Raw genomic sequence first — 134,923 nt, forward strand, 5'->3', positions numbered from 1 at the left:
AGGTCTGGGTCACATGCCCATCTCAACGGGGTTAGGGGTGGATCTGGAGCCACCTGAGACTCGGGGACAGATGTAGGGAACGGCTAGTTCCCAGGGGGACACTCGGGCACAGTTAGAGGGCAGAGGGCCACAGAAGCCACCACACAAGGGGGCTTGAGATCGCACAGAGAATTTGCCTGTTTTACTTTCTGGAGATGAGCACCACGCAGGGTGGCCTGGGCCGAGGAGCCCCAAGCCGCCCCAGCGAATGTGACTCAGAACCTCTGGACAACTCCCACCCCCAGGGCCCGGTTTCCAAACGCACGGGCTAAACAACAGGGAAGCCTTGCGTTCCTCAGAAGCACGCTCAACTGGGACACAGAGTAAACAAACCGATATTTATACCATGGCCCCACGGGGTGGCCACTTGGCTCTGAGGCAAATATGGTCAAAACTGAATCACTTAGCCCTCAGAAGAGACCGAGCCTATCCCCAGAGGAGCCCACGGGAGGCGTCCACCTCCCACACTCCCATGGGCATCCTTGATCCTTCCCAGAAGACTTGGGTGGGGAGGGAGGTGTACGGCTGCTCACTTCTGCTAATCCCTGCCTCACACCCAGACCAGGCGATCCCTCCTTTCCCCGGGCCTGGACTCTGCTGGCCCTTCCCAGGTCAGGTCCTGGCTGGGTCCAGAGCCCACAGGCAGGGTACCCACGCCCCCATGCATCCTCTCCTGAAGACGCACTCCCCACTGCCTCAGATTGCCTCTCCTCAACTTAGAAGATCATTTAATTTAAATTATTTAGCATTCACATGGCCAGCACGTATTAGAAGCCCCCTTCTATGTGCCCGGCGTTGGGCGCAGAGGCTGCGTACCAGCATGGATGTCTCTGGCCTGCTCCTGCCCCTCCCAGCTTACAGTCCAGGATGGGAGACAGATATTAAATGAGCAAATAAAATGCACTGAGAAGTACAAACCCTGATAAGTTCTCCAGAGGAGGCAGGCAAGCAGAGTGCAGAGTGGGAAGATGGCAAGGAGTCGGCCAAGGATGGGCACTGCGTGAGCATCTGCGGGAAGGGCACAGGCAGCAGGAACAGCTCTTGCAAAGGCCCTGTGATCACCAGCTAATTTCCTCCCCAGCTCCTGCTGATTCCATAACGATCTTAGTTAACTGTTTCCTTGTCTATTGCCCACTTCTCCCAGTAAACTGAAAGCCCTGTGAGGGCGGGGATTTGTCTGCTTTGTTCCCTGCTGTCTCCGCAGGGCCTAGAAGAGAGTCTGTGCACGGCAGGCGCTAATACAAGTTAGCAGAGTTCACGGAATGCAGAAACGACAAGGGGGCTGTGAGCTACGAAGGTCAGTGGACAAGCACATTGAAAATTAGGGAGGTCTCATTTAAAAATATTTATGACTATGTCACTGCCTTGCTACAGAGAAATCTGGAGAAACAAACACAAATGTTATCTGGGATTGGAGGGAATATTCCTTTGTACGTTACCGAACTCTGTAGCCATCCAATGTTTTACTCTGAGATTGTATTTCTTTTCACTTTTTGTTTTTTATAATCACAGAAGCAATACGTGAATGTGGCACCACATTCAAACAAAGATACATATAGAGTGGAAAGTAAAATACACATTCGCCAGACAGCACCCTGCAACCCGCCCTGAAGTCCATGAATGCCCCTTTCATCAGAGCCCCTGCCCCCCAGGTTATACCTGATGCCCCCACATCCACCCTCAGACCATAGAGGTGGAGACCCAGGGTCAGGCGAGTGGGGCTGCAGGCCTCAGAGAGGTCTGGGTCTCCTCCCCAGATTGGTTAAGCCCAGAGCCTCCCCTCCCCTTGTGTCCTAGAGACACAGCCCAGCACAGGGATGACTCCCTACTTGGGCCGGGCCTGGCCCTAGTCGCAGCCTTTGCCCCATGGCTCCAGTCAAGCCGATACCCTGGGTACAAACATCAAGAAGGATTGGGTGCCCATCGCATGCGTCATTCAAAATAGAAGTGATACTCAACGATAAAGAAGTGTGGGGAGGGCCCAGAGTTCTGCCTTTTCCCGCGGTGACGTCCATCACTCTTTTGGAATATTCTTTCATCGTCTTTTCTCATTGTTTCAGAGCCACTGCCTTGCTGGTTTCCTAAGACCTGCCTGGTGAGGTGTGCCTGGTATGGGACAGGCCACCCCCGCCCCCCAGCCCCTGCAAGCACGGACTTACTTTCTATCTCTATGGATTTGCCCATTCTAGACATTTCATATGAATGGAGTCATACAAGATGCGGTCTTTTGTGACTGTCTTCTACCAGTTATCATCCTGTTTTCAAGGTTCACCTGAGCTGCAGCATGTATCAGAATTTCATATGTAGAAAACAAGCTTATGGTTACCAAGGGGGGAAAGTGGGGGAGGACTAAACTGGGAGATTGGGATTGACATATACACCCTACTAGATATAAAATAGGTAATAAGAACTCACTGTATAGCATAGGGAGCTCTACTCAGTACCCTGTAATGACCTATATGGGAATAGAATCTAAAAAGAGAATAGATATATGTATACGTATAACTGATTCACTTTGCTGTACACCTGAAACTAACACAACATTGTAAATCAACCATTCTCCAATAAAAATTAATTAAAAAAAAAAAGAATTTCATTCCCTTTTCATCGGTTCCCTTTATGACCAAATAATATTCTTTGGATGGGACACCATACTTTGTTTATCCATTTTTCAATGGTGGACACTGAGGTGGTTTCCACTTTGGGGCTACCGTGAATAGGGCTGCTAGAACATCCATGGACAAGGTTTTGCGTGGGCGTATGTTTTTATTTGTCTTGGTGTATACCCATGCGGGCAATGTCTGGGTCATATGGTAACTCCACACTGAATCATTTGAAAACTGCCAACCTGTCCTCCGTTCACATTCCCACCACAGGGTGAGAGCTCCAATCCCTCCCACCCCGCCAACATGGGTTCTTTCCTGGCCTTTCCTTCTAGCCATCCTAGGGGCTGTGAATTGGCATCTCACTTTTTGGCTTTGATTGCATTTAGCGTTGTCCTTTCAAACCAGTCTAAGTTATAATAAAAGCCCACGCTATACTCATGGAGGGTCTTAGAGCCACATGAAGGAAAGAGATGGGCTCCCGTCTCTCCCGCTCTAACCAGCTGTACTCCAAGGGGATTCACAAAAAAATATTTTTTAAAGTGAACTATCAAAACCCTAAAAAGGAAACAAATTTGAATTCTTTCTCCAGCTACGGAAGGCAGAGTCCTTTTTGACCTCTGAAGAAACGAGAGAGAAAAACAAAGGAAAAACGGACAGGGGGAAACATATAAAAAATTGAAAGGTACTAAACACAGTGGTTCTTAGGCCAAGCTTCACTTTAGAACCATCTAGACGCTCTTTAAAAAATACCCATGCCCAGGCCCTCCTCCCAGAGACTGGGCTCCAGCTAGTCCCCGTGGGGCCCATGCAGTATCGTTTGGGGGAAGCCCTGTGGAGGCAGGTTCTGCGGTGCAGCCAGGACTGGGGTCAGGGTCGGGGGGGTGCTGCAAGGACCCTCCCCCTGTTCACAGCAGACTGTTTGTGTATTGGGTGGGTCATATCCGTCCAGCTGCGGTTGGAGCCAGTAAGCGAAGGGTGCTATCATCATTGGCAGTGATCCAGCGAGATCCCAAGATCCTCAGAACTGGAGGGGGGAAATGCCGAGTCTCCCCAGGAACTGACCCGTTTTCTCAGGACCGAGCAGGACAGAAGCACTGACTGTAATAAAGGGCTGGCACTCCTCGAGCTCCTCCCTCAAACCTGGCCCTCACTGCTTTTTCCACGGGTGTCCTGGGAGGCACTGATGAGAAAACTGAGGATCAGAGAGGGTGAATGACTCACCCAGGGTCACACAGCTTGTAAGGAAAGGAACTCAAATTCAAACTCAAGCCTGTCTGATTCCAAACCCTTGCACTGGACCCTTGTGCTGACTTTGCTGGAGTGGAGTAGATAGACTTAGCAGTCTATCTAACCTACCATTCATCCATCCATCCATCCCTTCATCCACGTCTCTCCATCTCTCTACCCCTCCACCCAGCCCTCCATCCATCAGTCCTTCCTTCCTTATCTCTCTCCATCCCTCCTTCTCTCACTCTCTCTCTGTCCATACTTTCTTCCATTCATTCATTCATTCATCCCTCCCTCCCTCCATCCATCCATCAAGGCTTAACCACATGAAGGTCCTCTAGTTAGACATCGAGGTGGATAAAACATATGTGTATCTGATGTGGCCCCTGCTTTCTCCCCGCCCTTGTCTCTCTCCCATGGCTCCTAGCTGGCAAACTAAAATGCCCACCAGAGCTTGGTGAGAGGCACAATAAGGACTGGTGGGGACTGTGGAAAAGGGGGAAAGCACGTGTTTAATCATTGCTATGCGGGACTGTGGGCCCAGTGTTGCCAGAGAAGCTTCTGTCTGTGGCTGCTCTCTCCTTTCCACAGTGCTCCGTGAACATCTCTCCATGTCATAAATGTACTTCTTCATGGCTGCACCGTATTTCATGTTGCCATTCCCTCCAGAGGAGAAGCCGGCAGCAGGTTGTGGGGGGCGGGCTTTGGTGTCAGACCCTCTGGGGTTTGGGCCCCAGCTCTGCCAGCTCCCTAACTACTTTGAGCCTCAGTTTCTGCATCTGCAAAATGGGGACAGTGTACATGCATCTTGCACGGGGTTGCTGGGAGCTGACACAGCTGAGTGGCGGGCGCAGGGCCTGGCAGAAGCTAGGTGCTCAGTAAGTGCAGGATTCTCTGTCCTTCCTTCCCCACGAGGAGGAACACGGCGGTCCCACACCCCCTGTGACCTTGGAGACTCATTAAACCACAGCTCCAGACTCAGGATTATGGCCTTTTTCACAAGCCCTTCCCTCATCCTGGGCCCAAGGGAGCCAAGCAGACTCTTGCGATGCTCACCTCTCCTTGGGTCAGGAGAGCTCGTGTACGCCAACGGGACAGAGCCCAGGTCCACTCCGCACAGGGGTGGGCAGTCCCGGGCGTGCTGAGCACTGGTGGGCAGGGATGGTGGGAGGCCTCGGGTCAGGCAGGAGTGGGGTTGTCGGGAGAACGCAGCCCAGAGGACCCGGTCGGCCCCACGTAGGAAGAGGGCGGAGCAAGAGGCTGCCCAGCCTCATTCCAATGACGCTCTGGGGCCAGGTCCAGGCTCTTGTCCCAGATGATGGCGACAGAAAGAGAGACCACTACCCCAAAAGAAAAATCAGAGAGAACAAGGATGGGGGGCAGGGTAGAGGCAAGAGCTTCGACAAGAAGGTCTGGGAAGGCATCTATCAGGTGCGGAGCGGGGATGACATCTGAGCTGAGACTTGGTGACTTCTGAACCCAGGCTGAGGGACAGAAAGGACCTGGCACAGGGCACCTGGCAGGAGAGTGGCTCTTGAGAAAGGCATCTGAGAGGTGGCAGGGCCAGTTGAGCCATGGCAAGGAACTGAGATTTTCTTCCAGGCCAGTGGGGAGCCACAGGGGCTTCTATGCCAGGGAACGGCATGCTCTGAGTTACCTTTTTAGAAGATCGAGTGGGTCCCCATAGGCAAGAGGCGGGTGGAGGCAAGGACAGCTGTGGACCCCACCCAGCTCTGGCTCATCAGAGACATGCAGAGGATCAACACAGGCAAGCCGGCGGGCACCCCACCCTGTTAGCATTCGGGGTACGTGCACACAGATGTAACGTCAACCAAGTGCCAAACTTCATTCTCCAATTTTTCTTGCTCAGTTGTAAATCGTACAGAACTGTGTTAAGAAAAAAGTAAAACTCTCCTGTAGTCCTAGTACCATGAACATCTAGTCTATTTCCTTCCTCCCGTTTTTATACACGTGTGTAGATTATTTTAATAAATTTCCTTTATTTTGGAATTTTTCCCCAACAGTTCTAATGTTATATTTTTTAAAAAACTTTATTTTCTCTAAAAATGTCCCTATCACGGGGCCAAGAAGCCAGCAGGAGGCACCAGGAACTCTTGGGTTGCCTTTAGTGCACCAAGTTCAGCTGTCTGGTGGGCTGGGCTTCAGGGGGTGGGGTTGCCCCATCCTTGATCTCCAGGCTGCTGGGCACCCCGATGTGTACACAAGGCTTGGGGTGAGCAGACAGGGCTGATAAGCAAGGCCGTGCACTTATCAGCCCCAGCAGGAGGCCCAGGAGGTATCTGGAGGGCCAGGTGCCCACCCCACACCATGCCCTATGCAGACACCCAGCCCCAGGGCACGCTGGACAGCTGCCCCTGTTACTCTCGCTGTATCTGGATGGTCCCCAAACCTAGGGGGAGTCTGGTTCAGCGTTTACATCTCTGGGGACAAGCACAAGTGTGACTCAGCAGTCAGGGCAGGGACATGCTGGGGGGGCGGGTGACGAAGGAGAGGAGAACGGGGCGGGGATGGGGAGGCCAGAGCCCAGCCCTCTGGGAAGGGCAGCACATGCCCTCCTGATTCAGGATTCTTGTGTACAAATCCTGGCTCAGCCACACCAGCTCTCCAGCCTTGGGCAAGCAGCTGAATCTCCCCAGCCTTGGTTTTCCCATCTGTGAGCTGGGCACAGTCAACCTCCCACGGGTTGCTGGGAGGGTTCAGAGAAAGAACAGACGTAAAGCCATAGAAAGTATTTAATGAATGTCAGTTTTCATGAGTTCTGGGCCTCTGAGGACAGCCTTAGTTCCAGAGCTGAGGGTAACACAAGGTGGGAGCTGCCTCATTTGACTGGAAACATGGGGTCCTTCATCCACAGGCGGGACTCTGAGAGGCAGCCGGCGGCTTTCACAGGAATTAGGGTGGTTTTCTCACCTCCACCCTCCACTGCTTGCTCAGCTTTCCCACTGGCATGGGGGTTGGGGGCTCCAGGAGCTGGGCGCCCACCCCACAGGGGGCTATCACTGAGCACTTTGCCTAAGTCACCCCCTTTCATCCCAGTGGTGGCCCAGGGAGGGCGACTGTGGGGATTACCCCATGTGCGGGTGATGTAACCACGACCCAGTTATTGCCCAGAGACAGAGCCAGAGGTGCCCAAACATCTGGCCCTTGGCACTGCACCATGTTGGCCGGATGGGGTCTGCTTGCCTGGAGGCGGCGTGCAAGGCGGAGGGGAGGGGTGGGAGCCCAGGCCAAGATGTTCCACCTCAAGCTCCCGGAGGCCACAGGGCCAACAACACAGGCTTTGGAGTCAGACAGACAAACCCAAGCCTGGACCAGCTACGTTCAACCACGTAGCCCCTCTGAGCCCCCGTCTTCCCCTCTGTAAAATGGGACTATTAGCCCACTCCTTGTGGGAGGGTTCTGACCAGGAGGAAAAGAGCCAGTACACCGGAAAACATCAAGCGGTTCCCCCCTGGCGGCAGCAGACCCAGCACCCGACTCGAGGACCCTAAACGTGAAAGCACCTCGGGCTGCAAGTCCTGCGCAAGGGTGAGATGCCCCGTGATGACGGTTCACCAGACCTGAACACACCGTGAGGGAGAAGCTTCAGCTGCCATCTCAGAACTGCCCCTGGGGAGCCAGGTGACCCCAGGCAAACTCTGTGAGCACTCTGAGCCCTGATTTCTCCATGTGGGAAATGGCCATAATGATGACAGACCCAGCTCACCTCGCTGGTGTGAAGGTCGAAAGAGAGACTGAGTCAGTAACAGTCTCCACAAAGCCCCTGTGAATGAGACATTAGTATCCTGCACTCACAGCTAACTGCCGCGAGCGTCTGAGACAGAAACTGCATGATGGACATTCCCACCTTCCTCCTTAGTAACCAAAGGCTTTCTATACTCCAGCTATATGCTCAGCTAAACCCCTGCATTACCCACCCCCCACCCTCAACAGTTAGGTGTGGCCATGCGCCTAAGTTCTGGCCAGTGAAATGGAAGAGGAATGTGCAATTTCCGAGAAGTCTCCTTGGAAATTCCCAGCTTGAGGTATTCCTTCACTTTCCTCCTGCTTCCTTCTGCTGCCTGGAACTCAGAGGCGATGGCTGGAGTTCTGGCAGCCATCTTGTTCTACGAGATGGTCTTGAGAAAGTAAACCATGCACTAAAATGGCGCCATGATTCTGATGACTGGAGCTCTCATTTAAACACTGGACCTTCTGCTTCAGACTTCTTTTACGTGAGAAAAAAAAAAACTTGTAACTTGCTAAAAAACAGTTCTTTTGATTTTTTTAATTGTATGTCACTCAGCCTAATTTTTTAAGTAATGCACCCCCTTTGAGATTGTATATATCCAGAGTCTTGATTGCAAGGAACAGAAAAAAAAAAAAAAATTAAATAGGCGTAAGTGAAAAAGGAAATTTATTAGCTCTTGTAATGGAAAAGTCCAGGGTCTAACTCAGGCATAGCTGGATCAAGGGGCCCCAAAGATGCCACTAAGACCCTATCTTCACTCCTCAGCTCTACTTTCCCTAGTTCTGGCTTCCTTCTCAGACAGTCCCTCCATGAGCACAAATAGTCTCACCTCTCAACCGCACCCCTTCACCCCACCCCCACACACACCCTACCCCTCACCCCAGCAGCTCCAGGCTTATCTGCTCCCAGATTGGCTTCCCCAGCAGAAAGACAGCCTCCTTCCCCCAGGAGTGCCAGCAGAAATCCAGGAGGACTGACTCACTGACCCAGACTGGGTCATATGCCTATCCCTGAACCAATCACTGGGGCCACTCTCACTACACTGTCTGCTGGGGACGCAGCGGAGAAGGGACAGAGAGCCCCGGCCTCAGAGGACGGTCATGGCCCCATTCCCAGCGAGGCTCAGGGAGGTGGAGGCCCGGCCGAGCTCACCCTGCTGGCCTGGGGGGGACCAGGGCCGTGGGTCAGGCCCACGCCCTTCAGCTCCACGGCAGAGCACCTCCCGCCGCCACTCCTCAGGGGCCTGGGCAGCGGTGGCTCCACTCCCGTGTCTCAGTTTCCCTATCTCTGCAAGGGGGCCACTCTGAGCGTTCACCTCGTGGGTAACCAACCACCCGTGAAAAGCGCTTGCACGGCACCTGAACCGAGTCTGCACCGCGGACATTGTCAGCAGTGTTCACCATCATCACTTATAATCATCGTCACCACTTCCCCCGCGGGCACAGACCATGGCCCTGCCGCCCTCAGCTCGCCCCTGCTCTGCACTCAGTGCCCTGACTCTGCAAGCTCTGTCCCTCCTGGGTTTGCCACCGTCCAGAGCCCTCAATCCCGGGCTCCAGGAGGATGTTTTTGAGTCCTCGAGGTCTGTCCCAGAGGCTGCCACTGGCCGATAGTGACAGGAAATGGGCTGGCCACAAGTGGCCCTCCCGATAACCCTGGCAGCACCTGCAACTCTCTCCATGGCCCCACAGCCCTTATCAGCTGCAGCAATGTCTCCTCTGAGCTGGGAGCCCCATGTTGACCTCCCTGACCCCTTGCCAGTGTTTGCAAACTAAGACCCAGCCGGAGGGAGACGGGCAGGTGGCAGGGGCAGGCAGGGAGGGGCATCAGCGGTTCCAGGTAAGAAAAGGGGACCCTGCCTGGCAGGATCCCACCTGACTTGACCCCGGGAACCCTGACCCTTCCCTGGGCAGAGGCTGGAGGCCTGGACTACAGAAAGGGGGAATTTGCAAATCTCAGAATCAAAGGGATTGGAAAAGGCCCGAGGAGATCCCACAGGGACGCTAGGACAGAGAAGGTGGCTCCCAGTCACCCCCAGCCACCTCCCAAATCGGGGTAACCCATCTCACTTCACAGCCCAGGGCTGACCATGTGGAGTTGTCACTGGACTCTGGGGTCAGACCCAGCTGCCCAGCTCCGTGCAGGTGCTGTGCTCCCCATGCATCTCCTCCGCCCCATTCCCTGCAGCAACTCTGACCTCTGCCCGCCCCCCTTTCCCTGGCCCCAGCCTCAGATCTGCCCAGCACACTCCAGCCGGGATGGATGGTCCCAAAACTCCCGCTGGTGTCCTCCGCCAGAACCAAGTTCTGAGTGCTGGCAGGCTTCAGTTTCCCTGCTGTGCCTGGCACAGCACTGGGTGTGGGGGACACAAGGCAGACAGGCCCTGCCCCCCTGGCATCGGTGTTCTAAAGGGGGTGGGACAGAGACAGGTGAGGACGCAGATGAAGGGAGACACAGGTCAGCTGCCTGGACCGAGACTGGGGTCAGAGGAGGCCGCTGGGACAAAGACACTTCCGTGTTGAGAGCTGAAGGAGGCCGGCAGGTAAAAGCTGGAGGATTCAACAGCAGGTGCAAAGGTCCTGTGGTGGGTGAGCTGTGCCCAGTGTGGGCAGGGGCCTCAAAGACCACAGTGACAGCTTTGGCTTTTTCCTCAAGGATGATGGGGAGCCACAGAGGGGAGCTGGAGGAGCCGTGACCCTCTAGCTGCATGTTCAACAGGACCCTCTACCTGCATGTGGAGTGTAGACTGAAGAAGGATGGGGCAGAAGCAGTGAAGGGGCCACTGCAAGGGTCCAGGAGAGAGGGGGTGGTCCTGGACTGGGGCTAGAAGCAGGGGAGGGGGCCAGGAGGGGAGGAGGGGAGCAGATGTGAGACAGGCTTAGCAGGAGTCGGCTGTGAGGGTGACGGAGGGGTTCAGAGTGACCGGAGGGTGAGGGAGGGGTTCAGAGTGACCGGAGGGTGAGGGAGGGGTTCACAGTGACCGGAGGGAGCCTGGCTCACCCGCTGTGCGCAGTAGGTGAACTGCTGTGCGTGGTAGGTGAACGTGGGAGGCGGGACAGATGCACATGTTGCGTTGTGAGGCCGAGCTCCGCTCTGCAGGATTGGGGCGGCGGTCGCGGGGAGGACAAGCCTGGTGTCTGGAGGGCGACCAACCCAAAGGAGGCCAAGCCGCAACCTCCGAGCTCTGCACACACTGGCCTCCCCACCAGGAGCGCCCACTCCACTCCCCCAGATCACCAGGAGCCCCCCCGATGGCCCCTTGCCCCTGCGCAGTCCTCCCCTCCCCCGTGGCATCGACCACACTGTGCTGAGCTGGCCAGGCCGTGTCTATGCATTGCTACCCCCGCTCCCCAGACTGTGTTCACAGCACATCCGTCCACCGGGTCTCTGCTGCTGCCCCACCCCATCACCTCCGAAGCTCACCTCCCACTGACTTTCCCCTCACTGTGCCTCTCCAGCCACACTGGCCTCCTCGTCCCAGGGCCTTTGCACCTGCTGTTCCTCCTGCCTAGAACCCGCTCATTCTCCGTCACCCCCGGTGATACGTCCTGACCAGTATATGAAATTGCCCCGTCTGCATTTGCTGCATCTCCCCCGCTAGTTTGCATGCTTGCTGTGCGCCCCCAGTACGTTATAAACCCAGTGGGCAGGGCTGTGTTTTATGACTATCCCCAGTGCTTTGCATGTGACCTGGCACACGCCATTTCTTAGAATGAATGAATGAGGGAGAAAGTGAGGCAATGAGTGAATGAACCTCCTCTCCAGCCTTCACACCCCCTCCAGGAGGCCCCCGTGATTCCCTCAGTGCTGAGTCAGGGCTCCAGCTGGATGGTGGGAGAGGCTGGGACCATCCCGGGATGGAGCCCCTCTCCCACACACCCAGACGTCCCTTCCTGACTTGCGCCACGCCCGGCTGCCAGCAACCTGAGGGCAGGGGGCCTGGACACCTGCTCCTATGCCTTCTCAGCAGCTCCTGCCCAGGTTCTGCCAGCAGTGCCCTGCCTTCTCCAAGGAGCCGCCCCCTGCTCCACCAGGCTCTGGTGGAGCTGCCCAGCCTCTGCCCCCAGGGCCCTGCTCTGAGCACATCAGAGACTGAGCCCGGTGGCTATGGGGCTCAGAAGTGCCCACTTCGAGGGAAAAACTACAGACCCACTTTTTCTTTAAAGAAAACAAGTTTTATTTTTATAATCAGAACATTCTAATAAAAATATTATTAGAATCTGAGCTACTTTGCTTTCTGGGCCTTGGCTCTGCCCTGGCGTGCAGGGAAACGCCTGCCCGTGTGCAGCAGCCCCGAGGCCTCCCACTTCCCTGAGGTAGGTCTGCAGGAGCGGCCCGCAGGCCCCAACCCCCTCGGGCCTGGCCCCTCCTCCTCCAGGAGCCCCATCGCAGGCTGTGGGAACTGTCACCTCCCCCGTCCCCGAGCCCCCAAGGCAAGCGGATGTGTCTCAGCTCAATCCCGCAGCTGCTTGGGCTGGTTCATACACAGCGGGCGACACCGCGGGGGGCACTCTGGGCCTCCACCCTGCCAGCCAGGACGCTGCGGTCCAGCCCCTCGGCCCGCAACCCCGTCATGGCCGCAGGGAGGGGGACAAGCTTAAGACAACTTACTGTCTGGAGACGCCCGCCCTCTGAGGGGCTCGGGCACCCGGGCCAGCAGACACCTTATCACAGAAATACTATCACTGGCTCGTCGGGTGTAGAGCCATCGACAAAAGCGAGTCTTTCAAAGTCAAAAACAGGTTTTGGATTCTTGGTGGCGAGAGTCTCTGCTGAAAAAATAGACAGAAATTCTGAATCATCTTAGTAGCAAAACGATGATAAGAAAAAAAAGTCGCAGTGCTTCGACGTACAGGACCACGGCCAGCTGCCCCGTCGCCGGTCACTGGTGGCCCTGCCGCACCTGGGCGTCTGGGGGCCGGGGGGAGGGGGAGCGCCCCGGGGCCAGCATTTAGAAAATGGGAATTCAGGGGGCCAGTGATCCCCCCGTGCACGGTTCACAGCTCTGCAGACGGAGCAACAACAGTCCACACACGTCGCGATCCTGGGCTTCCCTGGAGCAAGGCCTCTCTGAGCGGGACAAAGTCTCTGCTCACCCCAGAGGGCCGCAGGGGTCTGTGGAGGGTCTAGAAGGCCCCACAGGATGCTGGGGGGACCGCCCGTGGGCTCCAGGGGTGCGGGAGGATGGGGACAGTGTGTGCGCAACATTCAGGTTGATCTTCAAATGGCTCTCGGTCACTCTTTTCTCTCCAAGTCCTCCCTCAAGGCGCGACGGTCCTGGGTGCAAAGAGAAGTGGTCTCTGGGCCGCCCGGGGTGCAGGCGGGGTCCCGCAGGGTCTCCCGGGGCACAGGTGCGGTGTGCACCCGCCCAGCGCGGGGTGACGGTGCCGCGGCTGCAGGGGCGGAAACGGCCCTCACTGCATCCTGTCGGGCTGTAGCTGCTGAGGCTGGTACTGCACGAAGGCAGTGCCCGCGGGGGCCGCGGCCGAGAGGGCCTGGGGCACGGCGGCCGGGTAGCCATAGCTCACAAAGCTGGCGGCTGTGGCGGGCGAGGCGGCATACGGGTACTGGTCGTAGGTGGCCGGCGGGTACTGGGCGTAGGCCGGGCTGGCCGGTGTGTACTCAATGTAGGGCGAGGACAGTGACGGGACTGGGGCCGCCGGGATCACCACGCTGGGCTGGACGATGGCTTGTGGGTAGATGTAGTGGGGGGTCAGCCTGTGGGGCCAAGCAGAGAGGGCCAGGGTCAGGGTCGGGCGACAGAGTGGGGAAACACGGCTGGCTCGGGTGGAGTGGAGGTGCCGGAAGAGCCGGGTGATGCCGTGTCCCCCCTCCGGCATCTCTACTTCCTCATCTGTAAAATGGGTGCAATTACAACAATGGTGCTCCTACCACAGGGCCTTCGCACTGGCCATGCCCACAACCGGCACAGCACTTTCCCCAGCGACCCACAGGGCTCCCACCTCCCTTTTTCAAGTCTGCACTCAAATGTCTCCTCCGTGAACCCCTCCAGGCAGCCTCCCCCATCCCACCCTACACCCCAAACACCACACATCCCTCACAGGAACAACACAACATGATTCGGGGGCAGGGGTGGGGAGTTTAAAAATGATGAACAATTTCAGCATCAAATCCAGCACAAGCCCTTCTGAGCACAGGTCCCTGTGTGATCACCCAGGTCACATGTCCATGAAGCCAGTCCTGTCCCCCCACTTCCCTGGGTTCATCTTCCCAGCATGTGCCACCCCCTGCAGTGACACCCTGCACAATTTACTTGTTTACCACATCTGTCTGCCCTGACTGCAACGTCAGCCACCCGTGAACTGACAACACAGACCTTGGCCCAGGCAGGGGCTCACTTGCTGAGTGAACGAAGACAACGATGTAGGACAAGCGTAACCGCAAAACCGCAATGGCGGTGCTGCGAAGAAAAGATGATGGCCAGAGCCTCAGGGACGAGGCGCAGCAGGCCGGCGGCCACGCCTCACACGCAGGAACTGGCTGAAACGTCCCCCAGGTTGGCCTTCAGGCAACCGCCTCATTCTACAACAGAAAAGCTGGTCTTGGAGGCGCCTCGCCCAAGGCCCCCCGGGCATCAGCCTGCGAGCCGAGAGCTGCACCCCGCGCCCGTCCCTCCTGCAGGGTGCCCACCGCGGGCTCCGCGCGTGCAGCCCTCCACTGTAGGAGCGACCCAACGCGCCGCAGACGGAGAAACTGAGGCTCGGGAAGGCAGTACCAGCAGGTGCCCGCTCCGCAGCCAGCGCCGGGCCCCACGGCAGCGGTGGACACACGGCGGCCTCGGCGGGGCAGACGCCGTGGCCTCCAGCATCGGCCCCTCCTCCTCCTCTCGGGCCCGCACAAGTCACACGGGATGGGGCTGACGTGGTTACACACCTGGGGGCCGCCCCAGCGTCCCTCCACGCCTGTGAGACAGGCCCCGGACCCCCGGCCTGCCCCCCTTCCATTCCGAAGAGAAGCTGCTTTGAAAGAAAAAGGGAACCGTCCCCTCCCGGCGCTCCCGCAGGCCTGCCAGGGGCAGAAACTGGGGCAGCTCTGGGAGAGCAAGTGGACAGAAAGCCGGGCCCTGGAAGCTGGGCTCCCTGCCCCCGCCAGGCCCCTCGGCATCCAGCAGCCCTCCCTCCCGAATAAGCACAGGGGCTCAGTGGGTCCCGGCGGCACCCCTGGGAACAGCGAAAAAGCAGAGAAACCCGAGTGTCGTCCACAGGGACGGAGCAGCGTCCAGTGTCCCCAGACCGCCCCACGTGGCAGCAGGACGAGGTCCACGCTCAGCCCCCAAGCCGCTCCCCTCCACGCTGCCAGGGGAGAAAACCAAGCCGCAGAACAGAGATACTGTTTATGCAAAACTGTGGTATTTATACTGAATGGTGATAATGTTCACGCTAAAAAAATCAAATGTGTATTTATATCCGCGCTGAGGACGGGAGAGGTGGAGTTGTATGGAAATGCCATTTTTATGGGTCCAAGAGCTGACTGAGGGCAACTTTATGTGGGGCGATGTTCTGAACACAAAGAAAAGGCCTGGAAGGAGGCTGTGTAAGGGTTGCATGTGGGTCCAAGCATCTCTAAAAGGCAAAAGGATTCACAGACACAAAGGGGAATGAGAAGCACTACTCACAACCAAAAAGGAAAAGCAAGCGCCCCCCCGGCACCCACCCGGCCTCCACCCGGCACCCCCCCGGCACCCACCCAGCACCCAGCCAGCACCCACCCGGCATCCACCCAGCACCCACCCAGCACCCACCCAGCACCCATCCAGCACCCATCCAGCACCCATCCAGCATCCATCCACTGATGAATGGACTTCCAGACTGCCACGTACCCACGCCAAGGAGGAGTATTCCACCATAAAAAAGAATAACGCACTGACACACGCCACTGTGTGGATGGACCTTGAGGACACGACGCTGAGCGAAAGAGGCCAGACACAGAAGGCCACAGACTGAATGATTCCCTTCACGTGACATCTCCAGAAAAGCAAACCCAGGAAGAAAGTGGTTACACTGCAGGGGCTTCGGAAAGCAGGGGAGGGGAGTGACTGCTACGGGCCTCCTTCCGGGAGACGACAAAGTTCTGAATCAGACGGTGGTGATGACTGCGTGACTCCGTGAATATATTTCATGCCCTAGACCAGCAGATTTGAGAGTACGCGTGCCTTACCACAACAAACGCACAAATACAAGGGGCAAATCCTGAGCGAGGGGTGAACGACCCAGCGAGGAAAGAGCTGGGGTGGCGACGGGCACCACAGCCCCATGGATCCAGCAGCGAACCCCTGGGGGTGAGAGCCTGGGCACACCTGGCCTGTCCCGGAGGGGACCCAGCTCCCCCCGGCCAGGGAGTTCCTACACCGGGTCCCCGCCTCCCCGTCGTTTGCCCTCCTGGGTGGCAGCACTCCTACGGTCGCCAAGGCCACACACTGCTGCTTGTCAGGAAGCCAGGCAGCTTTGGCCAGGAACCCTGCACCCAGGCCATGGCACCCATTCTCCCTCTCCGCCCTATTAGGAGTTTCTGCTGCCCGCCCCCTCCTGCCTCCCTGGTGGGAACAAGAGCCCTGAACAGAGCAGGGCCTGGGTTCGAATCCCACCTTGGCCTCCCAAGCTGCAACCAGCCTTCTCACGTGTCTGCGCGTGTACTCTGGGCGAGGATGCAGCAGTGAGCAGACGACCCAGCCCCTGGCCTCTCAGCGCTTGGATTCCAGAGGCACACAAACATACCAACCCGTGAGCCAGAGCTGGGAGTGGTCGGGAGAGGCTTCTCGGAGGAGGGGGCAGCTGCTCAGAGCCTGAGCTCCTGGCCCATCTCCCCCACTGGACCTCACGTGAGCAGGTGGTGTCTCGCCCAGGGCCGAGCCACGGGAGGGGCTGGACACGCAGTGCTGACCAACAGCCGGTGGGCACAGACCCCTCCGAGAAAGGAAAGGGGCCCCGGCTGCCCGCATGTCTCTGAAAAGGAGCCAGTGGAGACACGATGGAGCCTGTCTTGGTGCGGTGCCCACTGTGCTGTCCTGGGCATCATCAATGCCCCTACCACGTGAGCCCCACGCAGCTCCCGGAACCCTAGAACATTCCTTAGTGGGAAGCTACGGAAGCTTTGAGCCCAGAACTTCTCCCAACACGGGCAGGCACACCACTGCTTCAGACAGCATTTGCTAAAAATGTGGATCCCCGCAGACTGCCAAGTCAGATGGGGTCCGGGAATCTGCATCTGACAGGCCCCCGGAGATTCAGACACACACTGACACTACAGAACCACTACCTGGACCAGGCACACACTGTCCCCACGGCAGAAGTACCCGGGGCTCTGAAATGACGGGTTTCTGGCCACACCTGCCTCAAGGCTGCTGGCCAAGGCAGCTGTCACATTTACCAGGTTTCTGACACTCAGTGTCGTCAGGACTAAGCTCTGCTCTGGCCACCACAGAGCTGCCCTGCTGGGGGAAGCTCAGACACGGTGTGGGCGAATAAGCTTCAGGGTGAGAGGAAGGGGGACTCCCTTGCTTCCTGGCCTGCGGGGACATTGCGTGTCTGTATTTGTTCACCTGTTTCCCTCAAGCACCCTGTCCCCACTCCCCCACTCTGTTTGTGAAAAGCCCAAGATGACTTATGAAGCATTTCACAGCCATAAAATAGGTGCTGCTGTTACCCTATTTCCCAGAGAGGGAAACCAAGGCTCAGAGAGGCCGAGGCACTAGCAGTCACACGGCCAGGGAGACAACGGCTGGTGTGGGTTCTGCCACTGGGTTAAGCACTGCTGAGTCAAGGTGGGAGGAAGCTGCAAAGCTCCCCCCCACCCCCAGGAAGGGGACCGAGGCCCTCAGCTCTGCGCTAAAGTTACAGAGCTTCTGTGAGCCTCAGTTTTCCCATCTGTAAAACGGGTCTGGCAGAGGCTGACGTCAGGGCTAGAGAACTGAGACCCTCCACCAGAACGGCATTTCTCAGCCTCAGCGGCTCTGCCCCCAGCGGACACTCAGCTGCGTCTGGGACATTCCTGGTGTCACACTGGGGGTTGGGGGGTGCCAGTGGCAGCCAGCAGGTGGAGGCCAGGGACACTACCAACAGCGCACAGGATGCGTCCCCCCCACCCCCCCCCACCCCCCCCGCCGACCACAAAGAATCCTCCAGCATCACGGTAAGGTCGAGACCCTGCTGTAAACTGCAAAGAAAAAGGCAAATACCATTGTCACAACCACTGACACCCATGCAGAGGGCTGGGAAGAGGCCAGGCAGGGACCAAGGGACTGAGCTGGTGCACACACACCGCCCCCCCACGGGAACCCACTGGACTCCGATGAAAAGGAAACCCCCAGGCAAACCACCGGCTGGCCCCATCTGAGCACAGTCCCTGCGCCCCCTCCCCAGGCCCGCACACCACAACGGGGGAGGTCTCACGCGCCTGGCACCGGGGAACAGGGTGCGCGTCCAGCGGGTTCCTCAGCGCCCCACCAACTCCCCATAAAGGTCAGGGTGCTGCTGGCCTCCGTGTGCTTGCTCTGCAGGCCTCTGAAAAGGGCACAGGCCTGGCACGCTCTGTCCTCGGGGACTCCCCTGCCCACGTCCACCCCGCCCCACCCCCGGTCCCCCAATTCCCCCCGTTCCCCCCCAGTCCCCCAGCAGCAAGCCTGCATGCCACCCAGACCTGGCAGGCCTGCTGCGCAGCCCCCTACCCTGCGGCCAGGGGTCGTCTTAAAAACAGTCCGGGAGGGGCTTCCCTGGTGGCGCAGTGGTTGAGAGTCTGCCTGCCGATGCAGGGGACACGGGTTCGTGCCCCGGTCTGGGAAGATCCCACATGCTGCGGAGCGGCTGGGCCTGTGAGCCATGGCCGCTGAGCCTGCGCATCCGGAGCCTGTGCTCCACAACGGGAGAGGCCACAACAGTGAGAGGCCCACATACAAAAAAAAAAAAAAAAAAAAAAAACAGTCCAGGAGACCATGCCACTCAGGCACGTCCCCACAGGGGCCTCCCCTTTGCCCAGAGCCAAACCCTGACTGCTCCCCACCCCCCAGGGCCTCCCTCAGCCTACCTCCCCAGCTTACCTCCAGCCCACTGTCCCCACTCCGGCCACCCAGAGCTCCTTTCCGTCCCCCAGACTGCACATGCTTCTCCGAGCACACGGCCTTTGCACCTGCTGCTCCCGCTGCTGGCAGGCTCCTTCCCACAGCTCAAACCTCACCTCCTCGGAGGCCTTCCCCGACCACGCCCCCCCCCGCCGGCCTTACTTCCTTCCTACAACCCCACACCACCTTGTCATCCATCTTTGTGCCGCTGTCTTCCCCACGAGAATGCAAGCCCCACGAGGGCGGGAACCTGGCCTGGACGGCTGGGTCCCAAGCGCCTAGCCAACCCCTGCCAAATGCCAAGGGCCCTGCGGGCACCCGGTGGCAAAGGGGCCCCTCCGGGGCTGCTGCCGCTTCCTAGGCCGGGAGTCACGGCCCTGGGGAGGCAGAGGAAGTAGCCCGGCCGGCACAGCCGGGGACCCTGGGGAAGCAGAACCCGCAGCCTCAGTTCAAGTCTGGCTCTTCACCTGCCAGCCTCGGCCTCGACCCAGGGGCCGGGACTGCCCCCTCTCCACACCCCGGAGACCCCCTCCTCGAGCCTGAGGGAGGGCAAGATCAGCCCCCTCCCAGCCCAGCCCCATGGAGGGCAGCCCGGGGACCTGGAGGCAAAAGCAAACCAGCTAGCAGGACGGTCAGGTTTGGGGTCAGAACCTAAAAGTCAGTTGACCCGATGCCCAGGGCCAGGGCAAAGCAAACCCCCAAACCCCCAGATTGGGAAGAGGGCTGCAGCCGGCCAGGTTCAAAAGGCCAGACCAGGGCTTCCCTGGTGGCGCAGTGGTTGGGAGTCCGCCTGCCGATGCGGGGGACGCGGGCTCGTGCCCCGGTCTGGGAGGATCCCACATGCCGCGAAGCGGCTGGGCCCGTGAGCCATGGCCGCTGAGCCTGCGCTCCGCTACGGGAGAGGCCACAACAGTGAGAAGCCCGCGTACCGCCACAAAAAAAAAAAAAAAAAAAAAAAAAGCCATACCATCCTGGGGGGGTACATGCTCAGGCTGAGCACCCCCTGCTGAAAGGGTGATGGCCGAGATCTCTGCCCAGACCCACGCACCCAGGGCAAGCGGCACACAGCCAGGAGCCAGCCAGCTGCCTCGGCCGATGGAGACCAGGGCGGTGGGCGAGGACCGAGTCTGGGTCCTGGCCGTGCCTGTCCAAGTCTATCGGCCCTCTCTGGCCACGTTTCCCCATGGGTAAACTGAGGGTGCTACAGAGTCCAACAGAGCCTCCCCTGGAGCCCTGAAGGCAGAGGTCTTGGGGTCTGCCCAGGAGCGTCCGGGGACACTGGGGCAGGTGAGGGGGCTGAGGGAGCCGGCGCCCGGGAGACAGACGGGCATGCCGCCCACACACTCAAAGCAAAACTGTCAGCGAAAAGGGATCAGCTGCAGCCCCAAGCACTCATTTTGTGAATGCACAGCTACCCCCAAAAATAGAAATAAAAAAGGCAAATGAGCCCATTTCACTTTCTCTGCTCTCTGGAGGTTCGGCCTGAGGGGTCGGAGAAGCCGGCGGCCGCTGGGGCACAACTCAGGATCCTCAGGCCGGGGAGGGGCCTCCCAGGGCTCTCCGGAGGGGGGACATCCAGGTTCCCTGGGGCCATCAGACCACAAAGCAGGTAAAACACATCTCCCGCGGGGTAGTGCCAGACCCTGGCCCGGCATCTCCACCGGAACCCGTCCAAACCCAGACACCCGCTCTTCCCCCCAAACTGCAGCCTCCCCTCACTGCCAAGACCAACTGATCCACCATTAGCTCAGGCCCAAAGTTCTGGAATCTTCTCAGACTTTCTTTCACACGTTCTTTAAATGTGTTCAGAATCCCACAGCTCCTGACTCCCGGGCGGCCACCATGGCCTCGCGTGTGGACTGGATCACTGTGAGGTCCCCTAGTGGCGCCCCGACCCTGGCCTTGGTGGTTCAGGCCTACCCAGCAGCTGAAGAGACGCTACAAGTGACCCAGCCCTCATCTGCTCAGGGCCCCCAGCGGCCCCCCAGCACTCAGGCAAATCCGAACACTCCCCTGGGCCACCGACGTCCTACGTGAGCTGAGGCCAACCTGCTGGGCCTCTGACCCCGCCAATCTCCCACCACTCACACCAGCCTCCCCTGCCCAGCTGCCCCTCTCCCCGCAGAGCGCCTGTCGCCACCCGAGCCGCCACCGCTCTGCCAAAGGAAGCTCCGTAATCACGAGCAGGGCCAGGGCTCCCTCCGTCTCCACAAAGTCCCCAACCTGCCACAAACTGGCTGAACGAAAGCACAGCTTCCTCCTTTCAGCCACGTGGGAGGGGTCAGGAGAATGATCCAGACCCACCCCGCCCCCCCCCGTCAGCACGCTGCAGGGCACGCATCACATCCACATGGCAGATGGGGAAACTGAGGCTCAAGGGCGAAAACTCGTCGTGACAACAAAGGGTCACAAAGACAAGTCGTGGGGCTTCCAGGCTCCTTACACAGCCTCCTCCCGCTGCAGTGAGAAGGGGCGGCCCGGCCCACTTGGGAGCCCCCCACCCGGGTCCCTGCTCTGGGACACACCCGTGAGGCCAAGTGAGACGCCCACATCAGCCTGCGAGTGGTCAGGCCTCTCCCTTTGACCAGAGGCTTCCTGACGAGGTCTCGGTACGGGGGCCCCTCCTGCCAGGGCCACTGGGGCCGGCGAAGAGCTCATCCTTGGACAGAAGCCCGAGAACCGCCCCTGAGGCCAGTGTCTGTTACAGCAGACGGGGACAAACAACAGGTGTGCGCGGGCCGCCCGCCAGGGAGGGCCACGCGCCGGCCCACTCCTCGCTCCAGCGAGTGCCAAACAGGAAGCGACGGGCTGGGGAGGGACAGGGCCACCCCAGACACCCTGAAAGTAAAAACAAGCCACGTGATGCCACCCGGGAGGGCACCAGCTTCCTCTCTGCCCCCATACCCTCCGGCTCTGACCTCACTTCCTGCCACACCTCCAAGGTGCGGGCCCCCTGTTCAGGCGCTGTGACTCCCCCCGGCTTTATTTACTTCGTATCATGAAATCACGAGAGACTCTCCGGAAAGCACAAACACAGCAGAGAGAGGCCCCAAGGGCCCTCCCGTGGGGTCCCCAGAGGTGACGTCTCATAACCCAACATGCTACCAAACCCAGGAGGCGCACGCCGGAGCATCGCTCTGAGCTCAGCTCCGGGCCTGGCTCGAATTCCACCAGTTCGGGGGTGTCCTCAGGTGTAAGTCCATGATTCTGTATCACACGCACAATCACCCACCCACCGTTACAATCTCGACACAGGCCTGTCCCAGGCCACGAGGCCCTCCACCGGCCAGCTGCCCTGTTCAGCTGTCCCCGTCACCACCTCGGCCCTCACGTGCCCACGTGGATGTCTAATGGCCTGGCTTCCCCGCCAGAAAGCAAAATGGAGAACCAACCACACCTTTTTTATTCAAAGTATCCAGCAGGCGCTCAACAAATACTGGATGAATGAAAGATTCTGGGAACAGCTCTCGGCCTTCTGCCCAGCCCACTGTGCTCCGTGACATCGTCCTGTCACTCTCTGGCCCCTCTCCTCCCCTGGGGACCCAGACACTCTGCTCAGACCCCCTGGGCAGGCACACACCCACAGCCTGGTCACAGTAAGGGCAGCAGGTCTCCATCTGGGCACTGGGGCCCTTCACACAGAGGGTGTAGGGGCCTGAAACTCCAGGCCGAACAACGTGTGCACATGCCGGGGAGAGGGTCCCATCCCCAGTCGGCCCTGGGAGGTGGCACCGACACAGTCCCCACCCCGCAGACGGAGAGATGAGCCCGGAGAGAAGGGGCTGGGCCTGGCCTTGAGCCCCGGGGCCTTGCTCCAGCACGAGGCCTGCCTGACACCCAGCAGCCCCAGCAGGTCCTGCCATCTGGGACCTAGAGACTGGCCCCAACCTGGCACCGAGGGGGGCGGCTTGCGGTGGACGGCTGTGGAGCCCACAACAAGGCACCCTTAAGAAGCTGGGGTGGGGAGCTGAGCCCGGAGAAGCAGTTGGCCCTTCAAAAATAACCCAAGGGGAGGCTCCCAGTGCAGCCAGGCCTGGGACAAACCTCAGCTCCTACAAGCCTCAGGCTCAGGCCTGGACAGACAGCCCTGACACTGGGAGGCCCCTTCCAAGCCAGACCGAACACTCTGCCTGGGCCTGGGCCTGGGCGTGCAGTCTGCTGACTGTCCCACCCCATCAGCAAAGGGCCGGTCGGTTGGGTGGCCTATGGCCGCAGTCCCCCCCGCCGGGATTGAGCCCCCTGCCACCTGCCAAAGAAGCCTTCTCCAAACCCTAACCTTAACTCTAACCCTCGGCCCCACGTAGTTAACATGACAGAAGTGTCCCGGTCGCGTCAGGTCCTGAAAAATCCCATTCTTGAAGAAAAGAAAAACTGCGGGCAGGGAATCCAAGCAAAAAGCAGCGAGTGTAAAAGTTCTTTGGCAAATCTTTCCATGCTGACATTTACGACCCAGCCAGATGAGGATTCCGCAGTGGCCTTGCCCAAAAGCAAGCTGTGGAATCTTTAGAGCTGTCCCAGGCACACGATCGGGGCCAGAAAGTCGGGGAAAGTTCCGCGGGGCAGGAGAGGGTTAACGGGTTTGCAAACTCTGGGCTGCCCGGGCCTTGCTGCCAACCCAGAGCCAACACCACTGACCGCTGAGTCAGGCCCGGCCGAGCCCAGGCCCGTTGTTTGCAAAATCAAAAGGGACGCTGACGGCCCAACTCTCCAGCCAGGCGGGCGGGTACTGGGAGGAGACAGCTGACCCCAAAAGCCCGGCCCGGCACCCTTCCTGCCCCCTGGGGTCTCAGCAAGGCCTGGTGGGAGGCGGCACAGCTCTGAGAGGCTGCGGTCCACCGGCCGCTGGAAATACAGAGCTGGACTGTCCCTCTGATCCTTGTCCCTGTTTGGGTCTCCACCCCCCTGGTAACCAACAAATAGGGCCAGAGGCCTCTTCATCGTCACAGGTATTAAATGGCCAGCCAACAGATTCACTTACAAAACACTGTCGCCTGCAGTCGGGAGCACATGGCAGTAAAATCGGTGACCAACGCCTGACCACCCTCCCATGGGTGGTGCGCTGAGGACCACGAGGGAAACGGTCGGAGCACCCTTCCCACCCGCCCGCCCCAGAGAGCAGTGGTTGAGAGCACGTGTTCCAGAGCCAGCCCGCGTGGGTTCAAATCCTGTCACTTCAGCCACCCTGGACAGGTTGTTAACCTTCTTAACCTTTCTTTGCCACGGTTTCCCCACCTAAGAAGCAAGAGTAATATAGGTGCCAACCTTAGAGAGCTGCCGTGAGGGCAGGAGAGAAGGCAGACAGGTACGGAGCCCCTGGCCCCATGTGCCAGCACTGCCTCAGGTGGTTGTTATTCCCATTTTCCAGATGAGGAAAGTGAAGGCTCAGAAAAGAACATCTGTTGCCAAGATGGACCAACTGGTAAGTGACAAGGTCAGCATTTGAACCCGGGTCTGCAGGCTCCGGGGGCCAAGTGCTGGTGCTCACCAAGTCCCAGAGGCAGTTGTGACAGATCAAAAGGGAGCCCAGGCTCGGGCGGGAAGCTACGGTCGCATCTCAAGCAGGAAAGAGCCGCACGTGCTCGAGGCTCACGCCCGGATCTCCATGCCAGCCCCTGGCCCAGCCCCTGCCCCGGGGAACAGAGCCAGGGCTGTGGAAAGTGAGGAACACCCTCCTCGTATGGCCTGAACCCAAACAGGAAGAACCTGGGTGATGGCAGGAAGACGGGGGTGTCCCCAAACACCTTCCAAGATGGCTGCAGACACAGGTGAAGCAGATCCCAGGACAAGAAGGAAACCAGAACCCCCTGTTCGCTGCCGCCCTCCAGGCTTCCTCTCAGGAGGACGGACCGGGACCTGGGCTCACACACTTCCTCCAGTTCACGTGGGGGCCACAGAGGCTGCCTGTCAGGGTAAACAGCCCCGAATCATGGCTGACCTGCCCAGTCCACCCAAGTCCAGCTCCCAGCCTGCTCCAGCGCCCGGTTCACGCTGCCCCAGTGAGCCAGGTGGCCCCTTAAACCAAGCCTCTGGGGCAGGTACACACACGCTCACACACACACACACACACACACGTACACACTTGCAACTTTCAGCACAAAACGCAGGGTCTGGGATTCAGGCTCTGACAGCTTCAGAAGTTCTAACATTCTAAAAGGGGCTGCCTGTTCTACAACTGGCCCCCCAGAACAAACCCCCATCCCCATCAGCACACTCCCTGCACGGGGGCACACGGCCGACATCAATCACAGGGCTGGGAAGTCAGCCGGCATGGCAGGCTCCTTTGTGCCCCTAAAGTTTCTGTCCTTTCCCAAGCAGCTGCTAGACCTTATTAGACGTTTAAAAAAAAAAAAAAAGACAACGACGAAGGCCCTTTTCGGATGGAGCAGGCTGCGACACACTGCTCTAAAGCACAGCAGACGAACGGCCACAGGCCGGGCCCACTCAGGTGGGGACGTCTGGCCCTGTTCCCGGCTCACCTGTTGCAGCTTCGCAAACACTGGACCGGTTGGCAGTGACCTGCTGCCGCCATCTGTCGGGCACTGGAGCAGGTCAGAGGGGCACCCTCAAAGAACCTGGCCTGGTTCCTAGTCGGCAAACCCTTCCAGCATACTTACCTAACCTGCATGGGGCCCGTGCCAGGCCTCCACCCACAGAACTCAGAGGTGCTGTCACCATCCCATATCACAGGTGAGGAAACTGAGGCACTGGTGGCTGCGTGAGCGGAGGTCACGCACCCAGCGAGGGGAAACCGGGATCTGAACCCAGGCCACAGGCTCCAGAGCTCATGCTCCCCATGTCTCTGTGGTGCGGCCTTTTCCGGGGGACAGAGAAACGCAACCTGCCTTCTCCCCCTTCTCCCAGCTTGTCTCCCTCCCACTCCCAAAACACAATCACGCTTCTGAAAGGCTGGAGCAAAGGTCGGTTCTCAGACACAGAAAGGTGGCTGCAGACAGCGCAACCGACCACCGTGGGGTCGGCGGTCCCAAGGTAAGAGGCTCCCTCAGACCGATGGGCGCCTGCACTAGAAGACCCAGGAAGCTCACAGCCCCCTGGCCTGGCTTCCAAGGCCTGTTTACCACCCCCCATCCCAGCCAGCCCCGTCCACTCACCCGTAAGTCCGCGGGATCAAGGCGGGGTGCAGCTGCTGCACGCCGATGGCAAAGCCTAAAACGAGGGACCAGTTAGGGGCCCGGCCTGACACAGGAAAGCACCTCACAACCATCCACCTCTAACCCAAAGCGTTAACCAGCTTCCTTTCCCCTCCCAAGCCACCTCCACGTGAACCCGAAACTCCCAACCGAAGGAGGCCAAGGGACCCGAGAGGCAGCAGCCTCTGGGTGTCGGTCCTCCCAACCTCCAGCCCCAGGGAGCAACTTCCTCCCTCCGGTGAGGACAGCTGACAACCGGGTGACGCGCCCTCCTCGCCCTGTCCCACCGGCACACACAGCCAGAGGAAAGGGTTCAGCTTCCAAGCTGGGAGATGACTGCTCTGAGATGGCTCTCTGGGAGCACATGACAGCCGACTGCCACCCCTTGGGGGGGGGGGGGGGGGCGGGCGCTTTTTCCACCCGACAGATACCAACGCTGAATATAGCAACCAGAAGTGCCAGGGAAGGAAAACAAGGCTCTCACCCGTCTGAAGGCTCCGCGGCTTGGCACCCAGATAGGCCAGGTTCACGTTGGCCTTGCGGCCGTCAATGTTGGGGTTAGGGTCTTTGCAAGCCCTCTCAGCTGCCGCCCGGTCAGCCATGGTCACCTGGAGGAGCACAGACGCATCAGGGGCTTCACTTGCCGGCGGGGGGAACAGAGAGAGGGCTCTAGAGCCCTGGCACGGGGCCCTCGTTTCCCCCCGCCCCGGGTGCCCATTACCCAAGGCGTCCAGCCCAGTCCCCTCTGACCCCAGCCTGGGGCCCTCCCAAAGCTGCCCCTGGGCCCCGGCTCCTCCCCCCGAGTTCAAGTGCTAGGAAACACTGCCCTCAAGGACGGAAACAACCACCAAGGAAGACACGGCCACCCTGAAGGGAGGCAGGGGTCCCGGCCAGTGGGGACTACAAACCTCCTCGTGGGAGGGGTTTAGGGACACCCTAGTTAGAAAGGAAGTAGAAGCGGTGTCTTCAGTCCCATTTTTACTTAGGTTGTTTGGCGTGTCTGAGGGGGCTGCTAGAAAATAAAATGGGGGTTGCTTCAGAGCTCCTGAGCGCCCGGAGCTGAAGCCCGGCTCTTCGCTCGCTTGTTGCTCCAGGAAGTGCCGAGAACCTCTCCACAAACTTCGGAGACCTAATTGAACACAGCGGCTCTCCCTTTAAACCGGGCGTGGGGAGGGGTCAGGGAGACGGGGCCTGGGGGGCGGGGGCAGGACCGGCTGGAGCCCGAGAGGGGGCAGCAGGTGCCGAGCCGGCGGGAGGCGCCCGGGGCTGGCGTGCGCCCGCCGGCTGACTCAGCGGCCCGGCCGCGATAAGTGCGGGGCGGGGAGCGCCCGGCCGCGGGGCCACTTACGAAGCCGTAGCCGCGGGACTTCCCCGTCTGACGGTCGGTGATGACCACTGCCTCCTCGATGTCCCCGAAGCCCTCGAAGTACTTCCTGAGCGAGGCGTCGGTGGTGTGGTAGGGCAGGCCGCCCACGAAGATCTTGGTGAACGTGGTGTCCTTCTGCGAGCCGTGCATGGCGCCGAGGGCGGCCGGCGGCCGCGGGAAGCCCGCGCTCGGGGCGCACGGCGCGGGCTGCAGCAGCATGGGGGGCGCCCCGCCGCCTACGGACCCGGGCCGCGTGGGGCTGCGCTCATTGGGGGCGGCGGGGAGCGAGCGGGGCAGCAGGGGCGCCGGCCCAGCCGCCGGGCCCGTCCACTCGCGGGTCGCTCCCGCTCTACGCGCGGCACTGCGCTGCGTCGCGTTCGTGCCGGCGCTGCGGGAACTCTGCGCCCCGTGGCCCACCCTGGCTTTGTAGTCGGCCCCGCCCCCGGCCCGCCAGGCCACGCCCCTGGCGTCCTGCCCCGCCCCCTCATCCCCGCCCGGGCGCGCGGGGGCCGCCGGGAGGCGTAGTCCGGCCCCGCCACCACGCCCCACGTGCCCTGGTGAAGCCCAGGGGCAGGGCGAGCACAACGGTAGGGAGCGCATCCGGGTGTTTTGGGGGCACCAATACGTGCTCACTGGGTTCCTGGCCCCTGCTCTCGAGGAGCGCACCGTCTAGTGAATCAGATGTAAACGATTCAGACCATGCTGAGTGAGTGAATCGTTTCCCCAGTGCAGCTTGCGGTACAGGAACTCATATTAAAGGTGAAACAGCCTTTGTTTTTATATGTAAATGTAATTTGTTTGACGAATATTTATCAGGGCGTGGGGGATGCAGAAATGCACGCAACACACTGTACCCCACAGAGCTTCCATGAACAAGACAAACAGGTAAATATACAATGTACTATCCATTAAGAAATAAATCAGGGTGCTGCCATCCAGGAGTGGCCAGAGTGGTCCCAGAGGCCCCTCTGAGAAGGTGACTGGACAGGGGAAGTAGTTCTGGCCTCCTCAAAAGTCCATCCCTGTGCCAAGGATCCCTCCATCTCTATGGGCCATCGTTGGGGTAAAACAAGCAGAGGGTGGCCCTGTTCCCTCTGTTCCCTTCCCCAGCCCTAGAAACAGGCCCACCCCTGGGTCTCTGTAGCAGGACCCGCTACAGAATTGTCAGGGCACCTTGTCCAAAGTTATTAGGAATTTCATGTCTGACAAGAGCACTGAACCCGAGGCCCTGGCACCAGCACCCCGCCACCAGTGGGTCACACGGCCGTGCAGAGCCAGGCCCTGAGGATCTCAAACCCTCCACATCAGTAGGAAACTAATGACGCACCAGCATTGTGATGTCCTGTGCAGTCGGGACTCTGCTGTGGACGAAAAATGTCACCTGCCATGTCAGTAAACAAAAGATGTTGCGGCCATCAGCCACTGCAGCCACCCCCAACTGTGTACCCTGAGGGGATTCAGGGTGGAAAAAAACAGGATACTGGCCCTAGATGGTTAAGGTGCACATCAAAGGAAAGATTTCAATGAGCCCAGACTCTTGCATGTTCGCATACGTAGAAAAGCGCTAAATTCGCTAACTTGAGATGTCTGGTTTTTCTTTAACTAACAGTGATCTTTTGATGTTCCCACGTTTTGGTTTTTTGTTGCAAAAACTCCTCTATATCCTGGCTCCTCCCTGACCTCTTTGGAGCAGTCCCTGAGAGCTGCTTCAAGGGTTCGAGTCCTCAGAAAGTCCGCCAAGTAAAACATAATTCTTAACTTTTAGGTTGCGCTTTTTTTTTCAAGTTACCACTGCTCTGAGCGGGGTCGCTCCTCGTGACCCCAGCTCCTGGCGGACTGAGGGGTACAGGGAGGCAGGCGAAGCGTTCACTAGTCTTTCAGGTGTTTATCAGGCACCTTCTCTGTCAGGCTGCGTTTGATTCCAGGCCCAGACCAGCTGTGCCTCAAGCCCCTGGACTCCCTGACCCCGCGCGCCACCCGGCAACCATTGGTCTGACCCTTCCTTCCCCCCAAACCCCCGCCCCAGCCCCCTCACGCTGGGAATGGAACCCTGAGTACTCCGGGGACACACTTTTCCAGTCTCCCCTCATTTCTCCCTGGTCTTGTCGCTCCCAGTTTCCTCCAACTCCCCAGGCCCCACTCCTGCCTCGGGGCTGGACCTCATCGCTCGCCCTTTATTCTGCTCTTCTTTTCCTTCAGTGTACTTTCACCTCCCCAAGCCCTGGTTACCTATTCATGGGTTTAAGGTCTCTCTCCCCTGCGAGGTGGGCCCTTGGATGGTTTGCTCAAGCTGTGAGGCCCGGCAAGCAGAGGGCCCCCGGGAAATGTTTGTTGAGTGAATGCACGATGGAAGGAAGAAGCCGAGGAGAGCTCTCGACCAGACAAGGGACACTCAGCGCGCCCTTGGAAAACTTTGCGAAAGCGTGACCTCCACTTTGTGGGCCAGGGAAGGCGGTCACCGTGCGGCCGCTCCATCTTGGGCACACTGGGTCCCATCAGCGGGCCTCAGTTTCCCCTTCCGTGACAGACAGGGCTTCTAGGGGCGGGGGCGGGGGGGCGCGGGCGGCGAGGCTCCAGGCCTACAAGTCCCAGAGCCGCCCGGACCGGCCCCGCCCCGCCCCGCCCCGCCCCGCCCACCCTCGCCCCTCCCGGCGGAGCGGCCGCGCAGGGAGGGGCGCCGCGGGGAGTGCGGCTGCGCGCCGGCCGGCGGGCGTTTGCAGAGCACGTGCTGGGGCTGCGGGGTCCGAAGGGTCTCGAGCCTGGCGGCTGGCGCCCGGGACGGGGACACGGGGTCAGAAAAGGGAAACGCCCCGGGATGGGCAGGCTCGTTGCGTGCATCTCGCGCTCCCGCCCGGCCCGGAAGAGGGCAGGGGGCGTCAGTCTCTTAAAAGGCGGATGCGCCCGCTACGGTTCTTTCACGTGTTCATTCTCCGGCCCTTAAGTTTCTGCGTCACCAATCTCTCCGCCCGTCGGGTGGCCCCACGTGCCCACGTGTCACCAACTTCTGCCTGAGAATTAGCTATTCACCCAGCACATCCTTATTAATGATCCATTAGGTGCCAGGCCAGGGTTCTAGACCCCGGGAAGACTGCAAGTAGGAAACTAATGACGTACCCCACCCCCAATACACACACACACACACACACACACACACACACACACACACACGAGCTTACATTCTAGGAGGAATAGAGAGAAAATGAATGAATGAATATTATATTTACATTTAAATTTTTCCAGGCGGGTCCTGAGATGGGAGCAAAGAAAAGTGACAGGTGTTCTCTAGAGTCAGGTAAGGCCTCTGGGAATTGGTGAGAGCAAGTGGTGAGAGCCAGAGCCATTGGCGCATAGGGAACAGCACAGGTAACAATGCAAAAGCTTAGAGGCAGGAGATCCAGCCACCATCACTAACGGAATAACCTTTGAGTGCCGGGCACTTTTAGTGGCTAATCCTCCCACACCACTAATAATAATAAAGGTCAGTTGTTTTAGTGCCTGTTTTGAGCCCAGCCCTGAACTGGGTGACATATATAATTAGGTGATTTAACCTCAAAACACCTTTTTTTTCTCGGGTACGTACTATTAGCCCAGTTCTAAGAGGGAGGGAACTGAAGCTCAGAGTGACTCCCCCAAGGCCACCCAGAGCAGTAAATGGCCAATGCATGATCCCATTTTGTCCTCCCACAGCCTTTAGAGAAGGCCTTGTCTCCATGCTTTGAGGGCTGGGCAGGTGAGACCTCAGAGAGGTCGAGTGAAGTGAGAACCAAGTAGAAATCTGTTTGGCTTCCGGCCTTCTGCTCAAAGAAACAATGGTATCTGGTCCCAGCCCCTTATTGTTATTTCTGCTCTGAACATGGTTGGGATGTTCGGAGCTGTGGCAGCTGACTTACGACCTTAAGGCAAAGCGCAAGCGACTCACAGACACCAGTCCTGATACCGCTAAACCCAGGGGACATTTGGCAAATGTCTGGAGACATTTTTGGTGGTCACAACTTGAGGGAGGAACGCTACTGCCATCTAGAATGTGGGGGCCAGGGAAGCTGCTAAATATTCTGTACGGCACAGGACAGCACCCACAACAAAGAATTATCCAGCCCAAAATGTCAGCAGCGCTGAAACTGAGAAAACTTGGGCTAAACCAAGGCCAACAACCAGGCTCCTTGTTGGGTAAGAAGAATAGATCCCAACATGTTTAAGCCACTGTAGTTGGGTTTTCCATGATGACAACTGAAAGCGTTCCCAAATGAAGCAGATGCAGTTTGATAATTTCTACTGAAGGGGCCAGCATGGCTGGACAGGGGTCATTTGTCCCTGCTTCCTTTGGTGTCCATCACATGGTGGGTTGGGAGGTCAGCCCAGAGGTCGATCTTGGTCCCAACGCTTTGGGCCTTTGGGCCAATGCTCCTCTCTCTAAAGTTCCAAGCCCTTCATTACAAGGGGACAGAGCAGGACACGGGCAGGACATTGGTCAGCCCCCGGGTGGGTGGGCTCACTGCATGCGCCTTGCACTCGGGCCCAGCCAGGATGGGGACAGGGGGGACATCGGTGTCTCAAGAAGAGGACAGCCGGGTTTGAATCATTCACTCATTCATCCTCTGTCCCCTTAGGTCCCTGCATCACCAGCAGAAGGGAAGGGGGGTTGGGAAGCCAAATGGAAAGACACAGGAGTGACGATTTAGGCCAGGCTGCTCGGGGTGAGGGTCTGTCCGCTGCTGCCCAGCACACGTGCTGCCTCTCCTCCCCTGAGGACACTTTCCCAGGCTCACAGCTCTGAATGTGGCAAGTGGATAAAGCCCCGTCCCCCTGCCCACTGCCTACCCTCGCCTGACACAGCTCACTCAGGAGATGGTTTACAGGCTTTGTCACTGTCTCCACGAGGGGAGCCTGGACTCAGGACCCTACTCTGAGACTGTGCCTGGATGTGGGCATTTGCTACGGGTTGGATTGTGTCCCCCAAGAATATATTCAAGTCTCTGGTACCCGTGAATGTGACCTTATTTGGAAATAGGATTTTTGTACTATCATCCATTTAAGATGAGGTCATATTGGAGCAGTATGGGGCCTAATCCAATGACTTTTGTCCTTACCAGAAGGCCACATGAGGACACAGACACGCAAGGAGGAGGCCTTGTGACAACAGAGACAGAGGTTGGAGGGATGCGACTTCAAGCCGAGGAGCGCCGTGATTGCTGGCGACCCCGGAAGCCACAGCACCGAAAGGCATACAGGGGACAGTCTTCCCTCTTAGCGCCTTCTCGGGGAGCACGGCCCTGCCGACACCTTGACTTCGGCCTTCTGGCCTCCAGAGCTGTGAGCAAGTAAATTTCTGTTGTCTTAAGTCTTCCAGTTCATGGTCAGATGCTGCAGCAGCCCCAGAAGACTAGTACGGCCGGAGGGGAGAGGAAGCCACAGCCCTGAGCGGGTGGAATCACGGCTGTCAAACTCATGGTTTGGAACGGGCTTCAGAGCCACGTGACGGTCCTGGGACTCCCCGGGGACTGGGAAGCACCCCTGTACCTCTCTGGGCTTCAGCTGCTCAGCTGGGAAAAGTGGGGGTTCAACTAAGGAACCTTTCACTTAAAACATCCCCAGTTTATGTCCGGTCCCATCCTTCCCTCCCAACCCCCGCTGGGAATGGAACCCGTGCCCACCTTCCCTGCCCCGCCTCCTGGCTGTCTCCTGAGTCTGGACCTTTCACTCAGCGAGTAGCCAGGCTGGGACCCCACCGTCCATCCCCACCTGCATCTCAGAGGCGGCATCTGGCCGCAGCCCCAGGAACGACGCAGGTTCTCAGTTCCCAGCCTGTCCTGGAAGGCAGCTGGCCTGGTGTTTGGATCTGCTGCCGCTGACTGGATGCTCTCAGGGCCTGGGACTCGGACTCCATCCAGGCCTTCTCCTCCAGCATCCCTCAAAAGCTCGTGTCCCTGCCCGACCCTGCTTTATACATGTTTGTTTCTGTGTGGACCGCCTCCCCACGAGAGGCCAGCTCCAGGAGGACGGGCTGCCGGCTGCTTTGTTCACTGCCATGTACCCAGGCCCTCGCAAATGGAAAGCACTCAGTAAAGATGTGCTGAGTGAAGGAACAAATGCGTGAATGCACGCATTCCAGAAGATGAGACTGGGAACGTGGAGGGATCCCCAAAGCCTGTTTATCTTAACGGAGATGCCCACGACGCACTGTTCCTGTGGAGTCAAGCCTGGGCAGCCCCCTCTGCATCCCAGACCGGGGCTGCAGCTGGGGCCGTGCAGGCCACCTGCACCCACCTCCACCCAAAACGGCGGAGGCCCGAGGAGCCTTGAAACAACCGACACAGCGAACCAAAAGAGGAAGCGCGAGAGACTTTTGCGCGCCAGCCGGGCATGGATTGGGCTCTGCTGTTTCAGCTTCCGAGAGTAACCTGACCCCTGGGCACCTCTCTGATCATCACCGTCAGGTAGTGAAGTCCCTCCCCCTTCTTTTCGGGCAGAGGGCAGGCCACACTTGTGTCCTGCACGCGTCATGTGCTTGCTAGCCAACACCTCTCTGGGCCTCAGTTTTCTCATCTGTAAAATGGGCATAACGACAGTGACTTCCTCCTAGGGCTTCGGTGAGGTTGAAGTGAGATCATACACAGAGTGCTGAGCTCGTCCTCATACTGAATGGGAGCTTGGTAAATGCGAACTCCTGCAGTTTTGGTTTTTTCACCAGGCATGCATCAGTTTCCAGGGAGCCTGGCAGCCCTCCCACGTGTGCTGCTTTGGTGGCTCCCCAGTGCCCTGGGGCAGAGTCCCAGATCCCTTTGTTCAAGATGCCTTCCCTGCTCTCCAAACCAGAGCCAAAGGGCCCAGCCTCCTCAAGTCATGTCCCCTCCCAGGGGCCCACAGCTCTGTGTAGGCCGCGGAGCCCTGGGCAGCCTGCTGAGACTGAAGGACCCTCCTCAGACGGATGGTCTTGGACACTTAATAAAATGCCGAGGAAAGCAATCATACTAAAACGCAGCTATGACAACAGTTAAAAGCAAGCATGTGCTCCTTTACTAGTGCACTAAGCAATAAGATCCAGCTAGTGAGTCTGTAGTTGTGAAGGCCTGATGAGCAAGACGGCTGTGTCAGGATATCAGAGACACGGTGCGCTACAGCCTCGTGGCTGGGTCACAGCTGCTGCTGGCGGTGGGGCCCCGGCCAAGTTTGTGGCTCCTTTGTGCCTCAGTCTGACTCTGGTTGCTGAAGATGAACACTTCCCCCTTCCATTTCATGGACCCCGAAGTCTACATATGGGATCTCTGGGTCCCAGGTGAGGACCCCTATGCATTAGCTCCCGTTGTTGCTGTCACAGAGTGCCCACACTTTATGGCTTAAAGCAGCAGACATCTCTTCTCTTACAGTTCTGGAGGTCAGAGCCCAGAACGGGTCTCACGGGGCTTAAGTCAAGGTGTAGGCAGGGGTGGTCCTTCTGGCGGCTCCAGGAGGGAATCCGTTTTCTTGCCTTTTCTGGCTTCTAGAAGCTGCCTGCACCCCTAGCTCGTGGCCTCCTCCTCCACATTCAGAGTCGTGTCTCCCACAGCATCTCTCTGACACTCTCTCCCTTCTACCCACCTCTTCCACTTTAAAGACCCTTTCAACTCCACTGGGCCACTGGATAATCCAGCATAATTTCCCCATCTCGAGGCCCAGGGCCTTGGTCACATCTGCAAAGCTCCTCTTACCATGTGAGGTGGCGTGGAAAGCAGGGGACGCCTTGGGGACTGATGATGGTGTGTCAGTGCACACCTTGGGACACTACCTCTGTCGGCCTTAGAAGAGCAGCTGTTGCTGGTGTGAAAATGTGGACTAAACACAGTCAGCCCCATCCCACCCGGAAGGCTACGTGTGTCTTAGCTTTGGGCGCTGGGAAGCCTGTCCTGCCAGCAGAAGCCCCTTCCCCAGGATGGTATGTGGCTAATCCCCAGGCTGAGAGGGGTCCTCGAGAACCAACACTGGGGACGAGGGCCAGCCTGTCCCTGCAGTGGGAGGGAGGGCGCCTCCCTGCTGGTAGGGGTCTTTCCCAGTGAGCGCTGGTGGGAGACCCTGCCCCGGCAGATGCAGCCTGGCAGCTCTGGGAGCCCAGGAGTGTGGGTGAAGGTTCCTGTAGGTGCAACATGAACATGGGCTCCGTTCCAAGGGGGACACCTTGTCACACAGCTGAAATTCACATGGCTACCGGGGAACACTTAGCTCAGGGTGCTGTGCCAAAGCACCACCAAAATTTATTTCCTCACAATTCCGGAGGCCGGAAGTCCAAGATCAAGGCGTGGGCAGGGCTGGCTCTTGCGAGGCCTCTCTCTCTGCAAGACGGCTTGCAGACGGCCGTCTTCTCCCTGTGTCATCACATGGTCTTTCCTCTGTGGTGTCTGCCTCCTAATCTCTTCTTTTAAGGACACCAGTCATATTGGATTCGGGCCCTTTCTCCAAATCCAGTCACATTCTGAGGTACTGGGGAGTTAGGACTTCAAGATACAATGAGGGGGCACAACTCAGCCCATGACAATGACCTTCTTTGCACCTGCAGGCGACTGAGTTGTTAACCAGAATCACGCTCGGGGCTTCCGCACTGGTCAAGGGCCCTCACTGCGGAGTCCCACCGATGCGGCCAAGGAACAGGCTCACGTCACATGAAGTCCGAGAGCTGAAGAGCCTCGGGAGCGCCCCTGGGCCCTGGCGCCAGGAGACACGCACTGATCTGAGAACAGCGGGTACTTCCCACTCTCAGAAAAGAATCGGTCTCCATCGCACTTCTGTTTTAAGGGCCAACCCAGGAGTCAGAAAGATCTGTGAGGGAGTGGAAACGATGGCAGGAATGGTGGCCGAGGAGGCGCCCAGGGTCAGGAGGAACCGGGGTCCGACTCCACTGCAAGCAGTGAGTCCTGGCCGGAAGCCCGGGTCACAGGGAGCATCGGCCAGCCCCTCCCAGTCCCCAGGCAGCCTTGTGAAATCTGGCGAGTGACCAACACCCATAAACTCACCTGGAGCAGTGCTGACACTGTACCCAGGGGCTCCCGGCCACATCTAAATTCAAGACTCAAAAGCAGAGGGAGAGACCTTCACTGCTGACCAGTGACGGGGAAGAGAAACTGAAGGTGCGGGGGTGACCCAGCACTGCCAGTGGCCATGATGACCCAAAGGGTGGTGCTGACTTGCATCCATGGGGTGCTGGGGATTGACAGTTTCTTCTTAGTACTGTGTCCAGTTCCTCTCCCCATCACTGCCTCTGCCCCACACCTGGGGGAAAAAAACCAAAAGAATGCACACCAGTTGCTTTTTAGGGGCTGACTTATTATTTCAGCAAGTGTGTAACAGGTTTTTCTTATTTGTTTTGGAAATGGCCCTCACCTTAAAGAATATTTCTCAACATACATCAATGCAAAATTCACAATAGACTTACATACAAAAGGCTACAACATTACTCACTCTGCTTCCATTTGCCTTTTGGTGACATAACACCTGTTGTGATTAAAAACTCTCAAAACCGCAGCCGCATGGTTTTGCCACCTTCTCCCACCTTCTGCTGAACAATATCTGTGAAATCCGGGTAACCTCACTTAGCAGGACATCCTGCAGAGCTATGAAACAGTGGCAGTCTCTGGGTATCAACCCAGCACCTCTCAAGGAAATAGGACGCTTGTGTTGAAACTGCCTTTCCTAAACACTGCAGCCCTGAGAGATTTCCCACCAGGCACTGTGGACGCAATGACTGGGGCTATACAGCTTGTTCAAGGGCCTACAAAAGTGTCTGGGGGTGGGAGGAGAGAGGGGGCGAGGGGGGGGGAAAGAGAGAGAGAGAGAGAGAGAGGAAATTGGCTTCAAAACATAAAAACAACAACCCCAAATTAACATTTCATTGTGTCTACAAATGTAATACTATCAACGGTTTAGTGTTCCAAAAATCAGTCAGAAAACATGTATGAGAAATTTCCTGGTATTCAAGGTGATCATTAAGAAATCATTGCCAAGTGTGAATTAAAGACTGCCAAATAATTTCAGAAGTAACACATGAAACAAAAATTTTCAGAAAATTTGCAGCAAGAATGTGTATTTAAGGAGGGATGTGGGTGTATTTTAACATATGATGTGATGAGTGGGGAAACCTACAAAAAGTCAGAGGGCCTGGAGCCCCAATATCCCAGGGAAATACACTGCGAGCAGTAGATCTGCATTTCTAGGAGCTACAGGTACAAAAGTATGATCAGGTGAAATTAATTTTATCATCCAGAATATTATTTCAACGTATAATTGATAGAAGTTAGATATTTACATTCTTCTTTTTGTTTTTGAAATCTTCTGTGTACGTTTTACATCTCAATTCTGACTAGTCACGCAGAAGCCTAGAGCATCCAAAGTTACTAAAACTCATTGTAAAATGGCCTGTTTGCCTCCAATGCCCATCTGGGATGGAGATTTTCCGAATCTTTCCTTCCCAAACCAGGGCAGGGATGCTAAAGGGTGAGCAGGTGCTCAGAACCCCCTGCACCCCACACAACAAGGCTTCAATGTCCCAGGAGGAAACCAATGGAGACATTAAATTTTAAGTAGAAAAGTCAGGAATCTGACCACTGAAAAATTGTCCCCTTCAGCATTTCCTAAGGAAGCCATCCATCTTCTAAAGATAAAAGTGTATTATTTTAAAGAATAGTCTTCTAGCAGGATAAATAATCTTTGACTCCACTTTCCAACTATTTGACAAGCTTACTGACAGCAGCAAACGGAGAGTAAACATGCCACTTTTACTCAGCTGAAGTCGGTGAAACTGAATACAGAACCTTGTCCCCAATACTGCCACTGGCGTCACTGGCGCCATCTGCTGGCCACACTGAAACAGCCTCCCCCTGCGACAATCCTTAGGGACGTTTTCGTTCCAGCAGACTCCGTGGGGAAACAGCCTCCCCTTGCGACAATCCTCTTAGGGACGTTTTTGTTCCAGCAGACTCCGTGCGATAGGAAACTTCCCACCGAGGCCATCCCCCCCCATGAAGTTACAATAGTAGCAGCTGACACTGGAGCATTTATTACGTGCCAGCCACAGAAGCCCTTGGCATGCACTAGCTCTTTACTCACGCCCACCTTCTGCAGTAGCTACTTTTAACGTCTCCTATTTTACAGATGAGGTCACTGAGGCTCAGAGAAGTTTAATCACATGCTCAAGGTCGCAGAGTTGGTAAGTGACAGAGCTCGGATGTGAAGACAGGCAATCCAACTCTGAGTGCGTGTTCTTAACTATAACGTTGTACAGGCATTTCAAATGTCACATTAGAATTGATATAACTACCCCTCCCATTTTGGGAAGGAGGCAAGGACATACTTATGACTGGTACTCATGCCATACTACTTGAGGTTATTATTGAACCTCAAGAACTCACCCTAAACCATATAAAAATTAACAAGGACAGAGAAAAATGCCCATCTCCGATATTAAGATATATCATACATACATGCATAGATGCATGTATACACAGGTAATGGTAGCACAATACTTAGCATTACTGTATGCAACCGTACTGGACTGGGTTCTGTCACCTTTTGTGGCTCCAGTTAAAAAAATGCCACAACTACAGTCATTGTACCACCTATGAATGAATCATGATTTAACTTGGAAAATGCTGGCTTAGATGTTCCTATATGCATTCCAGGTTCATTTCTTACAGAGCCCGTCCTTAAAAGGAAACTCAAGTTTTGAATAAAAAAAAGTATCCCTCCACTCTACCAAGTAGCCTAGGACACATGGAATAATGTCACCTTTACAGAACTTTCCAGCAAGGTTACGTTTGTACCTTGAAGATGACTTTCAGGTGTACGTTTTAACTTCCATTGTATTATTTCCTGTCTCATTTTCATTGCTTTATTTTCACTGTATTATTTTTTATGGTTACTTTCTACAATACCTTGGGCAAGAGATATTAGTTTTCCATATCCTGAAATTTTTTCTCTAAATTTATGACAGCAACAAATTTATTTTTGAAAGGTAACTATGTTTTCAAGAAGTGGATCGATTTAAAGAAATATCAGTAAATACCAGTGGAAGCGGTGGCTCAGCCTGCCTGGGAAGCTGCACTGACACCCGCTGTCCAGCGCAGGGCCCCGCCTCTGAGGAGCTCCTCCCCTGCTGGAACCGCCATTTCTCTGGAAGGACAGCAATCCCTCACTGCAGGGAGTCGGGCACACACATAGTTCCACCCAACCCAACCCCTGCATCCTCTTGTCCAGGGCTGGTGACAGATGAAGCCGCCCGTAAAGCAGCCCTGGGCAGGGAGGGTTTGGAAGGCCCCCCTGCCTGAGCGGGATTCTCCCAGGCAGGCTCAGACGCGGGCCTGCAGACCTGCGCTCACACACGGAGAACCACAGTGCCCTGCCATTTCCAGGATCTGCCCCTCTGAACCTGGGGTCAGACCAAACGTAACAGGATCAGAGGGGTGCTCCTCCCTGTACTCAGGCTTGGGAAAAACCCTAAGGACACCTTGTCCAGCATCTTTTTTTTTTTTTTGGCTACACCATGAGGCATGCAGGATCTAAGTTCCCTGACCAAGGATCAAACCCACGCCCCCTGCAATGGAAGCGCGGAGTCTTAACTACTGGACCGCCGTGGAGGTCCTGAGCAGCATCTTAATATGATCATGTCCACAATTAACCAAGAAAGTTAATGTTATAAATAGGGATGAGAAGAAGCCTAATAAAACCAAGTGGAAAATTGAATGGAAACAAAATGTTAACTGTAGAATCTAGGTGGTAGATATACGGTCACTACAAATCTCCAATTCCTCTGTATGTTTGAAAGTTTTCCTTAAAAATGTTGGAAAAAAAATAAGTGAAAACAAAACTTGTCTTCTCCATGAGGTTTACATATTCCACCTTCAGCAAAAGCAGGAACTCTATTTTTCACTGGGTGTAAATTTTTAATGGCAGTATGACTTGACACTTATTAAAGCACAGTCAAGATTACACTTATATCTTTCCAAACTAGAAGATGCCATCAAATTTACGACTACCTATTGAGCACCTGCTGTATGCAACACACAGTACTGGTGGCAGCAGGGATGAGGATGCTGAAGTCGGAGAGTTCCTCAGACTTCGCAAACCTTTTAGGAAACATGAGAACAAGTATCTTAAGTTTAATGACTTCAACAAATATTTACAGGTTCATCATTAGAAAAAATACAGCAGACTTTTATGTTCTGGGTTCTAGGCCGACAGAGAACGGAGCCTGTCTCCCAGCAAGGAGCTTACTTTACTCCTGGTTTCTGGCAGCCCCAAGTCCAACCCTGGACTTAAGCAAATGTTTTAAATTTGCCAATTAGAAAAACTATCCCCTTGGTGATGTGACAAGGCCTAGTCTTGGAAAAGAATACTCTGAAAGGCTCATGACTTAAGACTCACTATTTTGTGGTCATTTTCAACCATAGCCAGCCATTAGCTTGTAAAAAAAGAGTAATAAAACTGCAGCTAGGGCTTCCCTGGTGGCGCAGTGATTGAGAGTCCGCCTGCCGACGCAGGGGACATGGGTTCGTGCCCCGGTCCGGGAAGATCCCACATGCCGCGGAGCGGCTGGGCCCGTGAGCCATGGCCGCTGAGCCTGCGCGTCCGGAGCCTGTGCTCCACAACGGGAGAGGCCCGCATACCGCAAAAAAAAAAAAAAAAAAAAAACTGCGGCTAAACTAAAAATGATCCATCTATTCTCAGCTCCAACGAACGTTGGCTACTGAAATAGCCTGAGCTTGGCTAGAGCTTGGCTTTCCTCATGGCAATCTTTCCTACTCGCCGTCTGCCGATACACACAGATCGCAGAGCTGCAGGGCTGATTCATAAAGGGAAGGAAAAAGTTAGCTGTAAACAGTTAACCTGAATATTAAGACTTTTCTAAGTGCACTTGCCTTTCCCTCTGTCTCAAAAAAATAAAAGAAAAAAACAACCAACCCAAAACAAAACTTTTCAGACCAAAAGAACCAGAGAGTTAATGGTCTGAATTCATCTGTGATCTGACTACCAAAGAATTTAAACCACTGAGTGCTGGCAATGTCTTTCAGTAGAAAACTTTATTTTGTCTTTTAAGAGTAGGCAAACATGTCTTACAGTATTATCAATACCAGAGCTCCACACTCAGGAAGTTAATTTACACACCAGCCCCGAAGAGTAAAGCAGAAAAAGCATTCGGGATTGCAGGGCAAAAACACAACAGACTCTCATTTCAGATACTTACCAATCAGGAATTTTGAACTACATGAAATAAAACAGCAACACCCCAAACCTATGGCTACTGGGGCACCAGCTCCAAGTACTTCCCAGGCAGGGTACCTGGGTTCTAACTTGAAGGCCACACATGCATCACCCACTTGGGCTTTGCCCACAAAGGCCTGTCACTCAGAACACGAACACCCCTGTTCCAGTCACCAGGACATCTGCCCTGCAGAAGTGAAAAGCACTGGAATGTCCAAGACAGGAATGAAGGAAGCAAAAGAAAAACACATTCAAACTCTGCCCACCAAATGCTTGGAGAGACTGCTGCTAGACAATCCACACAGCAGAAATACTCCCAGCTCAGGGGTTCCTCTCTCCAAAGGGGCAAAATTTCTGCATTTCCCACACGGCATCTGCAATCACAAATCAAAACCCAATGATGCTGCTGAGCAGGGCAACCACTTCAGAGCTTATGGGGTGGGCCAGGGGAGAGACGGACAAAGGGAGCTTAGTAGACAATCTTCTAAATATTTTATTACAAAATACAGTACAGGGCTCGTAGAATGTTTCCCAATGTTCTCTAATACATACACTGCTGAATGAAGCACTGCAAAATACCTGGCAGTTGCCCACATGAATCTAAGGACTTCTATAATAATTTTCATCTCCTTAGTTACAGACAAAACCTGTAACCGGCAGTGGAATGGAGAGATGGACAGTCACCGTGGCCGCCAGGCTCCTGACTGCTGAACAATGACATCGTTTTCTTCAGGGGTTGAAATCCATATCCATGGCTGACAACCCACCGAAAGCTGGGACCCAAATTCGTACAGAGATGAGGCAGAGTGGAGAGAAGACAACTCTGGACAACCCACAAGTCTCCAGCCACTACTTCTTATTCCTGGGCTTTAGCTCTTCGGCTGCGTTACGTAGGAAAATGTAATTTTTCTTTTGGGGGTTATAAAATTCATGTCCCTAAAGGGGAAAAAAAACAGTACCTTAAAAATTGATTAAAAATCCGGTTAGCATTTTGTGGGCACTTTTAACATGCCAAGTCCTGTGCTCCATGCATCATGTGTAATCTCTCTGGAGGAATAAAACAGGTAAATGGAGAGAAATAAAAGTCAAACGTTAAAAACTTTAATCCTCAGAGTAAAGGTTAAGGACTTGGTGGAAATGTCTTCAATGTGCCCCTTAGAAGGATCATCTTCTACAAATTTATCTTTTCAGCACTGAGACTTTTGTCAACCTTCCACCGCTTTATGCCAAGATGACTCCCCCTCAGTGAGCACAGCCTGGGTAGGGGAGGATGGCGGAGGATGAGCTGGAGGTTTCTCAGCACAGGAGACTTCTGGGCTGTGACGTCACAGGGAGCGGGGCAAATCCCAGGATGCGCCATCCCAGACGCGGAGGGAGGTGAAGTGCAGGTGTCAGCGTGTCTGCTTGCGCCTGTGCTGAGGAGGAAGGGGGGCTGTGTGACACTGGGGGAGTCTGAAGCACCCAGCTCAGGCCAGGCTAGAAAGGGCTGTGAACAAGCTGAGGCCTGTGAAAACTGTCCCACAGGGAAAAGGAATGGCAGCCACAAAGCTAAGTGACAATGACAGGACTTATGTTTCAGGAAGAAAGCAGAGTGGTGTGGGTAAGACAGATGAGTGGAAACCCGAGGTAACCAAAAGGCCTGGAACAGGGAGGTGGGAAGCGCCTCTGGGTGCGTTCTGCCGCCTGCAGTGCAACGATATGCTTTATTCTCAGTCCTTGACAGTTACGCCAAGATAGTTCTAGAAGTTCTGCTCACCCAATGACCGTTAAGTCTCATTGTAATACACAAAGTGCAGCTTTTCGGAACAGTTACGCTCAAGTAACAAGCTAATAATATTAATCATATGTGGGGATAACGGTCCTTCAACTAAGAACAATGGAAAATTCATAAGCAACTTTAAGTTAAAAGATTATAATTTAAGTGTTCCACGGTTGACATTAATTGCTCAGATGAATTAATTCTGAGTGGCATTCAAAGCGATGAGCTTTGATTTTACACTGCTTACAATTTACAATTATTTTTTCAACGCCTAAAACACACAGAGCCATGAGTGTGATGTGAGTTAAACATGGAGTTTTAATGTGGCTGCAGGCTGAGCAGGTGAAGAAGCAGAGATCCACCAAAGAGGCCCACAGGGAAACTGAGGCCTCAGGCCACAATCTGGGTCCAACCCCAGCCAGGCAGAACCAAAAAAGCACACACTTTGCAAAACTGAGTGCATGGCTTCCACAGGTGAATGGATAAACAAACTGTGATACATCCAGACACCATGAAATACTGCTCAGTAGTTAAAAACAAACTAGTGACACAAGAGCAAAAAAGAGTACACAGTATATGAGGCCGCCTACATAAAATTCTAGAAAGCGCAAATCCCCTATAATGACAAAAAGCAGATCAGTGTGTGCGTGAAGGAGAGGATTACAATGACACAGAGACTTCGGGGGGAGACACAAGTGTATGTTATCGTGACTGTGGTGGAGGTTTCCTGGGTGTATACACAGATACTGAGACTGGTCACACTTTAAACGTGTGCGATTTACTGCCTTTCAATTACAACTCAGTAAAGCAGCTGGAAAAAAAAGGCAGCCATGCGGCTCACGTAAGAGGAGTGCGCCTCCCACAGGCCTGAGCAGGCATCACGACAATGCGCCGAGCGGGCAGACGTGCCGCAGGTGAAGTGGACAGAGCTCCGTGACGGCCCCGCTCTTCTGAGAAAGAGAACCCAAGGCGACTCCAAGAGCGACACCCCACTGCCTAGGAGGTGTTTGCCTCAAAGAGGAACGAATACAGGAGAAGCAGCAGGCGGGAGGGAACAGCGGGGGCGGAATCCACCGGATTTTGATCTCCTAGGTTAAGGTGCTTAGGGGTAGCCGGGGCGGACATCCCGTTGGGACCGGAACACCGGAAGAAGTGGGGAGCGAGGTCAGGAGCCAAGTTAGACATGGAAGAGTCACCTGCTTGGGCTGGAAGAGCTGCTGCTTCGTGAATGCAGACGCACCTGGAGGACCCGAAGGAGAACCACAGAAAAAGGCCTGCGTACAAGAGGCGGGCAGAGAGCAGAAGCCACCAGAGATGGCAAGGAGCAGACAGGAGTAGGAAGACAACAGACAACGGAAAGCTCAGAGAAACCAAGAGGAGGGCTTTGTGAAGGAAAGAGGAAGGGATGCACCGGTGCCCAGAAGAGACAGCAAGGAAGCTTCTGTACTGGACAAGAACAAAGGCAGCAAGAACCTGACTACAGTCCAGTTAACCGAGGAGGAGACAGAGGTGGGGGAACAAAGAGGGCAGGGGGTCACCACTCTGGACAAGTTTAACAGAAGGGAAACCAGGCTTCTTAACACTTGTGTTAGAAGAGCCGAAGTGTGTGCCTACAGACGGGGGAACGAGACGGGACAGGTAGAGAAGAACGAAGGAGAGGGAGGGAGGGAGGGGGGAGGGAGGGGGAGGGAGCGGGAGGGGGAGAGAGAGGGGGGGGGGAGGGAGGGAGGGAGGGAGGAGGGAGGGAGGGAGGGAGGGAGGGAGGGAGGGAGGGAGGAGGGAGGGGGGAGGGAGGGGGGAGGGGGAGAGAGAGAGGGAGGGAGGGAGGGAGGAGGGAGGGAGGGAGGGAGGAGGGAGGGAGGGAGGGGGGAGAGAGGGAGAGAGGGAGGGAGGGAGGGAGAGAGGGAGGGAGGGAGAGAGAGAGTTGTGTGCTGTGTGTTGTGTGTGTCTCGGGGAAGGGAGGGGGGCAGGGCCAGGGAAGACAGACACGTTGTGGATGTGAACAAGAAAGACACCACGGCTATGGAGCCCAAGTACCCAGGTCTGCTCTCTTTACCATCACACTGGGATGACTCCAAAACACAGCCAGGACCCTGTCAGTCCCTAACTTCCCTCCTCCCCACACAGCAAACAAGCAAAGAGCCAATGCCTCTGGTGGAAGCCCCACGGCCTTGCTGAGCCCTCTTCACTCTCGCCCAACAACCCCTGGCATCACTGGATGACTGGACCCCCCCACCGAGTGGCGGCCGCTGGGTTTACAGTGACCAAACACTTGACGTGGGCACGTTCTCAGAGAAAGGATGGGAGGGAGGCCCTGCTGTTCCCTTTGCAGTCAGGTGACGGTGACACGCCATTTGCAGACACACAGCGTGTCTGTGGAGGCCTTGCGACTGAAGCCCAGGCCTTCCGACTCCAGAGCCTGGCTCTGCTGCCTGAAGGGGCCCAACGCAGGTTTGGGAATTCTCACCTTTGACCAGTCGTAGCTGGAAGCATATGCAAATATGTTTCCATTGTGATTGAAGCAGCAAGCCGATATCGGTTGATCTAGCTGTTCCGAAGTTTTTAGTTTTGTTCTGGCATCTTTGTCCCAAAAGCTGAATCTACCATCAGATCCCACAGTTGCAAGGGTGCCATGAACAGGATGGAACGCAATTCCATTTACCTACAAATGATGGATATGTACAATGAGAAGCAGAGGCAGAGGAGGGAGGAGAAATCAGGTTCTCGCCAATGCAGACTTCCTGGTTCAGTCAGGACACAAAATGGAACAGACCGTCAGTTCAGTAGAGCTGGCGGCCCGCTGATGACAGGAGAAACTAGCCCCACTTCCTGAACCAATCGGCAGCCCAGGACTGAATCTCGTCTCTTGTTCAAAACACGAGTCAGCAGAGGTTAATAAGTATGTAAACTAGTGACACCAAGGAGCGAACCTCAGGAAAATGCCTTTTTCTTTTTCAGCAAACAGCAATTTCTCGGTTTTAGCTAAGTGTATCAACTGTCTACCAGCACTCATACAGGTGGAAGTCGCTCCCCAAAACTCCTAAGCCTGCATTCAGAAACAGAGAGAACGAAGACGGTCAATATGTTCATAAAAACAGAAAACTGAAAGCTCTCACGTAAGCCATTCACCTCTGCACGCGAACACACACAATGACAGTGACCTCTTCTGACCCCACAGTGACTCAGCTACCCGCCTCCAAGTCTAGTTTCTAGACACATTCTCAGGGTTACCGTTTCTAAAGACGTACCGCGTAAATGTCCTGAGGAGCTGAAGTGTTGGTTCCGTTAGATCGATGACATTTAAAGGTGAAGTTATCTTTGGCCCTGAAACACAAAGGCCCAACTTAGTTTTCCTTTTTACAAAAAAGCCTCAAGTGAAAATCTTCAAGCTGATCAGGCCTCACTTACGGATTTGGGGGGTTGATGTAGTGAATGGCAACTCTCCCCTCAATGCTTCCCAGGGCAAAACCTGTCGGCTTGTTCTGTTTGTCTTTAAAAATAGCCACACATCGATGCTACAGTTGGGGGGAAAAAGTATATCATCACAATGTAAGCTGTAACATTCCATAACTAACGTGCCTGTACACAGCTTTTACCCCATTTTCGGGTTTTGAAAGAACCAGAAACAGTATTTCTCAAATATGGTAAAGAAGATATTCCTCCAGTAAGCATTATTTTCCTTTTACTCAGCCACATGATTTTATGAATAAACCTCGGACCAAGTGCTTCCATCCAGGCACCGTTCTCCCTCTGCCACCCTAAAGGCCCTGCTGTCACTGCAGCGGGGCACGCGGCCCTCAGAGCCCCACCAGGTCCTTTTCTGGTGCTGGCCCCCTGGTGGGTTGGGAGAACATGTCACTTTGATTCACAGCCCACCACTGACTAGGTGAGTGCCCTCCAGCAAGTCACCCAACGTTCCAGAGCCTCTGCGTCCCCAAATGGAAAAGGGAAGTAGTGCCTGCCTGTGGAGCACGGGGGACCAAGGGTCAAGCATACAGTGGACGCGGCCAGAACTTTCTAAACCGTGAATAAGCTACGCAAAAGGCAGACACTGCACTCGATCCAACGCTGAGTTTGAGGGCCCAAAGGAGGGTTTCCTGGACTCCACAGAAGATCCCAGAGAAACAGCCCACGGCCCAGCCTCCAGGGGCAAAGGAGCACAGATCCACATTCTTATTGTCAATCAAGAAGAGGTGCATTAAATGTGGACGCAGGGAAGGAGAGAAATGAACAGATCTGAAACCACATGCAGGGTAGAAGTGAGCTTGGTGGTTGATGAGATGGGAGAGGAGGAGAGGAGGGAGAGTGAATCAAGGACGACTCCTGATTTCTGGCTTAGACAGCTAAGGGGCGGAGGTGCAGAGCACACAGGGAAGAGCAGGCTGGGGTGGTGGGGAGGGGCAGGTAAAGACTGCTCACTCAGCAAACACAGAAGCCTTCTATTCGGGCCTGGCTGCAGGTGCCAGGAATGAGGCAGCAACAAACACAAAATCCCTGCTCTCACTGAGTCTATGCTCTGGTCAAAGAAACAAGATGAGTAAAATCTACACGCACGTATATATAAGACACACACACGTATCTCTCTCTATACAGCCTGGGGAGAATGAGCAGGGAGGATCCTGAGAAGAGGTGACATGATCTGCAGAAAGTGGTCCTGGGTTTGGCACGGGATGCTCTGGGGCTGAGACATGAGGAGGATGCAAAGGAGCTGGCAGACTGGGGGTGTCCTTGTCAGGAGCACAGAGGCAAGGCCTGCTGGGGATCCAAGTCTCCAGCCCACAAGGCGTACCTAAGCAACAGCAACGGCCGGCAGATGCAGAGGAGGCAGTGGCCAAGGGCAGATGCCTGGGGAACCTCAACATGCAGCAAGAACCAGCAAGGAAGACAAAGCAGCAACCAGAGAGGCAGGACGTAAGAGGCTGGCATTACAGAAACCAAGGAGAGTTTTAAGAATATGTAATAAGAACAGCAGTGAATGCTGCTGCCACGGGAAGATGAGGGTTGATGAGTACCCACTGGAGCTACTGATTAGAAAGCCATCAGTGGCCATGCCAGAAACAGTTTCAGCGGAGTAACGGGGGCAGAAGTCTCAAAGGAGGGTGAGAGATGAATGGGACGTAAGGGAACCAAGAAAGCTCACATAAGACACTTACTTGACTTCAAAGGGAAAAAGGGACGGAGGTGGCAGAGGATGTGGGGGTCAGAAGAAGCTTGTTTCCTAGGATTGGACTTGAGCCTGGTTCAGTGCCAATGAAGTACAAGAAGAGGGGAGATGAGATACAGGAGAGAGGCAGGTGGCTGACAACCTAAGGCCCCTGAGAAGGCTCACCTAACAGCTGGGAAAAGGCAGGGAAGATGCAGGTGTAGCCAGAGTTCTAGATGCAGCAGGAGGAAGATGGGGAAGTTCCCAACCATCAGCTTCTATGTTCTCGGAGGGAGTGTCCAGGGGTCTGAAGAGAGTGAAGGAGATCTCAGAATCCGTGGCAGGTGAAGACCAAGCTAAAGACGGAAGCTGTGGATTCACAATGGAACCAATCCACCGAGGTGTGCCCCCATTCAGCAACATGCAGCGAACCCGGGGGATGTTTACAGAAAATGGTTATTTACTCACTAAATATTTGTGTTTAAATTCACCCCCTTTGAATGTCAGAAAGTACAACGATTTCCATATGTGGCCACATGGCCAGATTGCCTGCGACAAGTGCTAAACATGAGCTTCTGGATTTGACTCGTGACTCGCCTGATGCTTCAGTGGAGATTCTATCCTCCTGAACTCAGAAGGTTGGTTCTCTAACTGATAGACAATCAGTCCCCTCTCTGCAGTTGCCACCACAGCCATAGGATATATCTGGGAAACAGAGGAAAGCAGAGACATGCTTAAAGTGGACTGTACTCTTTTTTATACCGAAGTATTAGATCAATTTTTTTTAGAGTCGCAAAAAGTAAGCCTGAATTTTTTTTCAAGTTTGACAGTTCAATGATATTATCACATTTCAAGGTAACCTAGAGAAATCGTATTTGAAAGTAGAACATTCATATCTTTTTAAAAGACTCATTTTTTAAAACTACAAAGTATACGTTTAGAAAATGTACTGAGAAATAGAGAAGAAATGAACATCACCTCTCTCACCCCATCAAATGATAACTGTTGTTAGCGTTATGGTATGTTAACCCACGTCTTTTTTCCTGAACATTATACAGGTGTGTATACGTATGTTTCTGTATAATGCTGATCCTTCACTCAAAGCATATTTAGTGAGCACCGCCCCACACATTTTCCAGAGAACACTAGCAGTGGCCACGTATCTAACATTCCCTCAAATGAACCCACCACAGGGTTCACTTAACCATGTCTGTCTTGTTGGCCCACTGGGTCACTTCCCATGTTTTACTATATTACAGAGAACAAAAAACATTTGCATCTTTACTTTTCTCATGATAAATTCCTAAAAGTGGAATTACTGGGGCAGTTGGTATGAAACTTCAACTTATTGCTAAGCCAACAGAGAAAGTTCTTTACTTTCTATCCCGCTCACTCAGAGACAGTAACCAAAGCTCTAGCACCACACCACAAAGTTACTGCCAGTCTTCCTACAGCCACACAGTGCATTTCATTCTGGGGACAGCATGGCATGTGGCTATCTGCGTATGTTCATACAAGTGACTAAAAAAATGCGACATCTAGTTTTCTGTAATTCTGGAACATATGCAGCACAAAAATCTACAGATTTAAGATGACTGAGGCAATCCAAACTACATCCCACATCTATTACTAAAGTTTGAAGGGTTTTTACATTACCCGCTAATTGCAAGATATAATAAGGTAAGAAGTGCCTTTTTTTTTTAAAGGAAATAATTATCATTAAGTTAAAAATCCCTTACCATGTCAGCACAGTAACACCTTTCAGGGAGTTGTAAAACCATCATAGGATTTGATGATCGTGTATCCCAAAACTAAAAGACAAAAAAAAAACCCCCACAAAAACCCAGTAAGTGACCATTCAGAGCTAAAGTCCAAATAGTGCAAGAATAAATGTCGGGCTTCCCTGGTGGCGCAGTGGTTAAGAATCCACCTGCCAATGCAGCGGACACTGGTTCAATCCCTGGTCCAGGAAGATCCCACATGCCACGGAGCAACTAAGCCCGTGCACCACAACTACTGAGCCTGAGCGCCAGACCCGCGAGCCACAACTACTGAGCTCGTGTGCCACGACTACTGAAGCCCGTGGTCCGCCACAAAAGAAGCCACCGCAATGAGAAGCCCACGTACCGCAACGAAGAGTAGCCCCCGTGCAGCAACGAAGGCCCAATGCAGCCAAAAATAAAATTAATTAATTTTAAAAAAATAAAATAAAATAAAGGCCAATCTTGGTCAGGCCACGCAGCCCCTCAACAGTATATTATACCTTCAAAGTCTTATCCCAGCTCCCGGTCATCACACAGCTGTAGTTTGGTGCTTTGATCCAGTGTATAGTTTTAACAGGAGCATCGTGCTTTCAAGATAAAACCAAAATACACCAAGGTGAATGTAATAATATGCTACACAGCTGTGGTTCTGGAAATTCAAAGAGAAGGGACCTTAAATACTGAGGTCACACCAAACAGAAACCAAAGGATAGTTCAGCTCTTCCCCATGACCAAAACATTCAACGTAACATCAAGAGCATGTATCTACCTTCCATTCTAACAAAATTTAATTTGATTTTAACCATAATTAACTAGCATGTGAGAGTGAAAGGGGGAGATATTCAGGAATAACTCATAGGGAACGCCACCACAGTTGTATCACTTAGATGACACGCATTAAGAGACTGAGGGGATGCTTCTAGCACACAGTACTGCAGTCTCACGGTACGCAACACCTTCCTGAAAATGTCTGTGTCGAGAGGCTCTTCCTCACCAGGCCAGACCCTCTGGTTCCAGGTTCTCTCATCTTCCTCATTTCTGCTTTTCTTAGCAGTCTTCTCACAGAACCTGCCTGCTGTCCCGAGCAGACTGTAAAAGCTCCTGGCATGTGGAAGGGTCCCTCTTACTCACTGCTCTATCTCTACTCCTAAGGACGGTGCCTGGAGTATCACAGGCATTCATTCAATACAGACTTGTCGAATGAATGTGTGACCAAATGCAGTTGGTACAAGGCAAGCCGCACACAGGTGTCAGAATGCTGAGGATGAGCTGTACCATTTACAGGTTTTAATGTCACTAGCTCCTTATTATGCCCTCCCCATCCACACACTACGGAAGACCCATGACAGAACAATTTATGAAACACTAGTTAAAACGAGAATGTGTACAAGATTGGTGTCATTTTTGTGCTACAGAGGTTTCTGGTATATTTAAATCTAATTGATTTGGAATGGTCAAACTGCATCTTTCCTATAATAGAGAATTATTGTAATTAAGGGATCATCGCAACCCTGGGCACCAGCCTTGCCCAGCCTTCCTGCACAGGGTAAGCTTTTACTACCTGTGCTATCTGTATCGCCTGGTTACTGTTGAGGTCCCACATTTTGGCAGTTTTATCACATGACGCCGTAAATACTTTGCTCCCATCCTAAAATAAAATAGAAAAAAATCTGACATTCTAAGAAAAATAAAACATCTATATGAACATCTAGGTATCAGACTGAACATACCGAGGCAGGTTTTATTTTGCAATTTTAATTTTTCCAATTATTTGGGGGCCAGAGTATTGCAAGCTACAGTATCATATACAAAACACATTTTCTGCTCTTTTTAATTGTTAATTTTTTCTGAGAGATAATATGTAAAAAGGTTAAAAAAACTTGAACAGCATTTAGAATTACAGAGTGAAAACGAAGTCTCTCCTGACCCCAGCTCGCCACTCAGAGGCAGCCATAGCCACTGGCATGTCCTCCAAGAACAGCCTTTGTACATCCTGTATCGATGTGTATTACCTACCAGGAGCCACTTCAAAATTTTTTTCTTATTTTCATCAATTTCAAGCCTTCACAAAAGTTGCAAGAATAATACAATGAATCCTCATAAACCTATCACCTAGATTCACCAACTGTAAACACTTTGCCACATTTACTGTATCTCTTTCTACCCCCCAATTCCCGCTCTGTACCACATGTACAATCATGATTATTTTTCAGCTCAGTATCTCATAGCATTCGAAAGTGCATGCAATAAAACTACACTAATTTATGATAGTCACTGGTCCAATGTAAACTATAGAACAGCTTAAAAAATTGGCAGTCACTGTATAGTGGTTTTAAAATACTCACATACAGAACTCATAGAGTAGGTTAGTCAACATGAAGCACAAGGTAATTTAAAAACAAAAAGTACTGAGTTGAAAATTCTAGACCAGCTGTCAAAAAATTTTTTTTCTTAAAGGGCCATATAGTAAATATTTTAGTCTTTGCGAGTCAAAAGGTCTCTGTTGCAACTCCTTAACTCTGCTGTTGTAGCTTGAAAGCAGCCATACACATTATGTAAATGAATGATGTGGCTGTGTTTCAAGAAAAGTTTATTCACAAAAATTGGTAATGGGTCAGATCTGGCCCATGGGCCACAATTTGCTGACCCCTGCCCTACAGTACTTCACTTCTGGTTCCACAGCTCAAAGATTTACCACTATCTTCCCCTAGCAAAAACTTCCCATTTGAAGTCACCAGTTCCCCATGTGAAAGAAGAGAGAAAACCTTCTTCTCTATTAATGAAGCTATGAGGGCAACTCCACAAATCCTTGGAAAGATGATAATGTATGGAGAGGGATGCCCCGAGGCTGAGTGAAACACTGGCCCCTTAATCTCATAAAATGCCAATCCTACCAGCTGCAGGATGCCAGGCCCCAGTGGACATACTGAGACAGAGGCCAGTCTATCTAACGGCTGGGGCACAGAAACGAGGTTCCCAAGTGCTCTCGACTCAGCTCCTCTCAGGTCCACCTGCTGTGGCCAGACTGACCGTCCTCAGACTGCCAGAGAATCACCCTCACCAAGTTTTGGCTTTTATGCCTCAAGCGTTAACTGTGGCTCTTCTGTGCTTCTGTGCCTTTCCACACCTGCCTTCCTCTCCCAGGCTAGCCCCTATTCCTGTAAGCCCCTGTGAGGGAGGCTGTTAAGTGCACGGGCTCTGGAGCCAGGAAGGTCCAAGTCTGGGCTCAGCCTTTCACCCCCTATATTCCCTCAAACAAGTCTCTAAACCACTTCCCACAGGTGCCCCGCTAGTCTTTACGTGGCTGAATCTAGCTGTCACTGATTTCCACTACCTGAAATCCTTCTGTTTCTCTATGTCTGTCTTAAGAGATCATGAGTTCCATAAGCACAGGATTTGCCTACCTCGCCTACTTTGACTTCCACTGTATCCCAAGAGCTTAGCATACGATAGGTGCCAGAGAATTATTTGAACTAAATAATGTTATTACCTGTTGTAAAACTATTATTATCGTCATCTTACAAGTGAAAAAACATACTCACAGAGATTAAATAACTTGGCAAAGTCAAAAAGTGGAGATACAGCCGAAATTTGAACCCAGGCCTGGAATGGATGAGACAATGCTCTAAAGCTATATAAGCAGGTGGTTTACTTTTAAGATTCAGCTCAATTCTTGCCTCTTCTGTGGAGCATTCACAGCCCCCTTCCCAAACTTTATAGCTGCCTTCTGGGTTCTGTCTCCCCAGCACAGTGCATCCTGCCTCTCTCAGAACTCAGCTCACTGAACTGGAACTCTTCATGTCTATGTCTCGATGCCTCCACTAGATGGCGCACAACTCTAACGGTGATGGAGAAAGGAAATAGGCGGTACACGTCTTTGTAAAAGCCAACAGCCTGCTCAGTACCATCCCAGCAACAGAATTCCGGTGTCAGTTAATTCTATTTCTTACCATACTTGATAAGAAACTTACAATTCTGGTCTGTTAACTGATCAGTAAAGAAAGACAGGCAAAATAAATTAGAAATATTTAAAATCCATTCAAGTTGCTATTTTTCTACAGGTAAATTAAAACTAGTATTAGTCTCATAATAACCCAATCAGACATGTCAGAAATACATTTTACAGGTAACAAAAATGCTTTAGAGAAGGCTGTCAGAGCTAATGATTAAAATGGGAGCAACTCTGGCTCCTTAACCATCTCAAAATGTTTATAAATAGTAGAATCATTTCCTATTTGAAAGCTAAGTAAGATCACATAAATGTATGGTGTGAGTAGTTTGATATTTCTCATAAAGGTAAACATATATTAATTACATATGACCCAGCAAGCCCACTATTAGATATTAATGCAAGAGGAATGAAAACTTATATTCACAGAAAATCCAATATACAAATGTTTATAGCAGCATTATTCGTAATGACCCAAAATGGGAAACAACCCAAAAGCCCTTCAGCTGGTGGATGGTGAACAAAGAGTGATACATCCATACCGTGGATTACCACTCAGCAATAAGGAAGACAAACTACTGCCAGATACAACAACCTGGATGGACCTCAAATGCATGTGCTCAAAACAGCCCAATTCAAAGGGCTTCTGTTTATGACATTCTAGTAAAGGCAGAACCACAGGGACAGAAAACATATCAGTGGTTTCCAGGGACTGGGGGCTGAGGAGGATTTGACTACAAAGGGCAGGAGGATATCCTTGGGCTGATGGATCTCTTCTATATTTTGACCACAACTCTATGCATTTCTCAAAACTCACAGAATCATACACTAGAAAGGTTCAATTTTACTGTTTGCAAATCCCATCTAATAAAAAAATTTGCATGAGCCTGAGGAAGGACCCTGAGGCTTAGCTTCCTCAGCACAGCTGCCCCAGACTCTCAGTCAGGCCCCTTTGTTTTCTCACTTCTGCAGGGTTCCGCCGTCAGCAGAAGGGAGGAGAGAAAGGCTGGGACGTCAATCCTGGGCTCCTCCTTTAGGGAGGGGTGGGTCCTCCACAGCTGCAGCTCCTGCTGTGTGACTTCACCATCCCTGCTGGTTTCCTTGTAAATGGTACCTTCATTAAACTCCCCAATCACCCACCCACTCCCCCAAAAAGAAAAATAAAGAAGAGCTCAGAGCTGAATAAACTTGAACACACTTACTTACATTGCTGACGTTCAGGATTTGGGAGGAAAAAGACTTCCAAAAACACGAACTATTTCAGAAGTTTAATAATGGAAAAGGATTGATTCTTTCCCTAGGACTTATTTTCTGGGACAGTAATTTCTAATTTTAAAAACAACATAAGCTCATGGCACATGCAGAGGTAGGAGAGGCTTTAAAAAATTGTCTAGTCCCTTGCTCAAGGAAATATGTCAATAAATTAATGGATTTTTTAATGCAAGAAAAGCTTTCAGAGAGATTAAAGTTAACATGACTAAAGTTAACTGACTACATTATGAGTATCAATAAATTACTATATTTAAATTCAGAAACAGCACTTCTACAATGTGTATACATACTTGCTATTTGTGTTTCAGGTTATATAAAAACATATATACATTTATATACACTCTGAAAACATGAAAAAACTGAATGAAACTTACATCACTCCAGCAGACATCTAGCACAGGCCCAGTGTGCATCTGTTGGGCTTTTGGAATAGTCTGTCCACTGTCTTGAACTTCCCAGCATCGAACCTATAATAATAAAACAAATTAACACAAACAGCCAATTAATGATACATTATATGCATTTTAAGCCCTTTGCTCCAAGCCATAATCAGATAAACATAAATTTACATTATAGACACTTTTTTCCGATCAAATGAACAAACATAAAATGAATAATACTTGGCGCCAGCACGGGTAAGCTGAGACTTGTACTACTGGCAGATGTGCAAATTGGTACAGCTCTTCTGGAGGATATTTATCTGAAATCCTTAAGTCTGTAACCTGTGTCTCAACTATTTCGGGACTTGAAGATTTCCCATGATGTACTTTACATGCGTTATCTGAATTAATCTCTACAACAGCTAAAGCTCTGTGAACTTACTGTCATCTCCATCTCATGAAACAGGACACGAGGCTTAACGAAGATAACTGGCCCAGGTCCCATATCTAAGAGAGTGGCAAAGCCCCTATGTGTTTATCCGATTAGGAGTGCGGTTGAATGTTTCAAGATTACTCCATCAGGCCACTTGCACTCCTTTGTGAAGTGCCTCTAAACACCCTTCGCCTATTTTTCTACCACAGTTTTTATCTTTCTTTTCATATGCTATGATTTCTTTTTGGTAAGTATAGTGTCTGTGCAGGATTTATGCTATATATCTAAAGGTGAAAAAACTTTAACATATGCCTGAAGAACATTTGCAGGATGCCTAGAAGGGAAATTTGTACATACCGTCATGGACAACTTTTATTTTCAATGAATACTACAGACCTGGGAATATACTTCAAGATACTGAACTACAGTAGGAATTTTTGAATGACGCATATGATCCTGCTTTCTTAACAAAAATCGGCACCAAGAAGGGATGCCTGCCATTCAGACGGGTTCATACTCTAAACTCGGTGCTTAAAAAAAGCCATGAGTAAGCCTGAACTCTCTCTGCTTCACTCACTTGGAGCAAAAAAAAAAAAAAAGCTAACACTAACTGTGCCGATACAAAGAGATATGCCAGAGAGAACACGCAAACATTTAAGGAGCACTTACATCGTTAGCCCACGACCCTGCAATAAGGAAGTTCCCCGGCAAGGCTGGCGGGCTAAAAGATAGACAACCAATGCTATCATCAGGAGAGGATGTTACTTCAATATCCTGGGGTGGAAAAAGTCCGTGTTAAAACGTATACATCGTCACAATTCAATTCAAAACTGCCTTCTTTCTCACTAGCACCTCATGGTGGCCTTCCCTTGTGTCAAGAGCTAAGTGAATTAGACCTTTCTTACTTTGATAAAAAGGGGGAGTGTAACTAAGCCAGTGAAAGCACTGGTGCTGCTGGATCACAAGCAGCACTCTCCAAGGCAGGCCCACTACCATGTTTCCCAGACGATGGCCCACCCGGTCACTCTTGCCCCGACGTGCTCAATCACAGCATCACCTGCCTCCCGCCGCCACAGAAATTCTGAGTCAACAGTTGTGGGCTGGGCCCTAGGAACGTGCAATTTTAACAGGCATCTCGAGTGATTCCAGTGATCAGGAATGTCAGGGGGAATAGGACAATCGTCCAGGGGACACACAGTTTCTCTTTTCCAGTATCTGAGAAAGCAGCCTGGACAAAATTTCAGAGTTTTCACCCCCAAAGGAGGCTCCCAAGCCATCTGGGTTTCTCGCGCTGTCACAGCGTGGGCCCCCTGCAGTGTCTCTACAAACCCACGAAACCTTAGGCGGTACCTTCATAGGGTTGTGATTATCTGCGGCGGCGCTGCCAAACATGCTGGCTCCCCCAGTGCCAAACCCGGAGGCTGCTCCAAACAGGCTCATCTTGGCCCTAAAAAATAATGGGAAAAGTTAAGGACAGGTCCTCTCTTAAGTAATAAACAGCACTGAGAGGCAAGATAAAGATAATTAAGTTACGGAAGGGAAATAGAGCGTAAATAAATAAACGGCTTGATGTCAGGCTTCTCTCTTCTGAAGAGATCTAAATATGCGATAAGCAGAGTGCTTTTTAAAAATAAACTTTCTATTTTAGAATAGTTTTTAATGGAAAATTCTTAAGACAGAAGAGTTCCCTGGGCTTCCCCAGTGGCTCAGTGGTTAAGAAGCCGCCTGCCAACGCAGGGGACACGGGTTCGACCCCTGGTCCGGGAAGATCCCACATGCTGCGGAGTGACTAAGCCCGTGCGCCACAACTACTGAGCCTGCGCTCTAGAGCCCACGAGCCACAACTGCTGAGCCCTCGTGCCTAGAGTCTGTGCTCCGCAACAAGAGAAGCCACCACAATGAGAAGCCCGCACACTGCAACAGAGTAGCCCCCGCTTGCCACAACTTGAGAAAGCCCGCGCAAAGCAACAAAGACCCAATGCAGCCAAAAATAAATAAATAAAATTTTTTTTAAAAAAAGAAGAGTTCCCATACACCCCACATTCAGTTTCCTTCTTAACTTTGTCACAATTAATTCACCAATATTGACACATCACAGCAGAGTATTTTTCAGTCACCAGGTAAAATATAAATTCGCTCATTTCTTTTTACACAGTTAGAGACACGCTGCTGAGCACCAGGAACACAACTGGAAACCAGCAGAAGGCCCCATTCTTCCAGCTTCCCACTTAGTGACAGTTCACTGTCTTTGTACTAATTTCTGCACTCTGGATTAGGTCAATATCTCTGCATGAAGTTACTTAGAAAAGCAACCAACCCTGGCAGCGATCGTAGGAGTTTAAAGAAAGTAATCCAGGGCTTCCCTGGTGGCGCAGTGGTTGAGAGTCTGCCTGCCGATGCAGGGGACACGGGTTCATGCCCCGGTCCGGGAAGATCCCACGTGCCGTGGAGCAGCTGGGCCCGTGAGCCGTGGCCGCTGAGCCTGCGCGTCCGGAGCCTGTGCTCCGCAACGGGAGAGGCCACGACAGTGAGAGGCCCGCGTACGGCAAAAAAATAAAAATAAAAAAAAAGTAATCCATTTTGGTCTGCTTAAGTAGCAAAAGGTTTGGCATTATGTTTTGGACACTTGCCCAGCAAGAATCTCCCCACTCTGAGTCTTCTCCTGGGCACCATAGTCTAGTAGGCCCACCTGGGTTAGAACCATGCCTCTGCCACTCACCAGAGCTGGGACCCTAATCTCAGCAAGCCTCATTTTCCCTATTCTGCAAACATAGAGAATATTAACACCTTCTCCAGGGTTGTTCTGAGGATCAAATCAGATTATCTGTATGGAAAGCACAGCGTCTACTGCATAGTGGGTCATAAACAACTCTCCTTTTTTCCTTCCAAGGGAAAAGTCTATGTATTATAACTCTGATGCCTCACACACATTGATGCCACATTTTCGATTCTGTCATTGGTTAGTAAATTTTTACACGCAGAAGCCAACCATATCAGCAACCTCTCCCAAAGGAGGCTAGCAGCTGAGTGACAAAAGTGACTAACCCAGTAACATACAGCTCATGTGACAGGAGATAACAACAGTAGCATCTCTTAAGAAGACAACATAGAATGGGAAAACTGTGAGGAATTCTGGGGAGGTATTTGAATTTCCCGAGCTTTATGAAAAGTAATCAAGTGTAGACCTACTAGGTCTATGAAAGCATTAGTATCTCAGAAAGCAACCTGTGCGAGGCCGTGGTGCTTGCTGACCGCCTCTGCCTCAAATGTTTGAGACGTATCTGAAACACCAGTTAACTGCACAAGCACACAAAGGAATGAAGGGCTTCTGCAGTCAAGTCCAGGAACTCCATATATGATTTGGGCACATTATTTAGCCTTCATTTTCTCATCTGTAAAAACAGACCCTGAAATCCACTTCACAGAGTTACGAAAACCAAGTGAGGTTGTACACACAGTGCCTGAAATGCCTGTCCCTTCCTCTCTTCAACCATCAAGTTGGGAGAGAGCATTTCTGCCATTAGGGACGAACTAAGGGAGAAGAACAAGGGCCATCGAGCATTACGCAGCCTACGTGGGCCACATGTTGTGCAGGACACCGAGAACCCTCTAGAAGTTCGGAAGACAAGCTTACGTCTCCAGCCTACCGAAGCGCGCGCTCCTTCCCTCCTTGTTGCACCCCAACTCTGATGGCTTCCTCGCTGCCCGTGAACAAAGCAAGCTCCTCCCAGCCCTGGAGCATTCCTACCAGCTGTTCCTCCAGCCTGGGGGGATCCGCCCTCCCCCAAACCCCCAGCTGTCTCAGTTGGAATCTTCAGGTCCCACTTCAACAGGGGCCTCCTGCGAACTTTTGAGGGTGATGATGTTTACACGACTCTATTAAACTTCCCCAAATCATCCAAATGTACACTTTAAACGGATTATTGTAAGTGACATTCAGTAAAGCTGTTAAAAGCATCTTCTTAAAGGAAGGCCCCTCCCAGAGGCTTCCCTGCCTTCCTAATGTAACACATTGGAGCCGCCATCGCATCTCCGTCTTCTTCACAGCACCTGTCCCCATCTGGAACTTGTTGGCAGTCAGTCGCCTCCCCAGGAGAGCGCCAGCTCCACCACGGCAAAGAGCAACCTGGACGCTCCCCTAAAACACACCTGGCCCTCAGCACAGCGCCTGGCACTTCACAGATACTTGCCAGGGCACCGTGTGTGCACGTGGATACTGGACTACTTGGCGGAGGGAACAGAAACAAAGAACCAGTTTCAGAGAGGGATAAATGCAACAAAGGAGATGAAACCGGTTACCATGGGGGAGACTAAAGGGGGATGGCCTTCCGCAGAAGAACGGTCCGGGAAGGTCAACGAGGTGGCGGCTTGTGTCTGATGAGAAGCCAGACGTGTGACGAGGAAGGGTAGAAGCAACAGAGGCTGCCATCCACTCTGTGACCCTTCCCGGTGCCTCGGTTTCCCCACGAGAAAAACGAGGGGGTTAGACCGGAGGTGACCCGTAAGGCCCCTTGCAGCTCTGACGTCCCTCCCAGGGGCCACTAATGGAGTTCGCCAACAGTCCTGCTCGTGCCCCAGCACCTCGCGGCGGGCCGCACTCGCCCGGGAGGACCAGGCCTCTGCGGCGCCATGGCGGCGGGGAACGCGGGGAAGAGGCACGAGGCCTACCTGAGAGTCGCGCCGCGAAGAGAAGCCGGCGGCGGGGAGCGGAAAGAGCTCGGGAACCTGCGGCCCCGCTCGGGCGCGGAGGAGGCGGTTAGCGAGGTGGCACGAACAGGAATCCCGGGAGCCTGAGGTCTTCTCACGCCGGTCGAGGAAACCGCCCTAATTACGGCGGAGACATTGCGCATGCGTCTCCGAGCTACTTCCTGTGTTGTCCGGAAGGCAGGGAAAGGAAGGAAAAGGCTCCTCCTCCCTTAAGGGAATCGCACATGCGCAGAAGCACTATTGACGCCAAGAAGAAGTCCTTGTGCCAGCAGTTTGCGGATTGGTCGAAAGTTGGCGTAGCCGACGCAGCTGTGGAGCGACTGCTCTGATACATCCGCCGCCCCGGCTGGTGAAGGTTAGTTAACAATTTTCTCTTGTGAATGACGAGTCTAGCAAAATTACGATTGCCGCCAGTTCTTAAGGCCATCCTTCGAGAAGCTGATGGGACGCTACCTGGTTTCCTGCCCTGGCCTCCTTATTTGCGACTGGGGTATCTTGAGCCATCTGGTCTCTTTGGACTTCAGTTTCCAGCTGTGAAATGGGGATAATAATGCCTAACTTCCAGGGCTATTCTTAATTAGGTTCAAGTAAAAGTAACACAATGAAGGCCTTTTACTAAGTGTAAGGTTCCATAGGAATATTAAGGGGCTGTTATGACGCACACTTGCCAACTCCGAATATTTCAGCTGGTTGCTTTTTTCCCCCTTTAAGAATGTCTGAAGGAAAAACAGGAAGGGATCTCCTGAGGTTGTGGTACATACACTGACCCTTCTCCTTTACTACTCACCGTGGGTTGCGTACCAAAAGCCTTGACATCTTCAAGGAGCCTGAGGATCCGCGGGACCTTGTTATAAAATGCAGTTTCAGAAGGTCCAGTGTGGGCCTGAGAACCCACATTTCTAGCAAACTCCCTGCTGAGGTTGCCAGGCCACGGACCGCAGTTGAGCACCGAGGATCTAGATGAGGTGTTTAGAATCATCTGGGGAAACTTTAAAAAAAACTCTGATTCCTCACCCTCAGAGATTCTGATTTAGTTGTTCTGGGGTGGAACGAGGGAATTAATATTTTTTAAAAGCTCTCCGAGTGATTCTAAAATGCAGGCAAGGTTCAGAACCTCTCGTCTAAATAATGATGATAATAGTAATAGCTCCTTTAAGCACTGGATACTCCATCTCCTGTAATTTCTTTACCAAATGGATCATCTCATAGCATCTCTCAACTCTCAAAGCCCTCTCAAAGCTCTCTCAGTGCTTATCATATTCTGTCTCATAAGAGTGTGGGTGTATTTGCCTTGTCTAGCTTCCTAGATTTTAAACTTTGTGTCTTAAGCCCATGTATATAGCACCAAGCACAGTCTTACATATTTTGGTGTTTAATATTTGTCGAATTATATTTTCCATGCCCAAGGAATCTTCCAGAAGCCTCTGTTATGTACAATACTGGTTATTCAGCATGCTTAAAAAAAATCTTTCTGTTGTTTAGGGGTATGTAATCGACAAGCTGGTTTTGCATATACCATCAGTGGAACAATGGTAGCAGCATGTGTACCCAAATATAACAGTAACACTCCTTGACTCTTTCTAAAGAGTGTTATTTCAAACCCACACTTGTTCTCACAATGACACTATAGGTTAGGTATTATCACTATTATCCCCATTTTACAGTTGATGAAATGAAGGCCAGGTTGTAACTTCTCCCAGCTACAAAGGCAGTGAGTAGAAGTGCAATTGGGATGCAAGCAGTCTGCCCCTCAAAATATGACTTTAGAGATGGCAGTCTGTGGCTTCACCTCACTTTTTCCCTCAGAAACAAAAAGGAGGATCAAAACAATCTGTATCCATGGGTATGATTATTAAGCCAAAAGTCTAGGTGAAAATTTTTTAAAATGAGTAAAATTAAATTTTGGTCATGGCTATTATTCACATTAGTATACCCTTCTGCAGTTTTTTACACAAGGGAGTATTTATGAACAACTACACAGTTTATATTCCATTTCTAGGTAAATAGAAACTGAATGTTTGTAATTTTAGTATCAGTTCCTTTTCATTTGAAGTGATCTTTAATTCTGTTACTTTAATTAAAAAGTCCTAATATGTTGTCTTAAGGTTTTGTAAATAGCTTGGTTGCAACGAAGCACACATTAAGTGTAGCTTTACAAGGAATTGGGGGCATCCAAAGATGATAATACAAAATGGGCTCCTGTCTAGAAGTGCTCAGTCTCACACAGAAATCCTCATGGTTTCCCCAACCTCTTGTTGTGTCCCAGACTCTTCCACCCCATTCCTGAAAACAAGGACTTGAATATATATATATATATTTTTTTTAATAGATTTTTTTGGAGTATAATTGCTTTACAATACTGTGTTAGTTTCTGTTGTACAACAAAGTGAATCAGCCATATGCATATGTCCCCATATCCCCTCCCTCTTGGGATGAATATATTTTAAATAAATGTCCATCCAAAACAGTGGAAGGATTTGAGAGAACATAGAGCTTCTGCCAGCAGAGGGAGACCTTGGCTTGTTTTTACAAGATTTTCTTGGGACACATAACCTTTAAATGGTGAACTGAAGTCCAAACAAATGTAATGTTTCTCAGTAGTTTACTACAAAAACATCCTGTTGAAAATACTGTTTAGTATACATGTACTTGTGGCTTAGCTTTGACAGCATCTATTCTTTTCAGCACCACTGAACAGGTTATCTACATCAAACAGTTCAACTGAGACATTCATTAAGGGAAGTTATAGATAGAAATCCTGGAGTGTTTTTTGCCTATTTTGTAGAAAGTGCAATATGGGTTTCTTTTTTCATGAAATCATGACTTCTGAAATCAATTAGCATCATCAATGATGACGGTTAAATTTCCCAGAAACCTGGAGATATTACGAGAGCTTTTATTTTACGAGGGTGGTTATGAGCCCTTAAGGAAAAAACCAAGATTCTCTGAACATCTTTTCGTTGCACCAGTTTTTATTCACTTTAATTATAAACAGACTCCAATCCAAATGTTCTTTCTTGATTAAAATTATGGAAATATTAAAAATAAATACAGATGGTAGAGACTGGAGCCTACCCGGGCTCTTTGGTGGGGCTAATGGCGGACTCTGGGAGGGCTCACGCCAAGGAGTACTTCCCAGAACTTCTGCTGCCAGTGTCCTTGTCCTCACGGTGAGACACAGCCACCTCCCGCCTCTGCAGGAGACCCTCCAACACTAGCAGATGCTAAAGAGATTCAGGGACTTCCCTGGTGGTGCAGTGGTTAAGAATCCGCCTGCCAATGCAGGGGACACAGGTTCGAGCCCTGGTCCAGGAAGATCCCACGTGCCACAGAGCAACTAAGCCCGCAAGCCACAACTACTGAGCCCGCGCGCCTAGGGCCCATGCTCCTCAACAAGAGAAGCCACCGCAGTGAGAAGCCCGAGCACCGAAACAAAGAGTAGCCCCCGATTGTTGCAACTAGAGAAAGCCCGTGCGCAGCAATGAAGACCCAATGTAGCCGAAAGAAAGAAAGAGATTCAGAGGAAGGGAGAGATCTATATAGGTTAAAACTCATTATGAGAGACTTCTTAGAAAGCTCATTCAAGAAATGGCTCAAAATGTGACATAGGGCTTCCCTGGTGGCGCAGTGGTTGAGAGTCCGCCTGCCGATGCAGGGGGCGCGGGTTCAGGGGGCACGGGTTCGTGCCCTGGTCCGGGAGGATCCCACATGCTCTGTGAGCCATGGCCGCTGAGCCTGCGCTTCCTGAGCCTGTGCTCCGCAGTGGGAGAGGCCACAGCAGTGAGAGGCCCACGTACCGCAAAAAAAAAAAAAAAAAAAAAAAAAGTGACATAGCACAGAGCTGCTCCAAGTGTAGCTAATGGAGTCAGTGTAGTCCTCAAATTGTTAGCTGTCCATGATAAATTCAGAAAATAAGATTAAGAATTTAGAAACTTTTATAGTTGACTATTTTATGTGTTGAATCTAATAAGTGAGCTATAAAAAATAAACAAATAAATAATAAATACACATGATAGAGGGGATGTCTGTTGTCAGTTTCCATTTTAAACAGCTGCCTATTTTACAGTAATACTCTTTAGAAACAAATCTTAAGAATGAGAATTCTAGCTGGGTCCCAAATAGCTACTAACATTAACTTTTCAGCTGCATCTGATAAAGACAGGGAGGAAAGCCAAACTCAGTGCATTTTGCTCTCCTCCCATTTTCATTTCCCAAATAAATGAAAATTATTTTAAGTAAATTTCCAAATATAAACTTGAAATGAATTTAATTATCCAAACTGAATGTATCTGCAAGCCTTCTTCACATTTATTTTCAAATTTTCATAACTATTATAGATCTTTTTATTCCTTCCCATTTTGACAGTATATCCTAATCCAGACATTTTGTGGCTTAACCATATATTTCTAAGTTAGTATTTTTCTCCTTTACAAAACTTGTCAAAATTCAATGATTATTAGCTGTTAAGGGAGGGAGTATGGCATAAATTCAAAGAAAAACTTGAGATTTATAAAATGTTTTTAGAATTTTCAATAGTCTCACAAGTAAGTCAAATTAACAGTTACCAAAATGTTCTCAGAATGAAATACCTGGTTCTGATGTGACTAGAGAATATAACATAACAAGCTTGACATCACAGGCTTGGTATCAGGGAGCCTTGATTTGACACGTCGCCAACAATAGAAATTGTAGACCCTTCCTGAGTGGTGTGCCTGCCCGGCCAAACGTGAAGTACTTTACATGTACCAGTATCACGATTACAGCATGAACTCTGGAGTCGGAGTCTCTGGGATTAGGTCCCAGCTCCACTGCTTGTTAGTTATGTGACCTTGGGAAAGTTACTTAACCTCTCTGCATGTTTGTTTCTTCATCTGTAAAATGGGGATGATAAGAAAGGTACCTAGCGCATAGGGTTTCTGTGAAAATGAAATTAATGTTCATAAAGCACCTAGAAAAATACCTGGCACATAATAAGTGCTATACAAGTATTTCTTTCATTATTATATTTGACCTTATTTACCTCTTGATCAGGGCTGGCTTCATGGCTGTGCTACCTGTGCAGTCACACTGGGCACCAGGCTGAGAAGGGCCCCATGCTCGGTTTAATTCTTGGCTGCTGTCATCTTGAAATTCTTAATAACTCTTGAACAAGGGACCCTACGCTTACCTTTTGCACTGGACCCCAAATATTCGGCACCCGGCCCTGCTCTTGAGGTAGATAGTGTTACTGTCCCCATTCCACTACATCTGGCTGTGTGGCTTTGGACAAGCAACATCCTCAGTGTTCTCACCTGTAAACTATAACTACTGACCTGACAAGGCTCTTCTCAGAAGAATTAAGTAAGATAACGTGTAAGCAGTGATTGGCATATACAAGTTCTCAGAAATATCTATTATTATTATTATTAATATTTATCTCAATAAAAAACTAACCCAACGTTTCTTTACTTCTCCTATAAATACATAATCTTGCTTACAATTACAATAAACTTTCCAGTGCAGTTAAAACTTTATTGAAAATACAGAATAAAATCATAAAACTTATCTCTGGAAAAATTAAGATAAGTTTATGAGAGGAAAAGATCATATCTTTACTGTTATAGAAAGGCCTTATTAAAACTTGAGGTTTCTGTTAATCTTAAAACAAGTTCTTTGTTCTCTAAACCTAGACTAGAGAAGAATTCAGGTGACTTGAATTTGGATGAGAACTGATACAACCCTGGGGAAATTTTTCAAATAAGTATATTATGAAAAAAAAAAGTATGCTCAAAATCAAAACAAAGCACTGAAGACTACATCAATCCAAATATTTATTCATAATAAACATTACTAATTTCACAGTAAATGAATGAGGTATGACCCTTATACTATGAAGACAAAGGAAAATATAACTAAGAAGAAACTGCTGGACACTATCATTCATTTGCAACCTCTCAAAGTTAGGTTATTATTATTTTTGTTACTAATAAGATACTCCATGCCTCAACATTACTTGTATTGTAGAAAGTAAATAAAATATTTCTGCAGACTTTGATGACATGTGTAAGCATTTTTTTCAAACAAAATTTAAAAGTCAAAATAACATACATTCTTTTATGATTTACTTTAGAACACAGGATAGAAATTAGTCTCTACAGAGGAGGATAAAATAAAGCCTTCTGAAGAAAATTAGAGTGCAGCATTTTTTTGACAAAAAATACAATTGATGGAAATTATTTTATTAAGACCATATGTTCTTTCCACAACAGCATCCACTGCTGAAAACAAAACTAATGAAAAGCCTCTTGCAATCACAAGATATATTCTGGTATATTTTTTATATCCATCCTCCAAATTTTAATTTGTTGGGTAAGTACACTCTGGAAAGATAATCTGATGATAGGAAGGTCAAAGCTTGAATTTCTGCCTTCATTTTAGAGTCTGCCATTATTTCCATCTGTCAATAAAAGGAAAATATAATCATACCAGAGTCCTTTGCTACAGTTCTGTCAACTCAAACTAGTAAATCTAGATTTGTTTTATCCTCCAAAGCCATCGGCAATAACCTTTAGGTCAGCCGGAGTATTCTGGAGCTGCTACAGCTAAAAATATTAGTATGGATTCCTTCAATAATTAGGAATGGTCTGGGATCTTTATAATTTCCTTCTCTCCTTTTTTCCCCCATGAACTATGATATAGCCATAGACAATGGGTATATAACTATGATGAGGATAAACTAGATCAGCTCCACCCAGCTGATCTTATCTATTAGCATTCACAATTCAATGTTTCTACAACCATTTACTGCTGAACAACACACACGTTAGTTGTTGGTTATATAAAAATTCAAGAAGGGGCCTCCCTGGTGGCACAGTGGTTGGGAGTCCGCCTGCCGATGCAGGGGACACGGGTTCGTGCCCCGGTCCGAGAGGATCCCACATGCCGTGGAGCCACTGGGCCCGTGAGCCATGGCCGCTGGGCCTGCGCGTCCGGAGCCTGTGCTCCACACGGGAGAGGCCATAGCAGTGAGAGGCCCACATACCGCAAAAAAAAAAAATTCAAGAAGGATAGTTCCAAAATATTATGTAAATAGCCACTGCTAAAGTAAAAGGCAATAAAACATACATTTGAATTTTAAAAAGAAACATACTTCTTTTCTCCAAAATGGTTGGCAAGTAATATAAGGTCTCTTCAGGATACTGTCAAGTTTCATTTGGTCTTGTTTAGTCAGTGGAATTAAAGTACCTTTAGGTATATTTAATCTGGAAAAAAATAGATGAAAGAAATCAGTAAAAACAAAGTGCTCCTGTAACTTGAAGGTCACATATATTTCATTTTTATTTATCATACTATTTCAAGAGACTCAGAAATAACAGATGCGAAAATTAGTACAGATCCACTTTTAAATACAGAATTTGGGGGATCTGGCATGTCTTAGACCAGCAAATGTTCAAGATCAAGCAGAAGTCTGTTTTAAGGTGTTGTTTTCTTTCATGCCACACTCACAGGACGATGACAGGAAGACAGACATTGGTTATAAAACAAATGCCGAGAACACTAACATCATGTGTATCAACACCAAGGCAGCCCCCAGAGCACCACAGTTTTGAAGCAGTGAGCGCCAGTATGTGTGGCCAGCAGCAAGATCCACTGTGGGATTTTAGGTTCCACTGAATACTTAATTCTCTGTAATTCATTGAGAATTTTCTGGGCCGAAGAAGTCAGTCTATCCATTTTCACTTACGCATTCATGCATGCACACAGACATACACACATCTATTTAGTTTTACACTTTTAAAAAGTAGATTGTAATTTTATCTTGGTATGTGTTTTAAAAATAGAACATGAGAGGTCCAGGATTTATGTTGTGAACTGCTTTTTGAAGTCACAAATCCTGGATTTCTCAGGAGAGCTCCAGTTTCAAACAGTCTTCTTCAGTGTCCCCATAATTATGACCATTTGCCAGCGGCAGCTCCTGAATAGGACGACAATCTGATTGAAAGGGAGGCCGAGAGGGTTTCCCTTGAAGCCATGTTTGTGTTGCTATCATACTTTTTTCTTTGATTGTACATTTATTTAGAGTGGCTTTTGAGGGCACTGATGGAATTTATGAGATGCAGCTAGAGTTTCTTCAAGTTTTCCACCTCAATAATCAGATCCTCTGTCCTCAAGTTGTGTTAGAAATGATATTCCTACAAACAGACGACCCCCAAGGGATTTTGACCATGAATACACACTAAATTGACAAAACTTCGATTCACTAGAGCGAAAACATTCAAAAATCGAAAACTGAATGTTTTCTCTGGTGCCCTCATTTTGTTAGAAGCAGTGATTACCCAAAACCTGTTCCTATTCCATTTTTATAAAATAAGCACCTGTTACCACGGTTTGCTCACTGCTTAAAGAAATCCAATAAATGTTTAATTTCATTCTCACTGGCTAATTAAAACGATAAAATATTTTAAAATATCACAATAGCAGAGATGAATAAAGTGATAATGTCTCATGCTGAAGGACAGATGGGCTCTTACTCTCCAGGGAAAACAAAATAATTAACCTATCCGGAGGGCAGTCAAAGCCTTAAAAATGTGCATACCCTTTGACCCAGCAATTCTGGGAATTCGGCCTATGGGACTAATTAAGGATACGGGGCAAAGATTTAGTTACAAGATGGTCCATCAAAGCACTACCCATTGGAACAGAGATGTGGAAACCACCCCAACTTTCAGCTGGAAGGGGCTGACTGAATAAACACACTCAGAGTTGGAACTCAGCAGAAGACATTCAAATGAGGTCTTAGGAATGTATTTATTGATAAGGAAAAGCGATCACATTGTGTTATGTGAGAAAAGCAGACTACAAAATAGAGTATGACTCCATTCTTTTGGAAGAAGTTACGGCAAGTCACAGCAAATAATCAACAGGGGTAAAGCTGTTCATCTGTAGGTGACTTTTATCTTGTTATTTAATGATATTTTTTCCATAATGAACATATAGATATTAAAAATGACAAAATTTAGATTTCCCAGCTTTAATCTTAAAATGAGATTTTTTTTTTTTTTTTTTTTTTGCTGCGGTACGCGGGCCTCTCACTGCTGGGGCCTCTCCCGTTGCGAAGCACAGGCCCCAGACGTGCAGGCTCAGCGGCCATGGCTCACGGGCCCAGCCGCTCCTGCGGCATGTGGGATCTTCCCGCACCGGGGCACGAACCCGCGTCCCCTGCATCGGCAGGCGGACTCTCAACCACTGCGCCACCAGGGAAGCCCTTAAAATGAGATTTTTAAATGAAGTTAAAATTTTAAATCTATGATAAAGTTAATTCATATGGCAAATGGTGTTGTCAATGATTACCATTTAACTAGATTCAATGTCTTCATACTTTCTAAAGTATAAAAAAATTACTAAACACTTTAACCATAAAGGTAAAAAAAAAATGTCTTCTAGCTAGCTAAAGGTTCAATTAACCAAATATATTTAAGTATTTTAGTAGCTGAAACAGAAACATGGATAAATGTAATTCATAATTATATAATCCCGAGTCATTGGGAACACGATAAGTAAAAACCGTGAAGTGCTTTCCCTGGTAGTGACTTTTTAGGCTGAGTGTTACATATTACAATGAATCATCATTTAAAATATCCTACTTCTGCTAACCGCCTAACCTTTTGATATCAGAAGGGAGGAGACCAAGCCATCTAATAGCTGGAACTGTGAGATTATGGGCTTCAAAAGACATAGCCTAAAATAGAGAGCAGAAGTATATTAGCTAAGGTATGCAGAGAACTAGCATACTTGTTTTTGCAGCCAATTTTTTAACTTATTAGGAAGAACCAGTACTGAAGACTTCACACCCCCAGAGACCACAGAAGTTAAGAAAATCACCAGGGGCTTAGCTAAACTTGACTTTCGGTGGAGGTTTTAAAACTGCTCTGTAGTATTTCTGTATTGGTTTTCTATAAAGTAAAACTGCAGATGACCCCTCTGACCTGCATTTACTGTTGTTCGTTGATTCCATACCTTAACACCTTGCTCCACCATCCTTTTCACCTGCTATAAACATATACATCAGGACACTCAAGGTGTACACCAATGGTTCCCAAACATCACCACGTGTCAGAATCACTTGGAGTGCCCACCCTTGGGAATCCAGACTCAGGAGGTCTGGATGGGGACTGAGATTTGCATTTCTAACAAGTTCCCAGGTGATGCTGACGTCCAGGACCACATTTTTGACAACCATTGATGTGTGGTAGTTGCAGTCTCCAGTGGTGAAGTTTGGTGATCTTATTTCTCCTTATGGTTGGAATTGGAAAAGTCAGAATTCAAGGCTCTATATAATTTTCAGGGTATAACTGGTGATCAGTGTTGCTATGCTGAGGGCCCACAGTTACCTCAGCAGGCCAGGAAAGTGGAGGATAATTAATGCCTCTTGCCCACAGGTAATCCCACTCTGTCATCTGCAGTCACACTGGTCATGTTGGAAGCTGGAATCACAGGTCTGAAATAGACTGGCCCTAGACTAGGACAGTAGCTTCACTGGTACATTTTGGGGGCCCTTAGCTTACTAGGGGCTGATAAGTAAATGCAGAAATCACTTCAGTGAATATAAAATATCTCAATAGTGAAAAAGGAAAAATATTTTTCTATACTTACCATAGATCCATACTTATAGATACACATTATTTCTATGCCTGTTAAAAGAAAGTTAACTTTAAAATTAGTCTTCTTGCATATTATAGGCTAGATAATTATACCTAACATCTGCAATTTTTATTTTTGTGGACATTACAAATGGAAAATTTATGGTTCAGTTTAATACGGTAAAAACAGCGATCAGTTGCCCCAAATGATTACAGTCATTCATTTTAATCTAATAATCATATTCTTTTAATTTTTTTTTTTTCGGCCACGCTGCACGGCATGTGGGATCTTAGTTCCCCAATCAGGGATTGAACCTGTGCCCACTGAAGTGGAAGTGCAGAGCCTTAACCACTGGATGGTCAGGGAAGTCCCAGAATATTTTATGAAAGTGTTCTATGAGCAGAAAAAGACAACTACAGATATGATTTATTATGACTATTGTTTCAAATAGTCCAACAATAAATTACCATGTGGATCAGCATCTACAAGAGTGAAAATAGGAATGTGAAATGTATCCCACAGCTTCTTGACTAAAAGTCTTGTGTTCAGATCAGGTACTCCCTTTCCCTAAAAGCAAGTATTGAAATCATTTAGTAGAATGAAACTGATAAAACTATATTCTTATTTTGTTAATAACTTAAAAGTTAGATCCCCTCACCTTAAATTTCAGGTGATGGAAGACTGGTTTTGACTGTGAAAAAATGTACACTATATACAACAGGGTGAAAAAGCCCACCTAACTTCATACCTTTGACAATTATCCCAGTCCTAGAAAATAATCCTAAGGAAATATTTCAGCAGAAACAGAGATAAGAAAAATCTGACATACACAGAGATGTCCATTGCAGGGTTATTTAACAGGACAGAAACTATGATAAATAGCCGAACTATCTCACAACAGGGACATGGAGAGGCAGCAGAGCACGGTGGTGATATGCACCAGCTTTGGGGCCAGACAGCCTGGGCTGGCATCTGGCTCTGCCACTTCTCAGCAGCATGAACCTGAAAGAGTCACGAAGACTCTCTGAAGTTGGGGCTTCTTAACACCTTATAAAATTACTATAGGAATTCAATTATTTAACGATTATAAAGCATTTAAAAGAGTACCTGGCTTACATTCAGAATTTAATAAACCTAAGCAGTGGAAGAGTATTATGAAGTCATTAAAACAATAATTATGTGGAAAAGTAATTTAAAGAGCTTTACAACAGTGTTAGGAGAAAAAAGCAGAAAACCAAATGAAACATGGAGCAGAGAAGGAAGCAAGCAGAGAAGAATGGGCTTTCCACGCGACCGCTCTGAGTTTGAACTCCCTCTCCGCCAATCATTAGCGGGTAAAGTTGGGTTGGTTTTCTTAGTGTCTTTAGGCCGTGGTTTTATTTATAAAATTGGGATAAATATGCCTGCCACACAGTTATGGGACTAGAGCGACGTGGAGCTGAACTGCCTAAAACCCAGTCCTAGTTTTGACCAGCCTTAAGATTGTGGTAAAATACCTTCCTGGGTCCCATTGTCCTATTGTTAAAATGGGGATGATAATAATACCTACCTCACAAGGTTGGGGAGACTTTACACGTTGATATGTGAAAAACAGCACTAAAATGGGAACCCTTTTTGTACCCAGTGCCCGGCAGAGCTCCTGGCACACCATGAGCACTTAGTGAACGCTAGTGTATTTTAATTTTTTCCTTTGGGAACGACTACACATGTATGCGGTAGAGGAGACCACAGAGGAGTACCAAAGGCTCCTTCCTAGCCTGGCCCTCGGTTCTCAACTCCCCTCTGTAGAGACAGCTCTACAGGTCAGCTGCTTGTGGGTGTTTCACTACAGCAATGACAGCAATTACCAGTGGACACCATGATAGCACCGACGCGCAGGTAGGCAAGGACTAGGAGGCAGCCTACGAGGAAAGACAAGGTAGAAAAAGAAACGTGACGGAGAGCCGAGCTTTACTTGCGTCTCCGATGCGCCAGTACCAGCCGTGATTCAAACGCCAACAGCTGAACAGAGGCCGGGGCCCGGGCAGCTTTCTCTGTCGGTAGTGGCTTGGCTTCCTATCAGCCCAGCATGCATTCTCACCAGGGAGGTGTGAAAGCGGAGGAGGACTGGACCAAAGCATGAGCCACAGGACACCCCCGCTGAGAGATCACTTCAGGGGTTCAGGTAGCGCCTTTATTACTTATGAGCTCTCAGTCTGCATTTTCCATCTCAACCGTTCTCCCCTCACTTCAAACTGGGCAGAGGCCCCTAGGATTTCCTGCTATCATCTCAAATTCATATTTCTAAAACTACATGCAACATCTCTCTGCCGTGAAGAGCTGAGCCTTCCCGCCAGTTGTCCTGTAGTATCGACGGTGACATCATGGTGAAGTTCCACACACCAGAGTCATTTTGACTCCTTCCCCTCATCCCGTGGTCACCACGTCCTTTTGGATTTGCCTTGGAAATGCCCTTTGCTTAAGCCCTTTCTCCTTAATCATTCCCCTGGCATCCTTCCACCCAGGCAACCACCTGAGAGCCTCTGGACAGGCTCCCCACATCCAGCTATGATGTTCTTCGTCTAACTGATGACGCTGCCGCACTAAGCCCTGTCATTTCCTTTCTCACCAATCCACTTTTGTAAGCACCTGATATTTACACTATATCAGGATGCCTCCTGGGGGGCGTTATTTGATTTCAGTCAGATTGGAGGATGGTTAAATAAACACCTTGGAAATTCTTGTTCTATAATCCCAAAGGATGCATCATATTGATAACAGAATGCTGTCCAAGCTTATGGATGATGTTATAAACCCCTCTTACCAATCACCAACGTAGTGTGTTAGTTTTGAAATTGTGGTAAAGGTAGATAATATACCGTAACCATGATGCACGGAGACATTTTGGTGCAAAAACTGTCATCTAGGAGCCGCTGAAATGTCGCATCTTTTTCTACAATTAATAGAAATTTTGCATCTGTAATTAAATCTGTGAAGTTAAGGCTGATAAATTTAAGGCAGGTGTGTTTCAATTTAACCACCAACTAAATAACGGTTATATTTGAAGGTAAGCAGATACCTGTTCACACACAGTATTTAGATATCTGTCTCTCCTACTAGATGGTGAGCTCCTGAAAGGATCTTTAAAAAGGGACCACGGTGTGCTCATCTTGACCACTACAGGGGCTGGCTTGTTGGTTACACATTATGAAGGCTTGATTTATCAAAGTCATGGATGAATGAACATTCCAGGCGTTTAAATAGTTTTCCCAAAGGATACTCTGAATTCCTTGAACATTAGATGGCACAGCAACAGCCTAAGTTAACAAAACAAGACAGTTTTTATTTTAAATAAATAGCAAGTTTAACGACATTTAAAAATTTATCACAAAAATCCTATATTTTCATTAAAAAAATACACCTGTTATCAGAGGTCTATGCCTCAGTAAAAAAAACAGTAGGACACAGATTTACTTTTCAGTAAGAAAACTGACATATGACCTAAACTACTTCCCAGAAGGTGAGAATTTCTTGGAAATTTTATAGATGTGTGGCTTAAAAAGCAGAAACTGATGAAGGAAAGACTTCCTTATGCAGGATCTCATAGGTGTCATTCTCCTCTTTCCAAAATGGTGAGCTGGCCCTTTCCAAACTTCTGTGCTAGTTCAGTACTGGGGGCTTTCTACGTACCAAGCCTAACAAATAGTTTAGTAACAAACATTAATTTCAGAACCAGAGAATTTTATGAAGATTACATAAATAACCATGCTAAAATGGTCAGGTCACACTCTACCTGAAAACAACCGTGCATTTTAAAAAGGAATGTGTATGTTTGTTTCTTTCAATATGACATTTGGCAAGTGGCATGTTTTGAAACTATGTAATGTACAACCCTGTACAGCATATACATATTCATCGATTTTATTTTAAAATCTTAAGCTCCAAACTACATAACAAGGCAGTAAATAAAATGCATTTCAAAAACAAACGATCTGAAATGGAGTTAAAACGCGTGAAAACATTAATGATGCTTACCGTTGTACATGCACAGTTCACCTTCGTGCCATCTTCCTCGATATACCTTAAATTGCCAGCAATTAAACCTTTTGATGTAGACAACTGAAAAAATAATAGACATATCTGAAACCTCTCTCTTGAGTTTACTTTATGCCTCTAAGTCCCTTCTCATGTTCACCTCTTAATTATATGTATTTTGGCTCAGACTGGAATTTAAGAAATAAAGGAGAAAATATGTAAGAGCACTGAGAAATGAAAAATATTTGATAATTCATCTGTCTTGGTTCATTTATCCAAGGGAATACAATGAGAATAGATTATTTAAATTCACAGTGAGAAAAACATAGTATCAAAAATATGGAAAGAAGGCACAGATTACATTTATTCTTCTATTACAATTTTTATATGTTTTGTCTTAAAATGTTTTGTATTAAATGCTACTTACTATATGCAGACTTCTCCTCGGCACTTTTAACATACAGGAAATATCATTGATAATATTGTCCACAACAGTCTGGTTACCAAAGAGTTGGCTGTCGGTGTAATATATGTCTCTATGAAAATTTTAAAAAAATATATTTCAATTAACCATATTCTCTTTGAATATAAGTATTGGAGTATTAATTGAAGAAAGCTTTAACTGGATGAAGGCAACATATAAGCAAAGTAGTTTACGACCCATAGCCTAGTTTTATGTAACTTTTCAAAACATATAATGAAAGTTAATGCCACTAAATCTCACACTGCATTTTAAAGAGTAATTTATTAGAACAATGTACTTACCGTTTGGTTGCGTAAATGTTGCTCTGTACTAATTTATAAATCATGGACAATATTTTAAGAATTAGCGCTGGAAAATAAGATGCAATAAACAAGTTACTCATCATTTTTCTTACAAATTCAAAACATACTGCTATCAAGGATTTTAACTGTCCTCAGTTACTTTCCACAATATTACAAAAATTATCTTCCCAAAATAGAAGTGTTAAGTACAGAATAATAATTGCCTGAAGAATCAGATAAAATTAATTGCTCTATGTACAGCAAAATTGAGAGAATACTTTTCCACTGAATCATGCATCTTGAAAATTTCTTTTGAAATAATACTTCCATGGTTATTAACAATGCAAAATTCTATAAATTTATTTCAAGTACAGGGTGGCCTATTAAAGAACAAGTAAAATTATTTAGCTAGGAAAAACTATAAGCCAGAAGGTAACCAAAATTATTTATTTTACTACAGAAAGCTAAGAAAGATTAATTTACCAAAAGTTTTAACTGATTTTGGTGAATCACTTTTGATTTTTCTTGTGGTACAATGAGATACCATGTGAAGACCCACAGAATCTTCAAACCTGTCATTTTGTTTAAAGCAAGGGAATAGAATAAAAAAGAATTAACTTTTGAACACCAAACAATATACACTTAATGTCCTCTTCTGAACATCATTTAAATCCCCATTTCTTCTCAACGTAAGCACTGATATATTATATTATGATAACCTCGTTTATAAGCTTAGATAATTGCAGGTGGTAATTAGCTTTGCAACACACAGAGGCACTAAAAGCAAGTGTGTAAAATACATGAATTAAATACCTTTAATTATGATGTGTGTGTGTGTGTGTGTGTATGTATTTCTTTCCCAGGAAGATATTTAGGGTAGGTGAACTATTACCAAATATTTCACAGTTTTATTAGCATTTTGCTCATTTTCTTGATTGGTTTATTTAATAATTTTACTCAATTTAATAATAAGTTTTGAAACGTTTTGTTTAATTTACCCCCAAAGTTACAATAAATGAAATAACAATTTATACTAGGCTGTTAAATTGAACTGCCAAGCCTGTCCTAAAGGTGGCAGAAGGCACCAGGCAAATAGGCCAGGTGACAGTTGCTTCAAGATCCATCTTGCAAAATACGATTCAAAACTTTAGTTACGTTAATTACACTGATCATAAAAGAATACTTAGTGCCTAAAGAGCCTTAAAATTACTTTAATTCTGTTTCTGTAACACTTATTGAAGACTATTCTTGTAGTATTTTTCATTATTAAGTGGTAAGTGTCTACAGGTTGACGATCTGAGAGAAACAAACTATGTAACTAGGGTCCAGGACTTTGATAGAGCTGTTTGCTGATTTTACCCTCTTGGACACAGGACTTAGCAGGGGGAGATTTGCTAGGGGAAAGAGCCATCAAAATATGCTCTATGTTCAGGATACATTTATTTTGGTCTCAGTATCAGGACTGGTTGTAGCTCCCCTGAGCAAGTGGTTTGCTTTTGCAGTATAGGTGAGAATTCCACTGGTGTTATTTCCCCTTTTGAGTGCTAGAAAGCTTAGATCCAAGTCTGGAGCCTATTTTTAGCAGGACTGTGAGACTTTATCATATGCATTTTGAATTCTAACCCCTTTTGGTGCTCCACTTTTTGTTCCTAGCATTGTTTTCCCTTTGCCTTATCTTTCACACCTACTTCTAGTTTATAAAACCTGCCTGTATGGTATGTATTTTGTAAACTTCCTTAGATCTTTCTGGTAAGGTAAAGGCAATAAAAAGAATTAAATGCAACTAGAACTCGAACTGAAACTCAAATAATGACATAGATACCGCATTTAAAAGTAAAAAATGCAAAATGCCCACTTTATATTTTCCCAGCTTGATCTGTTGTCTATTGTGAATGCAGGTGCTTCATTTCTTGCCAAGCTTGTGATTATGTCTTGGATAACATTTTCTATAGCTGCAAGAACCTCAGAACTGAAACAATAAATACACCATGATTCAGTCTTAATTCTAAATTAGACCTTTACAGTATATAACATTTCCCCAGATCAATATTAAAGTAATTTTTAGTTTCATTGGTTGTTTTTTAAGACTAGGCGATACATGTCAATAATATTCTCTCCCACTAAATTTTTTAACAGTAATGCATTAAAACAACAACTGTATTTATAGTGGTGAATTACAGAAATTTCATTTGCTTGTAATTTTACTTCTCAATTACCAATTGAAGTAATATCTCCCTTTTAAATTAATGACTAGACAATATAATTTATAAATATATTTTTATCTACCCTTCGTATCAACCTACTTTAAATACAAGATCATTGACTTGAAATACTACTGATAAATCTTTTAATTAAAATTGATGTAATACTTGCTTTAATTTCCCCAAAATGCAAAGCGAAAATATTTCAGAAGAAAAACTTCATGCTGTAGCACGTTACCTTAATTGATCTCATGCCATACATCAGCCCTTTTGAATTTTAGTGACACAAAAAGAAAAAAGTTTAATCACTACCATAAAGGGACTTGGCAACTACTACACCACAGAAAATTATTAAGACTTAGCCCAGTTTTCTGTCAGCTGACTTTTAATTTCACGAGCCATCAGCTTCAAAAAATGTTATTCTGTTATAAACACCGTAAGAATATTGCCTAGGAAGGGAACTCATATTAAATCTAGAAAATGCACAAAATGTAGTGTTCTAATTTCCACAGAAACATCAGAGTTTTCATGGAAAATGCATGTATCAGAAAATAAATTTTAAAACATTCCATATTTTCTAATAACAGGATGCAAAACCTGATACAAATATCTCATTTTTCCAGCCTGGAAAAAAAAAGTTACGATAACATTATGACCAACTTTAAAACAACCAGATTTACATCTGAAATGTAAAAAGGGACTTCCATCCCTTTCTTTCCTTTACTCTCAATTCTCCCTTAAACTAAATCCTATTGTAAAAAAATTTTTGTGGGTTTTTCCGGCTTTTGGGTTTTTTGGTAGTTGGTTTGGGCTTAAAAGTAAAAGGCAGTAATTTGTTTAAGTGAAAAAGTTTGCTGATAAATGGGAAAAGCAGATCAAGGAAGCAGAACAACAGAGCATTTCAAGTAAAAGTGGTGAATAATGTAAACATAATTTCGGTAGTTAACTCTAAGCTGGGCAGCTGGAGAATCCCGTAACTGATGTTATCAGCACCGCACTCTGAGCTAACCTCTAACTGCTTTAACCGATTTAAAGAAGTGTACATTCTCTTCACTTCGAAGTCAAAAACCCCATTGTCTCACTAGAAACCATTTAAAATGTGTTGACTTCCTTGCTCATTTTGATAAAACACACTTACTGAGAACTCACAAGATTGATTTTCCCCTCTTCCAAAAAAAAAAAAGCCTGAAAACTTCTAAAGTTAAATTTTTACACTTTTTCTTTTTAAACAAACACAAGGCCAAACTGTGCCCTAAACTCCCCCAAACTGTTAGGATTTCAAGAAACTCGTGAACCCAGCTGTGGGGATGCTCCTGGACCATTCTAGAGGGGGAACATTCTAGAAGACATGAGAGGAGGGTGGTCTGTCACCAGGCTTTCCGAGTTCAAAATAAGTTAACAGCAGAGAAAGGGGGTTTTCGCTAAACAAGGGCCTTTCTCGGGGTTCAGGGTTGGCGGGCCCAACAGGCTTCACCCTGTGGCCGCCACAGTGGGAGACGGGATGGGGGCCCAGCATTTCCCCACAGAACACCTCAAGCCCGGCTGTGCCGAGGAAGCTTTTTGCTAAGTCCCGGTGTCTGCGCCCCAGACGGCGCCCTCATACCTAGTGGCCAGGTGCGTCCCCCCGCCAGCGGGCTCCCTGCCGCCTTTCCTCAGGGCGACCAGCAGGGAAGCCCTGTGCTGGTCCAAAACCTGGAAGAACGAGGCCTCAGGACCTCTGGGTGCAAAGGCCATGAGGACCGCCCGGCAGTGAAAGCGTCCAAGAGCAGGAACTTGACTTGGCCGGATAGCGCCCTTCCCCGCACCCACAGAGCAGCTTCCAGGAAAGGACAGAGCTCCTTTCCCGCACTTTCCGGAGAGGGCTGACCGCGCATGTGCACTCCTCACCCCCTTCCCCAGGCAGAGCTGGACCAACGCATGCGCATAGCACCTCCATTGAGTGAGGCATGCGTGCTCGGGGCTCTCTCAGGCGCAGTCCTACCTGGGAGGGAAAGAGAGGGACCGTTGACTGGGCGCCGTCTGGCAGGTATGGGGACCAGCATAAGGGGCCAGCAGGGTATGCTTGGAATGTGGGACCTAGATTTGGGACCTTGAAATGTTTTTTTTTTTTTTTTTTTTTTGCGGTAAGCGGGCCTCTCACTGTTGTGGCCTCTCCCGTTGCGGAGCACAGGCTCCGGATGCGCAGGCTCAGCGGCCATGGCTCACGGGCCCAGCCGCTCCGCGGCACGTGGGATCTTCCCGAAACCGGGGCGTGAACCCGCGTCCCCTGCATTGGCAGGCGGACTCTCAACCACTGCGCGACCAGGGAAGCCCGTTGAAATGGTTTTACGTCTTTTTTTTTTTTTTTTTGGCTATTTATGGAAAGTAGTACCAGCGATTTTTCACTGAAACAAATAGTTATGGCTATCCAGCTGTGTGTCAGATACAGCTCTAGGCACTGGGTTCATCTCAGGATCTAGGCAAACAAAATTCCTGCCCTTGCCAACATTTATGAAGTAGTTGAGGGCTTAAAAGCCCATTTCACTCAGCCTCTCTCTTTTAATTCTCATAACCACGCCAAGAGTTTCCTAATATGATCATGGGGATTTTGCAGGAGAGGAGAAAGTGAGGTCCACAAGCTCAGGCAGGCCTGGGTTAACATCCCAGCTCCATCACTTTGTTGGCTTGCCAGATTTAGCAAATTATAATACAGGACCCTCAGTTACAATTGAATTTCAGATAAACAGTGAATACTTTTTTTAAGGATAACCAGGTTCCATGCAATCTTTGGGACATAGTTTTACTAAAAAATTATTTCATTGTTCATCCGAAATTCGAATTTAACTAGTCGTCCGGTATAACCTAGCAACCCTGCCCTTGCAGGTTTGGTGATTTGAGCCTTTACCCCTGCTCTCTTCTACAGCAGAAGATAGGAATTCTGAAGCCCTGGGGAAGGAGTCCTGCCTCTGGGGGACAATTTCTTTGAGAGAGAGGACAGCGGGGAGAGGCCCTGGAGCAAGGTGGCTCTGAAGCCTGTGGAGGCAGGTCCTTCATGGATGGGGTCCTGGGGGCTTTGCTCCAGAAGAGCCACTTGACATCAGGCCCTCTCCAGAGAGCTGTTTTGTTCTCTCAGTTCCTGGTGATTTGATAGTGTTGAAACAAAACCTGCTTTCCCATCATAAATAACAAACTCCCTCTGTTCATAATGATGAGTGTCTGTGCTGAGCCCGGTGCTGAGGGCCTTCGTTATTATCAACACAAATACTTCCTCACCGCCTACCCTGCACTAGGCAGTTGTAGTTATTGAGGTCACATCTGTGAGCAAGGTGGACAGAGTCCTTGCCTTTAGGGGACTCACAGTCTAGGGGAAGGGGGGAATTGAGGAGAAATAGGTGAACACTTAAATAATTAACTTGGCAGGGTGACTTAAATCAACAACCCTAAGCTGTAAAAATTATTCTCCCCATTTCACAGGTGAAGAAACTGAGGCTTGGAGAGGCTGAGCAGTTTGGGCAAGATTGCATTGTGGTCGGCGACGGAGCTGGAAGGTAAACCTTGACTCCCCAGTGGAGCTCTTACCGCTAGATTATGAGGCACCACTGAGGGTCTGCCCGGGAATGCATCATAATTTTGCGGGGGTTTCTTTGGTGGTGGACTTACACTCGGGCCTCAGCTTTTTCATCTTTCAGATGAAGGCATTGCAGCAGGTGGGTTCTCCGTGAGAAACAAACAAATAAAAGGCCTTTGAAGGGAGAGGCTGAGTCAGTGACACCATTGAGGCTTGTCTGCTGGGAGGCACCTCTCTCCTGGGACAGAAACCATCTGACCACTGACCTCTGTCTCTCAGGAGGGCAGACCCTTCTGTATCACGTAGCGCTACACTCAGCCAGGAGCCAGCGGCCTCACTAGACCTGACATGAAATGCAAGGTCCTGAGCTGGGCGGGGGCCCAGGGAGGGGTTCAAAACAGTGAAGGGAACAAACCCATAATAAAGCTGGCCTTCCTGTGGGGAGAAACCGCAAGGTGCAGACTTGAAAGGGCCTCGCTGGGGTTCCCACTGCGCAGACCAAAGGGGGAGGCCTTAGCCCTCCTCCCAGGCAGCTGCAGCCTTGCCCTCAGGTCTCCACCTCCACTCAGGTAACTCTCGCATGCACGCCTGCACCTCCTTCACATCAAAGTGAAGCCTAGCCCCAGGCTGAGAGGAAACCAGAAAAACAGATTCCACCCCTAGCAACAGATTGCAGAGGAAACTTGCAGATACCACTTTGCAGGGCAGTCCCAGTACCAAGTTCTTTCTTCCTACTGGCCGGCTGTGCTCACACAGGGACAGGGGGTGGGGGGACTCCCCAGATTGTGTTCAAACTGCACTCCGTTGGGAAAATCAAAAGCTTTTCCCCAAACCTTACTAGTGGGTCTTTCCTCCAAGCTCAGCCTGTCACTTAGAAACTTGTTTGAGGTCCAGAGCCTCCATGAGGGTTGGAAAGAGCATCGTTGAAATTAGGTGCAATTATCGTTTCCATGTCTAAGGCACCAAAAAAGGGAAAGGAGGTGGGGAAGGATGGGGCGGCCCTTCCAGCAAACCAGACGGGAGAGGATGCTGTGCTTGTTAAATTTTTTTTTAAGTGTTTTTTTTTTTTTTTAAGTAAATGTGAATTAATTTTAACATGTTGTAGAATTCTTGAGAGGAAAAGAGTAGAGAAAATACTGTCATAATTTCTTTACTTCTTGGGGCTTTATCAGGTGTTTTGTACATGTTTTTTTAACTTTTTAAAAATTATAAGAATGACACACACTTCCATAAAATATTTACGTAATTCAGAAGGTATGAAGTAAAAATGAAAGAAACCCTCGCCCAGCTGCAGCCACGGGCTACCCCACCTCCACTTGTCCTGCTTGGGACTCTGTGATCCTTCTGAGCCTGGAATTAGTCCTTCTTGCCCTGAGGGCCTTTGCACTTGCTCTTCCCTTAACAGCTTGGAATGCTCTGTCCTTTTTTCTGCCACCTCTCCGCCCTCCCTCCCTAAATCCAACCTGGCTAATTCTCCTGTGTCCTTCAGATCTGGTCTGGACCTCTCCCTGCACTGCCCCTACGTCTTGACCCCTGTTTTCCCCTTGTCTCGACATGCCCTCCTTTCCCTTCCCAGGAGAGCAGGGGCTGTGCTCAGGCAGTGGCCCCAGTTCCCCTGTGCCTGGCACACGGAAGGTACTCACTCAGTTGTGTTTGTTGAATGAATGAATGACTCCCTGTGGGATTATCTCTCTGTAATCTCTTTGTAGTATTTCATCCCAGTCATCTTTCTGCAGATGCCTGAAGAAGCATAATTTTTTTTATATGAATAGACCCTGCTCTGCATTCTTCTGGTATTGCTGCCACTGGTCATAATAGTCACTGCAGTTTTCTGGCAGTCATACACTGGGCCAAGTGCTCCACATGCAAAATCTCACTTACTCCCTCCCATTTTACAGGAGAGAAAGTTGAGGCTCCGAGAAGTATATTTACTGGGTTCCCTAGAGATGCGAGTGACAAAGCACGGACAGGAATAGTTTCTCTACTCTCAGCTACTATATGATATTGCCTCCAAGTCAAGGTAGTTTGGTACTCATGAATGAATTCACCCATTTTTCGTAGCCAGGAAGTATATACCTGGATGTATGATGTAAAGCAGAGCAATAAAGAAAGTTAAACTGAATTTTCGTAAGAGGACCAGAGTATTTGTAAGCTTGTAGGTCATCTGACTGATGAAGTCATGTTTGTTTGTTTTTAGGGAGAGGGTGTGTCATCCACTACCACAGACCCAACAGCAGCTGCCATGATTGGCCAGACAGCCAAACTTTTTCCATCTACATCCTCCCCTTCCCCCACCTCATTCCAGATTATTTAGAAACAAATCCCAGGCATCATATTATTTCTTCTACAAGTATTTGAACAAATATCTCTACAAAATAAGGATTCTTTAAAAAATAACCATGATCCCATTATCATACCAAAACTTGCATTCACAGTCATCCTTTAATATCACTGAATATCCCATCACTGTTGAAATTTCCCCAGTCGTTTCATGAATTGTTTTCACAGTTTGTTCTTGTCAAAATGCAAGCAAGGTGCATCCATACATGGCTGTTGGCTGATGTGTCTCTTAAGACTCCTTAATTCCACAGGATTCCCTCTTTTCCTTCCTTGCAGTTTATTTGTTGGAGACAGCTAGTCATTTGTCCCAGAGAGCTTTGTGCAATTGAGTTTGTGGATTGCATCCCTGTGGTGTCGTTTAACATGTTTTTCTATCCCTGGTAGTTCCCGTAAATTGGTGGTTGGACTTGGGGACTTGACTATTTCTGGTTTGATTTTTTTTTTTTTTTTCTTTTTTGCGGTACGCGGGCCTCTCACTGTTATGGCCTCTCCCGTTGGGGAGCCCAGGCTCCGGACACACAGGCTCAGCGGCCACGGCTCACAGGCCCAGCCGCTCCACGGCACGTGGGATCTTCCCGGACCAGGGCACGAACCCGTGTCCCCTGCATCGGCAGGCAGACTCTCAACCACTGTGCCACCAGGGAAGCCCCTGATTTTTTTTTAATAAAAATATTTAATAGGTGGTTGGAGATATTTAGGGCCTCCCGTCTAACCTCCCAGGGCCACTATGGCAGGGGCTTCCAGGTCGAGACATTCCAAGCAAGCCTGAGCCTCTCACTAACAGAGGGAGAAGCCAAGCTCAGGAGGCTGAGTTGTGCGCAGCAAAATCCTTGCAAAGTTCAAAATCCCTTCACAGAAGACCACCCCGGAGGAGGAAATCTGGGGAGAGCTTTAGAAGCTGCAGTTCCTTCCAGTGCATAGAGGTATCCTGTGGATTTGCCAGGAAGGTTCCTCAAGCTGGCTCTCTCTCTGCCTGCTGGCGCTCAGGGTGGCCCCAGCCCAGGCTGACTCATCCTCTCTGCCTTGTATTTCCTTCCTCCTCACACCCCAAGTGGACTGCTCATCGCTTTCCTCCACCCAGCCCCTGTTGTCGGAACTGCTGAAGCCGTGACCTAGAGACACCCCACCACTGCTTTCCATTCCCGTTCCGATGTCTAGTTCCTGCTTTAGGTGGAAAATCAGCCGACACTAAGCAGAGACTTGCTTTCATTTAAGAAGACTTTAAAAATTTTAAAGTAATCCTCGTCTTCCTTTTCTGCTGTTTTTTTCCTTCTTGTATTGTGTGTTTTCCGTTTTAAAGACCTCTTGGCAACCGATTTTGAAAGAAAGAGACCTTTTACAAAAGACCAGAAGCGTGTTCCGTGCCCACAGCCACGGTGATAAAACTGGTAAAACTCCTCAGGTGTTTTCCCCTCCAGTCGCCAGTCTTGACCGTGCCCAGGCGCACGCCAGGAGGGCTTCCCGATTTACCTGTTGACAGGGTCATGATTCATCCAGCACTCAGAGACATAAATAATGGTGTGTTACACGAAAACAAATCCTAGTATTAGGGGAGTGAGTGACTGGGTAGAAAACAGCAAAGAAGGTGGACAGAGAAAACCTGAATAATGAGAAAGAAGGACGGAGGGAAGAACACATGCGAAGAGCCTGAGGAGGGGCCGCGCTTGGAGAGTCAGAGAGCAGGCGCCCGTTGCTGTGGGGTGTGGGTACCGGAAGGTGGTAGGCGAGGAGGTGGGCAAGGCCAGACCATCAGGAGCTTCTCAGCCACAGTGAGGAATTGGGACTTTCTTCTAAGGCAGCAATTCCGACCTGGGCAGTTTGTCCCTGTCAGCATCTGGCAATGTTGGGAGAGATTTTTGGCTGTCAAACGTGGGGAGAAGGTGCTACTGACATCTAGCAGGGAGAGGCCAAGGATGCTGTGAAGCCCCCTACAAAGCACAGGGCAGCCCCCCGCCCAGCACAGAGTGAGCCAGTCCCAAAGGTTGACAGTGCCGCCATTGAGAAACCCTGGTGCACAGGCAGCAGGAGGCCCCTGCGGGGCTGGGAAAGGAATTGCACTTGCTCAGGAGGGTGTGCTCCTGGACCAGGGTGCTGGCCTTGAAGCTGGAGAGAAGGCAGATATTTCGGAATTCTTTTTATTAAAGTAAGCCGTGGTCAAACGTGTCTTGGAAATGCTGTATACTACATCGAGATATACAGTCCAGCGTGAATCTCAGAGCAAAGCTCGTTGGGTTCAGTTGTGGACATTGTCACTTGCTGCCTGTGTAACCTTGGGCAAGATTCTCAACCTCTCTGGGTCTCAGTTTCTTCATGCGTGAAACGAGGGTAATCATAGTAACCACCTCATAGGGTTAGCATAAGAATTCAATTAGTTAATATGTGTAAATGAGTTAGTGTATGTCTGGCCCATTGTGAAAACTCAATAAACATTATCAATTATTAGGACATGTTCCTCTTAGGAGTGTCCCTGTGCATATCTATGAATTGAAGGCTCTGAGAAGTCCTGCATTAAAAACCTTACTAAGCTTGTTCAACCTGCATTTGCTGAGCTTATTTTTTCATAACCTTTCCCCGTGAACGCTCAGAAAACCAGAGCCCCTTAGAACATATTTTGAAAACAGCTTTATTGAAATATAATTCACATATCATACAATTCACTTTCTTCTTTTTTCTTTTTTTATAAATTTATTTATTTTATTTATTATTTTATTTTTGGCTGCGCTGGGTGTTCGTTGCTGTGTGCGTGCTTTCTCTAGTTGCGGTGAGCAGGGGCTACTCTTCGTTGCAGTGCGCTGGCTTCTCATTACGGTGGCTTCTCTTGTCGCAGAGCACGGGCTCTAGGCGCGCGGGCTCAGTAGTTGTGGCTCACGGGCTCTAGAGCGCAGGCTCAGTAGTTGTGGCACATGGGGCTTAGTTGCTCTGCAGCATGTGGGATCTTCCCAGAGCAGGGATAGAACCCGTGTCCCCTGCACTAGCAGGCGGATTCTTAACCACTGTGCCACCAGGGAAGCCCCCAAATTCACCCTCTTAAAGGATACAATTCAATGGTTTTTATAGTATATTCCCAGAGTGTGCAACCATCATCACAATCTAATTTTGGAATATTTTTGTCCCTCTCAAAAGAAACCCTGCCCCTGATAGCAGTCATTCCTCATTCTCCCCTCCCCCAGCCCCTACAACTACTGATCTACTTGCTGTCTTTATAGATCTTCCTGTTCTGGAGAATTCATGTAAATGGAATCATACACTGTGTGCCCTTTTGTGACTGACCGCTTTCGGTCAGAAGAATGTTTTCAAGGTTCACCCACATTGTGGCATGTATCTGTGCTTCATCCCTTTTTATGGCCAAACAGTATTCCACTGTATGGACATACCACATTTTATTTATTCATTTATTAGTTGAGGGACTTATGTCGTTTCCACTTTTATGAATCATGCTGCTGTGAGCATGCCTGTGGATGAACATTGTGTGGGTGTGTGTTTTCCTTTCTTTTGGGTGTGTACCTGGGTGTGAAATGGCTGGGTCGTGTGGTAGCTCTGTTTAGCATTTGGCAGAAGAAAGTGCTCTTTGTGATGTGTTGATGCTGTCATTTTGTCTTCTCTGCTGTTTTCCTTCCACCTGCTGCCTCTCCTCCCCTCCCCACCCTATCCACCATCTAGGGCGTGGGTCAGAACTTTGCCACTCCCCAGCCGTGTGTGGCCTTGAGCAAGTAATTTACACTTCTCTGAGCCTCCATTTTCTCATCTGTAAAATGGAGATACAGATGAAATGAGATTATTTATGTAACGTTCTTACTCTCATGTCTGGCCGTCAACTGCGGCCGTATTCTTGCTAGCAGCATCTGTGAGTGTGCCGGTAAGATCATATCGGTATAAGCATTATATATTGGTAGATGTGATTGCAAACAGTGTCATTACCAGGAGTCCTGTGCTTGCCTCCCAGGAGGAATAGGACAGGCTCCTTTTCTTCACTTCCACTAGATTCTGGTGGAATGGGATGGGCACCAAGGGCTGCATCTTCTCCTCGTGACTTTTTTTTTTTTAATCTCGAAGTGATTGCATTGCCGTGCAGCCTCAGTGGAGGCCCCTGTCACACATCCTTGCCAACCCTTGATCATGTCAGCATTCTTTATTTTTTGCCTATCTGAGGGTAGGAAGCTGTGTCACTTTAGGGTTTTAATGTGGGTGCCAGGCACCTCACCTGGACTCTTTTCATTTAGCACCTACAGACACCCTGTGAGGCAGGTACAAAAATTTTCCCTGTGTCGCAGATGAAGTGGGGGGCGGCCCTTATGACATGGAGGCAGGCAGTCTGGCTCTGCTGCCTGGGCTCTCAGCTGTAGCTTAACTCTGCTTCCCGTGGAGCCAGGACTGGCAGACGAACATGAGAATGACCTCGGGGTGACTACTTAAGACCATTAAGAAACTTAAGAAACATGCTCTTCTTTTTCATTCAACAAACATTTATTGAGCATCTACTCTGTGCCAGATGCTGCAAACAAAGTAAAGTCCCTGTCCCCAGGGCTTAGAGTCCAGCGGGGGAGACAGAGCAAATAAATCTGTGAGAGCACTTCAGCGCTAGGGAGAAAAACGAAGCAGGGTTAAGAGGCTGCAGAGTGACGGGGGTGATGACTCTGATGGGAGGTTGGGAAGGCTTCTGAAGGAGGTGGCGTTTGTACGGGGACCTGAATGAAGTGAGGGGTGGACCACGTGGCCACCTGCAGGGAGAGCTTTCTTGGAGGAGGGAACAGCAAGTGCGAGTCTTTGCGGGGAGGGGGGCTTGGTTGGGATGTTTGAGGAACAAGGAAGCTGTGGTCAGCAGAATTCTAAGGCAGCCCCCCAAGATTCCAGCCTGTGGTCATTCCACCAAACACGAATCCAGCTACTGCTGTAAAGGGACTTTGCATTGGTCATTAAAGTCCCAAGTCAGTTATCCTTGAGATGCAGAGATGAGCCAGGTGGGCCAGGTCTAATCAGTTGAGCCCTTTAAGAGCAGAGAGCGCTCTCTGGCTCTGGCAGCGAAGTCAAGGGGGACTGAAGCACAGGAAAGATGCCATGTGCTGTTGCTTGCTGAAGGTGGAGGGAGGCACATGCAAGGTGGCCTCTAGGACCTGAGAGCTGCCCCCAGCTGAAAACTGTGAAGGAGGTGGGGACTGCAGTCCTACAACCACAGGAACGGAGTTCTGACAGTTACCAGCAGGAGCTCAGAGGAGAACCCTCAGCTCCAGACAAGAGCACAGCTGGCCAACACCTTGACTTCTGCCTGGGTGAAGGGCCCAGTCAGACCTGCTGGACTTCCAACCTCCAGAACTGTGAGCTAATAAGTTGGTGTTATTCTAAGCTGCTAACTTTGGGGGTGATTTGTTACACAGCAGAGAAAATGGATACAGAGGCCATGTGGCTGGAACGGAGGACGCGAGTGGGGCGAAAGAGGAGATGGGGCCCGACAGGTAACGACGGGCCAGATGCCACAGGGCTGTGTAGGCGGTCTTGAGGACTTCGGCATCTGTGCTGAGGGACACAGAGAACCACCACAAGCATGAAGCTCTCAGCCCTCCGTGCCCACTGCTCCCACGCTTGTCTCCTCTCATTTTCCATCCTGCCCGGTGTTCCTTCCACCACCACACCCCAGTTCCTGATGTCCGTCTACCAATGTGTGAATCAGTTGAGGCGCTATTGATTGGGAGTGACAGGAAAGCAACACAAACTACCTAACCCCAAAGTCCAGACACTTCAGGCTTAGCTGGATGCAGGAGCTCAAATATTATTGAATACTTTCAGAAATCTGCATCTTTCCATCCCTCCACTTTGCTTTCTTCTGCTGTCTTCATTCTCAGGCAGGCTCTTCCCACGTGGTGGCTGGTATGGTTAGCAGCAGCTGTGAGCTCACATCCTGCCATGTTATCCCAAACAGAGTGATCCCATCTTTCCTGTATGGTTCCCCTAAGAGTCCTGGGATGATAGCATTGGCCCAGCTTGGGTCACATGACCACCGCAAAGCCAGTCACAAAGGCTGGGAGTGGGGTGGGTACAAGAAATTCAGTGGTCAGGCCTCTGCCATGAACCTGTTCCAGGACGTGGAGCACAGGGGAGGGGAGGGGAGCACGGGGCTGTAGGCCTGAGCTGAGAAAGGGAGGGATAGTCCTTTGCGGTCTTTTAGGTGCTTGCTGGGGTGCTGTGAGCGGCAGAAAAGGGTCTGGATGCTGGGGGGCAAAGCCGGCAGATATCCACTAGAGCAGCCAGCTCCGTCCATGCCTCTGGGTGCCGTGGGCACTGTGGGCGCCTGCAGCAAGGATGCAACTTCTGCATGGAGAATCCAGAACCTCACACGTGCTCTGCTCAGATCACAGGGTGCTCATCCCTCCCCTCATTATCTCTGCATCCTGTTAGGTCTTGATACAGGTATTGGGAGTCGTGGGAATACCACAGAACCCTGCCTCTGCCCCGGTTGTTCACTGGAGAAATAACCAGAGAAAGAAACTCAGCTGAACAGAGGCTTGGACCAACGGAGAGAGTCACTGTCACAAACAGACAGGTGCTGAGAGGAGCAGCTCAGAAAGTCTGTCCAAGCCCCAAACAAATGAGGACCCACAGCCAAATGTGAGGCCAGCTGGAAGGTCCCTGGCCAGGGAGGAGAGCCCCTGGGCTGGGGGAGGGTCCAACAGGACGCTCCAACCCATTGCCTGCATGGAGGGTCGGGATGGGCACCAAGGGCTGCATCTTCTCCTTGTGACTTTTTTTTTTTAATTACTTATTTATTTTTGGCTGCATTGGGTCTTCGTTGCTGCGCACAGGCTTTCTCTAGTTGCAGCGAGCGGGGGCTACTCTCCGTTGCGGTGCGCGGGCTTCTCATTGCGGTGGCTTCTCTTGCGGAGCACAGGCTCTAGGCGTGCGGGCTTCAGTAGTTGTGGCACACAGGCTCAGTAGTTATGGCTCACGGGCTCTAGAGCACAGGCTCAGTAGTTGTGGCTCACGGGCTTAGTTGCTCCACGGCATGTGGGATCTTCCCGTACCAGGGCTCGAACCCATGTCCCCTGCATTGGCAGGCAGATTCTTAACCACTGCTCCACCAGGGAAGCCCTCCTTGTGACTTTTGAAAGGCAGGATTGGAAACAGGTCCGGGAGGACAGGTGTGCTGGTTGGTTTGGAGAGCCTCCCCTCCCCAGACACCAATAATCATTGTGCTTGGCCTTACAGTGACCACAGGGACATCATCAGGCCCCCTCTCTCCTGCCACACGGACCCTGCTGGGGCTGGTCCAGCCACACCAGCCTCTGTGCTGTTCCTGAAATCCACCAGTCCACTCCTGTCTCTGGGCCTTTGCACCTGCTGTTCCCATTGCCTGCAGCACTCCCCACACATCACACATCGTCCTGCGGCTTGCTTCTAGGCTTCTGCTCCTTGGCTTCTGCTCAAGTGCCCCCTTAAGGACTTTTAGATCAGGCTCAGTTTGCTGCAGTAACAAGCAGGTCCCAATTCTCCAAGTTCAGGCACAGCCAATGCTCATCTCTCACACACACTGCATGTCTGGTGTCATCCCTTGAGGGCTCTGGTGGTCACTCAGAGGCCCAGGCTGACTGAGGCTCCGTCTCTACTTATATTTTCATGGTTACGGTGGCCACGGGACGGGAGTGTGGAGAATCACACAGTGGCTCTGCAGTCCTACCGGGTAGTGACACCTATCACTTCCATTCGCGTTTCGTGGCCAAAGCCAGTGACAAGTGTCCAGAAGGAGAAGCAAAAACTTTCGGTGAACAGCGCAATGTTACCCCTTTTCTTAATCACCCTACATCTGCTCACCCCACCCTGCTTTAATGCCCTTCCCTGCACTGCTCCCTACCTGACGTTATATTATGTTTAGTTGTTTGCGTCTTCCCCTAGAATCTAAGCTCCGTAAGGGCAGGGTTTGTCTGGTTTTGTTCACTGCCGTACCTGCAGCACTTAGAACACTGACTGGTATACAGAAGGTTCTCAAATACATTTTACTTAAGTGGATTAGTAGTAACACAAATTGTTAATGTCTAAGGTGCTTACCGTGTACCTGGCACTGTTCATGCATTAACTCATGCAATCCTCATTTCAGTCCTATGGGGGATGTAGGTCTGTTATGACTGCCAGTTTCCATACAAGAAACTGAAGCTCAGAGAGGTTGAGACACTTGCCGAAGGTCACACAGCCAGTTGGTGGGCGGAGCCAGCCTCTTGATCTGAGACGTCCTGCTGGGCCCAGCTGCTTATGAGCAGGGAGCAGGTTCACAACATCCAGGCACAGCAACTCAGTGTCCATCGCGTGCGGGGACGGGGGCTGGGCGCACGTGCAGAAGGTAGAGTGACAGTGGCTAAAAAGAAATAGAAGTATCACGGATTAGTGGGTACCAGGGAGGCACATCTTATTTCATGCTCAAAAACATCACAAGAGCAAGTGTTCAAATCCCCACTGAGCAGAGGGGGAAACTGAGGTGGTGCTAGGACTTTCCAGGGTGCCGCTACTCTCGAAGGGACAGTGGGACTTTGGCCCCATTCATCCAGACGTGGAGGCTGGAGACCTCACCGCTGTCCCGCTTCCCAGCCGACCTGTGCAACCAGGGCATCGAGAAAGATGCGTTTATTTCCATCTGCAGCCCCTCAGCAGTCAGCTGGACCAGCTTTCCTCACCCGACTTTCCGAAGCCCCGTGATAGAGATATAATGCAGGACGTTGCCTTATTGCTTTGCAGGGGCAGTTCTATCTTTCCAGCTCAGAAGAGTAGAATAATTTTCATGTTTTCTTCCCACACGTGCTTGTACTTCTGCCCCCCTCAGTGCCTCACCTCACCTTGGGCTCCATCTCCCACCCCCCACCCCTTCCTTACCCTCTGTCACACCCGTGTGGCCGCATGGTTGCAATAATCATACGCGTGAAGTGCATGCAGGGTTTCGGTCTCTAGCCTCACCCCTTACTAGCTCTCTGACTCTGAGCATTTTAGCCTCTCTGAGCCTCAGTTTGCTCATCTGTCACGTGGGGGTAACCATCATACCTGTCTCAGAGGGTTATGAGGATGAAATGCATTCTCACTGTTAGGACACACACAGTAAGTGCTCAATAAATGGAAGCAGTCGTTACTTTGAAGGCCTCTGGTGGTATCAGATTTCTCTGCTAGAACGTTCGGTGTCTATAAAAGTCGGCAGTGTTTTTCATTGCCTCACTGTTTGGAAATGCAAAAAACTTGCAAACACTCAGATATTCTCCAGTGCAAGACTGATGCAATGCTTTCCATATACACAGTGGAAAACTCTATAAGCTGATAACAGGAACAAAGTACATACTGCCTGGCTACCCGTTGGGTGCAAAGGCCATTATTCCACTTTAGTCCATTATATTTGGGGGGACTTCCATCTTCTGTATTATATATGTCTGAAATGTTTGAACCATTTTATAAGATAGGGATTATTTTGTCTTTAGGAAAAAGGGAAGGAGACGTGAGTCTCATGTAATCACAGTCAGCAAAGGATCTTTGTATTTCTGAGACTTTGTCTCCCTCCTTCCCAGACTTGGCTTCAAAGAGTTTGGGGTTCTTAAAGCAGAAATCCTTGTTCCTCGTGCTTTTTGGAACTCGTTTTGCTGCTGAATGTAGAGTAAATGGGTCTTGTAGTTTTGATTACAGTCTGCCGTGAGGGCATCACTCATTTCTCTTCACTTGCCCTGTGCCGGTTCTCAGCCCACCTGTCTTTACACAAAGTTTAGTGCTGCCTTATTTGGTGGCTTTAGTGGGAGTTGTCCCCTAGCCCTCACTGTGGAGGTAGCAGCAGATGAGGCCGTACCCTTTCTACCTCGTGCACCTCTTTCTTCTACCTGCCTTGAAAACCATACCCACGTGCTTGAAAACTGTTTTCTTAGCCCTGCATGTGGAGGTGGTGCTGGTGGCTGGGCAACCCTTGAACTCCACTATGTGGAGTGCCCAGTGCCACTCGGCATCCCTGCCCGGTCCTGTCACTCAGGTTCATTTGCCAATGCCAGCCGTTCTGTCGAGCAAATGGGTTTCATTAAGAGACACTACCAGCCATCCAGACCTTCTCAGGTAACTCATTAGCATGTTGTCTAGACAAGGTAAATTCTGGAAAGAAAATAACAGGGGGGCAGGCAGAGGGGAGCAGCCACCAAATCTGTGGTTGGGGAACCTCTCAGGTGATTGTCCCAAAATCACAGGGCATCCAATGACCAGTGGCTTCTATTTCTACCGCATTTGATGGGAAGTTGGTTTGGCGTCTCTATCAAAGGACTGGTTCATGGCTCCGCAGTCAGGACCAGGAGCCAGGACCTCCCTGAGAGCAGCCCAACTTCCCAGCAGCAGGCACAATTCACCTTGGTTTTTGTAGTAGCTAATAGCATATGATCTGTGGCCAGAGTTCCCGGGTTCACACTTGAGTTCTGCCACTTATTAGCTGTGTGACCTTGGGCAAATTATCAGTCTCTCTGGACCTCACTTTCTCTGTCTTTAAGAGGAGGATGGTAAAGTATCTGCCTCATAGGTTGTTAGGAGGATTAAATGAATTAACACGTTTCACCCATTCATTCATTAATACAAACATTCATAAGTAAAGAGCATAGAATGGGGCCTAGCACATAGAAAGTGCTCAGTAAAAATTAACTGTCATTATTACTACTACTGTTATTATTATTATCATCGTCTTACAATTGTGATGAAAATGTAGGTCAGTGTAAGCACATGTTCAAAACTCTGGCCACATCTTTTCGTCTTTCTGTCCATTTCCATCACTTTGATCAAAAGTCTGTCTGTGTTGCCTAAAGGTTATATTCTGACCCCCTTCAAGATCCTGGAGTTTGTTAACTGTAACATCAGCTTTGCCTCCATAGAACTTGGCAATCTCACCTGTTTATTTCGCTCCAGCCATCACCTGCAGTCTCCCACATGATCCTTCATCCTCATGCAGAATGCCACCTTCCCTCCTCTGGTCGGTGTGGTCCATTCCTGGGGACAGTCTCCTCTGTAAGTCTTCCTCACTCCCCTGCCCACCCCATCTCTTGCCACTTCTTGTTCCTACAGCTCCTAGTTTGGGGAGCACTTACATAGAATCTTATATGCAGACCCGGCCGCCTACTCGGTCTCTCATCTAAGATCCTTTTCACTCCAGTGTGGGTTTTTGAAATATAACTAAGAAAATATTGATGAAACCTTTACAGGGAAAATTATAAAACATTGTTTAAGGTCATGAAAGAAGACCAGAATCAATGAAGACATATGCCATATTTGTGGATGTAAGACTCAGTATTATAAAAAGAAGAATGTGTCCAGATTAACCTAGATCCCATGAAATTCCAATAATTCTTTTTGGAATTTGCATTCTCAATGGACTTACCAAATCAATTCTAAAACTGTATGGAGAAACAAAGGGCAAGAATAACTTAGATAAATTGGAAGAAGAAGTTGGGCCGATTTAACTTACCAGACATAAGGCTTGTTACAAAGCTCCAGTTATTGAGAGAAGCTGATGTTGCAACAGTGATGGATAAAGATGAGTGGAGACGTGTTCCATGACTCAGGTGACCTTGAAGATAAGGGTAAAGGATGGGCTACTTTCAAAACTAGTTGCTATGACAACCATTTTTCCACGTCAAAATTTTTTTTTTTTATTCCTACTGTGTATCATACTCAAAATTCACTTCAGAGTGGTTTAAAGACCTATGTGTGGGAATTCCCTGCGGTCCAGTGGTTAAGACTTCCAATGCAGGGGGTGCGGGTTTGATCCCTGGTCAGGGACCTAAGCTCCCACATGCCTTGGGGCTAAAAAACCAAAACATAAAACAGAAGCAATATTGTAAGAGATTCAATAAAGACTTTAAAAGTGGTCTACATCAAAAAAAAAAAAGACCTATGTATGAAAAACAAAACTTCAAAAAAGAAAGCACATGACTTTGGGTAGGGAAGGATTTCTTAAATGCTCTAGGTCGGAAAGGTCAGGAAGACTAGTGGCCAGGCTGTGGGCCTGGAGTCACCACCTGCCAGCAGTGTGATGTCAGACACCCAGCTTCATCTTTCTGTACCTCGACTCTCCTCGTCAAGGATGGGTGAACATTTGAGAAGACACTATCAACTGTCTCCCTCCCCCAAGTCCTTCTCCTTGCTGGCAAAGCCCACCTCCCACTATGGGAGATGAACAGTCGGGCTAGTTCCTTGCCAGTGAACGGTGGGGCTAAGTGGAGGGCTCTGCCCCAGTCCTGGCAGACGACACTGGCGGCCTGCGTGCCTTCAGTTTAGGGCAGAGGCTTCCCTTCCTAGTAGAGACGGACAGGACAAATGCCGCTCGTCAGAGTATTGTCACATCTGCGTGTGACACCTGGAGCTGCAGCAGCATTCCGTGACCATGAGGGAAGAAGCCAGTCTGCAGCTGATGGGGGAGCAGGAAGATGCAAAGAGCCTGGTCCTTGGAGAGTTCATGGGGACACCAATCCCACCTGGTACAGCCTGCCAGCAGACATCGAGTGCTGGGAGAAAACCCACCTTCCCCCTTGTTCTATCTGCTTTTAATCGGCCGACCTGTGACCTGCTATCAGAACTGTTCTGACTGATGCAACAATGGTCCCAGTGTCATAGGTTTGCTGGGAAAATTAGTGAGGTAACGATGTTTGTAAAACACTTAGCATGGTCCCTGGTGCCTGAGAGCACCGGACAAAGGGCAGGCCTACAGTCGCTGGAACACAGAAGCCCTTCACTGTGGCAACCGCAGTTAAGCTAACAGGGCCTCAGAGGCACTCGTGGAGCACATACAACGGTTAAAGCTCTGGTGAGTGTTTGATGAGCGCGATCTCACCGAGTCCTCCTAAAGATCATTTGTGGTTGGTGCTATTATTATGTTCATTTTACAGATCAGGAAACTGAGGCTCAGAGAGGCCTCAGGGCCTCAACTGAGGCTGAGGCTCCCAGCAAGAAAGTGGTGGAGCTGAGACTTGAATCCAGGCCTGTCTCCCAAACTCCAGAGCTTGTCCACAGTGCTGGACTGGTTGTCCTGGGACAGGAGCCCTGCTGGTTCCCGTCCCAGGTGGAAGCACTTTTGTGCGATCAATAAACCCTGCAGAATGAAGTGCCTCTCGGCTCCTGTAGATCCCAGCTCAGGGCCTCCGGTCCTTTCTCTTCCCCTGCCTGTGTTATGGCTGGTCCTGACGTGCTCCCCAGAGAGGCAGGGAAGGGCCAAAAATGCCTGGCTCAGACGCCTCCTAATAGAATTAGAATGTTCTCGTCAAGATGGATTTCTTCTGCGGATGGCCAAGCAAGCCAGTACTCAGCTGCCAGAGGCAGAGGACAAACACGATGTGTCACCACAGCTGACACTTTGTCTGCCGGGCTGGGCCTGCGAAGTGGGGCCTGTTATTTGCACTCCAAATCCAACTTGACTGGGAGAGTTTTGATAATTTTGATAACTTTGGGCTTTCCTCCCATGTTTCTGTCATTTCTCCCCTTCTTCTGAGGCCACTCTCCATGTCAGCTTGCAAGAGCTCCATTGCTGGGACATGGTGGCCCCTACCCTCTTTGGGGGTCTGATCAGCCCAAGACAGGGACAGCAAGGTGCTGATCTGGGGTAGGGGCCCCGGTGGTCTTCCTTGACCATCTTAACATCACCTCCTTCATGGAATTCCACAGACCGTGGGGAACCCTGGGTCAGAAACTGCTGTTTCTGTTGGCTTTAAATTCTGTCCCTGGCTCTCTTCAAGGATTTCTTGGCCGGCTTCAACCTGGACCCTGCACAGCGGATCCCCTCCAGAGCACAGGACTGGATGCTAATGAGGTCACCACCGAGCTCCCGGGGGGTTTCAGAGGCGAGAGCAGCTGGGAGGCTGAAGCCTGCAGATCACAGCCTCCTCGCGATGCCGCTTGTGCGGCCCAAGACTTGGTGTCGGAGGACAATTGCACACAAACCTGAGTTCTTTTTCTCCTTGTCCAGTGTTCTGCAAATCTACCCACCCCGTTTTGCATGCTTTGCACCCCGGAAAGCCGGCCATACTGTCCTGCACCTGTGAATCCCCATCTCCGCTGGCCTCTCACTCGTCCAGCTGCTGCAACTCAGGGTTTAGCATCTACATTTTATTTACCCCGTTGAAATTCCATTGCGGTGGTCTTGGTTCTTATGTACTGGTCACCGATGAAGGACGTCCTAATTGAGACTGCGTTGAGCTTTTGGCCACTCACTCAAAAGAAGGCAAAATACAGGACTCGGGAGGCCCCTTCCCAGGTCAGCTCAGCCGGCAGGGGAGGCGTGCGTGGATGCCATCTGCTGGGGGCTGCCTGGTCCTGTCTTCACACTGCTGTCAGCTCTGAAAGCCGGGGTGGCGGCAGGGGTGTGTGTGTAGCGAGTCCACCCCCAGGTCGACCCCATCAACCATCCCTCTCTGTTGCCATTTCAAAACCCCTGGTATAACTTTCACTGCTATGTGGTGGCATTTACTTTGACCAAAGCATTACAGAGTCACAAATACATCCCTTCTGGGACTTTTCTCACTGCCCCTCTGGTTCTAAGATTCCACATTTTCAAAGAAACTGTAAATTGTTTCCCCTTCAGCTCCCGTCTGTCTCTTTCCCTTTGGGCTGCTTCACATCACCTCTGACATTATACTATATCTGATACTCTAGCTGACTCTAAGGCCACTGCCTGTCCTCTCCCACTGGAATGGAAGCATCAGGAGGTCAGGGGCCTCGCAAGTCTCCATCCCCTGTGTCTAGAGTAGTACCCTGGGCATGGCGCGAGCTCAACCAGTATTTCATGACCAATTGCGTTAGTCCATTCACTAAATATTGACTAGTGGATGTCCCACAGTGTGTGTGGAGTCCTGTGGAGGGCATGAATAACAATCAGATGTACAGTTTATGGACAGCTGGGTGCAGATGCTGTGCCATGTACGTGTTTCACATCCATCATCGTGTTGAACCAGGGATCAGTGGGGCCGGTGGTCAGAAAGCTGGACTCCACTGTCCAAATGCCTGGGTTCAGTTCTGGCCCCAGCACTTGCTAGGTCTGTGACCTCAGGCAAGGTGTTCAGGCCCCCCGCCGCGTCAGTTTCCTCATCTGTAAATCCCTCTTATCTGGGGATGCCACTAGTACCTGTCTCATTGGGATGTTGCCCAGATTAGATGAGGTCATGCCTGTAACACACTTAGAAAGGTGCCCTGCGCGGGATACAGGCTCAGCAAAGGCAGCCGTCACTCATCCTTACAGCAGCCCGACTAAACAGGAACCGCTAGGATCCGCATTTAGCAGAACAGGAAACTAAGCCAGCGTGTTAGCAGACAAAGCCAAACGAGACCCACCCTGCCCCTCAGGGGTTTGCAGTGTAGGGTAGAGGAGGAGACAGCAGCATTGCACTGCGCTCAAAAAAGCCAAATGCAGACAATGTACTTCATTTTCACCACTCAGTTCCCAATCCTTACAGAGGGACTGGCTCCAAAGCCTACACCCAGCTCACAAAACTATACTCCACGACTTCCAGAATGCCTTGGACTGATCTGTGTCATTTCGAGAGAATGCCAATTATGCAAGGGCGCTTGGGGTGTGACCTCAGCATCATGTGATGGTAAGTATCTTACACAAGTAGCAGGATGTTTGAAGAGTGCTCTGTGAATGGAAAAGTCTCCAGTAATAATACCACAGCCTGGGAGCATCCCCAGTGATGGTGTAGGGTGGGCATACTGTTCCAATCCGTTCACAGGCTAAATTCAGTTATGGGTTTTCCTAGCATCTCTAGCTAATGTCCATTCATACATAGGACCGTTCCACTTCTGCTGTAAGAGTGCTGAGCCTGGGGACTGAGACGACCGGCAGCAGAGTTCCCACGTGCTTCTTATTCCTTAAGCAGAGGTGAAATGCTCCATGCAAGGCGAGGCTGTTTGCTACAGCCTCACCTAAGAGAAGCTCCAGGCCCTGCATAGCAGGCTGGAACCTGCCTTAGACTAAGGCCCAAGAGGGGTAGTCATTACCCGGCCCTGGGCTTTGAATCTTGCCGATGGTGGTATTTATATTCTTAAAGCCTGGCCGAGCAGGCAGGCATTTCACTGGGGTGGACCTCGTTTGAAGAGTTAAGTCATCAGCTAACAGTGTCTGCAGATGATTTCGTGGAGACCACCCGGGAGATGGCCAGGGGCTTGGTCTCCTCTTTAGTCCTCAAGGTCACCGATGGCAATGGGCGTTAATGGGCCAAGGACTGGGTAGAGGAGGTAAGGGTTAATAATAGTCATCAGTGTGGATGAGTACTTCCTATGGGCCATACGGTGCGCACGGCGTATTTATAAGGCTCATGAATGGGAAGTATGATCCCCGTTTTACAGAAAAGCAAAGCAAGTCTCAGAGAGGTTAAGTAATCTCAGCAGAGACTACTTGATGTGTGATCTCTGATGTCTGGGGTGGATGATTCCACATTCCACACTCAGCCTTAATTGGTCCTTAATTCATCCTCTTAGGAAAGCAGGAAAGAAGACAGTCTCTGAGAAGGGGAAGAGGGAGGAGAAATGAGGGGACAGGAGGATCAGGGGAAGAAAGGGTTTCGGGTGTAAAGGAGTGAGGTTGGGTGGCCTTGATGATTTGCCCCGAGCCTCCCGGAGGAGCCCGAGCCTGTTGGGCAGGAGTGTCTGCTGGCAGCCGGCTACGGAACTCCCAGGGCAGATGACGGAGGTGTGGCACCGCAGCAACGCCAAAGCCATTCTGTGTGTTCTGCCCCAGGATCAGCAGGACTGTCTAGGTTGCGAGTGACGGAAAACCTAATCAAACCAGCTTAACAGAAGAAGAAGTACTGGCTCACGTAACACGAAAGTGCAGAGTCGATGGCTTCAGGCAAGGCTGTGTCCGGGTGCTCCAGCAATGCTTCTCCCTGCGTTGTCTCCTTTTCTAGGCAGATGGTCTCTAAGAAAGACGGTGGTCAGCAGCCCCAGGCTTAGATCCAGTGCTCTCAGCAACTCCGGTGGAAAGAAGTGCATCTCACAAGAGTTCCAGCAGGAACTTTAGCACTGAGTGGCATAGATGCTGACTAACCTAGCCTGGGTCCATTTATGGCAAGCTCAGGATGGGCCAGTCCGTTGCAAGTGCCTTACTTGTTCTAGCCCACTGCGTTCTCCTGGACTCAGTGAGGTAAGTGTTGTTCTTACTCCCATTTTACAGAAGGGGAGAAAGAGGCTTAGAGAGACTAAGGAAGGACCTTGCCCTTGATCACCCAGCTAGAGCTGCAGAGCTGGGATCTGTAGGCTCCAGAGGAGACCACATGCAGCGGCTGTGATGCGCTGCCCGCCGGGCTGCGTCTCCCATGTGTCCCCTCAGTGCTCGTGCCCCTCGTGGCTGAAGACGAGGAGCTTTCATACAACATGGGCCCTAAGGCCAGGGCCTCTAGTGAGTTGGGGCTCTCTAGACAACGTAGTGTCTGTCTTGTCCATCCCCAGGGGAAAATCTGGCTGTACTGGACTCCGGAGATGCAGCAAATGGGGTCTTCACCAGCGTATGTTCCGGAGAGATTTTTTTTTTTTACATAGTTTTTTTTGCTTGTTTACTTTTTAAAAAATTGAGATGAAATTCATGTAACATAAGTAACTCTTTTAAAGTGAACAATTCAGTGGCCTTTAACATAGTCACGATGTTGTGTATCCATCACCACTATTTAGTTCCAGAACATTTCGTCACTCCAGACAGAAACCCCACACCCATTAGGCACTCACTCCCCATTTCCCCTCTCCCCCCAGCCTCTGGCGGCCACAACTCTACTTTCTGTCTCTACAGATCGGCCAGTTCTGGATATTTCACTTAACTGGAATCATACAACGTGTGATCTTTTGTGTCTGGCTTCCCTCACCCAGCATATTATCTCCAGGTTCATCCCTGTTGTAGTAGGTATCAGCACTTCATTCCTGTTTGTGGCTGAATAATATTCCATTGTATGGATATTCCACGATTTGTTCATCCATCCATCAGTTGATAGACATTTGGGTTGTTTCCACCTTTGGGCTATCGTGAATAGTGCTGCTCTGAACGCTAGTGTCCAGTGTTTGTTTGGGTCCAGAACTGAATGTGTTTTCAATTATTTTGTGTACATACCTAGGAGTGGAATCACTGGGTCATATGGTAGCTCTATGTTTAACTTTTTGAGGAACCGCCAAGCTGTTCTGAGGGATTTTCATTTCAGTTGAGTTACAACTTTTATATTAACTACACGCGTTGTTAGTACACAGCTTGATACATTTTTCCACGTATAAGGACCATTTCCGTCCCCCTACGGTGCTTCCTCAGATCTCTTCCCCAGCAGTACCTCTCCTTGTCCCCCCAACACTCTCACCATAGGTTAGTTTTGGGACTTTATGGAAATAGATTCGCACAGCACGTTCTCTTCTGTGTCTGGCTTCTGTTTCTCGGCATAATGTCTGTGGGATTCATAGGTGTTGCGTACTGGTTTATTTTTTATTGCCGTGTAGTATTCTACTGTGTGAACAAGCCGTAATTGATCCATTCTATTTCTGATGGACATTTGGGTTGTTTCCAGTTCTCGGCTCTTAGGAACAAAGCTGCTTTAGGCAGTCCTGTGCTTATCTTTTGTGGGGATAGACACACATGCTCCTGCACATGCCACGGGGAGAGTGGCTGGGGTCCCAGAGTGGGGCAGGGATGTGTTTAGTGTTGGTAGTTGCTGCCCAAACCGTTTTCCAAAATGTACAACCTACTGTGCTTTCAGGCCAGCAATGCATGAGCTTTCCAGTTGCTCCATATTCTCACCCACACTTGATATATATATATATTTTTTCTTTTTTGCTGTACGCAGGCCTCTCACTGTTGCGGCCTCTCCCGTTGCGGAGCACAGGCTCCGGACGCGCAGGCTCAGCGGCCATGGCTCGCGGGCCCAGCCGCTCCGCGGCATGTGGGATCTTTCCGGACCGGGGCACGAACCCGCGTCCCCTGCATCGGCAGGTGGACTCCCAACCACTGCGCCATCAGGGAAGCCCGAGCTCTTGATTTTAATACATGAAGAAATTCACTTTGCGGATGTGTCATAAACTAGCCCCCCTTGTTGGATATATTTAGATCGTGATTGATCTTTTGCTGCTACAAAGAGAAGTGCATTTAACGACCATGTACAAAGCTGGTCTTGCCCCTGTGCAAGGGGAGGTCTCTAGGATTAGTTTCTAGAAGTGGCATGGCCGGGCCTGTGAACTTGGAATCTTGATGGATACTCCCAGATGACCCTCCAGAGGAACTGTCCCACCAGCAACGTATATGGGAGCCTTGCCAGCATGGCGTATTATCCCAGCCTTAGTCTCCTCGGGGAGGAGGGGTGCGGGGCAGGGGCGGAAGAGTAGCTTCCCGGGCATCTGGTCCTCTTCAGAGGTTTCAAACTCCTGATGCCCAAGCCAGCAACTTCCGCTGACATCTTACAGATTTTATAGAAAAGTGGATAGCAAATGCCCGTATCCCTGTGGCCTAAGTTCCACCACTAACATTTGCTAAACTTGCTTTTCCTCATTACCTGTCCTGCTCGCAGACATTAGTATAAGACAGCCCAATTTTAAAAGTTATTGTGAAAAGTTTTTAGATAAATGCTAAAGTTTCATAGATTGAGGTATTATAGGACTAGAGTGCAGAGTTCTTTTATGCATTCATTTAGATTTTTGAACTATGTGTTGTCATAGCCTTCTAGGACAAGTGTGTCTCTTTCCCTTCTCATCCAGAGGGTACATCTACCAGATTTGTGACCCAGGAATTTTAGGGTAGCTTTTCAATGTTAAAAGTATATGTAAAAGTTGTCATTCACGTTTGTTCATTCACTCCTTCACTCATTCATTCATTCAGAAACACTGGATGAAGTCCTTTTAGGAGTCAGGGACTGTTCAAAGTACTAGCAGGCATCTCAAGACTAGAACAGGTGAGCAGTGCATTGTATGTAGAAGATGCTCCATCGATATTTGTCAGACAATGAAATGAATCTCTAGAGAACTTTCCAGCAATGACATTCTTGGATATTGGTTGGTTTATTTATCATGTTTGTGTGGGTGTGTGTGAGTGTGATGGTTTCAACATATGAGTTTAAATTCCAGCTTTTACAAGTAGTCAAAATTGTAATATGTACAAATAGATGCGCACATTACAAATTTGTAAATTCCGCAGTTTACGGTGTCTGTGGTTTGGGATAAATTATTCAAGTCTCTGAGCCTCAGGTTCTTGACTGTCTAAAGGGAGATAATAACCTAACCCACAGACTTGTTCAGGAGAGGAAATAAAATGAGCCTTAAAAAGTGCTTAGCACACAGTGCTTGCCCACAGAAAGCCCACAGTAACTCTCACTCTAGTTATGCCTATGACCTGGACAGCTCTGTGCCGTCTAGTGGATTCTGAATGGTTGCAGGGGAAGGAATGTCCGAGGGAGAGGGAAGGAAAGGAGGACTGTGCCCACCTTGGCCCTCTGTCCCGCTGTCTGCTCTTTCCTCTCCCACCTTGAAGCAGCCGCATCCCAAAGTGGAGGAACCTGGTCTGCCAGTTCTGAGCCCAGGGTCTCCCTGGTCTGAGCAGCCCGGAGGTCTCTCTAGGTGGCCAGAGCTGGCTGACACAGGGCACTGCATGTCCCGTTCCTGCACCTCTGAATAGCAAGTGTCTCCTGGGCTGGCCCTCGGATCTCCGAGGTCAAAGTCACACTTGATGAGCTGACGTTCCTTTTGCAAAATATGCGACAGCCCTTTCCAGGTCACTGCAGTGGAATTTGACCCCTGGAGCCCAGCTCTCCCCCTTTCCAGAGCCAGGCTCTTGCCTGGTCCGTTCCCACCACCTCCTAGAAGCTCAGCCTCTGCCTCCTCTGAGGAGGGCAATGACGGCCATCTGCATTTCAATGTCTCTTTATTATTATATTACTATTTTTAGATTATAAAAGCCATATAGTCTTATCGTAAAAATATTGAAACATGAATGTCGAAGTAAATCCCTTTCCCCAGAAATCAGCATTCTGTGAAAATTCTCTTAGAATTTTTTTTTGCATATCCCGACAATATTTTTTAAACAAAAATGAGATAACACTCTGCATATTATTTCATCACCTCCTTTTTTTAACTTTAGGGACATCTTGGACATCAGTCTAAATCAAGAAATTTTTTTTTTTTTTTTTTTTTGCGGCACGCGGGCCTCTCACTGTCGCGGCCTCTCCCGTTGCGGAGCACAGGCTCCGGACGCGCAGGCTCAGCGGCCATGGCTCACGGGCCCAGCCGCTCCGCGGCACGTGGGATTCTCCCCGACCGGGGCACGAACCCGCGTCCCCTGCATCGGCAGGCGGACTCTCAACCACTGCGCCACCAGGGAAGCCCGATACATTCTTTTTTAACAGCTGCAAAGAATCTGTTGTATGGATGATCTGTAGTATGTTATTCCCTCCCCTATGGGTAGCTGTTTAGGTGGTTGCTAACCCTTTGCTGTTACAAATCCTTTGCTGCAACAAACAGCCTCGTGCATGTATTGTGAGGCACTTGAGGAATCATGAAACTGAAAATCGGAATCGGAATCGGAAAAGTAGAATCACGAGGCCAAATAACCGTGCTAATATTAATCAAGCACTTACTAGGTCCCAGGCATTGTCTAAGGTGCTTTCCATTTATTAATTAATTTAATCCTCACAGCCATCTTTAAAACAGTCACTATTAGATCTGTTTCCAGGTGTGGAAACTGAATCACAGAGCAGTTAAGTATATATGAGATCATAGCTAGTAAGAACTGTGTTTTAAATTTTGATCTAGGGACTTCCCTGGTGGTGTAGTTGTTAAGAATCTGCCTGCCGGTGCAGGGGACACGGGTTCAAGCCCTGGTCCAGGAAGATCCCACATGCCGCAGAGCAACTAAGCCCGTGCGCCACAACTACTGAGCCCGCGCACCTAGGGACCATGCTCCGAAACATGAGAAGCCCGCGCACCGCAACGAAGAGTAGCCCCCGCCCGCCGCAACTAGAGAAAGCCTGCACGTAGGAACGAAGACGCAATGCAGCCAAATAAATAAATAAAAATAAATAATTTAAAAAATTTTTATCTATATTCCGATACTGACCTCCAGAAAGATCGTTTCCAAGTATGCCCTGCTGTCAGGAACTGAGAACCAGAGCTCACATTTACCCAGAGCTTCATCGGTGGTCTATGTATCATCCCACTGCAGTCTTCAAAAGCACCCCATGGGGGAACAACAATGGTTGCTGGGGATCACCGGCTGGCACAAGGAGAGTGAGGATGATGACGCCTGTTTCATTTCCAAATTAAAGAAAATTTATGTGCAAGTGGTCTTAAGAAGTCCATGGCCACCCAAGGGTTTCCTGGACCCCCCAGATGGCCCCTCTCCCTAGTCATTCCCTGCACACGTCGTTGGTGGATTTGAGTCGTTGGTTATGGCAGTGACAGTGCCTTTGGAGGTCTTTGGGGGCGGCTGGGAGTGATTTGGGCGCAGAGCTGGGCAGAGTTTCCTGAATGAAAAGGCAAGACTCTTCCCAGGGTTAGGAGCATGGGGTGGGGGCAGAGAACCCCTGCAAACGTTGTAGATGGGAGTGACCTTCCACTTCCAGAAACAACCACGTGAGTCCTTTGTGCACTCCTGGGGCGGCCACCTCCGGGCCCCTCCCCATCCGCTGTCCCACCGCAGCAGCAGCAGCAGCAGCAGCAGCAGCAGCGAGCACACAGTGGTCTTGACTCCTCTGGGGCCCCGCAGGCATCCACCTCTGGGTGAGGCCACTAAGTCGCTCACACCTGAGTGTCAATTGCTTTACTCAGCTAATTAGATCAGCACCTTGCCTCCTGGATGCCCAAACCTCCCCCGAGGGCTTATCAGAGAGGAGACAGACTTATTTCTGAGGGAAGATAGCCCAAGGCTGACGGGTGGAGCCAGAGCTGCCCTCAGGAATTCCAGGAGGAAGACGGCAAGGCTGTTTCCTGGCCACTCGCGGGGAGGAGGTTGGGGTAGAGTTAACTGGAGAGGGTGGACGGAGGGAGGAAGGTGCCAGGCCTGGGGATGGCTTGGGTCCCAAGGGGACCGGCAAAGCCCTCAGGGTGGCGGGGTCACTCCTGCACTGGTCAGGCAGGCCCATGGCTGCCCCAGCTAGGATGTGACCCCACCGCATGCAACGGGTCCTGTGTACCCAGCTTCTCAGTGGATTCTTTGTGTCTCCTCTTTGGCACATCTTCACCTGCCCACTTTCTTTGTTTCTTTCTGTCTCTGAGTGAAGACAGCAAGCTCTGGGGTGCGGGTGATGCTCTGAGAGACCGCCAGGTGTCCCCCTATCTAAGATCAAGTCCAGATTGCTCAGTATGGTGGACCTGGGGCTGACAGTCCTGCTGCCTGGAGCATCCCCACACCTCCGCTCACACCCCAGCCTCCAGCTGCACCCAACTGACCATATGTTTTCTCCTCCGAACCTTTGCACAAGCTGGTCTGTCTCCCCAGAACACCACCCCTCACCCCAGCCCCAGGGACAGGGTAGGTTTACCCCCTCCTGCAACAGCAATTTCCTTGAGTGACCCCTCCCTCTGGGCAGAGTGTCCCTGCCAGCCAGGGGGACCCTTGTGTGAATTTGTATGAGACGCCCCTGTACCACGATTAGGTGGGATGTTAGCAGTAGGGGGAGCAGGGTGAGGGGCACGCCGAACCCTCTGTACTGTGTTTGCAACTTTGCTGCAAGTCTGAAATTACTTCCAAAACAAAATGTCAGCAAGAAAAGGCACCCTTCCCTCCGTCCTACTGGGCTTGATTTCCCGTCCCCAGGGCAGGGCAACCTGTGTGACTGGACCTATCGGACCTGTGGGTCAGCGTCTCTTCTTTGTCTGTCCTCCAGCCCCGTGTGGCCCCCACTGATACAGAGCAGGGCCCGATGGAGAAATGGCTCAAAACACACACTCGTTGGCTCATTGATCCTTCTGGTTTTGTCTTCTCAAACCTTTAACACAGTCACTTTGACCTGTAACCTGCTGTTTGAAACCATTTTGCTAAATGTCTCTGCCTTAGGCCGAGTCCCCTTGAAGCAGACACTGAGACACGGATTCACGTGCCCGGGACTTCCTGAGGATGTGTGTCCAGGGCAGCTGGACGGGGCGGGCAGACGCCAAGCATGGGGGGTTGTCAGGCGTGCCCAATGCCAAGCTCAGGACCCCGCCTGGTGGGAGTTCTGTCCAGAGTGTGAGTGACACTCGGAGCTCATCCTACCTGGAGGCAGGGGCTGGACTCTCAGTCGTCGGCTAAGGGCCGCTGGGACCTCAACAGCCAGGTGTCTTGGGCTCCCTGGGCCTGTGACGCAGCAGGAGCAGCTGCAGGAGGAGAGCACAGAAGCAGAGAGGGGCGTCCGAGGGGGCACAGGCAGACGCTGGCTCTTGGCATCTGCAGGGCAGACAGTGAGACCAGGAAAATGGATGTTCAGTGGGGGAGGAACCTGCCAGAACCCACAGGCATGAGCCGGAGCCCACGAGGACGGACCAGAACCTGTGTTGGTTCTTGTCCCCTCTGACCATGGTGATGGGGGTGTCTTGCTACGGCCGGGACCTTCACCAAGGAGCTGAACACACACCCGGCCCAGGAGCTGGAGGACCTGCAGGAAGAGCCAGGAGAAGGGGGGGCAGTGGCAGCCCCCTGTTATGAGTCGAACTGTGTCCGCCCCAGAAGATAGGCTGAAGTCCTAACCCTCAGGGTCTCAGCGCGTGACCTCACTTGGAGATGGGGTCGATGCAGATCCTATTTGGTAATTAGTTGCGGTGATAAGTTGAAGTCCTGTTAGAGTAGGGTGGGCTCCCAATCCAGTAGGACTGGTGTCCTTGAAGGGAGAGGGCAAGGTGGACACAGATACATGGAAGGAAGACGACGTAAAGATGCAGGCAGAGATCGGAGGGGTGCAGCCGTAAGCCCAGAACGCCGGAGCTGCCAGAAGCTGGGAGAGGCCAGGAAGGATCCTCCCCTAAAGGCTTTGGCCCTGATTTGATACCTTGATTTTGGACTTCTAGCCTCCAGAATTTCGAGCGAATAAATTCCTGTCATTTTAAGCCATCTACGTTTTGGGTGCTTTGTTATAGCAGCTCTAGGAAGTGAGTGCAACCCCCTACCCAGGCACCGCAGAGAAGGGAGTTCCAGGAAACAGGTCGCAGACTGGCCACGGCAGTGTATCAGAGCCACCCAGCCTCTTAGATGAACGTCACCACCTCAAGGAGGAGCCCTGAGCCAGGCCCCTGCCCAGCTCCTTACTGGTGCCAGCCGTGCACGGTTAAGTGGCGTTGGGTCACTGGGCATCCTTGCCGGCTCCCCCGGAGACCATTCGTTCTGGCAGACTAGCGTGCCATCTGGTTCCTTCTCTCTGTTGTCTCTGGCCTAGCAAAGTGCCTGGCACATTGTAGGGCCTTTGGTAACTGACAGAAGGGGGCGGGCTTTGCAGGGAGAGAGGCGTGACCATCGCTGGGCTGGCATCGCAGCCTCAGTGGGCGGGGGAGCTGGGGCCTCCTTTTCCCAGACCCGCACTGGTCAGCAGATCAACGTCTCAGAGAAAACCCGGCTTTTCTTCCTTGCTCCTTTGGACAGACAGCCCCCAACCCTGACTTACCAGTTTCCTCCAAGTGCTGATTTATCAGGACAATAATAATCTTGGGGATGATTTATGGTTTGGAGGGATTACCAGCCTGTAGTGGTGGAGCTGATAGGCGTTTATTACCTACTTAACCATTTAAGTCGAACAAAAAAGGAAAGCCTTGTTGCACAAAAGGTGATGAATGTTTCTGTTAAAACACCCTGTTAACATGATTCATTAACATGACAAAGAACGGCTTGGTCTCCTGACACCAGCTATAGGAGGTTGGAAGATCCCACCAGACCTGCGCTCTGGGGGCAGGGAAGGGGCCGGTGCCGGCGGGAGGCTCCAGGAATTCAGGGATTTGCTTCGACTCTGCTTGGGGTGGGGTGTGGGGCATATCTGCCCAGGTCTCAGGCCAGCTGCTTTGTGGGATTTGGGTCTTTTTGAGAACCCTGACCCACATTCACCTCCGGCAGCGGCGCTGCAAGCTGTACTGGGAAGGAAGTAGCTATAAAAAGAATCCCAGAGGTTTCCCTCAAATCTCCTCCTTATTGAATCATTTCTAAACAGCAGAGGGGTGGGGTAAGGATGTCACGACTGTGCCGCCTGGTGCCAGTGTCAGGTCACTCAGCAGCTGACACAGAATAGTGGATAATGAGCCTTTAATGAATAGAAACGTGGCAGAAAGTGATCCAGTGGAGTGACCAAGAGCTGGGGGTGGGCAGTGGGAAGGGTGCTGTGGACGGGCCTGGGTTTAAACTCTCCCTCTGCCCCGCCCTCACTGTGCGATCTTGAAGAAGTCACTTCTCTCTGAGCCTCAGTTTCCTTGCCTGTAAAACGGAGCTGACACCTGGACCTAGTTCCAGGGTTGTTGCCAGGGTTCAGTGAAAGAATCATAGCAAAGCTCTTGGGTCAGTTCATGGGTGGAGTGCAGCACAGTGCCTGGCACAAGTGGATGCTGAATAAAGGATCTTTGGGGGTATATTCAGGCTGTTTCATGAAATTCCTGGTTCATCAAAGGCACCATCTGGGCAGTGCGCTCCAGGATCAGCCCTTCTCTGGAGTTCTGCCAGCTTGTTACTGTGTTTTAAAAAATACAGATGACGTTTATCCAATACCACCTCGTCTTTCTCCCTTGATTCTCACCCCAGCCCCACGAGGTCTGCTCTGTCATCAGCTCCATTTTCCAGATGAGGATTGTTGAGGCTCAGAAAGGGTTAAGTGACACCCCAAATCACATGGCCAGGAGAGGATGGGTGCCCAGTTTGAACCCTATCTGTCTGAATCTTTGGTATTTAAAAGTGTATCCTGCCAGCTGGGAGAGGCAGGAAATGGGCAAATATTTCTTAAGGAATCACGTACCAGAATCTTTCATGCCCTTTATCTCATTGAATCACTATGGCAGCACTTCAAAATGGTATTTTATTAGTCTTGATTTATAGCTGCTTGCTCATAGAGTGTTAGTCCTTCAGTACAAGGAGTGACTTTGGGGAGGCAGGCTGTCTTTGGGGCAAACCACTTTCAGGTTCAGCTTCACTATGGAGCTGTGTGACCCAGCATAAGTTGCTTAACCTCTCTGTGCCTCAGCTTCTCGATTGGTAATCCTGGCACCTACCTCCTAGGGTGGTTTGAGGCTCCATGACTTTATATCTCCATGAGGGGCTCATGGTCAGGGCTCAGTACTTGTTTTCTGTGATAATTGGGCAGCGGCGGGCTGGACTCCGGCAACATGGCCCCCTCTGTCCCCACACACGTCATTCCTCAGAGGGTTACAGCGATCTACAGGGTTTCCATCACTAGAAACTGTTCACGCCGATCTGACCCCATTGATAACAACTCCCCCAAACACACCTCCCTGTTTCTCTTTTATTTGAAGATGAAATTCATATTTCTACTATCTACTATAGGTGTGTCTGAGAGCAAAAAAAAAAAAAAAAAAGTAATTTAAAAGCCTGGAATTCAAAACCCGCAAACCTTTGAAGCTAGAGCCAGCTGAAAAAATTGTAGTCAACTGTAGTCATTCATGTTTATCACGAAGAGAAAAAAAGGTTCACTCCAAACAAAGGCGCTTACCGGGGAGAGGGAAAATATGAGAAGTATTTGGTCAAATGCCGTCCTCTGAGCAGCTTACCCAGCAAGGCATTTCACCCACCAGGGGCTTGGCCTCTCCCCCCCCACCCCAGGAAGTTATTAAGTTGAAAATAATTAAGGTTGCTACGTGATTTCACCTCTTGTGAAACCGCTAGAAAGGAATCTCGTCATTGTTTAATTAAAAAACGAAGAAGGGAAAGAAGGAAGGAAAGAAGGGGAGGAAGGAAGGAAGGAAAGAGGGAGGGAAGAGTGATGGGGGAGGGATGGGGAAGGGAAGAAAGGAAACCATGTGATGTACTTAGAGGATGGGGCTCTCCCGGGGTGGGGGGGCGGGGTGGGGGGGTGGGGGGAACACCTCTTCTTATCACAGAATGAGCTCATTTCCCACTCAGCTGGAAAGTGGTCCCTGCCAGGCCTTCCCCCTGTTGCTCCCACCCCTTGCCGGCACCTCTGCGGTTGCCTCTTTCCTGCACCCAGGAGAGAACAAAGGGATTCTGAAGTTCTTTTGGCACCATATGCCAACTTCTTCTAAAGGCACACAGGGTCCCAGTTAGAACACCGAGCAGAAGTTCTGGATTCAGACTGGCTCCAGCGTTTCCCCGTTATGTGGCCTGGGGAAAGGTCCCTGGCTTTTGCTTGACTATGATTTTACTTACGTGCAAAACAGGATCGGTAATATACTTGTTCTGCCTGTGTATTTAGACTGAACTCATTTTTTTTTTGGTAGGTCAAAAATGGCCAAATATCAGTAATTCCATAAGGTTCTACCTGAATCAGTTAAAAAGGAAAGAGCATGGGAGTGTTTTGAAAGTGGTTAAGTGTTGTACCGATACAGTCACTAAGTCATCCCACAGGTAGTCGCTGAGTGTCTCCGAGATGCCAACACGGCTAAGTCAGCACGTGCTGTGGACCCCGCTTCATCCTGCGACAACCCCGGGGATGGATGCGACTGTTCCTCATTTTATGGATGAGGAAACTGAGGCTCATATGTCCAGAATCACATACCCTAGGACATTCAGTGGAATGTAGGGCAGCCAGAATTTGAACTCGAGCAGTCTGGCTTCCAAACCCAAGCTCTTCATCGTTAATTAATCAATCATCAGTTATTTTTTTTAAAATCTTTATATTCATTCAATAAATATTTACTGAGTTTTTAAAATGGGCCAGGCACTGTTCTAGGCATTGGGAATACAGTGATAAGGAAGATAAAGTCCCTGCTCCTACGAGAGAGAAAGACAACATACAGCAGATGAGTAAAAAGTATTACAGATGCTGGTAGTAACAGGAAGGAAGATAAGGGGTGGGGTGGAGAGGCTATCGTATAATGGGAAACTCTTAAAACCTTTGGAATTTTCTGAGCAATAGGGATGATAGGAGCATCTTTTGTTATAGTATTTGGTGTTTGGCTCTGGTTCCTGACACAGAGCTCCTAAAGCCTTTGGAATTTTGTGATAGCAACATGTTTTGCTCTAATGAGGCGACTCTGGGCAGATCCCTGAATAGCTTCATGACGGGGACTGGTCAGCGGAAAGACTGGATCTTGATGAGAAGCTTGGGACTTTCAGCCCTACCCCCGCTCCCCATCTCAGGGGAAGGGCGAGGGGCTGGGGATTGAGTTAATAGTTGATCATGCTTATGTGATGAAACTTCCATAAAAACTCTAAATGATGATATTCAGGGAGCTTCCGTGTTAGCGAACACATCCACACGCTGGGAGGGTGGAGCACTCCAACTCCACAGGAACAGAAGCTCCTTTATAATAAACCAGCAAATGTAAGTAGTCCTTGAGTTCTGTGAACAGTTATAGCAAATTACTGAACCTGAGGAGAGGGGTCATGGGAACCCCCAATTTATAGCTGGTTGGTCAGAAGTGCAGGAGGTCCAGGACCTGTGTTTGATATCTAATGTCAGGTTAGTCTTTTGGGACTCAGCCCTTAACCTGTGAGGTCTAACTCCAGGTCGTTAGTGTCAGAATTGAATTGAATTGTAGGATATGCAATTGGTATCCAGAGAGTTGGAGAATTGGTTGGTGCAGGAAAAAACCCACACACACATTTGGTGTCAGAAGTGTTGGGAGTAGAAACAGAGCATATAGTTGGTGTCAGAAGTGGGATTTGTTACAACAGCCCTGGCTCATGGAAACATGTGGCTTGAGAAGAGAGAGGATGAAAGGGTGGGGGATGAGGAACTTTTGATTCCTGGGTGGCCACGTGGTCACCCAAGGTGTGGAACAGCAGGAATGCTGCAGTCAGTTACTAAAGATAAAAGTTGCTCATGGAATTCAGAGCTGGATCTAACTCCTAGGGAGTTGGTTCACTGGATGCATCAGGAAATGTAAACTAATAAGAAAAAAAGCAAAATATATTCAATATAATGCTTTGGTTATTGTTGTCTGTAAGAGCTAAAATGAAATTAAAAGAGAATTCTGGGTTGGACCTTGATGCAAGACGAAGCTCAGATTTCAGTCAGTCTGTGCTTGGCTACCACCCTCAAAGCCACCCATAAAAGGAAAAATTATGTGGGGACCACAGAGAGTACCCCCAAGGCCTCTAGTCACCAAAAAAGTAGTCCATGTGAGGGGAGGGAAGAGTCAAGAAACTTTTGAAACCAAGGGGGATAGTGTGAAGGAGTTGTCTCATTTTGTGGATCAGTGTCATCAGATTCCTGAAGATCCTTAACTAAAATGAATTTTGAGAGTGATTACCTCAGGGGCAGTAGCCTCAGTTTGTAACACTGCAGAGTAGAAGAGGCTCTTCTGATGGGTGGTCTGGCTGCTGATATTGGAGGAGGCCAGGGTGGCTGGGACATCTGGAATGGAGTAAGAGCAGTAAGGGCAGCCAGAGAGGCAGAGCAACCGTGAACCGTGGCCTGGGCTTCTGGAGGAGGCCAGGGCCACCATCCAGGCAGAGGTGACGGGGGCCTGGGTCTGGGTGCAGGCGTGAGAGGTGGGTGGAGTCAGAATATACCTTGAAGGTAGAGGGGGCAGCACCTGCTGGTAGACTAGGTGTGTGAGAGAGAAAGAGAAGGCTGTTGTTTTTGTTATTCCAAGTCCACAGCTAATAACTTGCAGAGGGGGGACTAGCGGTCCAGGCTCTTGATATTGGTCAAATGTTGTCCACCGTTCATTCATTTCACAAGCATTGATTGAGTGCTTGCTGTGTGCCTGTGCCTGGCGCCGAGGCAGACCTGCTCTGCTCTCATACAGCTTACGTTCTCGAGGGGAAGGCAGATTCCAAGTCACAAGTGTCCTAATGGCTACTATAATCACGTGGATGTAGAGAGGTGGGGGGTGCCCCAGGAATACAGGGAGAACCTCATTACCCCAGGCTCCCCTGGACCTGCCGAAGGACAAAGCTGGACCAGAAAGATAGCCAGTGTCTCCTGACCTCCTCCCAGGGGCTGGGCAGTATGCAGAGCAGCTTGCATCCGGGATCTCATTTTAATCTTGGTAAGAACCCTAGGAGAAAGGAATTATTTTTATTCCCCTTTTATAGATGAGAAAACCCAGGGTTCGGGGGAGCAGGGGCAGGTAGCTCAAGGTCACACAGCTGGCCGGGCCGAGACTCAAATCTCGAGATTTGGATCCCAAGTTTCACTGTCTTCTCTGTTCAGCATTCTCTGATATCAGCCCCTTCCCATTACTTCTTGGAGCAAAAGGGAAGTGATTAATAAATCAATATGTCACATAATAAGCATGGTTTACCTCCAGACAGTCCCCTGTGATAGAAGCAGGTGTGTTTTTTTGGGAGGGGCTGAGCATGAGGGAAACTTGATGAAAGTCCAGAATTTTCCCCACAAAGTCCACATGACCTTTAATTACTTACAGATTTAATAGAATATCATTCCACATGATTTATTCCACTGGAAGATTGATTAGTAATATAACTTGAATTGTATTCCATTTCCCCATGCAATTTAAGATGATTTAGTGCCAAATAAAGACTAACCTCAAAGCCCTTGCTTCAAAGAGCAGCAGTCCCCCTTCCTGTTCGAATGCATGTGGGAGGGAGAAATTGTGCCTCCCCCCACCCCCATCCCTCCCACCCACCACCCACCCCCCTCCCACCCCACCCCCCCACCCCCCCACCCCCACCCCCGCACCCACCTCCCACCCCACCCCCCCACCCCCTCCCACCCCAACCCCCCCACCCCCTCCCACCCCACGCCCCCACCCCCCTCCCACCCCCCACCCCTGTCAGAAAGCAATTCCATCTCTCCTAACCTTTAACTAAGTGAGGATCCGGATCCTTGCAATCTTGGCCGTGGGTCTGGGTCACTTTCTCTTAGCCCAGGGTTTCTCAGCCTCGGTACTGTGGACATTTGGGTCCGTTCCTTCTCTGCTGTGGCCTGTCCTGTGCACTGTAGGGCGGTGAGCAGCACCCCTGGCCTCTGCCCACCAGGTGCCATGAGCACCCCCTGCAGTTGTGAATAACTAAAAATGTCCCCAGGGCTTCCCTGGTGGCGCAGTGGTTGGCAGTCCGCCTGCCGATGCAGGGGACACGGGTTCGTGCCCCGGTCCGGGAAGATCCCACATGCCGTGGAGCGGCTGGGCCCGTGAGCCGTGGCCGCTGAGCCTGTGCGTCCGGAGCCTGTGGTCCGCAACAGGAGAGGCCACAACAGTGAGAGCCCCGCGTACTGCAAAAAATAAAAATAAAAATGTCCCCAGACATTGACACCTGTCCCCTGGGAGCAGAATCTTCACCCCTGGCTGAGAACGACCGATCCAGACTTCACTGATGTGGGGAGAACCAAAGTATGTTCTTTAGAAAAGAACAAATGAGCACAGTTAAAATCTCACTTGCACATGTATAATTAAAAGAGGGGAAACTCTCTCGGAGGGATAAATCACACCTTTTGTTTCTTGTCCCTCTGGTCCCTGTTGTTACATAGACAGCATCCTGCAGATCCACCTGGGAGGCCCTCGGAGGACACTCAGGTGGGCCTCAGGTTTCAACAGGGGTGTTGAGCAGGCAGCACGTTGTGACGAGTGAGTGGCTGGTACATTTCAGTCTGTTTCTTCCCTTCCGTGTCAGATCCTGCAGGAACCAAAGGGACCCCGAGGCCTCCACATGAAAGCACAGTGGTCGGGATGTGGCTCCCCCAATGCAGGCTGAGTTCTCGGGCCAGGGAAACACATGTTGCACTTAGTACATTGGCTCTACCAGCTCCTGGGTTTTCAGCTTTTGGGAACCCCTGTCCCTCTGGGATGACATTTGATGTTACTGTGTGTGTGTGCGTGTGTGCGTGCACGCATGTTTGAGTCTCTTAACACGTTGCAGACACTAATTATGGAAATTTGTGGGACAGTCCGCCTCACACCAGCCCCCTTCCCTTTTCCATTTTAGACAACAAATAAAACAGCCCTGTTCTCCTTTGCGGCAGGACCACCAAGGCTGAGCAAAGGGCCGCCAGCCCCTCCCGACGGTTCCCTTGTGCTCTGCCCCGCTTGGCTCTTTCAAGGACGGCTCAATGAGTGGCCTTGTTGAGACTTCCACTAAGGCCCGGCCTAGAAGGGACCATTAGAAACAGTTTAATCAGAACAAAAGAAGCTCTGTTCTTATTGTCCCCCTGGTTGCAGTTTGGATGCAGCAGCTGAAAATCTATCTGCACTAAGCCACAAATCCGGATCCAGCCATGCCTCGAAGTTCGCCCTCCACAGAGATTTCTGGATGGATCTTTGGAGCAGATAATTTACAACGAAAGCAAAATGCAGGGAGAAGCCTTTTTATTTGGCACAAATGTTTCCTATTAAAAGCCTTCGAAAGCCCCTGGTAACTGGAGTGCTCCTTTTGCTGCCCCAGCTCAAGGTGATCATATTTATGCGTACAGAGCACCTTAAAAGAATTCCTGGCTTGGATGCCCATCCTGTCTGCGAGGAACAGTGTGGAACCTGATTGTGAAAAAGTATACAGAGGCAGAGGCATGTGAAAGGGAGTGTCTTTCGGTTGATTTTAAATGCCTGCCCTGGAAGCTTTGTGGTCAGTGATTTTCTGCTGCTGAGGAGTTCCAAACAGGTAGGGGCATTTGTGGTAAGCTTCCCGAACCGTCCGGAAACAGGGAGAATTGCCCCGAAGTGGAGCCGCTTGTGTGTCGTGAGGGGATGGGAATTTTTGTGGCCAGCTTTCTGGGACACAAAAGAAGCTCAGTGCTGCCTATTCTTTGGAATAGACCATCTAAAAGAGGTTATTTTTAAATTTTTGGTTTTCTAAAATTCGTTTTTAATTCTATTTTTTCTGTATCGGCAAAAATGAAATTCCTAGGGAGATGAGGTTCAGAAGGTCATCTTATTTGACCTCCAGGTTCCTCGTCCAGATTTTTCCAGAATGGGCAGCTTGTGGGGTTGTGGGCTCTTTTTGCTGGGCAGGGCCTAATGCAGCTCAGAACCGTTTTCATCCCAGCTCATGAGTAGCTCTGAACAAAAGGAGTCAAAGGAACAAGTCTTACTGTTTGGGCCTCAGCTTGGGGGAAAATGTGTCTGTTAAGGCCCGAGGAGGACCCTCCTGTGCAGACATCAAAGAACTAGCCAGAAAGCGACACGGGAACGGCTGGGTGGAAGCATTTCCGTGTGATGTCGAATAAAAGCCCCAAAGAGAATTCAATGCCAGGTGGATGTTTCTCTCCTGGTGCCCAGCAGCCCCAGAGTCCAGGCCCCTGTCATTCTTTCTCCCCCGTGGAATTCCTACGTGCCCATCTTGGGCAGTGAGGGTTATGAGGCTGTCATGAGATCAGTACTTGTGATTAGTCACCATTTCTTTTTTTTAATAAGTGTATTTATTGTATTTATTTATTATTTTTGGCCACATTGGGTCTTTGTTGCTGTGCGCGGGGGCTACTCTTTGTTGCGGTGCGTGGGCTTCTCATTGTGGTGGTTTCTCTTCTTGTGGAGCACGGGCTCTAGGTGCGTGGGCTTCAGTAGTTGTGGCACGTGGGCTGAGTAGTTGTGGCTTGCGGGCTCTAGAGTGCAGGCTCAGTAGTTGTGGCACATGGGCTTAGTTGCTCCCGTGGCATGTGGGATCTTCCCGGACCAGGGCTCAAACCCCTGTCCCCTGCACTGGCAGGTGGATTCTTAACCACTGCGCCACCAGGGAAGCCCTAGTCACCATTTCTTTTTTTTTTTTAATTATTATTTATTTTTGGCTGCGTTGGGTCTTTGTTGCTGTGCGTGGGCTTTCTCTAGTTGCGGCAAGCGGGGGCTACTCTTCGTTGTGGTGTGCGGGCTTCTCATTGCGGTGGCTTCTCGTTGTGGAGCACGGGCTCTAGGCACTCGGGCTTCAGTAGTTTGGGCATGAGGGCTCAGTAGTTGTGGCACGAACGCTCAATAGTTGTGGCTCACGGGCTCTAGAGTGCAGGCTCAGTAGTTGTGGTACACGGGCTTAGTTGCTCCGCGGCATGTGGAATCTTCCCGGGCCAGGGCTCGAACCTGTGTCCCCTGCATTGGCAGGCGGATTCTTAACCACTGTGCCACCAGGGAAGTCCCTTAGTCACCATTTCTTAAGTAATTAGCATATGATGGGCACTTTCCATGGATTTTCTCGCTGACTCTTCCTGGCAACATGGGGGAGATAAATGAGAGAAATAAGTCTCCCCATTTTACAGATGGGAGAATGGAGACTCGACAAGGGTCAGTAAACTGTGCAGGCCCCCACGGTGAGCAGGTGGACGGTTCTGATCAGCAGGCCTGGGTGGGCTTGAGGTTCTGCTCCCAGTGATGCCAGTGCTACTGGCCCACCAACCACACGCTGAGAATCAAGGATTTAATGCAGGAGCCGGTCAATGTTTTCTGTAAAGTGTGGTTTACAGATTGTAAATATTTTTGACTCTGCAGACCATATGGTCTCTGTCCCAGCTATTCAACTCTGCTGTGTAGCATGAAAACAGCCACAGATAATATGTAAACCACTGGCGTAGCTGTGTTCCGGTACAACTTTATTAACTAAAATAGGTGGCTGAATGTGGTCTGTGGGCCTTAGTTTGCCGACCCCTGACCTAGTCCCTAGACTAGATGCGCAGTCTGCACCTCACGGAGATGGAGGGAGGCTGAAATGAGTTCGGCCTGTGATGTGCTGAGGCAGATGCTGCTGGTTGCTGGCCCTGTTTCCCTTCTCCCCTCCTTCCTTTCTACCAGAACCAACATGATGCCAATTAAAAATACCCTCTGATTAGCCTCTGTTGCAGCTAAGGATGGCTGTGTGGCCCTGCGATGGCTGATGAGATGTGAGGATGAGATATGTTGCTATCAGGAAAGGCTGTTGTTTCCCCTTGTCCCCCTCCTTCTTCCGTTCATCCTGCCTGGAAGACTGATGTGATGGCTGGAGCTGGGCAACCGGGAGGACACTGAAACCATGAGGAAGCAAACCACAGGCTTCGGACAGCAGGGCAGGAAGCTTAAGAAGAGGAAGGTCATTGTGGTGTTTTCTGAGAAGCTACATCAACCTTGGACTTCCTATCTGTACACTTCCAGTATGGGAAAAAACCACACCGTCTTTTGGTCAAGCCATTATGGGCAGGTTTCTGTTAATACAGCCACGTGCAATCCTACTAGTCCAATTCTGGATGAATAGTGAGTATTTAATAAGTGATTGATATTCAGTGTTAGTAATGTCAGAAGTGAAATCTTTGACCTCTTGGGCATCTTGAATGATGGGTAGGGTGGTAAGGTGGCATGTTTTGTCATGGTATCAATTTTAATGCCTTTTTCCCCCTTTAATTCAGTGAGCAGTTAGGAGGTTGGGTAAAGAAGTGGAAAGAACAATGCCTTTGTATTTTTCATGCTGTCATATTTGTGCCTGTTTCTCTCCTTTCCCCAAAGACACAGTTGACCTCTGTCTGAATCATCCCTGTGCCCCTGGGTACTGGTACCTGCAACTCACGCACCACATGCTTGTAGAGGCTCGGGGGTGGAGACTTCTTGCCCAATATGATGGTTAATTTTAAGTGTCAACTTGACTGGGCTAAAAGATGCCCAGACAGCTGGTTAAACGTTATTTCTGGGTGCGTCTGTAAGAGTGTTTCTGGAAGAGATTAGTATTTGAGTTGGTCAACTGAGTAGAGATGATCACCCTCACAAGTGGGGGTGGGCATCACCTGATCCATTGAGGGTCTTAATAGAGTGAAATATGGTAGAAGTGCCAATTCAGTCTCTCTGCCTGTGCTGGGACATCCATCTCCTGCCCTTGGACATCCTCACTCCTGGTTCTCAGGCCTTCAGACTCAGACTGAATTACACCACCAGGATTCCTGTTTCTTTAGCTTTCAGAGGGTAGATTGTGGGACTTTTTGACCTCCATCATTGCATGAGCCAATTCCTACAACAAATATCGATAAATATTGGTTCTGTTTCTCTGGAGAACCCTGAATAATACACTCCTATGGCATCACTGTTGTTTGTCCTTCCAGCAGTCTCTCTCCACCTGCTTCTTACAACAGCAGAGGAGCCAAACCTCGTACTTATTTTCCCAGCCTCCCTTGCAGCCAGGTGTGGCCATGTGACCTGCTCTGACCAATGGGATGAAAGGGAGGTCCACTGGGGACTTCTGGGAAAATCTTCAGTCCCAATGAAGAGAGAGAGGGGCAGAGGAGAGGTTTCCATGCCCAATCCCTTCTGTCTGTGGCACAGGTTGTGGGAGGGCTTAGTACCTGGATCTGTGGCAGCCATTTGTGACCTTAAGGTAGCAAGTCAGAGAAAGAAAAGCCAACCCGATGAGCAGGGCAGAGAAGGGAGATGGAAACAGCCTGAGTCCTTGGTGACTCTGTTGAATTTCTGAGCCAATTCTAAAACCATTTTCCTCCTTACCTGTTGTTCTTTGAGATCATATAACAGCTGTGTCATTTAAGACACCAGCCAGGGTTTCCCTACAGCCAAACACATCCCAAACACATCACCTTCTATGCAGTACCCTTTTAAGTTTAGTGAGCAGAGCTCTTCACAGGGTCCCCCACCCCCCAGCATCTTCTTCCTCCCCGTTCCCCACCTCAGTCCATGGCACCACCCTTTACCTGGTAATTCAGGCCAAAAACCTTGACATCATCCTTAGTCTCTCTTTCCCCCATGCCCTACATCCAGTCCATCTGGAAATCCTGTTATCTGTCTTCAAAAGGAAACCAGAATCCAATCAGTTCAACATTCTTACAAACTTAGTGACTTAAAATAACACATGTTTATTATCTTTTAGTTTCTGTGAGTCAGGAGTCTCTGTTAGCCTAGCTGGGTCCTTTGCGGGACTGCAGTAAAGGTATTGGCCAGGGCTGGGTTCTCATCTGAAGGCTCAACTGTGGAAAGATCTGCTTCCAAGTTTATGTGGTTGTTGACAGGACACAGTTCCTTGCTGACCGTTAGCCAAAGACCACCCTCCAACTTTGTTCCCTAATGCTCCAGCCACAGAGACCTCTGGCTGCCTTCAACACATAAGCATGTCTTGCTTCAGGGCCTTTGCACTTTCTGTTCCCTTGACCTAGAATGCTTTTCCGCAGGGATGTGAGCAGCTCCCTCCCCACTGCCTTCAGCAGGCTCTGGTCAGACACATGTCTTCCAGGAGGGTTTGCCTGACCACTGTAGCTAAAGTAGCACTCTTGTGTCTCTCTGAACCCACGCTCTGCTTTACTGGGTCTTCTGTCTGACAGCCCCATTAGGATAGAAGCTCAACAAATCAGGAATTGTATTTGGTCCTCGTTGTTCACCCTGTGCCCACCGTTCTCAGGAGAGTGCCTGCTGGGCACACGGTTATGCTCCATGTATATTTATTGCATGCAAACAGGCTGAACCTCTAGAAGGATGAACCCTTGCTCTTGAAGAAGAGGAAGAAAAGAGTTTTAAGGTGCAAGGTAGGAGCAAAGACAGGGAAAAGCCAACCAACACACAAGCAAAAACCACTGGCACATGACATCCGCCCCTAATTAGCATCTACGGCCATGTGCCAGGCGCTGTCCTCAGAGCTCAAGGCAGGTGGACTCTACCGTTTTAGTGAGGGAGGTGGACAAGAGACCAGCAGCTGCACTGAAGCGAGCTGAGTTAGGCTGTGGCAGAAGAAGTGCGGGGGGCTCTGCATCTCCTCTGTCAAGCAGGTAGTTAGGCTGTGGCAGAAGAAGCGCGGGGGGCTCTGCATCTCCTCTGTCAAGCAGGTATTTATGGAGCACTGACTGTGCAGGGTCCCTAGCTAGACACAGAAAGTATAAAACAACGGGATCCAGTGTGCCTCTGGGACCTCAGAAAGCAATGGGCGCGAGGCGTCCGCCCCTAACGTTCGGCCAGCAGTCAAGCAGGGCTGGGATTTGGAGGATGGAGAGGCCATGTTTCAGTGATAATTCTGGCTCCCCAGGGTGTCTGTCTGTCTGCAAAACCCCAGCTCAGCTGGATGCTTGACCAGAGAGGGGATTCTTTGATCAAAGGTGGTGCTGGTATCTGCTCTTTCATTTTCACCCACCTGGTATCCCTTCCCCGCTTTTTCTAGTGACAGCATCCCCTTGTTTTGGAGGAACAGCTCCTGCCCCACAGCAGGCATGGGTCTCTGGTGAGGCTTTCAGTACCTTGATCCCCACCCTGACCCAGGGGCAGTCAGGTGACCCAAGTCAGGAAATCCAGGTGCTCCACTAACTGGTCCACGAGGTGAGCCGAGATCTGGACATCCTCTCCTGGGAGTGGATCCCCCCCGCCCCGCCCCCAGGGTCACCAGCCAACACTGTATGGTGGCGGAGACCCCCTGCCGTGCAAAGAAAGCTTGTCTGTGGTAGGAAAAAAATGAACATTCAGACAGATGCTGAATCGAAAGAGAGAGACAGAGAGAAACTAAGCCACAGAGAAGAAAGCACGGTAAGCCCCAGTACAGCCCACACAGAGCTCCCTTTTAGCGGCACCACTTGGATTTGGGCTGATACCACTGGGCCTTGAGAGACCCCCTGACTTACTGTAACAGCTCAGGGAAACTCTGCACTTTAAAGACCGAGGAGGCCCGCAGTGAAGAAACCTGTTTATCTTTCTTGAGCTCATCATTTCTTAAACTTACTTGACCAGAAAGGCCTTTTTCCGCAGGACACGTGCAGACATTTTGATGACCAGGGAGAAAGAGACGGCACATTCCAGGTGATGAGACAGCAGAGGTGTGGAGGTAATATTTGCAACATAAAAACTCATCTGGGCAATGGGGCTTTGAGGTAGCTTCTTGAAGCCAGAAGTAGGGAATTATCTAAATCCCCCCAAACCTTCCTGCCTCTTGTAGGGTTCACTTCCCGAGTGAAGAGATCTGTGTCCACATGGGACCATTTTTACAAGATGACTTCTCTGAGTCACATTCCGTTGTTTTATCTATAAAAATTCTGCCTCGGAGACAGACCAGCTTTTTAAACACAGGATGGTTTTATCTCCTTGGCCTGTTTATTGCTTAATGCCAAGAAGGCTTTCTGAAGACACAGATGCCTTGAACTAACCTCCAAGCAAGGGGGACTCAGTGTGGTCACGCTCAAAGGATTTTCTTTTTCCTCTTTCAAAAATGGAAATGAAAGAACCAAAAGTCTGTAAATTAAATTTTCTGGTTATAATGATGCTTTTGAACCACTGTAAATCATCCTTTTGTTTCTCGGGTTCCCACCTCCCAGCCCCAGCAAATTCCCACAAGGCATTTGGGAATCAAAGAATATTACCCCATAAAAACAAGATCAGGGCCGTAGTGCCAGAGACATGGAGGGACATGGGAGCCACAGATTACGGTGGGGAGGGGGGTGGCTGGAGGCATCAGCGGCTTCTACCCTTCACCGGAGCCTAAAGAAACCATGTCAGACTCAGTGTCTAAACAGCAGCTGCAGGAAAAGGTCTGGCTCTGAGGTGGCTGCAATCTTCGTAGCCTCTTTGATGTCTGGGAACTTCATGCCTTCGGGCTTTGCAACTGCAGATCGCTGACTGGGAACGCGGTCTTCAGACGCGGCTGGGCAGGGTCTGGCTGGTGAGGATGCTCAGCTTCAGGCCAGAAGACATGGATGAGCACCCAGCAACACCGAGTCTGAACTCTACTTGGGGACAGAGGCCCAGGCTGGTTTGGGCTGAGTTCTCTTGGCTCTAAGAATTAGGCATCCGCTTAAGTCAACCCAGGGAATATGTTGGTATCGTAAAGACACTTATGTCCGGGGATCTGGGCACAGGGAACCATCAGACCCCAGGAAAAACTGGAGTTAGAAGTTATTTCTGGAGTTAAGCAGCCCAGATGCTCTTGAGATTCACCTCAGGGCCTTTGCACTGGCTGTTGCTGCTACCAGGAGCAACTGTTCCCTGTTTGTCACATGCCTGACTTCTTCTCAGACATCTGCTTTTCAGACAGGTCTCCCCCTTCTGTTTCCCTCAGCCTCTCTCTTGGCTCTGTTTTCCTCTTTGGAACTTCTCACTCACTCGTTTCTCGTCTGACCACCACCCCCCGCAATTAGAATATAAGAAATTTTGAATGTCTTTCCACAACTGCTACCTCAGGGCCTGTATAGAGACTGCCACATGGTAGAAACTAAATACATATATGCGAATGAATCATGAATAAATAAAGTCTCAGGGCTGCCAGGTACAGTCACTCAGGGTGTGCACTGCACAAGTCCAGAGGTCACCACTCGCAGACAAGGATGGGAATGGTGATCCAAGGGAATGTAGTACACAACCTCCACCTCTGGACATGGAGGCCCAGAGCTCCTTTGCAATGCCGGCTTGCTCACAGCCCATCATGGCTGTGTTCACTTCACTTTCTACCTCCTGACCTGGACTCACTCCCATTTTCTCATGATAGGCCTCATTTTTCTGGAATTTTCTACTTTGAATACTCAAGAGAGTGAATCTGATAAGCCTGGCTAGCGTCTTCCTCTAAGCCATGTCATTGATCACTCTGGCCAGCATGGAATGGTGGCCCATAGGTGGCCTCCTCTACCCTAATCATCTCTGGCTAGAGAAGGGACAGGGTTGCCTGTGGTGGGCACTCGGGCCCATGGAGGTACTTCACACAACATCCCAGCCAGGTGGTACTGTTATTAAACCTGTTTTACAGGTGAGGAAATGGGCTCAGAGCCTGATATCGGGCCATCTGAGCTCATGTTTGATTTTATTGCTTTGTGGTAGTGAAACCCTGGGAAAACTGCTTACCCTCCCTGAACCTCAGTTTCCTCATCTGTAAAAAGGACTGATTTCCGAAGTGCTATGACGATTAAATGCGGACATGCAGGTAAAGTGCCTGGAAACCTAGACTATTTAGCTATTGTCGATAAGAATGTCTGCAAGTGTGTTTTCCTTCCATCTGACGCGGAAGTGCTTCACACTCTTGTCTGCAGTGCTGCTGGGGGCGGGCAGCTTGCACACACTCAGAACACTGGGTAAAAATGGGAAAAGTTGGCTTTTAGGGTTTGTGTCTCCAGGACTCAGTTGTCTGGGGGCACGAGCCCTTGGATGAGAAAAGGAAACCACACTCGAATACTTGAACATGTGGCTTTTCTAATCCGTAGCCACTGTTGAGGTTGTTTTGTCAACTGACCTCCCCTGTGATGCTGGGCTATAAGGTGACATTAAGGACGGTGCCTCGGGGACAGGGTACCAGTGACAATCCCAGCTCCTGATTCTGAGTCAGGCAGTGTTCCTGACAGAAACCAAGAATTGCTCTCAGGGAGTGCATTCATTTACTCAGCAATTATTTGTGAGTGTCAACTATATACGAGACGCTTTTCTGGTGTCTAGTGAACAAATCAGACCAAAATCTGCACCCACATTCCAGTGGGGGAGAGAAACAATAAACATGTGACTATATAATATTTCTGGTGGTGGTAAGTGTTATAGAGAAAAAGCATTGAGAGGAGGAAAGGAAGGCAGGAGTGGGGAGAGATTGATTCTGGTAGGGTGGGCGGGGAAGGCTTCAATGACATTTGAGCAGAGACTTCTTAAAAATATTTTTTCCATTTCTGTAATTTTATTTTAATTAAATTAAATTAATTAATTTATTTTTTGGTCTGCGCTGGGTCTTCGCTGCTGCGTGCGGGCTTTCTCTAGTTGGGACGAGTGGGAGCTACTCTTCGTTGCGGTGAGCGGGCTTCTCATTGCAGTGGCTTCTCTTTGTTGCGGAGCATGGGTTCTAGGCCCGCGGGCTTCAGTAGTTGCAGCACGTGGGCTCATTAGTTGTGGTGCACTGGCTCAGCTGCTCTGTGGCATGTGGGATCCTCCCAGACCAGGGCTCGAACCTGTGTCCCCTGCATTGGCAGGCGGATTCTTAACCACTGCGCCACCAGGGAAGTCCCTTGAGCAGAGACTTGAAGGAGGTGAAGGAGGGAGCCGTGTGGATATTGGCAGATGAGCCTTCCAGGCAGATGGTGCAGCAAGTGCAAAGGCCCTGAGGTGGGCATTTTACTACAAGGCAGAACCTAGGACACAACTGATGCTTCTTGCTTTACCCAGAAGAGCCCCTTAGTGTAGAATTGGCAGATATAAAATACGAAATGTCCAGTTATATATTTTTTTTTTTGCGGTACGCGGGCCTCTCGCTGTTGTGGCCTCTCCCGCCGTGGAGCACAGGCTCCAGACGCGCAGGCTCAGCGGCCATGGCTCACGGGCCCAGCCGCTCCGCGGCATGTGGGATCTTCCCGGACCGGGGCGCGAACCCGTGTCTCCTGCATTGGCAGGCGGAGTCTCAACCGCTGCGCCACCAGGGAAGCCCTGTCCAGTTATATTTGAATTTCAGATACTCAATGACTAAGTTTTAGTATAAGTATGTCCCACAGAGTTTGGGACATATTTATATTTTAAAATTAATCATGTGTATCTGAAATTCAAATCTAACTGGGTGACCTATATTTTTATTTGCTAAATCTGGCAACCTTACTCAGCGGTCAGTCATTGTGTGAGCTATGGAAATAAAAGTAGTGGGCTGGCTCTATGGAGAGGTATGGCTGGAAGAAATAAGGGAGTCAGAATCAGGCTGCCCGGGATTTGAATGCTGGCTTTGGCCTTCACTAGCCATGTGGTCTTGGCCAAGGTCTTTGACGTCGGTGCCTCCACATCTTCATCTGTGAAATGGGAGACGCGGCATCTAATTTCAGGGCCATTCGAAGATTCAAGATAATCTGTAATAGGAATTCCCTGGCGGTCCAGCGGTTAAGACTCGGTGCTCCATGGCAGGGGGCGTGGGTTCATTCACTGGTCGGGGAACTAAGATCCAGCACGAAGTGCGGCGTGGCCAGAAAAAAGAGAGATAATCTGTAATGTGCTCAATTAATGTCATTAATGTAACTCTCATTAGTGTTAGCTGTGTCATTAATGTTACTCTCATTAGTCTCATTGTGTGATAGATGAGCTGAAATCTGTTAATCTTCCCAAATTATCTTTTTACATGAGTCAGGACTAACCTATTTAGAGTGAGGCTGTGCCTGGCAGGGGAGATGATAAAGATAAAACCCAAAGTAGAAGACAGAATAATTAAAAAACAAAAAAGGGGGGGTCAGAAACAGAGTGAGGGAGGGAAGAGAAGGAAGAAGAAACAGGGATGGAGAGAAGCATGGTGCGGGGCAGTGAAGAGCTCCCAGGACCCTGAAGGCCAGGGGCCCCAGTTCGAATCCCAGCTCTGCCCTGACTTGCTATAGGGTTTTCAGCCCCACAGTTTTCTTCCGGGTCTCAATTTCTCTATCTTCAGGATGAAGGAAATGAACCCCACACCGGGAGGACTTTGGTTGTAACTTACTGGAAACTCAGTATACAACGGCTTAAACTATCAAACGTCCTTTCCAATAAACAAAGAAATAAACTTCCAGCATAAGTATGTCCCAAATAACACATAGGACATACTTAAACTAAAAATTATTCCTTGTTTATCTGAAATTCAAATTTAACTGGGCATCCTCTATTTTTATTTGCTAAGTATAGCAACCCTAGACCCCTTCCTTGCTCTATTGAACCAGAGAAGCTCTGTTTCTGTTTTCTGTGTTGAGCATCTGTGAAAAGCTTCTTGACCAAAAGTTTCAGCTGCTGAAAAAAAGAGAAGGTCTGTAAGCTTTAGATCAGCATGATTTCCATGGCCCCTCCCAGCTCCCTGATGCTGTATTCTGCAGGGTTCATAGCTGTGGGCAACAGAAACCATCTGGGGCTAACTGGTGCAGAAAAAGTGCTCACCAAAGGATCATGAGAGGCTTACAGGAGGCCCAGAAAGGCCAGGGAACCAGGCTTGGGGGCTCTGCAGCTGGGAAGATGGCCCCCAAATGCTCTGCAGGATAATAGCTTCTGGGGTGGGTGCCTCTGACTGGCTGAGACTTGGTCACATGCCAATGCTCTGTCTGCAAAGCAAGCTGGGACAGTGCATGTCAGGGTGTTCAGCTCCTATTTGGGGATGGGGGGTGGGCAGGGGCTGCTTCCCAAATGGGGAATTCCCAAACATAAGAAAAGGTTCAGGGACTTCCCTGGTGGCGCAGTGGTTAAGAATCCGCCTGCCAGTGCAGGGGACACGGGTTCGAGCCCTGGTCCGGGAAGATCCCACATGCCACGGAGCAACGAAGCCCGTGCGCCACAACTACTGAGCCTGCGCTCTAGAGCCCGTGAGCCACAACTACTGAGCCCACGCACCACAACTACTGAAGCCCGCTCGCCTAGAGCCCGTGCTCCACAACAAGAGAAGCCACCGCAATGAGAAGCCCGCGCACCGCAACAAAGAGTAGCCCCCGCTCGCTGCAACTAGAGAAAGCCCGTGCACAGCAAAAAAGACCCAACACAGACAAAAATAAATTAAAAAAAATTTTTTAAAAGGGTTCAGATGTAGCTGGTAGGAGGGAGGTGCTTGGAAGCAACAATGACCAACACCCTTGCTCCTAAAGAAAGAATTCTGAGTTTTGATGTTTCTGGGTGAATTTTCTGACCTGGGCGGGAGGGTGACTTTATCCGAAAATCAGTTAGAGCGGGAGTGCCAGGGGGAAGCGACTCTGGAGAGGGTGAGGGTCTGACTTTGCCTGGAGGCGAGGGAGTGGCAGGTTCTGTCTTTTCCGCCTCTCACTCAGTGTTCCTGGAACAGTGAATTAAATGGAGCTGCTTAGAAATGCCCCAGCCTTGGTGGTCCTTTGGCTTGGGGCAAGGGGAAGGCTGGGTCAGCCCTTCAAATCCAGCAGAGCCCTTTATAAGGCCAGAAGCAAACTGGGTTCCTGAATCAGACTGGTAGATGGGTTTTCTTTGGTCTAACAGTTCAAAAACAAATGGAATTAGTTGCCAACAAATGCACATTGAGAGTTTTCACATACAAACCCAAATTTCCAGCTTCTCTTGAGAATTAGGACTATCTGGTAACACTGGGATCAAATTCCTGGACGGCATCACCCATGGTAATGTGGCTTCCAGTTCACCTCGGTCCCTCCCCTGTTGTATCGGGGCCCCGGGTCCCTCGCCACCTGTCAGTATGTCTGTGCTTATGGTCCCCTTTAGAGGAAAGTTAGCTGTAACTTCAGGCATGTACAGCCTTGCCCCTCAGTGTAGAATCCTCAGACCAGCAGCATCGGTCCACCCTGGGGACTGGGTCAAAGTGCAGAATCTCAGGCCCCACTGGTACTGGCCGTGTGGGAATCTGCATTTTGACAGCTCCCCAGGGGTGTGTGTACAGTCCGGATGGAGAAGTGTGGCTTTAGGATCAAGCAGGGGGGAAAAGATCACGAAACCACCAGACGGTGAGGAGTCTGGGCTGTGTAGACGGATGTGGCTTTGGATAAGAGTTCCGTCGTAGATGAGCTGTGTGACTTTGGGCAAGGCGCTCTCGGAGTCTTGATCTCCTTCCTGCGGTCTGAGAAGCAGAATAGGCCCCTCTGTGCCGGAGGGTGACATGAGCTAAGGCAGCACTGGGCTTAGCAGGTGCCTGGCAGAAGGGAAAGCCCTGGACTTGTCAGCAGCTCTTATTCATGTCTGGGAGGGAGGAAAGGGCTCCCTCTAAAGCCGAATTGAGAATCGTTAAGTTCTCAAAACCAAATCAGATTTCCTCCAATCGAGGAAGAACTAACAGCCATGCTAGTAATAAACAAAACCGCAGCTTCCCACTAGCTGTTTGGGAGACCCTGGCAATCCCTCCTTGGGCATCAGCTTTCTCTGGAGGGGTGTGTGTGTGTGTGTGTGTGTGTGTGTGTGTGTGTCTTTGTTGCCTGTGTTTTCCATTTGGAGCGATGGCTACTGCCACGTGTATTTAAGACTGATAAAAACTGTTTAGTATCTTACTCCTCTGTTTAAAAAATGGTGCAGAGCAAGTCCCAGCGTGAGCGAGTACGAGTTTATTTCCAGTGCAATGAGGGATTTGCACGGAAAGCAACACTGAATTACAGGTGTGCTAAGATCATTTCCTCTCTAGGGTAGATCTCTTTGCACACAAGGATTTTAAAGCCTGTGCGTGAGAAGGCTCTCGGCCCCTCTTCCCTACTGGGGTCTGAGGCCGAGGTCGTCAGGCCTTGGCCAGGTGGGTGGACAGAGGGAGCAGCCCTCAGGCTCCCTTGGCTGTGTAGGGCGCCCCCAGGGAGCCCTCAGGCCTGCTGCGCTTCCTCCAGGGCAGATGGTATAAGAGTTCTGCCCATGAAGATGAGGTCCCTATCTCCCGCTGAATGTGCGTGTCAGCAGAATTCTTTTCTTCTTTTTATTGCTTTGGAGACATATGCTGACTTGGTCAAAATCGCTTCAGCAAGATGTGACTGATGATGTATGAAATGAAAACTGCTTACCCAGTGCTGGGAGGCCGGCGAGTGAGGGCTGTGGACACTCAGCCGGGGCCGGCCAGACACAATAACACCCCTCACGTTTCCAGGCCATCTTTCATCTGGGAGAAGCTGGCCCTGGGGTGGAGCAGATTGGGGAGATCGGGTTACCGCCCAGGAGTCCAGTGCTGGGTGCCCCGGCTTGGGGAACCACAGCTGGGGTCGGGTGGCTGGAGGCTGTCTGCTGGGGAAATGAGATAGGCCCCAGGGAAGTTCCTGGGCCCCGGATGGCATGGGATGGCCGGGGGTTGGGAGCTGGGGGACAATGAGACGGACTGGAATGCGGGGATCCCCCTTTCATCTCTGATCCCTTCTCCCTCTCTGCCCTGCTCTCTCCTGCTCTCACGCTCTTGCCCCTGCCCTGGATCTCTCCTAGTCAGGATACATTTGCTTTCCTCTGTTTGGCCAAAAAACAGACCATCATGAAAAGTTGTGTTGTTATTTTTAAGCTTAGGAGGCTTTCCTGTTAACATATTTTCCTTTCCATCCAGATGGTAACTAACGTCTATCAAATGCTTTCTCTGTGCCCCAGGCACCTTGCGAAGTCCTTTACATGAGTTGAATTAACTTCTGAATCCTCCCAGCAACCCTAGGAAACAGGTGCTATTTGTCCCCCCGTTATACAGATGGGGGAACTGAGGCACAGAGAGGTTAAATCCCTGGTACATGGCTGCAAGTGGCAGGGCTGACGTGTGAACCCAGGCTGCCAGCTCCCACCCAAGACTTTCTCTAAACAATCTCGAAGCCCCTGCTGGTGGCCTCCGCTCTCAAACCAGCATCTGATGTGCTTCCAGGCAGGTATTCTTGTTTGCCTGCGTGCATTCATTCATTCAGTGATCAAGCTGGCATTCAGTGGGGGCCTGGTGCAGTCTGGGGGACTCCTTTAAGGGAGGAAGCAGGGAAAATCAAGAGCCCCCTACCCCCGGCATGAATCACAGGAAAAATCAGGTTAAATAGGGGGTGGTGGGAGTTCAGAGGGAACCTGGTCTCTTCCGGGTCTCAGACATGGAAAGCGTATCGTCTCCCTCTCGCAGGGGAAAAGATGGCATAGCAGAGCAAGGGGGGCGGGGTGAGGGCTCCACAAGATGCCTTAGCCTGGTGCCTGCGCAGTCAGCCCTCAATCCACTGTGCTCTTCAGGTATTGGCTGTGCTTCCTGCTCTTCATTCAACAGGTACTTACTGAGTGCCTGCTGTGCGCCAGGCTCAGGTGAGATGCACAGATCTTGCTTCAGGGCCTTCCCCTGACCGAGGGGGAACAGCGCAGACGCCAGCCAATCAGTTGTTTTCGTTGTAGACTGGTAGCACCAATACCTGCGGCCTCCACCCCCAGCCTCACTTGCTTGTTAAAATCGCCCCCAAGAGATTTGACAGTGGATTAAAAAGCAGAGAAGGCTGCTGCAGAGGGGTAGTATTTCAGACTGGAAGAAAGTAACCTACTTCATCCAAGCCGGCATTGGAGGTGGCATAGCAGTTGCAGTGGCTTTGCCCCTGGAAGGCCAACCCCAGGGGCACAGGGAGCTCTGGGGAGACAGAGCCTGGTGGCCGTTCCTCGCTCTGCAGGGCCTGTGTTGCACTTGCTGCTCTCCCTGCCTGGGATGCCTCTCCCTGGCAAAGCCGTGTCTTTCTCATCCTTCCAGGACTCAGGTCAATGGCATCTCCTCCAGGAGATCCCCTTCCCACCTCCCTCCACCTCTCCCTGTTTATTGACTCCTTCACTCTATCACAGGCTGACATGATCTGGGTTGCATATGCTCTGGTGGACACTGGACCAGCCAGTGCCCCTCTGACTGCCTCAGCAGGTCCCTGTGTTGGTTCTCACTCTCCACAGTGCCCACCCGGGGCTCTCCCCCTCGACCCTCCTGTGTGCCCCGCTTGGCCTGGCTCCAGCAGGTGAGCGCACTGCATCCTGCCTGAGAGAACCGATGGCCGAGCATAGCCTCCCCTCCCACCCCTAAACCATGTATCCGCTTCCCGCTTTGTCTCCCCTGGCCTGAAAGCCAGCTTCGTGGTGGAGGCCACTGGGTGAGCTCACTCTCTCCTGTCCCCTCCAGCCCAGCACTGTGCTGGCACTGGGATGGGCCACATAATTTGCAGGGCCCAGTGCAAAATGAAAGCGGGGACCCTTTATTCGTAGATCTGCAAAGAGCTGCAATGTGGCCATAGCAGAGCATTAAGCCAGGTATGAGCGTGGGGGCCTGGGCACCTACCGGGTCACATGCCCGTGGAGCCCACCCTGCGTGACACCCAGGAAGTGCTCAACAAACCTTTGTTGAAGGAAGGCGTCAGTGGAAGAAGGCAGGTGGAGGGGGCTTTCACAGTGCCTTGATTGACAGGTGGGCAGAGGCCCAGCCCTGGACCAGGGGGCCCAGGACCCGCTCCACCTCACAGCCTGGAGCCTGTGTAACAGGGCCGGGATGTGATTGAAATGGCTAGGACCCACAGCCTTGCATTTCTCTTCTCCTCACCTGGCCTCTGGCCTCTCCTGTCTCCACCCATGTGGACCCTCAGGCTGCCATCTTGTCCAGAAGCCCCCAAAAGGCTGCATGGTGGAACCACCTGTGCTGCAGAAAACTCCAGAAGATCAGGTTCCTCTTTACCAGCCCTGGAGCTTCTGCCTCCCCCAAGTGAGGCTTAGCCAGATCCCTCCCACTAAAGGACACCCCTGTCCCCAAACTCAGCCCTTCACCTTTCATCCCAGAGTCCCTCTGGTCACCCTTCATCTAGCCCATCATCGGGCAACCACTGGTTTGTGGGTTTGCCTCCTTGGGGCGGGAAAGGGAGGAGGCAAGATTGAACTTGATCACGGTACTCACTGCCACTCTGAGTCAAGTGTTATTTTGCTCGCAGTTTTACAATGAAACTGAGGCTCTGAAGAGCAGTAGTTTACTCAGGGTCCCACAGCGGGTTCTGGGTTGTCTGGGGCGCCTGTGTGCCATGCCCAGTGTGAGCTGGGCCCCAAGTGGGCAGCTCAGTGTCATTCGTGGGATGAATGAATGAGGAAAGGAGGCCAGGAGCATCTGGTGAGGTCTCAGGCACAGACACTGAGAGGTGAACTGGATGCAAGGCCAGCTGTGCGCTCCTCAGGTGTGGCCAGGCAGGGGCTGGTGGAGAAGGTCAAACAGTGACCGAGGGACTTCCCTGGTGGTCCAGTGGGTAAGACTCCACGCTCCCAATGCAGGGGGCCTGGGTTTGATCCCTGATAGGAGAACTAGATTCCACATACACGTGCATACCGCAACTGAGAGTCCACATGCTGCAACTAAGAAGTCCTCACGCCACAACTAAAGATC

The 134,923-nt window shown here is 50.1% G+C and overlaps 3 protein-coding genes and 1 long non-coding RNA gene across 5 annotated transcripts; 1 reads left to right on the forward strand and 3 right to left on the reverse strand.

The window, feature by feature from the left end:
- Positions 1 to 11,789: 11,789 nt before the first annotated feature.
- On the reverse strand, positions 11,790 to 27,626 carry RBM38 (RNA binding motif protein 38). The gene is made up of 4 exons (XM_032605897.1): positions 27,194 to 27,626; positions 26,330 to 26,453; positions 25,807 to 25,861; positions 11,790 to 13,341 (listed from the first exon to the last, which is right to left on the reverse strand). Exons 1-4 carry the CDS (start codon positions 27,428 to 27,430, stop codon positions 13,038 to 13,040), a joined length of 720 nt encoding a protein of 239 aa, XP_032461788.1. The 5' UTR covers positions 27,431 to 27,626; the 3' UTR covers positions 11,790 to 13,037.
- A 13,605-nt stretch (positions 27,627 to 41,231) lies between these two features.
- On the reverse strand, positions 41,232 to 60,999 carry RAE1 (ribonucleic acid export 1). The gene is made up of 12 exons (XM_032605724.1): positions 60,799 to 60,999; positions 57,481 to 57,577; positions 56,800 to 56,904; positions 55,692 to 55,784; positions 51,658 to 51,744; positions 50,597 to 50,683; positions 50,073 to 50,144; positions 48,931 to 49,038; positions 46,599 to 46,705; positions 46,439 to 46,514; positions 45,658 to 45,852; positions 41,232 to 42,367 (listed from the first exon to the last, which is right to left on the reverse strand). Exons 1-12 carry the CDS (start codon positions 60,978 to 60,980, stop codon positions 42,281 to 42,283), a joined length of 1,296 nt encoding a protein of 431 aa, XP_032461615.1. The 5' UTR covers positions 60,981 to 60,999; the 3' UTR covers positions 41,232 to 42,280.
- Positions 61,000 to 61,120: 121 nt separating this feature from the next.
- LOC116740917 lies at positions 61,121 to 102,143 on the forward strand. The gene is made up of 4 exons (XR_004345985.1): positions 61,121 to 61,192; positions 81,891 to 81,964; positions 101,196 to 101,431; positions 102,071 to 102,143. It is a non-coding gene; the product is annotated as an uncharacterized LOC116740917 (long non-coding RNA).
- Positions 66,631 to 80,179, reverse strand: SPO11 (SPO11 initiator of meiotic double stranded breaks). Of its 2 annotated transcripts, XM_032607011.1 has the most exons (13): positions 80,041 to 80,179; positions 78,092 to 78,205; positions 76,720 to 76,808; positions 76,237 to 76,303; positions 75,899 to 76,007; positions 75,472 to 75,555; positions 74,717 to 74,753; positions 74,316 to 74,425; positions 71,925 to 72,024; positions 71,470 to 71,507; positions 70,479 to 70,555; positions 67,967 to 68,078; positions 66,631 to 67,273 (listed from the first exon to the last, which is right to left on the reverse strand). In XM_032607011.1, exons 1-13 carry the CDS (start codon positions 80,169 to 80,171, stop codon positions 67,154 to 67,156), a joined length of 1,188 nt encoding a protein of 395 aa, XP_032462902.1. In that variant the 5' UTR covers positions 80,172 to 80,179; the 3' UTR covers positions 66,631 to 67,153. The 2 variants fall into 2 exon arrangements, with proteins under 2 accessions (XP_032462902.1, XP_032462903.1); XM_032607012.1 differs by lacking the exon at positions 78,092 to 78,205.
- Positions 102,144 to 134,923: the final 32,780 nt, after the last annotated feature.

The sequence above is a fragment of the Phocoena sinus genome, chromosome 15 (genome assembly GCF_008692025.1).
Source record: "Phocoena sinus isolate mPhoSin1 chromosome 15, mPhoSin1.pri, whole genome shotgun sequence".
Classification (NCBI taxonomy): domain Eukaryota; kingdom Metazoa; phylum Chordata; class Mammalia; order Artiodactyla; family Phocoenidae; genus Phocoena; species Phocoena sinus.

Coding starts and splice junctions, on each gene's coding strand:
- SPO11 (XM_032607011.1), bottom strand. CDS start 80,171: ATGGCCTTTGCACCCAGAGGTCCTGAGGCCTCGTTCTTCCAGGTTTTG. Junction 76,008..76,236: donor AACATTTACGCAACCAAACG/GTAAGTACATTG, acceptor AAATTTTCATAG/AGACATATATTACACCGACA. Junction 72,025..74,315: donor CTCCGTGCATCATGGTTACG/GTATATTATCTA, acceptor ACTTGCTTTTAG/GGAAAGGGAGTACCTGATCT.
- RBM38 (XM_032605897.1), bottom strand. CDS start 27,430: ATGCTGCTGCAGCCCGCGCCGTGCGCCCCGAGCGCGGGCTTCCCGCGG. Junction 25,862..26,329: donor GCCGCGGAGCCTTCAGACGG/GTGAGAGCCTTG, acceptor CCCTCGTTTTAG/GCTTTGCCATCGGCGTGCAG. Junction 13,342..25,806: donor TTGATCCCGCGGACTTACGG/GTGAGTGGACGG, acceptor TTGGCCCCACAG/GCTGACCCCCCACTACATCT.
- RAE1 (XM_032605724.1), bottom strand. CDS start 60,980: ATGCGCAATGTCTCCGCCGTAATTAGGGCGGTTTCCTCGACCGGCGTG. Junction 51,745..55,691: donor TAGATGTCTGCTGGAGTGAT/GTAAGTTTCATT, acceptor ATTTTATTTTAG/GATGGGAGCAAAGTATTTAC. Junction 42,368..45,657: donor CCAGCTACGACTGGTCAAAG/GTGAGAATTCCC, acceptor TTTCCCCTTTAG/GGACATGAATTTTATAACCC.